Genomic DNA, 143257 nt, shown 5'->3' on the forward strand with positions numbered 1-143257 from the left:
CAGTTTTATAATAAAATCGGCTGGTAGGTTTTTCCAAGAATTTTGGAGAACTTGCCACAATTCTTCTGCAGATTTTGGCTGTTTTGCTTGCTTCTGGCTCTCCAGGTAATCCCAGAGACCCTTGATCAAGTTTTTATAATGAAAAGTAGTCTATTACTTAAAATATTACTTTATTTAACAAAATACAAAAATGTATCTGTAAAATTTCATTTTTTGGAAAATTCATGTTTGGAAATCTCAAATTTGCTCTTTTCTACTGACACACTAATGCAGAAAACAAAAAAAAAAAAAACATCTAAGACCAAATATATACTATATTATATTTAAAAATCTAGGGTGCCTAATACTTTTGCACAGTACTGTACATTATTTGCTGATGTTAAAAATGAAATATGAGTAAGTAAGTAACGAGGAATTGAGTACAGATGTGTCAGGTTTGCCACTAGTGCGTAGAGGGTAGGAGGATTTCTTTTGTTCCCTCCATCACCCTGGAGCAAGTACCAGCACGGGCGTGACTGAAGGTCAGGCCAGAGAGAGAGAGATGTGCTTACAGACACTGACATATGCAGGAACATCGCATAGCACACAGTGAGTAATGCAGGAATAAAACTGTCAGCCCTGCCCTGCTCAGGCTAAGAATACATCGCTTATGTGTTTTAAATTTACAGTTGCGCTGCCTTAAAAACCCAAGATGTGCCATACAAAAATGGCTCATGTACATTGCACATTCTTTGATGAAAGCCTGTGAGCACAGATCTTTGCCAAAAAAGGTTCATTTCAGTGTTACATGAATGCAATGCAGGGTTGTCACAATACCAGTGAGTTTTTTGTTAAAATTATGATATTTGTTCAGTAGCTCTATGCATAGTCAATACTCTAAAGCATTAATACACTGCAGGATCCTGAATGATTCATTTCCTGTGAACTCCCAAACCACCCAAAGTGAAGCCATCAGTTCTATGAATGAACCAAAAGTCATATTAGAGGCTGGAAGTATTTCTAACTGAGCTCCGTTACTTTCAGTGTTTCCAGGTTCACTCAGTTAAACCCAATTGTGACTTTAAAGCACACAACACAGATATGCAAGCACTTCACAATCACGGTACATGGAGTGTTCTCCCTTCTCCAGCCAGGGTAACCAAGGTCCCGTCTGTGCGTAAGTACACCATGCTTGAGCGACATTTTCAACAGATCTGATGGAAAGCAATGATGGAGCTGACAGGCTCAATGATAACATGTTCCTACAATGATGTGAGAAACCATTATGGTGGTGGGCGTGATGAATGGTAGCTGTCATTCAAATGTCGTGTCCTTGTGAGCACCAAAGGCCACAGAGAGAGGATGATGAGGGCAGGGGAAAGATAGCTTGCACTGACCATAGTTATTTCTGTTGGATGAGTGGTAAACACCACTCCAGAGAGCAGGGACTTGCCGAAAGGCAGAAAGGTAACACCACACCACAGCCTGGACGCTCGCGAACGGCAGTCGTAACAAACGCTGAATCACGGACAGAAAAAAAAAACATCAGGGGGAGATGATTCGTGTTACCGGTGCTGTAATTTGCACAATCAATTTTACAAAATGCATCTAATCGACAGGCTGCACTGTGAGTGTTTACGACTCCACAAAGTTATGTGGTCCCTCAAAGCTCACCAAAGGGAATTGCATCAATAAATGAGCAGCTTCCTTGCAATCCATTAACTGCCATTTGTCGCTTTTACTACAGATAATACATAATTCCGCTCATCTGTCCCTGCATCTATTCTGAGATTACTAATGTTCTACAATCTTGGTTGTAATCGAGTTTTTGATTTTCTTCTTGTTCAGAATACACCTAAGCAATGATAAAATGCGGAAGTCCTAAGTTATCCCAAACAGCACTGGTTGAGGACCTGTGAACACAACCCATAATCCTGCACCCACCATCCATCTACCCCCACTGACACTGCCAGCCCATTTATAAATAAGACTGCGAACTGTGTATCTTTCACAGGTTGACAGCTCAGAGAGATATACGATACAATCATCCCATAAAATATTTGTCTCCAGGATGAATGGCAAATCTCTTCCTAAAAAATAGCAGACACAAATATAGTGCAGTCACTAAGTATTCTGACAGAAACACAATTTTGGTTGTTTTGGCTCTGTTCTTCAGCACACTGGATTTGAAATGAAATTATGAATATGAGGTTAAAGTGCAGCTTTAATCTGAGCGCATTTGCATCTATATTGGGTGAGCCTAGTAGGAATTACAGCCCTTTTTATACAGTTATTTTTATATTTTATTTTACTTCATTTATTTTCATTGTATTTCTGTCCATCTGGTTGATCTCAGATGGATGTAGATACAGACACACTGTACACAGGCCAACAGACAGACAAGGAGACAGGAACTGTAGACAGCCAGACAGGCAAACAGACAGGATGATAAACTGACAGATGGTTAGATAAAACACTCAGACACTGCAGGTATCTCAAGTTACAGGTCCTTGTCACAATGGAACAGTGCGACAGTAACAGCTGCGATATCGAGTGGTGCATAAAACCGTGTAGCCCAAGCCGCAGGCGTGAAGGTGAACACAGAGCAGCTGAAGGGCAGTTGATCAGATCACACACTACTGTAGGACTTTGTGAGTCGCTTTCTTTCATACTAAAGGTGGAACATCAGGATCATCCTCAAAGTCTTCAGAGTTACACCCGACTTTGTTCAGTGGGGGGCGCTGTAGCTTCAATGGGCCTTGAGATACAATCTTCTCCCTCGGTATGATGTTAGCCAGATCCACACATGAGTGTTTGCTGGGGTCCACTTCTAGTCTCTCAGGTCCTGTCATTTTCCTGTAGGGAGAACAATCACACTCATGAACACACAATGCACATCAACCCCTAATGTAGCACCCCTTTTTTAACACAAGCCTGAAAATGACATACCCAAAATAAAATGGTTACTATCCTTAAAACCTTTTGACTGCATTCATAATCCTGGTTTCTTCTGAAAGGTAGCCCTTGAGAGTTTGTTTACCAAACTACTCTAAATATTACTGAAACAAAGTAATAGAATGTGTTTGAGCAAAGCTTGACAGCTTAGAAACACAATGAAGCCACAGCAACAATGCTGGACAAAGTTTGAATAACCACATTCTCTTCAGATGGTAAGATGAAAAAATAGGGCCGGGTCAGGTTCAGGTCCTGATTTCCTCATTTTGATAGTACTTACATTTCTTATCAAGAAAAGTGATTTGTTCCAGTTTATTGCTTGTCTTGTTGCATCAGAGCTTGATATTGATAAGACAGAATTGCTATTTCAGGTTTGTTATGGGTTTCATTGACTGGGACAGTCCTGATGGCTCAAAGCATCCCAAGTGCATCAATGAAAAGTAATTTAAGTGGATGATGTGTATCCTGTTGCCCTAACTAAAAAAATAGGACAATATCTATAAACAATCTATTGACAAGTTTAGTGGTACAATTCATAATAAAAAAGCAAAAAATTATGCACTAAAAAAGCAATACTCAGTTTATATCCAGATACGATGAAAATACACCAGCTAAAGAACTAACGGGTGCTAAAGGGGCTATCGTGACATCGTAATTTGCCTGAGGCTTTTACGAGGTGCCATAAACATGCATGTGGCGACTGATGGACAAGTAGATCAGTCATGATGAAACTGCCAGTTCACTACGGCCTTGACGCACAGGTATTAAAGACAAAGAAAGCAGCAATTTGATTGGCCATAACAAAACCAAACCCCTGCCACACCCCTGTGTAATTTATTCCGTTTCAACCAACCTCTTTCACTTCTGCACCACAGGCATGCTACAGTCATGCAATTACATAGAATGAGTTGGACACTTCTTAATTTGCAACTGCCTGAGTCAAGATAAGTCATCATGTTTGACAATTGAGCCTTGACTGCAAATATTGAGCCCTAAGTATAATTTTCTAATGCATGAGTTTGCCATTTTGATAATCAATTTCTTATATGTCTCATCAGTGAAAGTCAGTGGCAAATAAATTTGGCAGTACACTGTAAAAAATATGCAGTATACATATTTTCAAATGTCATCAGCTGCCTACTGATGAATTACAGGCCATTACAGGAATTGCTTTCATCCCATTAACCTACATTGATCCTCTTTCTCCATATATCACAGCATCATCTTTGGGATGTTTCATATGATGAGGTAATTCACATTTTTCAAGAGACCAATTAATGTCACTTACATCATACCATCTGAGCAGCTGTGTTAAATGTGGGTCGGCACATAAAAATTGTGGATGAACCAGAGGAAGGTGGCTAATGCCTATGCTTAACTGCAGAGCACAGCTCCACTTTGTCATTCTCGGCGTCTCAGCCGAGAATGGCGTCACACAAAACAAAGTGAACGGGCGAGCCATTCTCACTGTCAGGTCTCACATGAGATGGCACTTGCGCTATGCCCTTCCTCAAAGAGTTTGTACGTTAGCATAGCATGAAAGTCTCACTAAAGCAGAGCGATGTATTCAGCCTTAGGATTATGAAGTAAAAATAATGAACTAATATTTCCCAAATGTTGATGCATAATGGCACCCTCAGGACATTGTACGTTTTCTCCTTGAAGCCTGAACTGTGTCCAATCAGAACTCTCAGCATCACCAGTTTGAGTGAAGGAAAAACAGATGGGAGAGTCATGTGACTAACATTAATGGGAGCGCTGCAGCAAATCACCACTTGTATATGATGCATATGTCTGATGGCTGTTTCCGCCCCACAGACAGCTAAGACGCTGTAACTTACAACACAAAATAAACACTGAGCTGCTGTAAATAACTTCACCAGAGTTTACTGCATTCTTAAACATAATTTGAATCCTGTTGTGACATTTTCTTCCCATACTGAATGTCCAATCATATTTTTAGGCCCTCAATGTTACTCCATCAATTTGAGAGCTTCACAGTGTCCAAGCACCCGATTCCAATAAAGCACGTGCAGTGAGTCCCACGGGACTCCCAGCCACCTACAGCACTGGAGCAATCTAATTAGTTTGTGGAGTATCTGCAACAACGATTAGTGCTTTTAGCTGAATGTGACACCCAGGGGGCCTTTTATTGGATCTTTATATAAATATCGACAACCAGAGCTTTCAAGCAATTTTTCTAGTGACTCCAACAGAACTATATTTATTTCCGCACGTCTCCAAGTCCCACATGACTTTAACTTTCTGATGTTTTTGGCTGTTTCTGGCATCTGTGTTGCTCACTCTTACGTTCCAGGCCTGTGATGCCTACAACATGACTCAATTTTTGCCTTGTCCAAGGTACAGGCAGCAGTAACTATCCTCGTCAGTGATTTTTATATTGATATTGTTTGATTTACAAAACATTGCAATCATTCAGATGATTTTGGAAAATTCCAGAACTAAGCACCTTGGCAGGTGCTAAATTTCTGCGGACATGGTCCATGTGAATGGTGTGTGAACTATAGAGAATGAATACCTGTATCACACGTACCTACACCTCCTCAAAAAAAAATTTTTGGCTTGTGTTTTTTATCCCCTGTCATCTTTGTTGCTTGTAGAATTGAACCAGTATCAGCTGTAGGCACACACTAAAGCGGAGAAACAAGACTGCTATGATGACCTGTCAAATTACTGGATTCAAATGTTGTTTCACCCATTTGTGCATTCAAATCCCTTTTCTGAAGTGGCTTAGAGCCTCATTATTTACCAATTTGCCCTTTGTCTCAACACACAGGGAGCCTTCCAAAGAGGCAGAAGAATGCAGTCTCATCATATTGTTCACATATAAACAAAATATGAGCTTGTAACTCCATACATTAATGGAGTAACTTCAACACATCAAGGGGCTACTTGTTTAATAGGCTAGTTTCTAATGGGTCTGTTGAAAACAATCCCAAATATGGCCTCACTTACACACAGAAAATTTTATTTACCGCTGTTTTCTAAATATTAAATTCTTTTCAAATCATTTTAGCTTAAAGAGATGACCTCCCACACAACGAATGAGCAAAACTCACCTCTTGATTTAATGAGTAATTTCATAGTTAATTTCACGGTTCCAGTGCTAATATTTTTGTCCACCTGAGGGCATGTGCTTAACGGAAGCGCCAGTCAATATCAAATATAAGCGGGTGTGCAAAGAAGGGTCTGAAAACATGCAAGACTTCAACTTTAATTAACAATCTTAAACAAAATTTAGTAGGTGCCTAAATCTTAGTCGGAGCTCCTTTGTGAGTTTTTGCACCAAATATGAGCAATATGGGTTTGGGTATTTAGTTCAGGTTAAAACACAGATGGTTCACCCTTTGTATATGGGCATCTGGAGAAAGCTGTGCAAAACCAAGGATTGATGAGTGAAGGTGTGCAGCTTGAGGTATGGTGTGTCTGCAGAAAGGGCATCACTTCCTGCAGCAAATGAGCTTTGAATAATAAGGTTTTATGCTCATGTTAGCGCCCGGTTGACTGAGACTTTATGGCATCAGAGGCAGGTATTTCTAGGTAAGCGGCAACGTTTGGCTCGGGTTAACTGTATCCTTCCATTCACCCCTTCATCTAGCACCTGACATTTTAAAGCTCATTCCGTTTGAAATAAATCAAAGGAGAAATTTAATTAAGTATCAGCCCCATTGCCTGAATCATTGCTGAGATAACAATGCGAAAACATGCGACGGCCTTAACCTTTTCAAAGCTGGCTGGCGTTAGAAGCCGTGCTCCTGGCCTTTTCGTCAGAAGGTTGTCATTTGCCAGCAGGAAGCCGCCAGCATGATGCAGGGAAATGAAAGGCCTAATTTACTGGTGGGTAAAGTAATTATGTTTAATCTCACAGAGGAGCTCCAATAACAGTTATACAACAGCTCCCTGAGTAAATACCACCAGGGGCCACAGAGAGCCAAACACAAGCCTAAAACACGGCCCTGATCATATCTGCTTGCTTTACAAAACTAATTTTCAAAGGAAATTGGGACTGAAGAGTACCCTCTTGGTTCCAGTTATGTCAGTTCGGAATGATACACGTCTGTGTCCTAATGGGACCCCGTGACTTCTGTGTCATAATGTTACCAAGCCACTTAGTTGCCTGAATCCAGTGCCTATTCAATTACCTGAAACAAATACTCTTTTTATTTCTTTCTGTAATGGCTGTTATTCTCTGTGTGCTCCCTGCAACATTTAATCCTCTAAACAACATCACACAGAGCTGGCCTAATGTAACACTAATCACAAAGTATTAAATCGTATTTTTAAAAAGAGCAATACACATGCTTTGTGGTTTGACTATTTTATCACCGATAGTTTTAAAATACGGTTTTTGCATACTGCCACAATATTTAGCTAGAAAAATCTAAATAAGATATGTAATGAAAAAAAGTTATCTCCCTTTATACTACATAAACAGCCCTAACTATCTATATGAGCCTTCATTCTTTACTTTAAACGCAGTTAAGTTCTAACATTAACTAAATGGAAGGATTCAGCAAAGCAGAAAGACTAAACAATGGCCTTAAGAAACGTCATGAGAGAAATTACCAGACTTTATGCAAAATGAGAGCAGAGTAAAAAGAGTGATTAGCTTTCTGGGGATTATTTAAATGTTGTTTCTCCAGACCTTTTTTTCTTCCAAAATGGCCTCAAATGAATAATAATGAAGAATGATAATACATTCTGAAGTTCATTATCAGGTCTCAACAAGATTTATGACACCTGTAAGAGTGGCCTAAGTTTAGCCACACTCATCTTGGTAAAGGATGGGTAAACCTGAACATCAGCAGCTTCCTCTGGGAGATGGATGAAGCCATTAGTTTGAAAAATCTAATAATGCAAACCTTGTTAACAATAAAAAAGTGGATCTCCAAAATGAGAAATTTTCAAAAACATGCACAACGTAAGATAGGTAAAGGGGTGTTTGTGAACCCGTATACCCTATTGCACAGAAATGCACAAATAATGTGTGTTCATATACACATGCCTTCATTCCAAAGCTGACCAATGACAATCGGAAGATGAGATTAGCGCCAAAAGTAGGCATGAAACGCAGAATAAAACACACATTTTAACGCATTTAGCGACACACTAATGGGTGCATTAGTTAAATAATGACAAAACAGATCCACCATCCCCCCACACAGTTAACAGGTTATGGGCTCTTTCTTTTTGTTGGTTGGACAGATACAGATATGGTGCTCTTTCTGCACACCCCTAATGGGTACCACTATTTACTCTCTCACTATCACTTGTAAATGCAATGATCTGCACATGTCATAAGGACCCCTCATAAAAGATATCTGACATTTTGGGTGAGTTTTGTGTTGAACAAAACAAAGCAACAAAAAATGATTAGCTCAGATCAGCCCTAAATTCCTTTCTAGATTATTCCTGGTAGAAGGGGGTGATGTGGGAGGCATGTGACTAATGGTGAAAGTACACAGTAAGGATTACTCATAGACAAAAACACTAATTTTCCCTCAATTTATTCTACATGTCCAATATATAAAAATGCTCTAAATTACATTTTATTTACATCTTCAGAGGCCCTCTCAAAGCATAGAGCACCCACCGTCCTGTCAGATTGTGCTTATTTCTGTTACACGGTAGCCGTAAGTGCTGACTTCGTAATTTGCAAGAAGGAGCCAGTGGGTCAAAGGTGTTATTTAATCAGCCCCAAATTATGTAATAACTCAGTTTATTGTCACACGTTTGCACTCTGTACAGTATCAGCATTATGTCTGTTAGCATTTTTATCTAATGTTTAATTTAAGCGTACAAATTACCGCACGACCTTCGCTTCGTGGGGAGTATTAATGGGGGATGGCTGAAGGACGAGGAGCATTGCGCGGCCCATAAAAATGCTAATGTAATGGTCTGTCAGAGCGGCGTGCTTCCGGGGCAGTGTGGGGGAGCCGAACAGACCTTCTGCGGAAGTCTGTCCACAGAACTCAGAAACCAGGGAGGACATTGAGCCAAAATGGCTGGAGGCAAGGAGACTGGCACACCAGGAACTACAGTGAGCAATGTGGAAGAATCACAACACACGGAATAGAAGCTGAAAGACATGGAGAGACGTGTGGTGCAGTCTGCAGGGCAGCTGCTGCTCAAGCCATATGTGAGCCCTTGTGCATGGTTTGGGGTTCAATCCTGTGCCATGACACCTTCTGAGCTGTAATCCTTTCTCTGTCTGTTACCCTCTCTGCCTTTCCCACTCTGTAAATACAGCAGAAGATACAAAAGGAGGGTCGACTGTCTACTCTCACTTTTAAAGAAGACGCAAGTAATTTTATTACCATTGTGAGAAAAAACTGTATAAAGTGCAAACACGTATTGCTACTTTAAACCATTTATGTGCTGTATATTTCAAAAATCATTATAGAAATGTATGTATTTTGTCAGCATTTATTTACGAAAGTGGAAATTATTGTCAAATTTGTGTTATATTGGAGTGGCCACGTACAAACAAATTAGTCCTGTAATTTCAGAGTGCAACATGTTGCAAGTCATTTTTTGCATCAGCAGAAATGCTTCTTGAATTAAACATTGCCCTCTTGCCCTTTTTAGTTGTTCATTTTCATCAGCCATTTCCTCTTCACTGCTAATTGTGGCTTGGTATTCTCGCAAGGCACACCTTTTTGTGGTACGGACACAGATGGGATTTCAACAAAAACATTTATTCAAATCAAAGGCCATGTAAAATCCCTTTATGCCCGGAAATGAGAATGTAGAATCTTTACATTCATCACATAATCCATACACTGATATTACTGAGTAATAATATCTACAATAGACGTGTGCAAAGAGGAGTACAATTTATGCCCCGTGCAAATCAAAACAGTAGATAGGTTGTGAATGATGGGTTTCCATTAAGAAAATACAAAAAAAAAACAGTTTCCATAAGAATGAGTTGAGTGGGCTGAGCGGATCGTTCTCGTCTTAAATTCAAGATTTGCATGATGAATCTCGGGGATCACAATAGCTGTCAGCAGATGTTCTAAAACTCGGTAGTTCATACTGAAAGAAATATCCGCTGAAAATGCTCATCTTGTTAGTTGGTGGCTTTTGGATCTGAACAAGCCTTTAGGTCTGTTACATCTTTGTGTAGTTTTGTGGTGTTAAAACACACATAATTACCTCTTTCCTTTCCTTTCATGAGTTAATCTGGATTGCGTTTGCTTATGGTGCAGTCATTTATGTCTTTCAAACTTTGATTGAACATATGGTACTTCTGTAATCAAAGGGTCGTGACACTTCATACACCAAGAATAGTTTTCAGCCAAAGAGGGAATTAACTAAATAAAATAAATGAATGAATACATGGGCATATATTGGAACTCACTGTACAGTTGTCTCGGTCACAGAGACTGTCAATCTCATTAGAATGACCCATAAAGAATGATACCTGCAGAACCACATAGGGCACTTATTTCTCGCTGCCCTGGTCAAGGTTATCTGTTCAGTCAAAGCGCATGCACTCGTTAAAAAGCCCATTTTCATCACCGGCGCTCATATGAATCTTCACTGGTGCTCTCGGGAAGCAGCTGAACCCATTGAGCAGAACAACCGCCGCAGAACCATTTGTGTTTGAGTATGATGTGGCCTTAACCTGCAGATGCACAGGTTGAAGAGATTGAATTGACGAAGGGTCACCTTGGAATTATATAAAGCAATCAGAGGAAGCAGGAAGGAGGAAGATCGGACGAGGCCACAGAGTTTATGACTAATAAGACTAACGTCCTGTAAACATCAAAATCTATGAACCAAAGCTGAAAGTTAACGAAAAGCAATACATGTATGTATGCGTGCAGGAGTGAAAAGCACAGTTTCAGTTTGTAATGTTGAAGGTGTAGAAAATACAAAACCCTGCACTAGCCAATCAGTTCCCCACACTGTAAATGAACAGTTGTGTTAAGTTTTCTTTTCTTCTCGCTAGCTATTCTCATTTGCTTTTCTCTTGTTTGATTGTCCATTATGCCCTTAGCAAGAGAGAAAATTCAATTTCAAGCGTTTCTGCTAAAGAGTACACACTTGTCAATGTATGTGATTGTGCTTTGCAATCAACAAAGTCCTAGTTACAAGTACATGTAGCAGTTCTTAAAGTGAGGGATGTCATTTTAGTACACTAGCCAAACTGCCCGAACTGAAAGGCATGTTAAGCATTTCCAACATTCATTTTGATGGAAGCTTGAAATCTCAGTGTAGGAATTCAAATAGAGATGACTGGATTGAGTGAGCAAGTCAGACGCTTTGCTACGGCTAACTGAAATAGGCTAAGGGGAACATTAAATATAGAACCTCCAAATTCCTTACAAACATTTGCCAGCAATGCCCTCCAAGCACAATGGAAATATTTGGAAACCATTCACAGTAAGCGGGAGACAGCAGATGAAGAAAAAATTGAGTCACTTTATTACCTTGTCTTTTCCGCAGGCACTTCACTGCTCTGCGAAGGTTGCAAAAGACGAGGGGCTGTCTTTTTTGGTTTGACTTCTCCTTGGATCTGAGAAAGACAAAGAAGATGCTCATATAATTGCAAGAAAAAAGTTTTTATTTTATTGAAACAGAAAGCACAATGTACCAAACATATTGCATGTTAATATGAGAAATACTAGGACTGGAAAACACCACATACAGTATTCAAAAATATTCAATGGTGTGTAATTGCTGTCTCCCATGAAAATACTGTTGGTTAGTTTGTTTTGAATATGAACACAATTGTATTGATCACAGTATATCCAGATCATGAAGCAATATTAGTATTTGCCAATGATTGTCATATTCAAATAAACTGAATGTTATTATCTATACTTTATAGAATTTTCCAGAAAGAATTATCCTATCTTCAGTTAACCGTAACACCATAAACAGTGCTTACTGTCATGTCATTCCGGTATGTCCTGTAGACTAAGTAACCACCAGTACTAAAAGGGTAGGGAGCTCCTCCTAAGCTCCCAGCTTTCATAGGTAGCTTTCATAGACAACAAATCTATAAAATCCTGTTTGTCTTAGCAGACACTCTTATCCAGGGTGGCTTAGATAGCTCATATTTAGCAGATCAGCAGTTTATGCAGCTGAACCTTTCCTGTGGCAGTTCAGGAGAAGGCCGTGCTCCAGCTGGTCCTCTAAAAACAAAACAAATTCGCTGCTATGCGGTACCTTCCACAAGATACAACACAGTGAAGCCCATGCAAAGGGGAAAATATTTTATAACTCAGATTCAAGTCAATTAAGCAGCTGTTCACGCCCTCCTTCTGGCTTATTATGAGAACAAAAAAAAACCCCAGAAAAATGGACTCGCCGTTTTAAGGGACACTAATTGCTTTTATCTACCACACATTTTATTCATGAGCATCTGCTAGGATCGCAAGGAAGGAGGATAATGAACAGCAGATCATTTATTTAATTTCATCCATGCACCACTGTATGCTAAGTCAAATCAGCGGATTCCACAAACCCCGGTGCCGATTGTACGATCGAGCCTGTGGCACCACGTGAGGGCTGATGCCTGTGAGGGCTCACGCCCTCTCAGTCACCCCTTAATTATTTATTTTTAAATAATCGCTACCATTCATAGCCACTCATTTGAGTTACAATGAGAAATAAAGTTTTCCTTACTGGAATGCTTGGAAAACCCAAGTTTTGAAAAATAACAATTACAGGACAATGAGAGAATGGCAACTACACGGATAGTGCAGTAAGTTGGGGGTGGGAAGGACCAGAAGATTCCAGATTTTAAGCGTGGGTGAAGGAAGGGGGCGGAGGATCACACTGTAGTTGTATCTTTGGGAAAGTAACTTCCCATTCCATTGGATGTTATGCCCTATATTTCGTGCTCTTTCTTCAAAAAATGGACGTGGATGGAGATTTTTGGGCTTGGGTCCAGAATTTTGAGGCAGAATGTTTTAGGTGTCAGTTTGGGTTATTTCCCAAGAGATGAGAGCTGCAGAGTGTGTAGGCTGTCGGTGCTTTCACTAGCTTTAATGCGCGTTCTGTTGAACGCTAAAAATCTTAGTCTGGTTCACTGGCATTTCCTATTATTAGGCTGAGGAGGCAAAGCTTGCACGATTCTATATGTAATTCATTATTTAAAAGGTCAGAAGCTTGCCTTTGATCTGTGATATAGGACCCATTTGGTTTTTACTTTTTCTACTATTGCCTGGATATCAGCCTGAATCCTTTTATTTTGATTGGACAAAAGTAAATGTTTGTCCAATTTTTGTCCAATCAAGTGAATCTCATTCTTCCCAAGGAGGCTGAAAATAGTGTTTGATTTCTTGCATCAGTCTCTTTGCTTGTCAGTCACTCTAGTGACTATCTAGTCCTCAATCTCGCGTAGGTCAGCCTACCGACGGATTACATTCCAAGTAGCCTCTGGCTTGGAAAAAACAATATCGCAAACTCACCCATGTAGTCAATTACTGCAATCTTTTCTGGAAATGATAGAACTCATAATGGGTACACAGTCACACACATTATTATGAAACAGGGTTTCATCAGTTCTCTTATCTGTTTCAGTTGTGTGCTTCCAGAAGAGCAAGATTACATTGTGTATTACTGATGGGAAATTAGCAAATGACAGTTATTCAAGCTTTGCAGCTGTGTTCGGAAGCAGTGGGAAACTACATCTCAATTGCCTTCCTTGAATGGAGAAGAAAGTCTTTACTTACGGGAATTCAACCTTTTTAATTCAACGGATGGCTAAAAAAAAAGAAATGTCTGCTGCTGGCTAAGAGCAGTCAGCAAGTAGAAGGGCGAACGTACAACCTTTCAAATGTAGAGTCCAATTAATTGAGTAATATTGTGTTTTTTTGACTGAAATAAATGTTTATTAAAAACTAGAATAAATGTTATCCAGGATACACGCTTAAACAAGATCAATATCATAGACATGTAGCTGACAGCTGTCTTCCAACTGTCTTTTTCTTTCAGCTGCTCTCTGACAGTCTTCTTTAAAAAGTCAGGTGTTAGTGGCACAAGATTGCACTTTGCAGTTAAGACGACAATCTATGTTGTATTTCAACAACAAAAAACTGCATTCTCACTGGAGTAAGTCTTTAACACGAGTTTCCTAACAGCCATTGAGCAATTTGATTCAGAGTTCAATGATGGAAGTGGCTGAAACACAATAGCAGTCGTAGGAACTGAAGCTAAGTTAATCAGTATGTAAGCTGCATGGTGAAAGTATTTCCACAATAAAGGAGAATATTTTAACAGCAATCTCCTAAGCACGTGATTACATTTGTCTGACAAAAAAAGAACATGCAGGACAAGGCCAAAAATCCAGGTCAACGATTTGGCCCTATTGTTAAACTTAAATTAAATATTGATTTTATTGAAAGTGGACTGAGCCAAATTTATGTACATTATCCCACAAAATGTCACATTTTGGTTTTAGACTATTTAATTTCCATTGAAATTGAAGCTATTTGTCACAATTCACCTTGAAAAGCCAGGACCACCAGTGTCAAAGGGCACCTGAATAACTGCTCTAGAATACAAAGCATAATAAGACCTACTTACTGTGAGTAATCTCATTGAACTCAAGGGAATAATATTACGCTAAAACACTGTAAATGTAGCCTTTAAAGCTGCTGCCCATAAATGCTCCAGCGCTGATTGATTGAGTTCATGTCCTGGCCAATGACAGGTTTAATATATTTCTATATGTTGCTGATACAGTAATATATTGTACGATATGAGAGGGGGTTTATGCTCTAGTAGAGTTGCCTCAGAATTGCCTTTTGGAAAGAAATGCCACACACAACACCAAGGAAATAGGTTGCTCTGTTATATCTAGGATCAGTTTACATGAAAACAAATAAAAATTGAAACACTTCTAGTAATCCAGTAATTTGTCCTCTGCATACAGCCAATGGAAATTGAAAAATGTATCAATTCATATATGAGAAACAGTATCAACTGAAAATGGAAAAGACACTGGATGCAAATGGTAAATAAATGGGAAACGGAAAATTGGTCAATAATAACTACAAAGAGGTTGGAAATAAACTTCTCAAACGTCCAAGTTCAAGTTCTAGCAACTTGTGCTTTGGAATATGCACCAGTGCTCTTTGCATATGGCATGACTCTACATACCTTTGGCATGGTGACAAGAAGATGTCCAGTAGTTTGAGACCTCTTCGCTGTGGAGCTGTCAGGCCTCACTTCTGCAGGAAGCACCAACTGAAAGGTCTGCAAGATAAGTTATTCACAACTTTTCTAACAGATGCCAAAGCAGCTCACTTTTTAAAAAATCAATTAACCCTTGAATTGGGGGGGATTATGTATAAAAAGTGCTGTAATTTCTACACAGTGAAACCAAAATGTATTAAAATATCCTTTAATAAAAGCTGATAATGTGAACTTTAACCACATATGAATTGTTTGATTACAAATCTAAAATTGTGGAGTACAGAGCCAAATCAAGAAAGAAATACATTTTTGTCGCAAAACTTACAGTGGAGCCCACTGTATTTGCAATTTCCTATAGGCACATATCAAGGCTGTAATGTAAATAATTTGTGTTTAGACAGACTTGTGCTCTCCTCTACAGTAAATGTTGCGGGTCGCTGCTTCTTTTCACTTGTGCTGTCATTGCATAAATTCACACAGGCAGACTGAAGGCATCCGAACAGCCAGACCAAACCATAATAATAAATTATTCATTTCTGAAATTCAGACTTGATGTTTAGCTTTAATCATTTTCAGGGAACTTCAGGGAAAATGTATCACTTCCCATTTCTTTACCTTTAAAAAAACTTAAATTAACCAAAGAACTCCTTCAAAAACTTTTTGAAGCTGTCATTCAGCCATTAGTATATAACCTTAAATGTAAGCGGCTTATAAAATGGGGCCCTTGACACAAACACTTTTCTCTGCCACATTGCAACAGCCACAATCCTGAGAAGTTTGATGACTGTCAAAGTGGAAGAGGTGCTCAAATGCTGGAACAAATTTGATTTATAAATCATGAATGACTTTCTTGATTAATTCTGCCTGCTTGAAATGAGCTGATATTAATATGGGTTTTTAAAGTGCTCCATCTTCTTGAAGGTGATACATCAAGGTGTAAATTCTGCCGTCTAATCTGAGAAGTGGTCACATAAAACATGATGCGCCATAAAATAATGTAGCAGCCAAGGCACGAGGATGACATTCCCAGCTCTGTGTATCTTTGCCAGACCAGCCGGACCGCAAACTATAAATTAATTTAGCTAAATTGCAGGGTGATTGTTACATGGATGTGTTCCTAACCGGGTTCTCTGTCGGAAAAAAACAAATACAGGTCTGGATTTACTGCCCACAAAATAGCTGGTTAATGAAGCTTTAAGGTCACGTCAAGCTGTTTGTCAAAATCACTGGCCATAACAAGGGGACTAGAAGTAAATATGCCCAGCTTGTGAATTAAGATAACAGCTAAATATTCTGTAAAAATTGTCTCAGCAAATGAAAAATTGATAAACGTTTCCCTAATGGCTGTTAGTAGCTAGGCTAGAGGCCTACGCCAAGACAAAATACTTGTGGGCACAACAGGCTCCCACAATCTCAAGGCAAAAACTCACTCTTAAATTGTCATTAAAGTTGCAGTAAGTGCTTTTTTTAAATATATGGGGGAAGGGACATACCTAATTGGTGGCAATCACAGAAAGACAAATTCATGAAAAAAGGACTGACACTTTAAAGCAAGAATTTTTTTCTTAACAGTTTGGTGAGTTCAGTGATCACTAACTAGCCTAACTGAGTTTGTCATGAACAAGGGTAGCGCCTATGTTTTCTTCAGAGCAGACAAAATTAAGGACAAATGTTAAATGAATACAGCCTAATGAGTACAAATGCATTTTATTTTTGATCCTGTGATGTAAAAATTGATCTAAAGTAAGAATGCAATCACTAACCTGAGATTGGTTTTTCAACTGGAACAGTTGGACACAGAATTTCAGCTAGCCTGGCGAGGCAGGCTGATTTTGACAAGCAAGTAAGTTAAGTTTGAACTCCACTTTCCAGACAGACTAGAATGCTCGCACCATAATTCATAACTGTTTGCTGTAGCTTGCACCATAATTCAAAGCAGTTTCCTGCAGCAAATGTGAGATACACACAACAGAAAAAAAGCACTTCATCTATTCACACATCTGCTTTTATGAAGGGGTAAAAAATGGTGTGTTACCTGACATGAACAGCAATACACAACAATCAAACAGAAATGTAATGGGTCTAATTTATAAACATACGGAATCACAAAACTAAGAAATTCTGACTTTTACCACTTTGTAGGTATAGCACGGCCCAGGGAGGAAAATGTGTATGGTGACTGGATTCATAATTATCGTTCTCTATTTTCCTTTCATACTGTTAAATGTTTTACTCATAAACGACACATTGAATAGACAGACATATTAATTTAGCAACTGTTATCCCGTGTTGACTGAAAGATTTGATCCCCTTCTACTATTTAAGAGATCATACGAGTCATCTATCTTGTTCTTTCGTGAATAAACTACAAACCACATCACCACATTATTCAATTCCTTAAACTGGAGAAACATCACTGCTTATATGTCCATACCCTTAATTTAGGAATGCTAGAATTTTTTTATTTGCAGTAAACAGAAAAATCATTGCAGTTTGATTTCAGAAAAATGAAAGCCAAAAGAGTAGAAACGTGGGAAATAAAAACCACCTTAAATACATAATTAAGAAACAAGCACAGTGATTACATTTAAGTAATGTATTTGTAGGACAAAAATAGTAGGAAGTCCCCACTTGTCACCAACACTAAATACTGCCAAACTAAAAGAAAAAGCTGTATAGCACCTAGTTAATTTACAGCTCGTAGAAATATGGCCAAGGATGTAATAACTCAAAATGCAATTCCAAATCTGGGCTCTGTGCCGGAGGGCTCCTTGGCAACACTCCCGTCGTTTCTCACTAGAAGGTGTAGGTCTAACTGTTGCTGTCATCATGTGCAGTGTGCTGGACACTTTTCCAGGGGTGCGAATATCGCTGTGTTTCCACTTGCCACAGCAGACCACGCCTGTGTCTTTCAGCGCGTCACCGATGCAGACATACGATGCGTGCAAAGAGAACACGGCAGGCAACAAGCAGAGGGCAGTCTGCCAAACCACGCAACTCATTAACACCTGACCTGGCATACTTTGCAGTGCACTAGCAACTCATAATGGAATTAATTAATTAATTATTGGAATTCTTAGTCCAATGAGGGATTACTCATGGAAATATAAGTTCAGCAGTAGTTTGTTGTGAATAGATACATAACAAACACCTGAACCATAGCCTTTATCTATGTGTTTATACATTAGAAGATACACTTACCACTTTTCATTTTGTGAGTGTAGAACATGCAGTACAGTAAAACTGTACCTTAGAAAATATATTTTGCAGTACATGGATTAATTTGCATATAAAAGTAAACATTGCAATGCTCAAGAGCAGGGCCGACTTTAGGCATACATGACAAGGCATACACAGTCGCCTAGGGCACGCATTGCATCCATCCATTATAGATGGTGTCCCTTCCCTCTGTCCACAATCGCAATGCTCCCCCACTCCAGTCCTCTATCTCTACCCAACACCACAACCATGCCTACTCTACATGGGCAATGAACAAACAGCCTACGGCTACTGCACATTTTTTTGTCATGGTTAGTACTGCCTGATAAACAGATACCTTTTTCACTGATTCATGCCCTCTTTTATATGGTTTATAATTACCTTATCTATTCCATTTGCAAAGCACCTACACCTCCACTATATTGATCATACATAATGGATATATTAAAGAACAAAAAAATATTTTCATACAGCCTATTTTCATACATACTAAAACAGATATGCGTTATAAGTATGATTATATGTATACATTGACATACAGTAGCAGGGACAACCATCTGCAACTTACAATTACAAGACAGTCAACATTTCAGAGGAGTTTGTCAGAACTACCTTTCCTTTCACTGTCACTCTAACGTACGTTGGTTGCACATCAACTTCCAGAAGGGAGGTGTCCATATGCCTGCAAATGAAATGAACAGAATGATTACTCCCAGTTTTTCTGTACCGATTACTATTTCATTTTCCAAATAGCAAGAAATCAATAGCTAACCTGTAAACAGCCAAATCCAGAATGATCGTGTTGTTCACCTCATCTTCAGACAAGTAGAACTCCAGCCTAAGGAAATCAACAAATGGAGTCCACATTTAATGTAAACAATAAAAATGTACTCCACAGATCAAAAACCACTTAAAGGTTACTCAAACATAACAGGCAAAACAAATATCTATCTGTCTCCACAAATTAGGATTAGAGGAAGTTTAGCAATAAGGGCTGGAAGTGGCTTTTATTGGTATGGACAACTATGTCTTTTTACGTCTGAGGAACAAACGACCAGTCAGAATGCAACAAAATGGGAAAAGGTGAACTATGACCTTTTGGGTTTAAAAGGATCTAACGTTTGGCTGCAATTCAGTTTTGCCTTTCTTGCAGTACGGCTGAGAAGGACACCTTTAGCCCGCTGGGTGTCAATTATAGAGCAGGTTCTCCAAAAATTGAGCATGACCTCTTCAGACTACAGCCTATTACTGCTCCTTATTAGAACATTAGAGGATTCTGCTTGAAGCACAGTCAATTTTCCCATTAAGTAAGAATGTGAGGAAACAAGAAGCATTCAAATACATACAGTATGGGTAAAACAACGTACAACCTTTGACTGCAATTTTGCATGTAAATGCCTCCAGCAGTGGAGTCCGGCTAACAAACTATAAGAATCAAGACAGATGCCCCTATATTTATTCACAATATTAAGGCTGTTGAATCAGAGGAATTCCAGAACATTTATCCACACCATCAAAAAATTCCCCCATTTGTTTTTATTACTGTGAATCTAACACAAGGCTGCATCCAGACGTGCGATAATCCCTAATTGAAAAATGAGGCATGAAGTTTAGTTGCAATAAATTCACAGGCACTTTAAAAAAGTGGCAGGCACTAATTAACCATGGGCACTCAAGGTGCAAGGTGTTATTATCGCAGATTACTTTGACCCAACAGACAAGAGGTAATTGCTACTCTTTACATACATACTTCAGACTGGTTTGATAAATTTTATTTTGAGTGCGCTTGCTTGCTTTCTTTCGTTCCCTCCCTTCGCTTTGACACATACTTGGGTTCATTGACATTCAGGACCTTTCCCTCTGCTGTGATCAGTGTCCTTGGAGCCTTGGCCTTCTTGTCTTTTTCCCTGAAAAGGAATCACAGAATGGACAACGTGAGCTTTCAGAGCTGGGGAGACAACAAATCACGGCTTGGAATTATGGGCCTTCGGTGTGGACGGTGAACCCCGTCAGCATAGCGCCAACTGTGTTTACAGAGTGATATTTCAACACTGTGTGCTGTGTGTCACAGTAAAAAGAAACTACATCCTATGCAAAGAAGCTAAGATGTAGGCTTGCTGCTTTTTCGCTGTAAAAAAAGCCATCTGTCTCTGCCAGCAGCTGTACCATACTGTTACTTGCTCCCATCTGACATCTGAAACTCTACAAGACAATATAAGTTATGATTTACATTAAATGGCTTGAAACAAAATAGAGGGACATATTGCAGAACATGAATTTGGCACCTTATTTTGGTAGGTCTTGTTAATGTGGATTTCAGAAGAGTACATGCTATTCTTACATATAATTTATCATGAGATTTTTACCATACATGGTAGTTGTGTGGTAAAAACTATCTTTATATATATCCAAGGCACTCACACATTATTTTTACTTTTTACGTTTTTTAATTTGACATTTTGCCTTATTTAAAATGTACAGCTGCTTTCCACAGGGTCTATCTTGTGTCCAATAAAACCCATGATATACAGGGTGCTGATTCTAGTGAGGATCTCAAACGACAGGATGAATGTTGTAATGAATCCAATTAACTTAAACTGTTCTTGTATTGTACAGAGTAGGAGGTTCACTCTGAGTTCTTCTTTGTCTTCTTTTTCATTATGAGAACAAGGAAATAGTGGAATAATTGGTAAATATTTCAACAGACCGGTGTTGATCACACAATCTGCAGTACCATTTCTTCCCAATTGTGGTTCTGGCTTATTACTGCATGACCTTGCAAGAAACCATTCATCAGTTCTATTTCCTGCAAAATAATGAAGATAAACTCAGGCGAAACAAAGCAGGTAGTGGACACTGCAATATTTTGGAGATTCTCAGGGTAGGTATAAATTAAATAATGGTGTTTAAAAGCTTTTCCTTATCTTATTGCCATTTAAAGTTTTTTTCTGAAAACAGGTTTTATTCTCCTTTTCTGCCTTAAGCACTTTTATTTTATTTCTCAGACAAATATAAAAAATATTTATTTTTGAAAGATATCAGGGAACAGTCATGCTTAATTGGTCTCAAATCATAGAACCACTTTGTTTCAAAACAAAGTGGTTCATGTCGTGATCCAATCAACAATGAGATTGACCTTGCACATTCACATATTTGTACACATAGCCAGATGCAGAAAGAGTGAGAAAGAGTTTCACCAATGGTAGACAAATGACCAGCTCCTATATTCACCATGGTATCTAATGCCAAAAAGAAGGAAAAAAAGCTGGATAGTGCTTGCTCTAAAACTGTCTTTGTACTGGACACATTTCCAGCAATGGAGTTTTTGTCAATATATTGTAATGACCTAACAACTAGCTCAACCAAAGAAAAATAAAAACCAACCTGAGTTCATTTCATGCGCATCCAGCGAGCACAGATCGAGCTCAATAACTTATATATCAAAGGAAGAAGGACGTAAACCTCCTGAACTCTTTCCCCTATTGAAATTGACAAAGGCGGCAATATGGAAAAATTTTGGTTACCAGCAAAAACCAGATGGGCACAAGAGGAAGATCATCCAGACTGTAAAATGTGCAGATGAGAAGTGGCAGCAAGAGGAAGCAATACGTACAACATGATTGCACATTTATGGGATCATCATCCAATGCGCTTTCCCATATTTAAGGTAATCTGGGCTAAATCAGCTTTGGTACAAACTAGCTAGCTTTAACTAGTTAAGCTAACTTACTGTTAGCTAGCTAGCTTTCCTTCCTCACCTTGTCTTGGCTAGCACAATATATAACTTTATGTGTGTGATTGCATGTGCGCACACTCAAATCATCGTATGTCAATGCTGATGTTATTAGGATTTTACAAAAACACATTAAGAATCCACAAAGGGTCATTTGGTAAAAAAAAAATACCTGCATGACCGTGGTAGTGATGTTGCCCCTCGACAAATTAGTCTGAGATTTTACAATAACACAATTTAGAGCTGCGCAATACCTTCATACCATGAAACCATGAAAATCTAATACTGCCCAACCAGACTGAATGCAGGCTACTGTGTTTTAGAACAAGAGTGCTCATATTTCACTCTCTTTTAATTTTCTTACTTTTTCCTTGAGGACAGGAAATGTACATCTTCATCGTAGATGCTAGCTTATAAATATACAGCGTCTGAATGATCAAAGAAAACCAGCAATATGTGAAAAGCCACGCCCCTTTAAGAACCATACTGGGAGACAACCATCAAAGGTATTACCGCAGTAAATCACTACTACGGAAGACCCTCCGGGTGACAGCTTAACCGCCAGCGCTTCTTCATTCATCAGCCGGTGTGATTTTACAATTATGGAATTTGCTTCTTCATTAACACAGTAGATCCTCTGGTCCACGTAGGTCATCCTTCATGAAGGGGGATGGCGCCAACCCATAAATAGATTCTCCTTGAGGTTTTGTCAGGTTTAATACATTTTGAGTCATCTTCTCCCACGCTTTTCTTTCCTCGTGATCCATGGTTGCCCGACGAAAGCTCCATGAGGTAAAAGTGAGGAGACGTTGACTGCAAAAAAATCCTGCACGACTTTCAGCTCACTCATCAGTCAAAACCAACAAGTTAGCCAGAACATTGATCTTGACAGCACCTGAAGAACAGAACGTATGATTTAAGTGTACAACTTGTACCAACAGTTATCCATTGTGGTCCTAGGGTTGCATACACTGTTCCTCCCAGAAGATAGTCAGCATTCTTTGTTTGTGCGGCAAAACCGACAGGCCGAACTGAATAACAAACTTTGTAAGTGAAGTGTACATCTGAGAGGTTTTCTACTTTCATTCAGCCCAAAAGCTCAATTCTCATATCTCACTAGCAGTATTGGTAGTGCAACTGTCTTCAGTAAGAGCTGACTTTTTATCCCCAGTGAACAGAAATTCAGTCAAGTCTGATGATGTGATCTGGAACGCACAGGGATGGGGAGGACAGAGATGCTCTTCTCCAGTTAAACACCATCTATGGTAACTTAAAGCCTAAGTGGAACCTGGCAGATCTCTGCCATATCAATATGCATTAAAATCTACATCTGCAGCCGCCATGCTTCAGAGACCAACATGGCGCCTCTGTGTCCGGGAGAACATTCTCTGTCAGCATAAGTCCCTAAATTGTAAAAACACAAAACACATGCGCGTGATCGAATTACTTCCGAGAGAATTAAGTTGCTGTCTTAATCCATGAGTTTAAAGTAGCGGTAAAGGGCACTGTGGGTCACTGCATGGAAACAAACACCATAAAACTGTGTCTATAACATTTTCTCTTCTTGCTCAGATTTATACAAGGTCCTCTGTTAAAACAAATGTATAATAATAATATTTATATGCATCTGAGAAACCCACAGTAATGTTTTGGCCTTTACAAAACTATATGTACAAACCAGGCAGGAGCCTTGAAATGGTAGTCAATATTACTTAAAAAGCATTTATCATGTCAGTGCTGTCATGTTTCAAAGAAATACGCAAGAAAGGTGAATTCAGAGACTACTTAGACAGTAAGTGCTAATACTATTTTAAGGGTAAACAAATAATACTGAAAATGATCACCAACTGAAAGTAATTTATTTTAATATATACAGCAAGACATTGATTGATTTTTAATGTAAATTTTGACATAATGGTTCTCCATTGATAATGTCGATTTCAGATATTGAGCCCATGCAGCAGGTATAATTAAATATATTACGGTTATATATTAATAACTTTAGTTTCATGTGTTCACTAGCAGTTTCCGAGTGGGTATTGACTCTATCCTATCTATTAGTGATTTATTTTTCCTTAGTGCCACTCAAAAGAAGCTCAAACAGTGAAACAAGAAAATAATTCCTTACACTTACGTACACAGTAATACTTCAGTTGTGTGCAGTTTATGCTTATGATGTATGATATTTCGACAGTCCACCAGCTCAAATGATAAAAGTGATAAATAGCAGGTAATCTATGTTCATTACACAATAGATTTTCATTTTCTGTAGCATCATTATGATTACTATTGATTTTGTATATTTTTTGGACCAGTTTTTATTGCTTATTCTATTTTATTCTAATTCTGGAAGGCCCAATCATATTTCTATGCCTGTCCCATTGCTGTAACTTTCCACTCTCCTCCAAAGAGCACACTGACAGCTTTAGATTATTTCACTGATAAGTCCATCAGGTGAACAGTGCAGTCACTGCATCAAAGGACTAAACTCTCCACAGTTGGAGAAAACAGACAGGCACAGTAGGCACTGAATAAACCAGAGAAGTCAAACCTGCGTGATGAGAAACAGCGTAGAAGATGAGCAAAGTTGGCTTGGGGGACGAGCTCAGCCCACATCCCGGTCATTCTAATTTCAGTTATTGTTTGCACAGCGCTTGCTGTCATCTATCTAAGCTCTGTGGTGAATAACCAGCAAGAGTCGAATGAGACAAGTAAGCTTAATGAACGGTGCACGACAGTAGCCCAGAGGACGACCTGAAGCCTGAGCAGTTTGAAATGAATTTGCAGCACAGCAAGATTAGTGGGCAATAAATAACAATAAACAACTATTTTCCTGTTGAGGCAAAGGTAATAACAGCCTCAAACCACAGGGGTTGAGGAGAAGAGGTAAAGTGGGGGAGCTGGATGAGAGCAGGGGAGCAAAGAGGCTATGCAATGAGTATGCTAGTTTGATGGGGTTTCCAGCAGTCATGCTTGATAAACATGCTCATAAGCAGAAACAGATGGTTACTGATTAGGAGCCCCTTGTGAACTTTTCGTACATCAGCTTAATAAACAAAAGAAGAGAAAAGAAAAAATCTATAACAATCAAAACAATCTAATAACAATCCAAAATGCCTGGAGTACTCAGGGCAGGAGGCATCATCATCATCCCTCAAAATGAAATTGTCAGAGGGAAATTTTAAAAACAAAATGAAAACTCAAAAATAAAAGCTGTTTCCTTGAATGGCTGCTAAGAGGCACCAACGGAATGCAAATATTAATACCATCATGGCGCACTTTTTAAAAATCGGGATGTTGTTTACAATAAAGAACATGAGAGAATCTTGGTCTAAAGTCTGTGTTACAATGCTATCTGGTGGCCAGATAATTGTAGTGCACCCTTATATATTCCCTTGAATGTACAATGATAGTGCAAGAACATCTCCTTAAGGATTTCATATGGATACTATGGACTTACTAAATGAAAAGTCAAGTATTTTAAGCTTTGCTCTTGAAATGGCAAACTTATTCACCGACTGAGTGCAATGGCAGGCCAACTGCTTCTGGAGCCCAGGGAGATTCGGAGAGAGGCTGGGCATTTAATGCATCAGCTGGTGGAGGAGACTGTGGAGGTTCTAGATTTCCTGCAGGTGCTACCTGGGCTTGAAGGAGGAGTACTGGAGCTGGCTGGCATATAGCTGACTCAGCAGGAGATGTCTGAGGCACTTTGTGGACTTAGAATCTGAGACAAACGGACTGTTTGCCAAATCCTATAAAACCTTCTGGTTACAGGTCAGACCAGACTTGTTGGAGATTTGTAAGGAGAGCAGGACTGCTATAGGAGTGCCCCTAGGCTGGCATGAAGTTTTTATGTGGAAGAAATGGAATTTACAGTATAATACGTAAAAGGCTGGTACCCTCTGAGCCTTTTATGTTCAGCCTCCAAAGTTACATTAAAAGTGCTGGCAAATCATTTCAGCAAGGTAATGAGTTCCATGGTGCACCGCGTGAAAATATACTGTGTTCTAGATCTGCCAATTTTTTGATAATAGCTTTTTTGACTTAATAACTTACACCAGCTGCTTTGGTTTTAGTCTGGGCTTTATGTTTTTAGATCAGTAAAAGCTATTGGATAGAGTGGATCATAAATATGCTTTTAGGCATTTTGGTTTGGTCCTACATTCGTTGGTCACATTCAGTTCTTCAGCAATAAACTTTATAGTGTATTAAAAGATGAATGGATGCCTTTTTCCTGAACTGAAAGGCATATAACAGCAGTGTCCACTTCCTGAGGCACTCTGTTGACTCTCAGCTGACCATCTGTTACGGGCTACAGCTTTTCTAACTGGAAGTGTGTTTTACTACAGTTCACACATAGATATCAAGTCTCATGCACTGAGGACCAATCTCACACTCACAAGCCTAGTTCCTAAAATGCACTTTAATTAATGGGACATGTTGATTGATATGTTGATAACAGGAGATGGAAGTTAGGTCAATACAGAGAACTGGCATTCTGTTGTAACAGATATAAAAAGCCCTGGGAGGAATAAGAATGGGCTGTAATAAGGTTCCTTTGAAAATGATTTGGATGCAGAACAATTTTGTTTTGACTTACATGCCAAGCCTACCATCAGGGACACTACAGATACTCCAGGGAAACTGGAGTATACCATAATTATTATTGCACTTTCATCCAAGGCCATTGTCACTGCAACACAAGAAGTGTGAAAATGTTTTTCTTTTTTTGCCTCCACCAAGGAGGTTATGTAAGTTTAGGAGGCTATCTGTCAGTTAGTCCATCTGTATGTGACAGACATATATGGAAAAGTAATGATCGGATTACCATGAAATTTGCTGGGCACATTCATGTTCCCAAGGGAAATAAAACTATTGATTTTGGTGACCCCATGACCTTTGCTGTAGTGCCAACATCAGGCCAAACATATCTCAAACAATAATGACTGGATAGCCAATACATTTGCTGAGCACATTCATGCAAGGGAAGAGTGTTGTGCTTTGGATTGCCAATACATTTGCTGTGCACATTCATAAAAGGGGAGATTGTGCATTCTGAGTGCATTCTTTTTAGTTTTAGTTCGTTTTATATCTGAACATCTAAACCATAATTCTCTCTAAATTATCTTATTTCATTTACAGTTTTCATTTTTTTATTATTTTAAATTATTTTTAATAATAAAGGTTAATATCTTCAAAATGGCAAGAAACTGAATTTTTCATTTCCACTTAAAAACTGTTTGTAAATCAAAGTGTGGAACCCACACATATGCTTACATTTTTTCTGCTGTCCTCGAAAAGTAAATAAATCAACTGAGTGATTTAAATGCAGATCAACATGACATGGAAACAATGTTTTATACTCAATGAAGGGTAGAGTTCAAGGGCAAAAGTTATTAGAAATAGCTCAACCAAAACATCAGAGGATACGTGTTTGCTGATTGATAAGTAAAAGCTACAGATTTGCCATTATTTTTGTATAATCTAATTAAACAAATGGGGAGAAATTAAAATCTGTTTGAGGCTATAACCGGTGACAGGCTAATCACATTTCTTCATTGGTTTTATGGCACAAGGCACAAGCTCGTCTGTCTAAAAATTGAATTGTTGGCTAAATGCGATCGCAGAGTAAAATATGAGGAAAAGTGATTTCTAAAATTATATGAAGTAATATCCATCTACAGAATTATGCACCAAGCACACAGCACACACACACAAATTCACTACAGGGCCTAGTCGAGGAGTACGAAGTAGTGGTTTAGGTGCTTGACTCATGACCAATAGGCTGTGGATCCATTTCATCTCTGTATCATGTGCTCTTCCAAATGCTTTATCAAGCAACAATCCAGTAATGCTACTTGAAACACAATCAACCAAAATCCAGAGAGGAGACTCCTCCTGGGTTCTTTGAGGAAGCACAGCTGTTCTTGCTATTTGCAGTACACAACCAAAGCTTCCATGCTTCTATGTGGAATACCAAAGCCTCCCTCTCTCACTCTATATATGTTTCTGAGTTACACCCCAGTTTGCAGAGTGCAGAAGATACCATGTCTCTGACTGCCTTAAAATAAAAGGGGGATTTAAATGTTGCGATAAAACCAGGACACATGAAAAACAAGGCTCGTATGGAGCTCTGATATAACTTATTTTCAATGTATATAATACCGGAAAAGAGTGTCAGAGGCATATTGAAGAAATAATGTGCTCAGGGATAACTCGTATTGCACCAACACTTCCACTGCCTTTCTCCATTTCTTCATAATGGCCCAGTCATCTGGGCAGTATCCATCTTTGCCTGCAAGTGCTATTGCACATCTAACAGAGCTGTTGACGCTTGGGGGCAATATGGGTGCGTGAGCGGGGCCAAGGATACCTCTCTCTGTCTTTTGCCCTTCGTTTCTCCTCCATGTGCCGGTGCGCTTCCAGCCGGGACTCTGGAGTGAAGGCGCACGGCTTTTCCCAGAACTCCTTGTCCAGATCGTCTGTGCACGTGCCCCGGGTCTTCTCCTCTTCTTCCGGATTCCCCCCATTTTCCTTGTTTTCTTCAGGTACCTTTGGACTTCAGTAAACAGAATACAGAGGACTGAAACTTCCCAAAACATTTCTTAATTACTTCTTAATTCCTGCTTACTTATCGAATTACTTTTCAACATCAAAAGAGTTCAGATACTTTAGCACTATGAAGTAAGCTGAAGTTGTATTTGTAGCTGTCAAGGGAGAATATTATAGACACCTACTGTTGCACTACTTTTATAAGCAATAAGGTTACATACGATTTCATAAACATGCTCTTTTTTCTCCTACAATTTAAATTCACTCATGAATTATTTGCTTAATTATTTCAGTCTAAATTTGTTTTATTAAATCCATAGAAGCCTCAAGTTGTATTTCTGAGGTGGTACATACACAGTGTTATTGATATCAGTGTACCAACGGCCATCAAATCCTGGCTTCCTAGAAGATTCTTCCTTCTTCCTCTGCTCCTTGTTCTTCTTTGTATCCTGGGCCTCCTGCTTCTCTCGTGCTCTCTTCTCCAGGTATTCCTGCTCCTGCTCCCAGACACGCCTCCTCACAGCCTCTAGGCCCTGCCCTGCCCGGATCCTTTCTGAACGCATGATCTCCTTTCCATCTAGAAACTGTCAGCAGCAGACAAAACCTGCACTTGAATTGACAGCCTTTTCACTCAACAGAAATATAGAGCTAATAGAAATATAGATATAAGTTTGATGATCTTATGAAGGTGTACCTTTAGCTGAGGCAAGTATGCCACCACATACTGCCTGTAGCCCTCAAACTCAGTGCAAGGGTTCCCAACCAGAAAGAGCTCCCTCAGATGCAGGTTGCTTTTCAGAGACTGCACACTGCTCAGCTGCCCCACAAAGTTCACAGTCAGGTCCAGTTTCTGTAAGCTTTCACAGCCTGGAAGTGTGGAAAAAGAGCGTGCTCTGGGCTAACAATAGCAAAAGCCACTTCACTCTAAAAAGACTAAATGGTTTAAACACTCACAAAATAACCATTCATTAATAAAATATTTCGCCTGCAGAAAGAGTAAATCGTTACCTTCCAGATTTTCAATTAGTTCAATGTTGTTTAAGGCTAAGTTTAAGTACTCCAATTTCTTCAGTTTGTTGACGTTCTCTACCCGCATGAAAAAGAAATTAGACAAAATTAAAATAAAGGAAGAATCAGTGCAAAGAGTAACTACTGTCACTAATGAATTGTTCAAGAAAAATCAGGTTGCATGCAAAGGTTTCATTCCCATCTGCGTAAATATTTTTACGTGCAAATTAGTAAACCATGTCCCAATAACACGAATAAAAAAAATCAGCATTCACCAATCCTGGGGATGAGATTATTTTGTAAATAAAGTATTTTTAGGTCCCGGCACCACTTGTCGATGTGTTCAATCTTCTCAATGTCTTGTTGATGCAGGGAAACCTCCTCCAAGGAGAAGATCTCGCAGTTATTGTGTTCTGCGCGGCGTCGGATCAAATCTTCTGTAACTACAGTAGAAGAGGTGCAGAGTAAGACAGGGAGAAAGCATTGATAGTGCCTATCGAGCACATTTCATAGCAAGCTAACATTATTTAACTGCTCAATAACAACCGAAAACATTAAAGTTAATGTTAGCTAGACTGATTAGCTGATGTGTACTACCGCAGCCAGAGATGGGTTGTTCACATGGTACCTTGCAAACAAATTTGGAGCGAACACCACAGTTTACCAGCACATATAAGCAAGTTAGTCTAACTGCTCTGGGCATACGTTGACTTCACTAAAAGCAGCATAAACATTCAATGTTAACTTACTTAGGACCATTTCTTCCAGTTTTTCAGGACAAGTTGACAAGCACACGATAAGTTGCTATAGAAACCATCCACGCTGTACAGAAACCGTAAAGGACCAAATACAACAGCACTTATTTTTCTAATTCATACTCCACGACGATAGGCGGCGGTGTACTTAATGTGTAGCTAAATATCGAAGACATACCATTGAACAACAACAACAACAATTCAGTGGGCGTACTGGGGTCTTGTGGAAGAAAATATCGTTCTGTATATGTCGCCTCTGCCATGTTATTTCTAACTTAATTGGATAATTATTTTCATAACGTCGTTAACTAAAGTTCATTTCTGGTCATTCAGGATATTAAAAAACTGAAACAGCAGGTAGTGGACTATATTGTTTTAGACATCCGAACAAGCATGTCGACTGTTTCTTCCATTCATACGCAGCTAGCCTCGATTGTGGATGTTTTAGCGAAGGCGGCCGTGGCAGAAATTTGCGAACTTGTAGACAATGGCTATGCTATTTTGCACTTGGAAATTTCTCGGAGTCATAAAGAGAACAAAGCACTGAAAAAGAAATTACAAATGATGGAATTGAGGATTGCTCGAAGATCTGATGACAGGATAGCCAGAGCAAACTCTGCAAATAGTTGTTCAGATAGAGTTCAGATTTGCAACGAATTAAGACAAAACAAGCCAAGAAGTAAGTTTTGTGTCCAGCTATGTATGTTTACTTTGCTTAATCTGGTGATGTATTTTGATATATGTAGCTTGCTAAATCTCTGTCGTCATTACCCTATTCTACCAGTCCAGGATAAAGTATTGTTATTAGGTTGACTAGCTAATTAATTCTCACTATAATTGCTAGCTAATTAGCAAAATAATCTGTATCATTGTAATGTTACTGCATAACTAGCTGTGCTTCCCTTATTATTTTAGAGGATGAATATTACCCAAGCAATGTGTGGGGAAATAGAGAGTGTAGGGCTCCAGATGAAGACGGTACTACTTTGTCATCTACCAGGGACCAGGTGAGTTGACAGCATCCTTACACACATTTCATTTTCATAGGTGTTGTCTTCAGATTCTTTATCACATTCACATTCTTCTGTTATAGTCTGCAGACAAAAAGAGGGTAAGGCCAGAATCACGACTTGTTAAAATGGAACAGCTTGAAGAGGACTTTGAGAGCAGTGAACAACGTGGAGGAGTGAATATCAATGAGCAGAGTAAGTAGAGAGCATGAAAACCTTGAGAATAGTGATGCCAGGGTGCTTTCAAATGACAGCAGACTACATATTGTATGTTTTTGCTGTCATTGTTTATGTGGATACTACAGTGCTGTGTAAAAGTATTTGATTTGACTCATCCTGATTTTGTCTATTATTGCATATTTGTCACCCTGAATGGTTTTCAGATCTTTAGCTGGTCAAATTTAACGGAAACCCAAATGGAGAAGTTAGAAAGCTCAACAGGGCAATCAATCTGCACTATTTAGAGTATAACTTTATAATGTCCTTTATATTAGTTTGCTTTGGTTTCCAAAAAAGATGCAGTACTGTGACAGGATTCAAAATGCACAAATTATGTACTCCCATGACAATGAGTACTTCATGATGTAGTGCTGTGATTCAGTTTGACTGGAAATAATTTTGTCTGATTATAGAATACAAGTTTTATGAGTGCATGATTTTATTTATTTATTTTTAGAACACTTTCACGAAAAGAAAGCTTGAGGAGTAGACCCTGCACTATAAGGCTACTGTTTTCCTGTGTTGACCTGAATATGTCATGGCTCAGTTAAAAATAATATTTATGCTAGTTTTAACTCTACTTCCAGAAATTGTGGAGTCAGATGGTGGTGAAAAAGCTCCTATTGCAGACGCACAGACTGAACCTGCAATAGGCACAGAGGAGCTCACTGAGCAGCACAGCACCAGAAAAACTGTTTGGGAAGACAGTACACTGGGTACTGTTCTCAAGGCAGAGCCAGATAATGAGAATGCCAGCCTCCAGGATGCTGAAGGAAGACTGAGCAATCTGGGAAATAAATATGCTTTGTATGAGAGACCTGGTCATTTGGAGACTTTCTTTACACAAAGCACCATTCAAACTGAGACTGAGGGTCCTACCTGTTCTTATACTGTGGAAACTAATTTGGAGAGCATGTCTGTTCATTCAGAGCTACAATTTGCTTGTACTGCAGAAAAAGGGTTAGAGAGAAGTCTGTCCACTTCAGACTCTCTTGACATGAAACCAGAGGTTGAAACGATAGATATATTAGACCCTGTATCCAATAAATTGGATGTTGACATGAGCTCCTCATGGACCAAAGAAGCAGCATCAGGAGTAGTTCTCAAGCAACACAGATATTACAAAGAAAATGGCAAAAGAGGAGCTTTGCAGCATGAAGATGTTCTGAATGTGTGTCCATCTGAATCCCATTTGTTGATAAGAGAGAATACAGTGAACGCTGAAGTCCCAAATATGATTGGATATGCCCCTGGGAAAGAGGGTCTCACCACATCAAGAAGCGTTACAGCCAGCCACAGACCTGGAGCAAGGGAGAAACGGTTCCTGTGTTCGCATTGTTGGAAGAGTTTCACTTGTCTAAGGAATCTTGAAACGCACCAGAGAGTTCACACAGGAGAGAAACCGTTTGGCTGCGCGCAGTGTGGAAAGAGGTTCTCCCAGTCAGCTTATCTCAGAAAACATTGCAGCGTTCACACAGGCAAAAAACCTTTCAGATGCACAAAATGTGGAAAGTGCTTCTCTGATTCAAGTAATTTTAAAAGACATCAGTATGTTCACACAGGCGAGAGGCCATTTCGGTGTATGCAGTGTGGGAAGAGGTTCTCGTTTTTAGGCAATCTTAAAAGGCACCAGAGCATTCACCTTGGAAAGAAGGCGTCGGGTCACACACCCTGGGACGAGTTCACTCACTTCAAGTCACATTAAAAAAAACTACATATCGGCAAGATATTGTTCACCTGCGCATTATAAGTTTAAATATTTTGAGTGTTATGTATCAAAATTGCTGAAGGAGGTTATTTAGCTGTACAGTGTTTTAGAAAAGTGATGTATAAGTAGTTGTATCACACACCAATTTTTTTTCGCCCTGAGAATGAGAAATGCCTTGGACCAAGTTTGAGACACAGATTCTTTGATTCATTTGTATTCTCTGCAACATTATCTCTGAAGACCAGAATATTCACTGTGTACTCTGATGAGAGAACTGAACGAACACTGTAAGATGCATACGGTGTGAGAAGCCTGTGAGGGAAGCAATTTCATGAATATTTACAAATACACAGGAAATAAATTCATAAACATGTTTCATGATCATGTCATTTAACATAATCACAGTTATTATGTTCTTAATGCACTGAAAAGAAGACAGTCTGAAACAAGCACGTACAAACGGGTGACAAATTAAAGGAAATACCTGAGTGGAGAAACAGAACTAATGCAGATGCATCCATACAGGTGCTCTTGATGATACAATTAAGCCATTAACATCCTATCATGCTCTGTGGCATGTATGAAAATGCTGAGCAGGCCCAGTTGACCTCAATTTTGGGTCAAGATGGCAAGAGGAAAAGAACTATGTGACTTTGAAAGAGGGTTCACTATTGAGGCATGGATGGCAGAGGCTTCAGTCACAAAAACTGCTCAACTGGCTAGTGTTTCAATAGAAACTGACTAAAGTGCATTAGGATCTATGGGAAATACATCAGTGAATAGGGTCAGAAATTATGAGTTATCCTTCATCATATTCTCGACAAGTGGGCGAGTGTATGTGTCATGTACACCAATAGAAAAGTGCTAGCCTGAATGCTTGACCCCAACAGTGAGGGGGTCCAGTGGCTGTGTTATGCTGTGGGGGGTGTTTTCCTGGCATGGTTTGGGTCCAGTTGTTCCCTTTGAGGAAAGGGTCACTGCAAATTAATGCAAAGTTATTTTGAGTGATCACCGTCATCCTGTGAAGAAACATTTCTATCCTGATGGGAGTGGTCTCTTCCAGGATGGCAATGCCCCCATCCACAGGGGAATGAGCGGTCACTAAATTGAGTATAAAAATTATATGAATCATATGCTACGGTCTTCGCAGTCACCAGATCTCAACCCAGTTGAATGCCTATGGGAGATTTTGGACCAACGTATTAGGCAGCGCTCACCACCACCATCATTAAAACACCAAATTGGGGAATATCTTTTGGATGAATTGTGTTCCATCCCTCCAGTAGAGTTCCACAGACTTAAAGTAGGCAGTATACTTCGTAAGAAGTAGAACTTTTTGAGCAAAACGAAGCAATGAGAACAACTGAAGAACAAAAAGACGCAGTGTTGTGTGTTCCTACGGTGCAGTCTGCGACGGCCTCCAGGGAGAACTTTTGGAAAACTTCTTTCTTGTTCTCCGACCTCCCCCTCTCATCTATTGGTCCAAATATCACATGGTTGGTTACGTCACGGTTGAGAGTTCAGAGGGCAGACTTCACATGCTAATGTACGGAGAGTCAATGCCAATCTCTCTTCTGTAGAGTTCCCGCATGTTTGATGAATGGTGCTACTCGTTTCAGCAAGTCATCAAAACGCCTAGCACACATTCGGAAATAAGAGAAAGTGGACCCCCTCGTCTAAACTCTGCATTTGCCGAACGTACAGACAAAACTCCACATTCTCCGTCCTACTCTGATTTAAACGCCGAACGTACCATCTCCTTCGCATTTTTTTCTTCTTTTGCATAGCTAGATAAACTAAAGCCACTTTATACACTTGAAACTTTTTGTTTTGTGTTGTGATCTCGCGTAGCCCTTCTCTTTATACATCCATGGCGTAGCCGCGAGATGGAGGTCTGGGCGAGATTCCAGCCCCGGTTAACAGCTGCCTCGTAATTATTCGTAATTACTCACGCCCCAGCGGTGTGGAGTGACTTTAAACGGTGGGGTGTTCTCATTGAGTATACCGACAACAGTGTTCGTGGACATGTTTGCCGGTGGTTCTCAATCCTGAAGTTCTTTCTTCTTACTGAGTATACTGCCAGCTTTAAAGAATCTACGCCAAGGTGCACTGAAGCTGTTCTGGCAGCTTGTGGTGGCCCAACACCTTACTAAGATACTTTATGTAGGTTTTTCCTTTAATTTGTCACCTGTTTGTAGCTCTGCTGAAATAATCTTTATCAACTGTAGGATATTTGGAACACCATGGAAAAAGACTGCATGATTTTCACAGTACCACACATCTCCCTTTAAACATACTTTTGCAGAGAACACAAGGCAGGGGCATGGGGTCTGACTTGTTAGTGAAAGTAAATGTGAATTATTCCTGTAAAAATCCAGATACATAAATCTATAAATAAATAAATATCTTAAGATGTAAGCAGTGTAATTGATTATTGTAGAACACTCATTATTATAACCAATATATAAAATATACATAAGCATATATTACTGAAGTTTTATGTATATTTGAAGTAGTGTGTACATTACATTTTATATTTCATTTGGCAGACGCTTATATCCAAAGCAATGTAAAATAAGAGGTCATTTATACTACCACAGAATACAGGTCCAATAAGGTACAATCCTCATGAAGTATCAGTTATCAGTTTTCATGAACATCAAATCTACTTCACACAGTAAGCAAAGGCTTGGTTAATGGCAAGTCAAACTAGAAGTGAGGCAGGATTACAAGAGATATGATAAAAAGCTACAACATCAAGATAATGATACAGGTGCAATATAAATGCTGGATGGGGATACAAGTGTAACGTGAAAGTGCTAAAAGATCAAGTTGCAAGGATATAAGTGATATGAGTGATCCTAGATTGGGAGTAACTCTGAGAAGGAGTAGTGTTGTTGGAGTTAGTCATGGTACAGTCTGAAGAGTTGTGTCTTCAGACCACGGTGAAAAATGGGCAGTGACTGAGTGGTTCAAAGAGGAATAGGGAGTTTGATCCACCCCCGGGAAGCTAGGGTGGAGATGCTCTGCGGTCAGGATGTGTGAGAACACCATTCAGTTGGAGGGCAGGAAATGCAAGTCACCCTGCTGCAGCAGAGCAAAGTGGTTGGGCTGGCGTGTAGGGTCAGGTACTTAGCCTGCATTGCTTCAGTATATATCCAGTTGTATAAATGCATGCGATGTAAATTCCATGTAAAAAGTTGTACAAGTCATTCTGGATAAGAGTGTCTGCTAAATCCCTGTAATGTAATTATGTCCTGTAGATAAGAAGGGGCTGTCCTGTTGGTTACAGTGTAGGTCAGAATGAGGACTTGACCCTAGCAGCAGCCACAGCGGGGGATGTGTATGAAGTATCAAAGCTGGGCATGAGCAAATAAAATTGAAATAAAACTATTGGTAATTGTATTTCTTTTTAAATATAAGCATGCTTAAACAGGGCACATCAAAGAGAGAAGTGGGATTTCAACAACAGTGCACATCACAACTAGCTTGGAGCATCGGTTTTGCCAAAGCAATCATTAAATGAATAATTGCTGAACTACTGCCGGCTACACATGCACAAAACTAAATACAGTTCTATGTGCGCATGGCCAGGTCCTTCCAGTTGTTTGCTAAAAAGACTAAAGTCTTTAGCCTACAACTGAATAAATCTTTATAGGGACCTGATTCAATAGACTCGAGTCGCTGAAATGCTCACCGCTAGTTTTGTTGGCAGACTGAACTAGTACTTACGGTAGTCTGAATTCTGAGTCGCCTCCTTTGTACGGAAGTGAATTGTGCGCTCTGTCGCGCAAGAGAGCTGCGGTTAATTCCCGTTAGTTCAATCCGCCTGATAGCTTGCTTATATTCAATTATATTCACTGACACTATCTCTAACAGTAGTATAATAAACAATAGTTTGTCATATTGCTCTGTAACTACAGGTCCTCGCCGAGGTTGGTTTTTGTTTGAAAACGGTGGGGTTTTCAGTCAGTATGTCGAGCTGTGTGGCTCTCCACACACAGCTAGCCTCCATTATGGAGGTTTTAGCCAATGCAGCCGTGGCAGAGATTTGCAAACTTATAGACGACGGTTATGCGGTTTTGCGTTCAGAGGTGTCCCGAAGCCAAAAGGAAGTCGAAGCCCTGAAGAGGAAATTATCCATGCAAACGATGGAGCTTAGAATTGCGAGTATGTAGCGATTACAAGAGAGCATGATTGAAAAAGGAATGCGAATAAGGGGTTACACTGTGAAATTAAGTGACGTAGAGTTTGGGATTTAAAAGCCGGTAATACGTAACTTGTTATTGCCTGCATATTCATGATAGCCAATATCAGTATCAGTACCCCTTACCTTAATCATCATCATTTCCATTTAGGTTTTTTATTATTGACTTCGTAATTTTGCAGGCAAGTCCCTGTATTTATTCAAGAAATACGCTTTTCTATCTCCTCCGCGTTTCAGAGGAGGCCCGTTTTCCCTCGACAGAGATAGCCTTGAACAGCCAATTGGACATCAGCCCGTGGAGAGATGGAATGCCTAATGCTGTAGACAACGATATTCACGTGCAGTCTACCAGCAGCAATGGGGTGAGAGCAGCATTAGTTGACCAAGTCTCCTTACCGCACCTAGTGACACATTTAAGTGAACATTTCTTTTCTGATTAAGCTCTGGGGCATATAAAACCGTTTATTGAGATTCTTGCTTGGTTTTTTAAGTCCTTTGAATAAGGTGCTTGAAGAACCGACATCTGCTTCTGTCCCCGTCTGTCAGAGGTCTAAGGAGCTGCAGTGTTCTGAAAGATTTCCTGCAGTTTTATAAGATTGGATTAAATTACCAAAGCATAGTCAGTCTTTATAAAGTATTTTCAGTATAGTTATTCGGATGTTGATAGTTTCTTATTTTATCAGGGGACATGCTTCAAACAAGCAAGGCACACTGCTGTTCAGAATAATTTCTTTTATCCTTTTGCAGTCTAAAGATACAGTAGAGGTAAGACCTCAGTCTGTACATATCAAGAAGGAGACCATTGATGACGATTTGGAGAACAATCGACAGGGAGCACTGAGGATCAGACAGGAGAGTAAGTGAAGTCAGTTCATTCTTGGGGAGATTTTTGGTGACAGTTCTTCAGGAAAAGTTCAAAGTTTAATTTATATATATATATATATATATATATATATATATATATATATATGCTGTTGTTTTTGCTGTTGTGCAGATCAAAGTTACTTTCATAGTTCCTATATTTCCTCTTGGAAATTAACCACCCCAACAATTTAGATTCTCATTTTGATGCAGGAGAGAAGTGAAATAGTGAAATACTTGCAAACTTACTCCTTTATTTGGCTGGCTATGAATGCTTATAACACCTGCTAGCATTGTTTAATGTTCATTAAAAGGTTTTTGTAACCTGTCTACTTGGTTAATTTATAGCATATTCTGAAATCCAGTTTTCAGGTCCTTTAACCTTCTATTCAGTGATGTCTTGCTTTTTAATGTACCTGTAGACATATACACTACATATACGCCAAAAGTATGTGGACATCCCTTTTAATTAGTGGGTTAGGCTACTTTAGTCACACCCATTGCTAACAGGTGCATAAACTCAAGCATACAGCAATGCAATCTCCATAGACAAACATAGGAAGTAGAATGGGTCGTACTGAAGTGCTCAGTGACTTTCAACGTGGCACTGTTATAGGATGCCATCTTTCCAACAAGTCAGTTCCTTAAATGTCTCACCTGCTAGTGCTGCCCTGGTCAACTGTAAGTGTTGTTATTGTGGAGTGGAAACATCTAGGAGCAACAACAGCTCAGCTGCGAAATGGTAGGCCACTCAAGCTCACAGAATGGGTCCACCAAGTTCTAAAGCGCATGCATGTAAAAATTGTGTGTCCTCAATTGCAACATACACTACCGGGTTCCAGACTGCCTCTGGAAGTAATGTCAGCTCAAGAACTGTTCATCGGGAGCTTCATGAAATGGGTTTCCATAGCTGTAAAGCTGCACACAAGCCACAATGCCCGACCTCACTAATGCTCTTTTGGCTGAATGGAAGCCAATCCCCAAAGCCTGATCCAAAATCAAATGGAAAGCCTTCCCAGAGTTGAGGCTGTTCTAGCTACAAAGCGGAGAACAACTCCATATTAATGCCCATAGTTTTGGAATGAGATGTTCAACAGTTCAACATATGGTTGTGATGTTCAGGTGTCCGCCATGTAGTGTTTGTTTGCCACTTGCAATTCCACAGTTAATAGTGATGTTTGTAACTGTCTTTTCAGGAGCTATGGAGGGTGATAGTAGCAAAATAACTCCAACTGCAGACACAGAGACGGAACCTGCAATGGGCACAGAAGAGCGATCCGAGCAGCACAGCACCAGAAACAGTGTTTGGGAAGACAATGGTCTGGACACTGTTCTCAAGGCAGAACAAGAGCAAGAGACTGTAAACCTAAAGGATACAGGCTCTGAACACACAAAAAAGAGACTGAACAGCCTGGGCTATGATTACGTTCATTATGAGAGATCTAGTCAACTGCAGACTCTCTTCTCTCAACAGAACACTTCAACCGAAAATCCAGCTTGCTTTTATGCCACTGCTGACTCGGAAAGCCTGCCAACTTGCACAGAACTATCGCTTAGCCCTAATGCTGAGAAAGGTGAAGGCCAGACCTCTAAAGAATTTCTTGATGTGAAACTTGGAGCTGTAGTAATAGACTCAGCACCCAATGAGTTGGAGGGTGACACCGTGCAGGAAACAGTTCATGCAAAGCACAGACATTACAAAGAGTACGGGGAAAGAGAATTGGTGCCGGAAAATGTTACAAACACATATTCGCCACAATCACGACTGATGGTCAAAGAGAACATTGCAGTTTCGAAATCCAGTGCCCCCGATGTGATTGGATACAGCCTTTTCGATGAAAGTTTCATCACACAAAAAAGGGATAAGGCCCATCTCAGGTCTGGCACAAGAGAGAAAAGATTCATCTGTACATTCTGTGGGAAGAGTTTCACTTGCCCTAAAAACCTTGAAACCCATCAGAGAGTTCACACAGGAGAGAAACCGTTTAGTTGCACCCAATGTGGAAAGCGGTTTGCCGATTCAAGCAATCGCAAGAGACATCAGATTATTCACACTGGAGAAAGGCCATACAGTTGCACACTGTGTGGGAAGAGGTTTACTCAGTCCAGCTGTCTAATAGCACATCAGAGAGTCCACACTGGGGAGAAACCGTTCAGTTGCACCCAGTGTGGAAAGAGGTTTGCCGATTCCAGTAATCTTAAAAGACATCAGAGTGTTCACATTGGAAAGAAACCATTAAGCTGCACATTGTGGGAAGAATTTAATTGCTTCCAAGCATCATAGAAGGTGAATTCACTGTTGAGGAAAACTATTTACCTGTACAGTGTGTTGAAAGTTTCATTTATCATGGCTCACCATACATCTCACCATACAGTACATCAATGTTTTTATACTGAAGGGTATTTATTTTCTCCACATGCAAATTTATGTTGAATGCCAATTTAGAAAATTTTATACTTAATCTAACAGAGTAATGAATTTGAAAGAAAAGTTTGACATGTCACCAGTGATGATAAAATGTGTGGTGTAGACATTATGTTCAAGGACATATCGTATTAAAGACACAACTGCTCAGAAATAAAAATGGAACTCGGAATATGTACTTTTTCAATTGAAAACTTTTGCAGTTTTGTAATTATAGAGCACGTCAGTGTTAATCTGATCAGTGTGAAACTTAAATTAGTTAACTAGTTAATTTGTGAAGAAGCGTGGACTTGAGGACACAACAGCAAGGCATTGCAGCTAGTATAGCACAACAATTGTATCAAATGAGAGGCCCCATGTACAACAGGCAGTACAGCTATTTTTTAATAAGGGAAGAACTGAAGGTACTAATTAAAAAATGGCATTGTCTGGACTTGGTCTGGAATTCTGGATTATTGTTCTTTAAAAAACTGCATTCCATAGACCAGACTTGACAGGTTCAATTTTCCTATATCCTGTTTCCAGGCAGACAAGTTGTGCAAATTTCTTTCAAATAAGTATTTGAAAGAAACTGGCACAATTATCCAGGGGTATCCAGTGGTTACCAAGTATAAATGCAATACACATATTTCAAATTTGCAACAATAGACTCAACAAATTCTGAAATCACATTAACAAAGCACAAGGTTATTATTATACATCAATACTAATTGTGAAAAGTGGCCAAGATCACTACTAAAGTGCACTACATGGGGAGGTGTGTTTGAAATGGGTAACATCCCCAGCCAAATCTGTTTTCATTAATATTCTGGTACCAATCATATTGCAGTAAGCCTATGCCAGCAGGGTTTAATTTTCTATATGTTCTGTCAGAGATTAAGCATCTGGAATAGTGACTAGTGAAATTGATTAGCTAAATTGTTATTTGTGACTGAGCTAAAATATGTCGTTTGTTAACCTGCTGATATCACGAGTACCGTTTGGATGGAGTAAAATCAACCATTAACCGAAGGGATACCAGCATTTGGCTCAGTGGGGTTTACAAGGGTACTGTTTATGTAGGTTCTTTTTTTTTAAAGATTGCCGTGGAACTCGCTGTGAATCTAGCTTGCAACTGTTGCCATTGCATATTATAGTTGGGGTCAGCAGTTTTTCCAAAGCAGTTTCCTCACCTGCATTTCAGTCATCCCTCAGCATAAGGTCAGTAGTTTTTTCAGCATGCTTATGAGACAGTTTTATTATAGTTACCACATCACACCTCCCCAGTTGTCCACTTTGAAAACTCTATTTCTATTTATTTATTGACAGCAGGGTTTTCACACTGTCATGTGTTGTACGGTGTTGGTATTAGAACCAGATGTGGCAGTAGCAAAATTGTACAGTGTTATCTCATTTGGGGGAAGTAGTTACACACATAAGAAAAGTAGATATACAGTGCTGTGAAAAAAGTATTTGTCCCCTTGGATTCCTGATTTCCTCTATTACAGAATATTTGTCACACTTTCATATCTTTATACAAAAGGTAACATTATTTAAATATTTAAATTACTATTTCATTTATTTAATGAAAAAACTTATCAAACACCCATGTGAAAAAGTCCTCCCTTAGTTACTCAATCAATTAACGACATTTAATTGGTACTTAGATCCACTTGATTGAACACAGCCAGGCTTGATTTCAGTCAGCCCTGTTAAATCTGTACCTCACTCATATTGAACCTTACCATCAGAGTGAAGTAGTCACCACAAGTTTCTACAAGCACACTATGCCATGATCAAAGGAAATTCCAGAAGAGATTAGAAAAAAGTGAAATAAAATGAGAAATATATGTGCCTGGAAAGGGCTACAAAGCCGTTTCTAAGGCTCTGGGTTTCCATAGATACATAGTTAGAGCCATTTTCTCCAAATGGAGAACACTTGGAACAGAGGTGAATCTTCCCAGGCCAGCCAACATTTCTCCAAGGGTGGAGAGGCAACTCACCTAGGAAGTCACAAAGGATCCCAGAAGAGCAGCCAAAGAACTGCAGGCCTCTCTAGCCTCAGTTACGGTCGGTGTTCATGACACCGCAAAAAGAAAGAGACTGGAAAAAACTGGGATTCATGGGAGAGTAGCTAGGTGGAAACCACTGCTAACCAAGACAAACAAATGAGCGGAAGCTGAAGCATAATTTGGTTATGCAGCACAACAATGATCCAAAACACAAAAGCAAGTTCACCTCTGAATGGCTGAAAAGAAAAATAAAGTTGGTGTGACGTTACAGTCCTGACCTAATCCTAATAGAGATGCTGTGGCAGGATCTGAAATTAGCAGTTCGTGCTAAAAAACCTACCAATTTATGTGAATTAAAGAAGTTCTGTAAAGAAGAGTAGGCTATAATTCCTCTACAGTGATGTGAACGACTGATATCAAATTATAGGAAGCTTTTCGTTGCAGTTATTGCTGCTAAAGGTGGTAGTGCATCCAATCCAGGAGTGAGATTTAGACTCGAAGATTTTGATACGTTCAAAACGAGTTTACTAAAAAATATCAAATTCTCATTACACAGGAAGATTTGAATTGTCATAAAATCATCATTTGTTAAAATTAATAATCAAAGGTTATAATAAAAGTTGTATTTCATGAGAAACACCAAACTGGTATATTGTAAGTGTAGACATGCAGGTGAGAGAGAGTCTCCAGAAAAAATCTCACAACTCTCTTGTATACAGTAAGGTAAACAAATGGTATCACATAGTGGGGAGAGCAGGCAGAATTATAAGCCTACAGTAATACTACAGTGAATATATATATATATATATATATATATATATATATAATGATTAAACAGTGTCATTAAAATATGCATGACACATTTATCAACTAATATTTTACTTCTCTAATAATGAATCTAATGTAATGATGAACTACATTACATTATAGGCATTTAGCATACGCTCTTATCCAGAGCGACTAACACAACTTTTTACATAGTATTTACATTTCATCCATTCATACAGCTGGATATATATATATATATATATATATATATACTGAAGCAATGCAGGTTAAGTACCTTGCTCAAGAGTAGAACGGCAATGCCCTACCTGGGAATCGAACCTCTGACCTTTAGGTTACAAAACCAGCTCCTTTCATTTCTTATGTAATTTCCATTTCATCAGTGGTGTAAGCAGTTAAGGGGGTAATTACGTTTTCACATGGGTGATATGGGTGTTTTAAAGCTTTTTTCATTAAATAAATGAAATAATTTATAAAATGGGTTTTGTGTTTACTCAGGTTCCCTCTGTCTAATATTACATTTTGTATAAATATCTGAAACCATTCAGTGTAAGAAATACGCAATAATAGAGGAAATTTGGAAGGGGCCAAATGCTTTTTCACAGCATTGTATCACCTGCACAGTAAATGACAAGCAGTATGCTCTTCGTTACAATGCAATTGTTTTAGCAGGGGTATGCTAATAAAACTGATAGTTACATTATCACTGTAATAAAGCAATGAATCTGCTTGCTCTATTTAATTTAAGTCAGTGTTTGCATGTAACAAAATCAGTATAAGAACAAAAACTTTGCAAAAATCTGCATTTTAAAAATGCGTAGGCTACTCTCATTCTGCACCATTCACTTGAGAAGTAGGATCTTAAATCGGGTCAACCCAGTGACTGCTAAATTATTTTTTCATTAATTGAACGGAAATATGCTATCTTAAGTCAGTAATTTGAGTAATTTGTTGAACTCACAACAACAGGACGGCTTCATAAATCGTCAACTATAGCGAATGACACGTTTTAGGAAAACGTGAACTATATCACATCATAAATGCAAGGGTTGTCAAAGCCAAAATACAATTTTGGGTAATTACGGTAACTAGGCCTTTGTGACCCACTGACGTAAACGTGGTTGATTACGTCATCCAAGATTTCCGGAAATGTACTGGATAGCACCATTACAGTATAAGGTTGTTGTTAAGAATGTGGGGCATTTTTGTATCCAGTTATTTTAATCGGCTAGTTAATTATCCTGGTTTCTCGCATAAACTACTAACGATACTATTTTATGTCGCGTGATCGTTTTTTATTAATACTATTTTACTAAATCGGGTCGTTCTGAGTGCGCGACGGGATCTTTTACAATGTCCAGTTGTGTTGTATTTCATTCTCAGCTAACTTCCATTATGGAGGTTCTAACTAAAACGGCAGTGACAGAAATTTGCCAGCTCGTCGACAATGGATATGCGGTTTTACGTTTGGAAATATCTCGGAGTGAGAAAGAGAACCAAACCCTGAAACGAAAACTGCAGATGTTGGAGCTGATGGTTGCGCGGGGATATGCCGAAACTGGACTGCGAGAGACCTCTGCTGCAAACAGCCTACCAGATGGAGCCCAGGGTTTCGACGGATCCAGAGAAACAGAAAGGGGTAACGATAAAGCTCAGAAGGCAGTCGCTTTCTTTTGGTAGAGTATCGATGACTGTTTCAGGACAGATTAACTGGTCCTGTATTGTTTTACAGCCCGCTTGCGTGTTAAATAACTAGTCTACAAGCTAATCCTAGCTACTGTGCAATGTCTGATTGAATGTTACAGCATTAATTCAAAATATTGCTGGCTATCATGGTTTCTAGAATTAGATACAAATATTAAAATAGATGGACTCAATCCGCCTGGAAAAGAAGCCAAACAACAGAGAATCCCCTCGACAAGTTAGCTTCTTGCAGCGAGTCATTCATCAAAGAACATAAATATGACTACGTCCATAGCATAGGTATAGATGAAACTAATACAGTTGCAGCCAGAGTTATCCACACCCTTGATAAACTTGAACAATAAAGACTACGAAATAATTAATACAAGCAAATAACACTTAACACAAATTATGAAGTTATTTCCACAAAAATAAGTGATACATTTTTACACCACTGTTTTTGGTACTTTGCCCCTTCCCTTTATAGCAAAATAGTGTTGTTGTTTTCCATTGTGTTTTATTGCATCTGACTCATTAGGGGCAATATTTGACCATTCCTCCCGGCAGAACCTTTCACTATCCTCAGTTCTTTGGCCTGTGTTTTTTTTTTTCAATCAGTGTCTCTTGACCTAATGATGTTATCCACAATCTCTTTGTTTTATGTGTCATGTTTCGCTTGTCATTGTTCAATCATAATCATAGCTTTAGTCTTCATATATCTAAGTGTCCTGTGTGAATTTGATAACATTAGTCACTAATTTTATGGGGGATTTTTTCCCTCTGTTTAATTAGAGAATCATTTTGCAGCTGCAGAGCGAGCCTTTGGCAGTCAGTTGGGTGTTAGTCTGTGGAAAGATGGAGAGCCCACAGCTGTGGATGAAGAGGACACTTCATTGGCTTCTGCCATGAGGGATGAGGTGAGTTTTCATAGCATCAGCAGATTTAGCACACAGTTTCAACATGCTCATATCAAAGATGTATCTGGTTAGATTTCTGCTCTTTGTGGCATCCATCAGTTCTTTGGTTAGTCTGAATTTCTCACACACTGACTTGCCCTTTCCCTTTTTATAATAGAAAAAGGTCATTTTGTAACTAGCTTGGCTTTCTTTCTCATGTTGGAGCAAACTGATTGTTTGAAACCTGGATCCTGGCCCTCCACTTGAGCAGCACATGAAATAAATGCTCCCCCCAACACCTCCCTCTAACCGTAACCCCCCCCCCTCCCCCCACATACACACACACACACACAATTACACACTTATTTGTTTTCCATCTTTGTGCAGCCTTATATTTAGGATGAATGAGAAGTTACAGTAATCATCCATTGCTGTGTTACAGTGTACAGACTTGGAGGAGGGAAGATCTCAATCACTACTCATAAAAGAAGAGACGCTTGAAGAGGACTTGGAGAGCAGTCATCCACAAGGTGAGCTGACAATCAGAGATTGTAGTGAATGAAGTCAGGATCGGGGAGTGGGGTGTGACTGCATTTTTTCAGACGATTACTGTGTTGTTTTTGTTACTATACAGATTGGTATCCTGTTCTGTTTTACTTTGCGTGTGTTTGTGCAAATTTTACATACACTGAGTTGTCAATAACCTTTAAAATACTTAATTGGGGAGCAGACTTTCTCTGGTTTATCATTTATAGTGTTATTATTTTATATGCCTCTAATGTTCCCTCCAGAAGCTGTGGAGTTAGATGGTGGTAAAAGGGCTCCCATTGCAGAACCTCAGACTGCACCTCCATTAGGCCAAGAGCAGCTCACTGAGCAGCACAGCACAAGACACAGTGTTTGGGAAGACAGCGGACTGGACACTGTTCTAAAAGCAGAACGAGAGATCAAGACAGGAGCTGAAAACAGAGCAGGAAGACTAAACATTTTGGACTACGAGGACATAATCCAGGAGAGATCCGCTGAACTGCCTTTCACTGCGGATGGGATCCCAGAAAAGGACAAGGAGGAAGCTGCTTGTTCTTATCCTGTGGAAAGTGACACAGAGAACCTTTCGGTTCACTCAGAGCTGCTGTCGGGGAAGAGTCTGTCCTCCCTAGGGTCACTTGACATGAAAAGAGAGGATGAAACAATCGACTCTGAGCTCCTAAAAGTTGAAGCAGAGATACGTTCTGCATGGAGCAAAGAGATCATGTCAGGAGTGATTTCTTCACAACACAGCTACTATGGTAAAGACTGGGAGAGCGATGAGCTTCTGCTTGAAAATGACACCAATGTTTGTCCCTCACAAACTGAAATGGCGGGTCGGGACAACACAGCAGACGTCAGATCCAATGCCTTAAGTATGAACGGATGGGCCCCCTACGACAAAAGCTCTGTCACATCAAGAATCTCTGAGACACACTCTGCAAACGCAAGAGAAGAACGGTTTATTTGCACATACTGCGGAAAAAGTTTCACTTGCCAGAATGTTTTTGAAGCACATCAGAGAACTCATGTCACAGAGAAACCATTTAATTGTTCGCAGTGTGGGAAGAGGTTTGCTCAGTTGAGTAATCTCATAACGCATCGAAGGGTTCACACGGGGGAGAAGCCTTACAGCTGTACACACTGCGGGAAGCAGTTTGCTCAGTCACGCTATCTTGTGACACATCTAAGAATCCATACAGGAGAGAAACCATTCAGCTGCACACAGTGCGGGAAGCGGTTTGCCCAGTCCAACAATCTTGTACGACACCAGAGCGTTCACACTGGAAAGAAGCCCTTCAGGTGCTCGCAGTGTGGGAAGAGTTTCACAACTTCAAGTCACCGTAAAAGACACGAGAGTGTTCACAATGGAGGGAGACCATACACTTGCACTTTGTAAAGAAATGTTTCATTGTTCTCTCTGAAAATGTACCATAATGTTTAGACTGAACATGAGCAACTTACTGTCTCATTCTTTCAGAAGAGTTTCATGAATAAGGGTGGCTTCATTGTTACATCAGATCAATTTACCCTGTGACACTGCCTTTTAAGACCGCAGAATGGTCACTCTTCAGAATTAGAAGTTATGAGCAACCCCATTTAGTTAGCATAGTAAGCAAGTGTTGCATATGCAACATTTAGTAAGCATATTACTACTGGGCATGGATTTTCTTCTGGTGGGGGTGGGCTACATATTGTGATTAACTGTCCAAGTCATTTACTGTTGCCCTGTGAAAAGAGTTGCTTTTTTAATTTAATGACATTAACAAACACTGGCATGCATGATTGAAATGGAGTTAGGTTATGTCTCTGAAATCAAAGAAGTGACTACCTTTATACACTGTATTAGGTCCTTAATTATAGTAAAATTCGAGCTAGATCTCAAGATGATTTTAGATGTAAATAATGTAGACTAGGTTATTGACAATGGGAGCTGCTGAGCAAATTAGTAATACCGTAAAACTTCCAACAAGGACTGGGCCTTTACTTCACAAGATGAGAGCATCGGGACCTAATTGGAGACCAGGGCCCTTGAGAGAAGGTGCCTATAAGCCCACATTCAATACCATATGCCACAAAGTCACCATTTAACACCCCCAACCCTCCACGCTACTTTCCACAAGCAAATCAACCACATGTAAGAAACTTCAAATTTCTCATGTACAAAAGCATTTTACTTTCACTGATTGTATCTAACGGAATTTCCCATGAAAAAAGAAAAACTGAATTCAGTTGTTTTTTTACCGCTCTACTGCGCTCTGTGTAATATCTTGGGTACATTAACACTTATCTAGCTAACAAGTTTGCTGTTGATATGTGCAATATTTATTCAATTTAGCAAGTGTCAATGAAGTATGTTGTGCTATGTAGTTAGGCTATGTTTGTTCTCAGTTGATGAAGACCGCTTCGCTACAATTTTTACTGCAGTGTAGCTGAAGTTTTGATGCAAATGTAGTATCCAGCTAGTTTTGTGTTGGGTGGTTCTTTGCCTCTGCATTGTACATTAAAATCATATACCACACACGTCGTCATGGATTATTCCTCTCGTAAATCATACATTTGTATAAGCATCATTACACATTGGCTGCTAGCTACTTGATTGCATTGACAATATTGCTAACTTAGCCAATGATGGCACTTGGAAACTTGCATTAGTTAGCTAACATGTAACTGACAGAACTAGACAAGATAAGAAATGTTAAATTTGATTCATGATGTGAAATTCAAGCTTACTGCAACTTGTCAGTTTTAAAAAGTTGCAGCATTATCTTATTTCTTTAATATGTAGCACATCCCAGGAAAACCATATGAATGAGTATGCTGCTCTGCGTTCAATAGAGAACTAGTTATTTAACACATGGGATGGGAGGAGGGTGAGCAGAGTTACATCAGTTTTTTTGCTGGGAAGGGAACATTTTAAGAATCGGAAAATATAAAATTAAATTATAAAAAATACTTTTATATTAGTTCAGTGATCTTCATTCCTTGTCCTATAAGATAATAACAAGAACAGGCCATTCAGCCCAAAAATGCTCACCATTTCCCTGAATAAATTTTCCTGACTATAGAGTCACAGAATCTGCTGGTTTCAGTTTCTGCCTTAATGCTAGCAACCAATTCAGACTCAAGAAACCAGGTTAGGTGAATTAAGTATAATTAACTGGTTTAATTGATCAATTAAGTGCCGACTGCCGAGTAACAACAAACACCCGCAGACTCTGCAGCTCTCCACAACCAGGAATGAAGATCACTGTATGAGTTCATTTTAACCACACCACTGCTCCAGGGACCTGGCAGAAAAAGTTTTTTTTTTTGTCTTGTCATAATATGACTTGTCTAGGATAACAAAACATGTTGCAGTGAAAATATTTTTTAAATGTCATTTTTATCAGAACAACAGGTTTCAGCACAGGAAAATATGTGGTTCTTGAGATTTAGACCAGATGCTCATGTCCCCTACTGGCAAAAATGAATTTCTAGACCTTCAGAGGTTATGCTACATAGACCTGTATGTGATAACTTATGGCTACATAGAACCTGCCCAGCTACAATTAAGACATCTGACCACTATTTGAAACCTAGATTATATTGGAAGTTTTATGGTGTAATCTGCTTTTTCCATCTGAGATTTTATATTCAGAAGTTATGATCATTGTCATGAATAAGATTGTCTTTTTAACACTTTTAATCAATGTACTTTCACATGTTATTCACAATTATTATTATGCTCCAAAACACAATTGTTTAGTTTTTGAGGGAATGAGTAACGAATTAAATATGTAAAATAAAACCAATTGTTGGAAAACAAAATCCATACAGGAACTCAAAAGTTTGTTTGGTTGAATTCAGAATTATAAAAAAATTTTAATGATTGGATTGGATGGGGATTTTTTTTAAGATAATGGAAAAAAATGTGTAAATATTCATTTTTCTCAGCTAACTTGCAGAGCACCAGAATATATCCAGTGTTGAATACAAGCACCAAATAAGCAAGTGCAGTAAAACCTGTACAACCACTCGAATGCAGTTATTAGTATTGTGCTGTGCTAACTAAAAATCAGCAGCCAGGTGAGCTTCAGGTCTCAGTCTAACTAGAGGGTAGAGAATTAGGGATTTCTTTTAATTGTACTAAAGAAATAAAAAGGGCCTCTATGCTAGGAAAGGTCCTCCTGCAAATTTCATTCTCCATGTTGCTACTTCTTTTCATTTTCTAGTTCATCAGCTGGGCTATGCAGTCATTGCATCATTTGTTAAATGTTTAGCACAGGCAGACTGCAAGCACCAGATGATCAAATAAGTCATGTGTGATCACATTTGTTGTGTTTTCATGCAATTTTCCAAGATTCAAGGACTTGTTTGTGAAAAAAAAATTGATGAAGGGGAGTTTACACTTAAAATGACAAGATTCTAAAAACTAAAGACAACCACATTTTCCAGAATTAAGGGGAGTTTTCATTAGATATACTTTTACATCAAAATTTAATTTAAAAACATGGTTGATAGTTTCAAAAACGTCATGTTCACCCACGATCGCAAGTCGTCACGTCTCTTATCTCACCTCCGGCACAGTAGGAGGCGATAATACAATATTTCTCTCTGTATTGTCAGGGCTACCACAGCAATGACCATCGAGATACAAGTACAGCAACAACAGTCGAACTAGTTAACTTAAGTGTTACCTGAATCTGTATTTAACGTGGTATCTAAATAGCTACCTTTGCTTGTATTGCCTGGCTGTGCCTCCAGAGTCTGACGTCGTGTTTACTGGTCCAGCACGCTGTCAAGGCACTACCATGTCGACTTCTGCTGCATTCCAAACTGAGCTTGTCGCCATCATGGAGGTTTTGACAAAAGCGGCGGTGACAGAAATTAGCAAACTTGTAGATGATGGATATGCTGTGTTACGCCTTGAAATATCCCGAAGTCACCTGGAAAACGAAGAGCTGAAGCGGCAACTAGCGATTCAGATGGACACTAAAAGGAGAACGCCACAAAGCTCTATAACTTATATAAACACCGGGGTTTGCAGAGGCCACCTTTATAATGATAAAGGAAGAACTGCAATGGGTGGGTTACTGAATTTAGTGCGTAGCTATATGTGAATGATCAATATTCAAATAACTTGGCTAGCGTTGTTTTGCATGTTGGTTCACGCATGATTTTTTATTAATAAGTAAATATCGAAATACTAATAAATATCGAAAGCTATACATTCCAATCGTGGGCTAACTTGGAGTGTATGAACACGTGAAACAAGAAATGTTAGCAAATAAAGGTGATCCTCAGTTTCTCTAATTATGTAACGTTTGACTGGTGGCCTTTTCTCAATTTCCAATTCCATAAATAATTTAAGAGGGCAATTTTCCTAAAGCAGGAGGAGTCTTTGGCGAGTTTGTAGCCGGCTGGCGTGGAGATGTAGAATGCGCCACGATGGACAATCGGAGGAATTGCGACGATAAGGTTGGAGGCTTGAACTATTGCTATTTTCAAGAGCAACGAACGGAAGGGTTCTACCAGCTAAACATGAACTTCAAATGTATCATGGGAACTTCCTGTGTAGGCTAGGTTACCAGTGTTTCAAAGGAGGTTCTTCAATCCAACAACATTTTGTAATCTCATTTTCAAAGGAATCAAATATGACAAATGATCATACATTACTTTTTTTTTTTTTTTTTCTTGAAAGGCACTTGATTCCATAAACTAGGAGAAGACCGGAAAGTTGCGAATACTTAAGTTACATTCAGCAGGAGCAAAGTTGTGTTTGTGAATTGGAATGCATGAGATACCTATTCCCAAAACCAGACTTTTTATTTGTGTGTTCTGTTTTACAGTCTTTATACCCATGTGAGGAAATGGTTGAATCGCAGCTTATTAAAGCGGAGAGGCTTGAAGAAGACTTGGAGAGTAGCGATCTACCTCAAAGACTGAATATCTGTGAGAACAGTAAGTGAAGAGGTTGAAAACCTTACGAATAATGTCTCTGCGGTGTCCCTGTCAGTCTGCCCTGCTACTGTGGACCCACAGAATCCAGCTATGGGAAGGACAAGCTACAGGATGTATACATGTTTGTACATCTGTCAGTCTCACCACAATACTTCTTGGGGGTTTGGTGACAAAGCGGGTCATGTGGTGGCAACATTGAGGACTGTTTTTTGGGCCAGGCCAAATTCCTCAACTTTTTCATATAATACTTTTAGCCCCCTGGAAGGGGCACTAACACTACAGTTCTGTTCTTTCTTCATGCTCTCCTGCAGTCTTTAGAAACTTAAAGGTTTTTGCAATGTTCTGTACTTTTCTTAGACCCCTAAATGGCAGGATTTGATAGCATTTGGCAGAACTTACAATATGCACACTCGCAATAAAGACAATAATCACTGAGTGAGAATTTAAAACAGAATTATTTCCCTTCTCTATGAACAAGGCAGATACCATGAGATGCACTTGATAGGTTTTTTGTTCTCCAGAATGAGTGCAGCAGACGCCCACTGGAATGTTGAATACTGTACTGAAAATAAGGGAAGCTTTATTATTCAGGATGTACAGTGTCTGTATGTCCTTTTGCAAGAAATGTATTTGACTATACTTTCTAATACATACATAATAATGACAGAGATAATATCTTTGTTTTATATAGCTGAGGTAACATTGCTCTTGGCTGGTTTATAACCTTGTTATGGTAAATATTAAATGAGAACAGAGGCTTCTTTGTATGGAGCCATCTCAGCTCCTGTTATCTTTTGTAGCAAGCACAAGATATCACCAGATCTCCATGCGTACAATTTTCTAGAAAACACAGAACTTCTATTTGTTTTTTCCACCCAGAAAGCACACTAGACAAATACAATATTAAAATAATTTGCTTAAGTCCAGAGTACAAATAGGTGTTTCCTCTCAAGGGAAAGTACAAAAAGTAAAAGTACAAAAGTTTGCATTTTTAAAAAGCAAATATAACCATTAAGACAAACTTGGCAAAAGAGATGTGCTCTTAAGAAATCACCTTTTGACTTTTTCTTTGTGGTTGAAACTTCTGGCAAAATTGTGTATCAATTGCTGTCCAGATAGGAAATTACAGAGATGGAAAATGTGGACTTACATGAGATATATCTGGAATGAACAGCCCAACTCGGGTTAGAATAAATATGAACTAGTATGATGAATTTATATAAGCACTGATTAAGTGCTGGGTCTAACCCAAATCTTAATAAATTAACTCAAATTTGAATAAAAACTCATATGATAGATTTGTTTTACAATAACTGTAGGTTTATAGTGGTTAATCATTATGCGTCTGTCTCCCTCCAGGAGCTGTGGAGTCAGATGGTGGTGAAAGGTCTCCCATTGCAGACGCACATATTGAATCTTCAGTAGGCACAGGGGACCTTGCTGAGCAGCACAGCACCAGAAACACTGTTTGGGAAGATGGCACACTGGACACTGTTCTCAAGGCTGAGCCAGAGCATGATGCTGTCAACCTCCCGGATGCAAGATCTGAACACACAGCAGGGAGACTGAACAGCCTGGAACATGAATTTGTTTTTTATGAAGGACCCAGCCAGGTGGATACTTTTTTTAGTCAAAGGACTGATGAAACGGATACTGGAAGTCCTGTCTCCTCTTATCCTACAGAATCCAACTCTGTTCAGTCAGAACTACAACTCATTCCTACCACAGCAAAAGACAGTGGGAAGAATGTGTCTTCTCTGGGATCCCTTTGTGGAAATAACTCTGTTCCTCTTGAAATGGGAGCTGATGTGTGCTTTACATGGAGCAAAGAGTCCCTGTCCCGACCAAGAAGTTCAGCAAGATTAACCAAACTGGCTTATGGGCATGCTGTTTTTGAGAGTCACAATCAACATTTACCCTCCACGACTCCTGGGGTTGCAGACACAGGGCATGCCGTTTTTGAGAGACACGACCAGCAACTACATTCCACTACTGAAGGAGTTGCAGACCCAGAGCGTCCATCTTGCTCTTACTCGGTAGGATGTAACGTTGAGAATCGCTTCATTCACGCGGAGCTGGAGGACCGTAAAAGTCTGTCTCCTTTAGAATCTAACTCTGATGCCGCAGATTCCAGTATCGCCGCTGTTTGTGCAAAAACCTTGACGGCGTCATCAAGCCGTAAGATTCAATGTAGAGAGAAGAGGCGGCCGATTTGTACGTTATGTGGGAAGCTGTTGAGCTGTGCACAAACTCTTGAAGCACACTTGAGAATTCACACAGGGGAGAGACCGTACAGTTGTACATACTGTGAAAAAAGATTCAACCAACTGAGTAATCTTAAAACTCACCAGAGAACTCACACAGGGCAGAAACCATACAGTTGCATCCTGTGTGGGAAGCGGTTTTCTGATCCTGGTTATCTTAAACGACATCAGTATGTTCACACAGGAGAGAGACCATTCAAGTGTGCAGAGTGTGGGAAGAGTTTCTCTTTTTCAAATAATCTCATAAGACACCGGAGTGTTCACACTGTAAAGATTATTTAGCTGGATATGACAGGACATTGTTCCTTTATGTCAAATTAAAATGCATGGAAGGAACACTGGATAGACCACATGCCCCCCCCCCCCCCCCCTTCCATCCTGCAAAGAGGAATTATAACCTGTGTGAGCAGTTTTAAATCCTGAAATGCCACGCACAGTGAATTGGTGGGCAAGTTAGTTAAGTTTACCCTGAATTTTAGTGGGTGTTCCCTGATCCATATAGGACTCGAGTGCAGTTGGATCCTTTTGTTAAAAACATCAGCATTTCCAGTTGTGACACTACATAAGAAACTATTGATGTTGACAGTTAAATGACTAAAAAGTGTAAAAGGCTATATGCCTAAAAATACATTAACACAGAAAAACAGTGCATTGATTCTCTTAATAGATCCTTTATAATTTGCACTAACACGCTAGAAAACTGCCATAACCCGTGGTACACACAAACTTACAATATTACAAATATTTAATGTTTTATTTTATAAGCCTAACAGTAATTTGGGAGGAGAATAATGCATTGAATTATTTTTTCTGCCGTTTCTTTATTACCCTCCATATCCATTAAATATTTATAATTTTTAAATAATTGAATGCAATTATCTCTAATTCTCTATTGTACACATGAATGGGTATGGGCCTAGACATGCAGTGTAAACATAGCCTTAGTTGCTCTCTGTATGTAAATCACACCTGAAAGCTCAAGTCTGTGACAATTGAACCACTTGGTGAAAGAAGGTATTCTCATCATGTATGAAGTTATTTTCACTATTGTTTTAAGGCTGCAAAATAAGTGCTGTGGGTTGCAGAAGTATTTCGACCCTTGTGTAGTTCTCACCTCTCTTTTTTTGCCTCAGGGCTTGAACTTGAAAGTAGGAATGTGAATAGGACTATGTATGATAAGCACGTTAACATTCTTATTCTGTAAGCCAATTTTATTATAAATGTCGAGTGGCATCTTTTATTAGAGGCAGCAGTTATAGGCTAATCCACTTATTTTAGTCCCATACAAAGTTTGGGGCCAGCTCTAGTGATCCACTGAATGTGGATATGTGTTGCATTATCCACCTATGCCAGACTTCACCTGCTCATCTTGCTTAGTTCAGATTAGAACTAAAGGACATTTAACCCACTTAACTGGAATGCCACTAAAGACATTCCTACTTAATTTCTGGAATGTCTTCAGTTGCATTCCAGTTTTTTTCCATTGTTTTAAAATAAAGTGTGTTAAACCTAACTGCAGTTGACATGTTTATTAACATGCCAGTTTTGTTTCAAACTGTGAACAATAACAAATGCTACTGCCCTTGCGCATCAACCAAGACCTCTTAAACGTCTGCTTTACCTATCGTAGCTCCCAACTGCTGTCTCAGGCTTTCTGTGAACAAGCCACGTGTGGCTATTAGGCCTAAAAATTATGAGAAAGTGTGATGGAAATGCCCACAGTGAGAAAGGCAGCCTATTTTTCAGGTATAGCCTCCCCAGAATGTCACTGTTACATTATTGACAGAATAAACTATGATATTGTAGGTCGACTGATTGATTATAGATTATCCACAGCTAACCTCTTGATATCGCCTCTGTCACAGCCTACCTTAAATGCAATTTTGATGGAGATACATGTTTTGCTTATATAACATTAGCCTAAACTACACATTGCAACATTTTTTTTCTTTTGAAATGGCCTTATTTTATTTCACGTGGGTAAGCCTTAGCCTATTTAAATCAAGGCACAGAGACAGGCCAAGACTGGGGCATTCTGATTATTAGTTTTCAATGCAGTCTTTATTCAAAAATGCTGTTACGAAACTAGATAAATCAGCTGTGAATAATTATTAGCTGTTTGGTTCACTATCTTACTGAACAGGTTTTTCGGTTAATATTTGAGTACTTTGCTCGCCACTACATTAGTTAACATTAGGCTGTATGACCAAACCTGTTCATCCAACAAGTTAAATGCTGTACCCCTAAAGTAAATTGGCTGATATCGATATCATGCTTTTCATTGTCGTGATAGGTAGTGTAGCAACGCTTAACCTGAGATGTGAAGTTTGTCCTCAGAAATACTGCACACATCAAAGCATTTGAAACCATTTTATTATTATGCACTAGATAACAAAAGGCTAGCAAACTAAACTGTTAGCTAATATCATGTAGCTAGTGAGCTAGTTAACTGTAGGTTATTTGCAAGCTAACTTTTGTGGCTCAGTGGTTTGAAGACTAAATTGAAGCTACAGTGGGGCTAGGCATTGTCATGTGATGATGCAGTAGCGCTACTATGGTCGACACGTGAAGAGTTACAAATCTTATCGGTTTAGTTCTTAACCAATCAGAGATCAGTGTGCCTAGTCAACGTAGTCGGACTAGTGATTTTTGATTGTGTTTTCTCTTTTGGGTTGAGCCCAGAAATTGACCCCGGAAAAATCCTAAATGTATTAGCAGTGGATGTTCTGGGCCAAAAGTGTATTAAATGGGGTGATAAACACTAAATCACATTTCTTTAGTTCTAAAGCTGAGTCTCTATTTGATATATATATATATATATATATATATATATATATATATATATATATATATACACACATATATATATATATATATATATATATATATAAATCCAATTAAGCTGTACCAATGCATTTTCTGCAACAACAAAAAAAAATCCATGGATTGCCACCTAAAGGTGAAAAGTTTAAACTGGGTTCATATGGGGCAGAGTTCTCATCTGATGTAGAAGGTGAATCTCCACACCTCTTCTTGATTGACAGGTAAGTATTTTGTATTCAGACTGATGTCATATGACTGCACAAATGAGCTCGCTGTCATTTCAAACCGCCTTATGTTGGCTTGCTGTTAGCAAAATATTTATTTTTGTTGGAAAGCGGCATAGGAACTCAATGGATCCAGTGCCATTTAAGAGAGAAATGTGTGTGGATAAAAAATTATCCACGTTTTAGAATCTCAAATTAAATCACAGGCTGTGACAGCTAGCTGGTTATGTGAAAATTATTTCCTTTGCTCCAGAAATCCATATATGGGTAAAGGGTTTTGCTGTTCCAAGACCCCTAATTATGTGCTAGTTAAATTAAAACTACAACAAACGGTGGAATTCCGCCAACCAGCACATACTAGCCCGCCTGCAATTTAAATAGTTTCGATATAGCAACTTACTTTTTAAAGCACACAAAACGTTCGAAGTTCACAGATGAGATATGTATTTATTTCGTTAAAAATGTGAAACTATCTTTTGCTTACATTGACCACAGACCATACTTTCTGCAGAAATCAAAATTCCAATGGGGAACCCATGGCGAAAGAAACTTCCGGATTGGCCTACAAGACGTCATCACTATAAAATAACGAAGTGGGCGGGCAAATGCCAAAAGCTGTTGTTGCTGTCGACCACGCTTTAATCTCGAACAGGCCATTTAGTTCTTTTTTCAATGGCAGTAATGCACAGAGTGGGCTACTAGACACCCTACAACGGCTGGCTATCTAGCTGGAAATATCAGCGGCTAACTTTAGTCATCTGGCGCCAATAGTAATAGCTAACGACGACGTGCAAGTTTTTAATACGGCGTGAGCTAGACGGAGAATGTCGAGTTATATCAATTTTCGTACGCGTTTAGCTTCCATTATGGAAGTATTAGCCGACGCTGCTGTGGCAGAGATTAATGAACTTGTGGAGGATGGCTACGCTGTTTTACGCTTAGAAATATCTAGAAAACAGAAAGAGAACGATGCTCTGAAGAAGAAATTGCACATGATGGAAATGCGAATTGCGCGATGTTTTAGCCGGAGTACGCGAGCAAGGGACGGTTCCGTTCAGGTTTACGATGAATTCGCGTCAACAGGAACGTCAGGCGGTGAGTCTCATACTCTCTTATAGCTAACGTGATGCCGATCTTGCGAGGGTGGTGTTGATGCGGATATACTGTAGTATTTTTACCATTTGTTTACAAATGTTAACCTCAAGTGATATAGCGAAAACTACTCAACAGGCAGCATAGGTTCCTCTTTGTCTAGTTAACACCAGTCGTTAGCCAGCTAGCTAACCCTGACTATGAGTTATTCTCATATCTATGCCTTCTACTGCTTTGATTTTTGCTCCAGAGGATAATTTTCCAACCGTAGACGGTCTCTTTGGCAAGCAGTCGAGCTTCAGTCTTCGGAGCGATGGGGAAACCACGTCTGTGAATGAGGACCAGTCCGGGAGGAGGGACGAGGTAGTATCGCAAGTTATGTCTTCTGTCGTCAGGTAGTTAACCTAGCTAGTTCGTTAACATTGTCACATGTCATAATAGTTCGAGAGAAAATAAGTGGGTTAGGAACGGTATGGTTATGTGTAGTTTGGGTGGCGATACTCCCCTTTCAGCGAGATGCGTTCTCGCACAAACAAATTACATACCTTTCTGCTACTTGTATCTCATTGATTCTAATAAAACCAACGGAGAACAAAAACTAGGCGTTTGTATGGTTTAACTGCCGTTTTTAATAGGTTATTGTATTTGTTTACTATCGTGGCTCGCATATACTAGTGTAATCTCATTCCTCTAATACAGTCTGCAGGTATAGAGGAAGGACCTGAATCACTACTTGTAAAAGAGGAGACGCTTGAAGAGGACTTGCAGACCAGTGATTCACAGAGAGCACTCATTATCAGTGACGAAAGTAAGTGAGAGGGAGAACGTTGCGACGGTAATGATATTTGATGAAAAAGAATTGGCCGTACCGTCATCTTATCGCTGCCATAAAACAAGATGACCACAGCATTAGAAGAAAGTTGACCTAAGCATATCCATGCAGTATCAGGAACAGAGGAGCCTTTGGTGATGTTATCAAAAGTGATTTTGTTTATTCATCTCTACATGTATTTTTTCTGTTTTTTTTTTGTTGTTTTTTTTGGTTGATCTTACAGTGGGAATATATTCCTAGGTTAAATTAATTCCATGCAATCCCTGAGCTGCTGATGATGGATAGATTATAACCATGTGTCTGATCTTCCCTCCAGGACCTGTGGAGTCTGATAGTGGTGAAAGGGCTCCCAATGTGGGTTCACGGACTGAGGCTGCCTTAGGCTCAGAGGAGTTATCTGAGCAGCACCACACCAGTCACAGTGTTTGGGAAGACAGCGGACTGGACACTGTCGTCAAGGCAGAACCAGATGTTGAGACTGTCAAGCTCCAGGCTGCAGCAGGGAGACATAACAGATTGGGCAGTGAGTTTTTATATGAAAGACCTGGTCTGATGGAAACGTTCCTTCCACAAAAGGTCATTGAATCTGAGAATGTGGGTCCTGTCTGCTTTTACACTACGAGAACTGACTCTGAGAGTCTGCCATCTCACGCACAGCTACGGGTCAGTCCCACCACAGCAAAAGATGCTGATAAGAGTCTGTCATCTTTAGGATCTTGTGATGGAATGGACTCTGTAACCTTTGAAATGGAGGCTGGGGCCTGTTCTTCTTGGGACAGTGAGACCATGTCAGACCCTGTTTATACACAATACAGGCCTAAAAAAGACTGGGAAACTGAAAAATTGCAGCCAGAAAATGTTACTAACATATTTCCCACACATGCCCGATTGGTACCAAGAGACAATATAGTGGGTTTAAAAGCCAAAGGATCAGGGATGACTAGACGTGCACCTTCTGTTGAAACTTGCTCTACATTAGCAGGCATGAACACTCATCATAGAACTGGTGCAAGAGAGAGACGATTCAGTTGTAATTTCTGTGGAAAGAGTTTCACATCTCCGCAAAACCTACAAACACATTTGAGAGTTCACACTGGAGAGAGACCATTCAGCTGTGCACAGTGTGGAAAGAGGTTCACTCAGGCTGGTCATCTGAAAACACATCAGAGTGTTCACACTGGTGAAAGACCATACATATGTACACACTGTGGTAAAAGATTTGCAGGGAAACAAAACCTTAGAATACACCAACAGAGGAAACACCAAGCTAATTATAATGTTATATAGGCTTCTGAACCAAATATTAATTATATAAGAAGTCTCGACTACTTGAGCATATTATTTAATGACTTCTTAGTAAATTAAGAGCTTTGTGTTCTGAAAATATACAAAGTACATCAACTTATTTGTAAATTCTTAAAATGTAGGTTATATCCACCAGTCGTGGCACATTTTATGTTTCAGTCATTTTTAGTTCATGATCAGGCTAATTTATACTATGTTGCCCCACACTTACAGCAAGTGTCGCTCGACGAAAATGATTTCAACTGAAAGAGTCGCTTGACCATTTCTCTGTGTAGCGCACCTCTAGAATTTTGCTACACTTAAATGATAAACTATTGGGAGAGTGACAAGTTTTTGTTGTTTTGGCACTGTATTCCAACACATTGGATTTGAAATAAGACAATGAATAATTAGGGGTGTAATGATGCATCGATCTGGATTGACGTATCTGTTCAAAGAGCAACGATCTGATCCAATCAGTACAGCATGCCAGAAAACGATCCGTGTTATGAATGATAAACAAACCTGGAACCAAAGTGTTAAGGCTATAGTTCTTGTAGCTATAGGTTAATTGTTGCAAAGACTCCCTTTTGGGAATGCACAGAGTTTGATTAAGAAAGCCTTTCACTTAGCAAATTGATAATCAGCTTTGTGATACTGGCTAAGCCCGATTGGCGATTTCTCCAAAATTACGAAAAACCAACTATTTTTAAGTTGGTCACGACATGATTTAACGATTTAACTGTCCAAAGCAGAGGACATTTCTCAACCGAATATCCACTTTTTGTAGACAATAAAACTTAGGCAGTTATGGACTCACTTTTATTTTGGTTAATATAAGCCAGCTGCCATATCACCACGCACTCTGCTCCTGCCGACTAGCTGAAGCTAAGCAGGTGTGGGCTTGGTTAGTACTTGGATGGGAGACCACCAGGGAATACTGAGTTGCTGCTGCAAGTGGTGTTGGTGGGCCAGCAGGGGGCAATCTTCCCTCTGGTCAAATAAACCCCAACGCCCCAGTGCAGTGACGGGGACACTGTGCTGTAGGAGATTCCGTCTTTCGGATGAGACGTTAAACCAAGGTCCTGACTCACTGTGGTCATTAAAGGAGTACCATGATGATTTTCACACTTTCTCGGTTTTATGTGCTATTTGCACAAGAGGCATTGAAGAAACACAATGAGTAAAGTATTAAATATGTCCGTTCTGTATTTTTGGAAAAATATGCGTTTTTAATTTATCGTCCTATTTTCAACCGGTTGAGAAAGTTGTCAACTTGGTGCGTCACAAACCCAGTAACCACTCCCCTTTCCACGCCCCATAAACCCATGGATAACTCGAGACCCATAGTTTGCGCCGCTGGCTTACAGGCAAGACAATGCAAATATTTGACTAATGTTAGGTTCACTTAAATTAGAGTGCCTTTTAATGTCTATTAGATTATTTCTGGTTATATTCATTTAGCTAGCTAGCTAACGTTAGCTAACTAGGTAGTTTACTTTCATAAGGCAATGTTATCGATAACGTTAGCTAGCTAGTTTGCTTTTATGAGGACGTTATAGTTGTGCTTTTATCTTAACTTGGCTAGCTAGATAGCAAAAATTATAATTGGATATAAGTCAATGTCCTTACCTTAGCTATCTATCGATACTTGATATACTACTAAGCTAGCTAGTTTGTGAAAAGTCTCCCAAAAAGAGCGTGTATCATGGAGGTAGCTATGGTAACGGGGCACGGTCTGTCAATCATAGCTAACTGACAGTTCTCATTACCACGACCAGACGGTTCGGGTGAACTTTTATAGTGGGAAATTTAAGCTTAGAAAAATACGTTTTAAAGTACATTGAAATGACTGAATAATAAAAAATTATGCACATTTGTTTTGTTGTTGCCTAAAGACAACTGGGAAGTGTCACGTTCAACCACCATGTTACTCCTTTAAAGATCCTATGACACTATTCGCAAAGAGTAGGAGGTTCCCCGGTGTCCTGGCTAAAATCCCAGATCTGGCTCTCACAAAAACTTGCCACCTAATCATCTCCTGATTTAATTAGCTAAAAAATGTTCTCTCCCCTCCAGTGTATCTGCTCAGTGGCCAACAATAGAGGATTGTGATTGTACTGGGCTGCTCCCAGGTGTGAATGTGTATGAGTGTGAAGCAGGACGTTCCTGCAAAACAGCATATGTGCTCAATGAACCTACCCTGGGTAAATAAAGGTTAAAATGGAAAAATAAGACTGAATATGTGAAAAGGAAAACAGTCATAAGAATATATTGTAATGGTGGTATGAATTTCCTGGATTTTAGCACTATTAATTAGAATCAGATCTTTAAGTGGTGTTGTTCTGTGTCTTACAATTGGAAACAGAAACATTTGTGACAGAACATATAATAATGTACATATTAGAAAAGTACTCATAGAAGATGAGTTGCCCAAGAGCACTTCTGATCTGGAGACACTCCTCATTTTCCATTGGGAAAAATCCTTGGTGTGTCCCAAATAAATTCTTAATACCAAATCAAGTCAAAAAACCACATCTCAAGATTTTACATAGGTACTATCATTGCAATTTGTTAATAGGCTCATTTAGAGCTGAAATCTCATCAAATTGTTCATTTTGTAATATAGAGGAAACTGGTTAATTTATTCTATAGATATCCCTACTCTCTTTACTTTTGGGACACCATATCTCATTTTAGTGCATTCTGCAGGATGGTTGAAATTAAGGAATTGGTGGTCTTGTTTCTGAACTGCAATACAGGCAAAAAATGGATGACACCATCATTCCTTCTTGGTAGATTCCAGATTCATAAACAAACCAAATTTTAGGCTATTCTCTGTAGATCTCAATATTTTATTCAAATCCTTAGTGTAAATCCAAACAGAAAGGCAACAAATACATCCTGCATTCTACAAAAATTTAAAAAAGCTGCCAAAAGTAATAACATTTTTTCCCTTTTAATTTATTTATTTTTTATAAGTATATCTGGGACTTTTGTAATATTGTTGTTACTGTATTTCATATCCAGTTAATATTGTCATGTTTAATGCAACAGCAACAAAAAGCTTGTGTGTGGCACCGAAAAAAATGGGTTAACTGTAATGATTTTGGTGTGAATACATTTTAGAATTTAAATGTACTGTCTAAAATAGTATAATTTGGCCAAGTTAAGGAATTGACTTCATGGGTAAATTTTCCTTTTGGCACCAGAAACTTACTAAACTGCAATACTTCCGGTAACCATGACAGTTTGCACTCTTCAGGCGGAATGTCAATGCCTGCCCCCAGGTACCTGCGATGCATGGACCCTAATATTAGGGTCGTAATATTAGGAATTTAAGCAGGGAAATCATCAAATACCAGGAAAATAAAACACAATATGCTTAGAGAAACATATGCCGCAAAGGGATAGGTGAAGTTCGACTCAAGCTTGCAGCATAGCTCTTTGTCGAGTTCAGTCAGGAGTGAATCATAGACCTATATACGTTGTAAATCATCACAGTCTGCAACATAGACTCTATGGTATGCAATCGCTTCCTTATCAGTCCGGAAGTAAATTGTAGAATTTAGAACGGACAATAGGTGGCTCGTATGCGTAGCTCACATGATTAGGTTATGGCACTAGGTAAGCTATTTATTTGTTTTCGGCATAGTAGAACTGCTTAGCCATTTCACGGTTACAACTTGTCTTTCCCAGATATTTAGAATATAACTGGCCAGGTAGCGAAAATGTCGACCTGTGTTGCTTTCCATACACGTTTAACTTCCATAATGGATCAGTTAACTAAAGTGGCCGTAGCAGAAATTTGCGGACTTGTAGATGATGGCTATGCGCTTTTACACTTGGAACTGGCTCGAAGTAAAAAGGAGGTAGAAGGATTAAAGAAGAAATTACATATGATGGAGCCGTGGATTGCGCGAGGATCTAGGGAGGGAACTGGTCACTCCGGGGGCGAGGCTCCCGTTTGCAGTGAAAGAAAATTAGGTAAGTTGCAGTGCAGAAATATTTTTGTCGCGTGTATCGCACAGCGTTAGCAATGGAATAAAAGTGAAGAATACGGTTTGGGTTCCTTCGTTTATATATTGGTAATATTAGCTGCACCTATAAGGGCCATTGTCACGTAAAACACCCTGTTAAAGCATTCATAGTAATTCTCCACAGATGACATTCTTATTAGTTTTGTAACTTTTTTTTGTTGTTGCTAATTTTGGAATAAATGACCCTCCATACCAGATGAGGGAATCTGTGGAACTGCAGAAGGAGAATTTTATGTTGGTTGTGGTATGTCTGTCGGTGTGCGGAGAGGTGGAGAGCCATTATCTTTGGATAACGAAGATACTTCTGTTCAATCTCCTGGGGGTAAGGTGAGTTTGATAGTAACGGAAAAGTAATTTTCAAATTCCAATACACACATTTTCTGGTACTCTTTTATGAAATCTGCACAGCAACATTTCATGTCAGAACTTCACATTTATTCAGTGTGAATATCTCTCACCTCCCTGGCGTTCCATTATATTCTAATTGGGTATGTATCTACCATATCAGAGTCATGCATTTGAAACGTTTATCATTATTTGATGTAATGGAAGAACTTAAGAGAGTTCAAGTTCTTAAGAGAGTTGAACTGTGGAATTTAAGTGTTATTTATTGCCAGTCCCTTACAACCCATTTTAAATATTTGACTCTGTATGGGCTTTTTCCTTAGTTGGTCTGTCATGTTTATCATTTTTAGTTGCTGTTTACATCAACTGTTTCATCCTAGCAGACTCATTAACAAACCTATTTTTAAAAACTATTGCATGAAGGCAAAGTTAAGAAAAGTATCAGTTGTTGTGTGATGATAATTTATTTATCATTTGATACAAATTAGGTTAGTTCATAGTTCTGGGTTGACTACTAGTTTAATACATTGCTTACTTCAACTTTACTTCATTGCTAACAGTCTGTGGAAATGGAGGAGGAAAGGCTTGAAATGATAATCATCAAAAAAGAAGGAATGGATGAGGATGTGGAGACCAGTGACCCACAAGGAGGACTAAATGGCAATGAAGAGAGTAAGTGAAGCAAGTTATAAACTTTGTGTTGTGATTATGAGACTTGCTTTTTTCAGTTAAAGATGATATGTATATTATTATGTGTGTTTCTTGTATTTTACTTCCAGGAGCTGTGGAGTCAGATGGTGGTGAAAGGTCTCCTATTGCAGACACACTGACCACACCTGCAGTTGACACAGAGCAGCTCACTGAGCAGCACAGCACCAGACACAGTGTTTGGGAAGACAGTAGCCTGAGCCCTGCTCTCAAGGCAGAACCAGAGGATGAGACCTTAAACCTCCACCATAAAGGAACTGAGCTTAATAGTGGAAGACTGAACAGCCTGGGCAATGAGTATGTTTTGTTTGAGAGACCCAGTCAGTTGGAGACTTTCTTTACGCGGGGGAACTCAGAAACGGAGACAGAGGGTCCTGTCTGCTCTTACGCAGCCAAAACCAGCTCAGAGAACTTTCCAGGTCACTCAGAGCTACGACTTGGTCCTACCACATTGAAAGTGGTAGATGGGAAACCAGGTGTTTTATTACTGGAGTCTGGATCCTTTGAGAGGGAGGCTGGGATGAGTTCTGCATGGAACAAAGAGACCCTGCCCATTTATACACAATACAGACGCAATAAAAAAGACTGGAGCCCTGAAAAATTGCGGTCACAGAATGTTACCAATGTATATGCCGCACATGCTCAAATAGCACCAAGACACAATACAGTGGTTCCAAAATCAAAGGCACTAGCTATGAATAGATATGTACCTAGCAATCAAAGTTATACCACATCATTAGGCATGAAGGCCTATCATAAGGCTGGCACAAGGAAGAAACGATTCATTTGCACCTTCTGCGGAAAGGGCTTTCCTTCTCTTCACAACCTTGAAACACATGTGAGAGTTCACACTGGAGAGAGACCATTCATTTGTGCACAGTGTGGAAAGAGGTTCACTCAGTCAGGTCATCTGAAAGCACATCAGAGTGTTCACACCGGAGAGAGACCATACATGTGTACACAATGTGGGAAAAGATTTACTGGGAAACATAACCTTAAAGTGCACCAGCAGAGAACACACCCCACTGAATCCAATGTTGGATGAGCCCCAAGGTTTACTATTACTATTACGGTTTAAATAAATTACACATTAAGAATTGGTGCTCAGAATCTCTTTGGGGGAACTGCCTGGTTCTCTTTGCGTGTCTGTGGGTCTTTGCAGCTGAAGGGCTAGGAGGTGTGTGAATATGATCTTTTTGTGTTTTTAATGCCTCAGAGCCTTGGATCTGATGTCTCCCTCACCTAGACTGGGGCCTTTCAACCCACTAAAATTTGTGTGTTGGACCACTGAGCCACCTTGATGTTTGTTCATCTCATTAGTTTGAGAGAAAAAATAAAATTGAAAGTTCCTATTAAAACAAATGACAGAAATCCTAACTAATATATCCATTGGTTTCTTAAATGTGTGTTAAATGTTAAAATGATCAAAAGATGATGTTTTAAAGGACCCATGCAGCTTGGTGTTTTTAGAATAGGAACGTGCCCTAACGGTGGTGGAAAAGAGACTTTTTATATGCTCTCATACTGTTCTGAGGGCCAGTAGCTATAGTACCCATTTCACACTCAAGCTGCCATGCTGTCTCCACAACCCCTGAACTCATGCTGAGCTCTGGTGATCATTGTCAATTGGTGTGTGAATGATACAAACTAAATACAATAAAAGTATGTTACTTATTTGTTTTGTGAGGTGAGTGAAATGTGGTTGATTTTGAGCCACAGAGTGTGGTTGCCGTGTGCAGGCCTTGAACTGAAAAACGGTTCCCCATATGTCTGAGAACATCACTGTCAAGTAAACAGAGGGTTAAAAGCTACAGACTTAAAATATGTCAGCTAAAATAAATGTGGTTTTCAATTTACATTCTGAGAGAAATAGTTGGACCTATTTTTCCAGAAGGGAAAATGCGTACGGGAAAATATCATTTTATTAACTCGTTTGGGATGACAAGCCAAGCATGTAATCATATCCCATCAAAAGACCCAAACCCTGCTGCACATAGCCTAAAAAATTTGACTCCATAATTATTGAATAAACATTGAGCTGTTTATGTTTTTCATCAGCCAATATACTAGGGTTTCCTTACTGGGTATCACATATCTGATACTGATATTTGTTATGGATATCCATAATTCACACAGCCAGAATGTCTGCAGCACCTTGTTCTGCCAGGGCAAATGGAATGGCATAATGCAGACTCCTCAAAAGGCCGGGTAGACAGACACATGAGTTTCTCCGAGGTTATTTCTAGTACTTACGGTAATTCATGGGGTACCCCATCCAGCAGCAAGCCATCTGTCCTAGCTTCCTTGTCATTCCGGAAGCAAATTCTTGATTCGAGGAAACCACCATTGGTGAAGCTACTACAGTGGCTTGTTTGTATACCGCTCACGTAACTTACTAGCTACCTAGTTTTAATTGGTTAGTTCTAGCACTCCGCGATAGCCAGCTAGCTACATGGACCCGATGTGAAGCCAGCCCGAGCATTCTGATGCAGTTTCTGTTCTCTGCAAATATTTTTCGATACGAAGCGAACTGGTCAGTTAGCTATGATGTCGAATTACGTGGCTTTCCATGCTCAGTTAACCTCCATTATGGAGGTATTAACTAAAGCCGCCATAGCAGAAATTTGTGAACTTGTGGACGATGGTTATGCGGTTTTACATTTGGAAATTTCTCGAAGTCAAAAAGAAAACGAGGCTCTGAAGAGGAAATTACGAATGATGGAGCTGAGAGCTGCCCGAGGATCCTGGGACAGAAGACGAGCAGCCGAGAGCCATGTAAAGAGGCTGTCTAGTGGAGTACGGCTTTGTGATGAATTTACTGGGACTGCTCGGGGTGAGTATAAGTTTATATGAACGTTACCTAACATATTAATTGTGATCATGATGCATATTGTCCTGTATGATCCTTACAATCATTGGTCGGTTTATATGGAAGTTAAAACTTATCAAATATAAATGAAGTGAATAATAAATTGGTATTAGACTAGGCAAGAATAAATAAAATAATTAGCTAAACTGGTTCTGATTTTTTTTAATGAATGCGTACATGTTTTGCAGAAACAAAAATAAATTAATTAATTGAACTTGCGTTTGTTTTTCCCCCCCAATTTATTTAATTTCGATTACATAAAAGGATATATTATTTTGTATTTGTTTGAATATTTAGTTGTAGTTTACATTTATGTAGGCCTATGTCTATTAATTTGGGTTCTAATTTTGACCACTTGCGATCACTTATTGTGCGTGCCCATTTTACTTGTACTGTTAAAGCCACAAAGGGGAGTGCAACTGGCATATATGTGAATAGTTTACTTGGCATAGGTATCTACTTACCCACCTTCTCTGTTTTCCTTGTAAAGTGAGAGACTTCTCCATTGGTTGTCCGGCAGGCATCAGTTTGTGGGCAGATGTGGACCCACCAACTGTGGATGATGAAGACCCTTCCGTTAGGTCTGCTGCGTGTGAGAAGGTTAGTCTATGGAACAGAAAAGATTGTTCTACAGGATCCAAATACTGTACTTAATTATGAACATATCTCTTTTCTGGGGATATATATATATATATATATATATTTATTTATTTATTTATTTTTTTGCTAACCACATCTAATTCTGAACTTGGTGTTGATCTCCAAAACATACACTAAAACTGAAATGATATATTAAAAACCCAGATAGTTATATACACTGTACATGGCACATTAATGACATACAAATACTGTTATGACCATTTTGTGATGGTCATTTCAGATCATTTTAATTTTTTTACACATTTCTCAGAATTCCAAATTTGTTACATTATATTCCAGCCTAATATGCATTATATTGACATATTTCAAATTTATCGATCCTCATGTGTGAAATAATTAAGTAATTAGTTATTGTAGCATATTTCCTATGCTGTTGTTAGCACTAATTCACCCTTGTCTAAAAGTTAAAGATATGTAGATTAATTTTAAACTAAAAATGTATTGTAGTTATTGTCAGAAAAAGAAATCAGTTCATATGGTTGTTTAAAACAAGTACTGACATTCATTTTTCTTAGCAAAGTGCAAATATTTTGGTATTTATTAAGTGATTGAGAATATTAAATCCAGTCAGCTTAAGAACATGATTCCACTTTTAGTCTGCAGACATAGAGGAGGAAAGGCCTGAAGTACAAACTATCAAAAAGGAGGGAGTGGATGAGGTTGTGCAAGCCAGTGACCCTCATGGAGGACTGAAGTTCAATGAGGAGAGTAAGTAAAGCCCGTTATATCAAAACTGTAAAAATGTGAGACCTGCCAGACAGTGTCCACAAACAGACTCAGGTCAAACCACTTTGACTCATTCAGAGGAGCAATGGAGTTGAAATTCAATTGGGTTGTTTCATCGTCAGCTGTGATGCCTTGTACTGTTAAATTTGTTTTTAATCTGTGTCTATTTTCATCTTGATATTGGACGCTTAAATCATTTGACAGCCTTGTTTTAAAATGGTTATGAATATTGCCCTAAACTGCTTTTTAACAAATTGCTTTAATTACTCATAATCCCAGAGTTAATTATTTGTTATATCTTGTATGCATTCCAGATTTAAAAAATGTATTTAATTTTTAAGAGTTGACAAAGTGGGAGTTTCATTTATTAATTTGCTGTCAGACTTTGCATGTTTGAAACCCATGTATTTTTTGTCTGAAACTCATACTATAGAGGCTCTTATAATGTCTTGTATATGTTTCTAATCTGTCCTCCAGGACCTGTGGAGGCTGGGGGTGAAAAGGCTTCTGATGTGGATGCACAGACTGAACCTGTAATTGGTACAGAGGAACCCACTGTGCAGCAAGGCACCAGACAGCGTGTTTGGGAAGACAGCAGACCGGACACTGTTCTGAAGGCAGAAGCAGATCATGAGTCTGTAAACCCCCAGGATACAGAAGGGAGACTGAACAGCCTGGAAAATGGGTATGCTTTGTATGAGAGACCTGGTCAGTTGGACACTTTCTTTACACGGGGGGACTCTGAAACTGAGACCGAGGAGCCTGCTTGCTCTTATTCTCCAAACACCAGCTCAGACAGTCTCCCGATCCATCCGGAGCTGCAGCTCAGTCCCACCGCTGCTAAAGGTGTAGGGGACAGGTTGTCGCCTGTAGGGCGCCCTGATGTGAAACCAGATATAATACTGATAGATTCTGAACCCCTTACAGTGGATGCTGAGATGCATTCTGCATGGACAAAAGAGTCCGTGCCAGGAGTGGTGCACTCGCAACAAAGGAATTACAAGGAATATGGGCAGAGGGAAGACTTGCATCCAGAAAATGCACTCCAGATGCCAGTGAGAGAGTGTAGAACTGAGTCAAACTCACAAATGAACAGACGTTTCACCTCAGGTTCCAGACTTAAGTCTAATAACAGAATTAGCTCCAGAGAGAAACGATTCATTTGTGGATACTGTGGAAAGAGTTTTACTTGCCCAAAATATCTTCAGACGCACCAGAGGGTTCACACAGGTGAAAAACCGTACAGCTGCATGCACTGCGGGAAGCGGTTCGCTCAGTCAAGCTACCTTAAGAAACATCAGACTGTTCATACGGGAGAGAAGCCGTTCAGCTGTGCACAGTGTGGGAAGCGGTTTGCTGACTCAAGCAATCTCATAAGACACAAAAGTGTTCACACAGGAGAGAGACCGTTCATTTGCATACATTGTGGGGAAAGATTTGCGGGGAAGCATAACCTTAAAATACACCAACAGAGAAACCATCCGTCTGTGTGGAGCTCAAGATAGAATCTAAACAAAGAGTCAGATACTTTTGATTTAGTACACATAGCATGGGGTGGTTTTGAAGGAGATTTAACAAAATAAAGGATAACACCAAGCAACTTTAATTTAGATGTCTGTTACTAAAGTGTGTCAATCATGAAAGAAGACATCCTTGTTGTATGTGACTTGATTTGTGCTATTGTGCTATCTGTGTTATTCTTGTGTTAATGTAAACAGGAAGCAGAAAGCTGCTCATACAGGCCAGTTGCTATTGGTTATGTGTTCAATTCAGCTATTTGAATTGGACATTTCGTGGTTATTGGTATAGTAGCCCTACTGTAATTACTGGTGTAAAATATAAGTGTTGAAAAGGCTGTAAAACATGTTATTGGTATAAATCTGAAAACAAAAAAGTAAACAGGAAATTGTGTTATTGGAATTTACCCTGGCAGATTGTTGCTAATATGTCTGCAAAATTTCAGTGCCAGTTAGACGTGTGCATACATCTGAAGATCATAAAAGCAACAAGTCACGTGAAGTTTGAGACTGATGATGTATCCATGTTGCATTCTAAGCTTAGTAGGAGTATATCCATTTATAATCATATAACAAAGAACTGCATGAAACTTATAACATCAGGCAAGTGTTGTTATTGCCAGTTTAAAAAACTTTATAAACGTTTTATATTCACTGTAAGTTATTCATTGTCATTTAAATGCCTTGAACCTTTGGATAAAAACAAATTACCTAGTAACATAACATACTTAGTATATGTTATACTACATACTGTGTTATTATGTTAACATAATAGCATAGTTTAATAACATACTGCATCTTGCTACTTACTCCAGCAGCAGGCTTGTTAGCAGTGGCATGTCAATTATTATTATTATTATTATGCCTCAAACACTACAAATTTCATTCTGCATCTGACAGCAATGGAAAAAGAATACATACGCTCAGGCAGCACAGTATGGTTCAGGTCATTACATTTGAACTTATACTTTAAATTGTGGTCACCTATGTCCATTTATTCTATCACTGCAAAATCATGTGAATAATATATGTCTGTAGTATCTGTGATATCCTACATCCTTGAAAAGTAGAGAAGAAATGGTCCAAATAAAAAAACCAACACACAAAAAAAATTTTCTTTCATTTTTCCAAGTACAAACTTAGCAACAACTTGCATATGATGCACACCTGCCCTGATTAATAGTAAAGGCTGGGGGAGCTGATGGGTAATTCGCTATTTGTAGTCTTGTTCTCTATAGACTATCTTATGCACTTGACAGTCTGATTTAGAAATATCTGAGGCTGTTTATACAAAAGTCCATGACTTACTGAACTGTATTAAAAAATATGACCTCTCTAGATTCAGAAAGGACAATTTGCTGTAGTTTTGGAAGACTTTTGGTACTTATGTTGTCTGCAGGGTTGCTGGATCTACTGGATGGCTTTATGCCAAACGACAAACCCAAAAACCCGAGAGTGCCAAAGTGAAAATAAAACCACATAAAAACTCTCCCAATTAAAGATGTGAAATTAATATCATTCTACATTACAATTAAAACCTTTTTTCTATTTGTGCTTCTTTTAATTTTCAAAGCACATTAATTCACAATATGTGCAGACCAACAAAGCCAATGCAATTGCAAGAAACATTTATTGAAACAGAACATAGAAAGAAACTCCCAGAAATATGCCAAAATGACTACTTTTTCCCACTCTGGAAACCAGGGAAGAAAAGAAGCCCAAATAGTCACATGTGACATTATGCTCATCTGGCTACCCTGAACGGCAGCTCTCAAAAATATGCTATGAAAGGTGGAAACCCTTCTACAACGTGTGACCCGGAAGTACAATATGCTTAAGGTTGTGTTTTCAGGCGTTTGCCAGTTTCGCAGGTCTGTGGTTAGTTCACATCTTTTTCCAGCACGTAGCATTATTGCAGTGTAAGAACATAACAAGTAGAGCTTGAAAGAGAATATTGCGTTGCTAGCGAAACTAACTGGCTAGCCAGTGAATTTAATTTGAGACGATGAATTCTGTCTCTTTTCAAACACAACTGGCCTCCATCATGGAGGTATTAGCTAATGCGGCAGTAGCAGAAATTTGCGAACTTGTAGATGATGGCTATGCTGTTTTGCACCTTGAAATATCACGGAAGCAGAAAGAAAATGAAGCCCTAAAGAGGAAATTACAAATGATGGAGCTGAGGATATCGCGGCGTTGTACCGAGAAACCACGAGCTCGGATTCGCGATGAAATAATAGGAACGGAAAGCGGTAAGAAATTTCTTATTGACATGCATGTACGTTTCTATGGTTTGTTTTGCCTTAAATTACACATTGTTTGCAATTTACATTCAATTTAAATGACGGATGTTGGATAACATCCAACATCCGTCATCCGTTGGTATGATATAATTTTCCTTCACGAAATTAAGTTACTTCTATATGTTTTGACAGATCGCAAGCTAACTATTCGTTGTCTGTTTCAGAGAATGCTGAGTTCCCCCCCGAAGAGAGAGTTGGCAATCCGTTGGACGTCGGTGTTTGGAAAGAAGGGGAGCCCACTATTGTGGATGTGGAAGACACTATAAAACATGACGAGGTCGGTTCTGAATGATACATTGGAGATAATGGCGATACCCAATGACAAATACATATTGTGGGACACTTAGCAGTCGTGTAATGGTTTTGTGTCTATAGTCTAATAGGCGTGTGCTCTATGCTGACATTGCATTGGCTGTCGGTTAGAGCCTAGTCTCGCATAGCCAGACCACACTTCGTTTCAGCGCTGTGCCAGCGCTGGAGAAAGGTCTGGCTGCCTGAACCGATTATCATTCAGCCTTGACGTAGGGCGCCGCCATTTTTCCTTTTTTGTGTGAGGTAGGCACATAACTTCCGGGGCGTCAGACACAGGTAAACAGCACATGGCTAATATCTGCTTATAGCAAGTGGCCGTCATATTTTTGGACTTGAAACAGTCGCATTTGGGGAGTTGCTGCTAACCGCTTGGTTAACAGTTGGCTACACAGATAACTGACGAGCAAAATTGGAGAGGTAGAATGTTACATGCTTGTCAGTTAACGTTAGCTAGTCAGCTAAAATATTTTGGTTAACCAGTGCGGATATGCTTAATTTTAATGTATAAACGCATTAGCTCTCAAGCTATGTTTGTCGGAAACGCGATTAGCTTTTTATTTGAGTGTCAGCCTTTGATAGGTGGACGGTTTTTCTTCTCTTTAATGGGTAAAAGAAAGGGCCTTTGTGGGTCGCACGCTGGTGAGATGGAATTGGTGGTCTAACCGCTAGCTGACTGGCGATTTAAGTTCAACATTTATATTTAGGATAGTTTGTTGACTAGCTAGTTGGCTAGCTGTAACAAATAACGTAGTCTAGCTAACGTTAACAGGTCTGTGAAAAACTAGGTGTTATTGCTGACGAGCTACAGTGCTTGTTTTGGGAACGAATGTGTTTAACTAGCTAGACTCGCTATGATGGATTACTTCCTAACGTTACCCGTACGATGTGATTTAAAGCGGCTTTTGACAGCTGTATTTCTCGTTACTTAACCGGGTTTTAACATGAATATGGACGCAACGAGACTTAAATGTGTTCCCCCCACGTTTTGTAAGGATGATTTTTCGCTAACGTTACCCGTTTCCTGCCGCTGAGTGATGCTGTTTTCTTGTTTGCAATCGATAAAAAAAATTGTTTCATAGCTGGCTAACTTAGCTAGTTTCTGTGTGTGGTAAACTAAAGTTATTTTTTCTGTCACGGTGCGACCCCAGCTCTATCTAGATTGCTATGAAACTTGCGTGAGGTGAAGTTAGCTAGTAGCTGACTGCTCGACTCGGCAGTAACTTTCTGGTGGGAATGTAACGCTAGATTTGATAGCTACAACGCTAACTAGAAATGCATCAGGCGACACATTTAGCTCCTAATCTTTTGTAACATGTTGACGTAGCTTTGACAAGCTAATCATTGATTGGTGTGTGTCCGTGTCGATGAATGTTTCCATTTGACTTGCATTGTAGTTAAAAACAGTAGTTTAAAACACACAAATTACCACGTTAAAACAACACCCTACGCTAGGTAAACAATTAGCCCGGAAGCTGTTTGCGAGGAAACTTGGAGGAAACGCTCTGGCTTGTTTTTATTTCTTTAAACCAATCAAGCCCAGGATGCAGCGACGGTGCCCTTGCACTAAGTAGTTGGCTGTGACCCCCCATTAAACTCAGAGAAGACGAACTTGTTTTGGTGGAACATTTGCAGAGAGGCGAGCCCTGGCATTAAAATGGCTAAATCCCCACAAAAGAAAACGCCACATAAAACAGTAGAAGACGTATGTCGACTATGTGATACGACTTTTACTGATAAAAAAAACAAACATAACTTGATCATCGGTGCCCTAGAGGCGAAGCCTGCCTATACTTTAGCTCTGGAGGAGCTCACTGGACTCGTTAAAACCACAGACGATTTAATAGCTGTATGTAGCTCTTGCAGAACGTTATTAAACCGATATCACAGAAGCTCGTGTGAAGTGGAACGGATTGGTACATTGGTCAAGTCAATGTCACTGGCGCATGCCGCTGCCAGAGTTAAAAGATGTGCCAAATCAACTCCGACTGACGATGGCCGTGTCAGAAAACGAATCAACATCGGGCATGAGAGTCTTGCGAGACGGAGTCTGGGCTTTTCCGAGGTGCGTTCACAAGTTGTTGTGGTCCTGCAACTGTAGTAAAATCAGATTCGATACATAGATAGGCTAAATCTATGTATCATAATATTTAATCATTGGTGATTAGACAAAGGTGTATGACAATTTATCTTTACAACCATTCACCGAAAGAACCAAGCAGGCCTGCCTTATTGCACGATCCAAATCTTCGTCAAAACTTGGAATTTTCAGCGTGTAGGTTTCTAGCTCGGAGGTTGTTGTTGTTTCACGTAGCGACGGGGACTTTGAAAACGGTAACACACAGATAGCGGAAGGGGAGGAGAATTCCGACTGAAATAGTCGGCCAATGGCAGGCTTATATCCACAGTCTGTATCCTGTGAGTCAGGCTAGTTAGAGCCTGGTCATAAATGCAACAAGTATTGCCACTTAAAGCAAAATGTTAAGTATCTAAGAAGTAGATTATAGTTCTTCTTTAGAACGAGTTGTTTTGCCCCCCTAGGATATGGCTCATTTAGTTTTTTTTTCTGTAGTAATTAGCTAGAACATAAAAATAAAAAAAAGCTTAAATAATAATACCCTGCTGAAGTGTGTGTGTGTGGGTGGGCATGCATGTGTGCACGCTGGTATGTTTGTCCTGCCATATTATAAACCTATTATAGGTACCCACATAAATATTTTATTGCAAAACTTCAAAAAATGGTGTAATTATTTTTTATCAAGCTTGTGTGTGATGCTGCAACTTGGTCACATTCATGTTTCCCTTGTAACAGTGTGCAAGCAAAGAGGAAAGAAGACCTGAATCACTTGCCATTAAAAAGGAGAAGTTTGAAGAAGAGTTGGAGAGCAGTGATCCACAGGGAGGACTAAATCTCAGTGAAGAGAGTATGTGATGATTGGATAAAGTGCAGCAGAATACTATTTTAGGCCTGGTATATACTCTACGCATGGAATGCAAATACCAACCCAGATTCAGGACATACACACGCACTTTACTTACATACCATACATGTATTTACTGGCTTCTTCTAGCCCTGTCTGTGGATATATACTGCTAATCCACAAGGTGGCAGCCTTAGCTAATTAGATTTTTCAAAGCAGTTAACATTGGAAATGATTACTTCTTTGCTTGTCGTTGTTTGTTGAACAGTATTTGCATTTATTGCTTCAAATGGAAACGCATGGAACTTCACCACACGTTTGTGTCACATTATAAAATTTGGACTTCATATTTTGCTATGCGAGAACGTAAGAAGTGTCCTTTGAGTTCCTTGCATAGAGTATGTTACAGGCCTTAGGGTCTCTGAATGTCTCTGTGCAGACATAGAGATAAGAAGGAATGCTATAAGCATGACGCAGCCCTACTGTAGCAACATAGCAGCAATCTCACAGTACTTCCACAATAGACTCCCAGAGATGGACTCCTGTGTTTTAGTCCAGTAAATTCTCAGCGATAGATTCCTTGTCTTAGTCCAGTCAAGCCAAAGCTGCTGCCATCTACTTGAAATGCTTCTCTTAATTACTAAATAACCGGCATGTACTCCCACGTTCCTGTTTCAGGTGAATAGAGAAGCATTTCTAACTGAATGCACTTGTTCTCCATGCTGTTACTGGATGTCCATGTGTACACAGTGGTCAAATAACAACATAATATTAAGAAGACATTTTAATGGCTGAATATCATTGTAGTGGATTATGCAATCTCACTGGCAGATATTTATGTTGATTGTGATCTTCCCTGCAGGACCTGTGGAACCAGCTGTTGAAAGGGCTCTCATTGCAGAACCACAGACTGAACCTACAATAGACACAGAGGAGCTCACTGAGCAGCACAGCACCAGACACAGTGTTTGGGAAGATGGCACACTGGACACTGTTCTCAAGGCAGAACCAGATAATGAGACTATAAACCTCCTGGATGCAGGCTCTGAACACACAGCAGGGAGGCAGGACATTTTGGACGAGCACGTCATGTACAAGAGAGCGGGCCAACTGGACACTTTCTACACGCGGGGGTTTGCTGAAAAAGAGACCGCGAGTGCAGCGTGCTCTTACGCGACTCCGCCGGACTCCGCAAGCTTTCCAGGTAGCTCGGATTTACAGCCCATCCTCTCTGCAGGGAACGGCAAGACGCTTCCCACGTGGAACAAGATGGCAGCTTCTGAAGCGGTCCACACACAGCACAGGCGCTACAGACAGGACCGGCGGCGGGAGCGGCTGCAGCTGGCCAACGTGCCGTTTCCGCCCCAGGCCCAAATGGCTGCGCCAGAGGACACGGGTCCCAAACCCAGGATCCCAGATGTGAACAGATGGGCCCCTTGCGATGACCGCTTCACCAAATCCAAAAGCGTGAAGGCCCCTTACCGAGTCGGCACGACGAGGAGAAAGCTGTTCATCTGTACGTATTGCGGAAAGAGCCTAGCTTGCCTGAAAAACCTTAAAACGCACCTGAGGGTTCACACCGGAGAAAAGCCATTCAGTTGCGCGCAGTGCGGGAAGCGCTTCGCCGATTCCAGCAACCTGAAGAGGCACCAGAGCGTCCACACGGGCGAGAGGAAGTACGGGTGCACGCACTGCGGCAAACGCTTTGCCCAGTCTGGGTCGCTCAAAGTACACCAGAACGTCCACACGGGACACAGGCAGTACATCTGTGCCCAGTGCGGGAAGACCTTCCTTTCTTCTAGTCATCTCAAGAGACATGTGACTGTTCACGCTGAAGAACAATTTTAACCTTTTGGAACTGCGAGGAACGAGTTTGCTCAGCAGTCTCGATATCCTGTAATGGTCAAGTTTCACCGAGACCATTTGGGTGCGCTTGATTCGGAGTTGACAAGCTGTAATTTCTTTATTTTCAACCATGTGCTTGCTCTGGACATTTTTATCCTAAAGGATTTCTTCAAGCAGACCATTCCAGTACAAAAATAAAGAAATTGTGTACTAATTATGAGGACCTGCATGGTGCTTATGGCCATGCCACAGAGAATACAGATCCTCTCCGCATATTAATCTCTGTTATTAGGGTGCATATTACACATCAGTGGTGCTGCAGAGGTTTTTAGGGTGTTATTGGCACAGTCTGTGTCCACAAGGTGACCAGTGAAGTTGCTGAAAAAAGGTCCTAATTGCAATAATCTAATAGTGTCATTCTATCAATTTTGTATTGTGCTCGTTTTGTTGAAGTTTGTGTCAACAAAATTGGGACAATAGTCTGAATATTATCCAACAGAACTTGGTGGATAAACGTTTGTTTTTTTATTTATATTTTTTTAATGAACTTGGTATTGCATGCTGTTCCTGCCACTAACACCAACATGTTAGTCAAGCACTCTGGAAAGTCTACAAATTTGAAATGTGTAGGAACCCTGCAGTGATGAACAAGTCCCTTTAAACATAATTTTGATCAGGCCATTTTCAGATATTTATAATGGAGTGAGATTCACGTGTACTTATTGACGTCCAAATAGGTTTTGAATAGCTAATGACCATAGATCTTACAAATTGCATACATATGGACATTAAATAATGCACTAGTTCAAATTGTCTGTCCTTAGTTTTGGTGGATCTTGCGACATTTGCGGTAACTGGTGTTCGCAAAAGTTAGCTTTCATACTTCTAGAGTTTTCCCACAATGGAGTTCCATTCAACTGGAGTTCCATTCAAAACAAAGCTATTACAAGGTGCACATTGTGTGCTTAGTTTTCTTAGGAGATAATCACGCTGTACCATATGTTGGAGAAAGAAGACTGCCCACAGGCAACCAACAGTGTCATCTGACATGGTAATATTGAGCAACATATCAAACCTAATTTTAAAGACGCTTTTTAGGTTTTGGACACTTGCTCTTTTGCATTCGGCATGCAAGTTCTTTTGAGTGCATTTTTTTGCATTTCAATACTTGGTGGAATTGTTGGACCCAACATCACTAGTGGAAAATAGCATATAGAGGAGCAGATATAGAATTCAAACACATTGCATCGATATTTCTACAAAAATGGCATTGTATGAAATATGGCGGTTTTTAATATGGAAAAATTAAGGATTGACACTAATGTTAGATATGTATTTTGCCTCAAACATACAATGTAGACTTCAAAGGACACTGAGGTCACTGGGGGACCTGTTGTGCCAAAGGGAAGAAAAATGCATGGTTGAAAGAAAGCTGATATTAAAACGATTGCATAGCATGACCAACTGAATCATTTAAATGTTCTTTTCATAATTGTATATATTATTTCATAGCCTCTGGATGTCAGTATTTATGATGGTTAACATTTATACAGTGTATGTGTGTGTTTGAGTGGAGGGATGCATTATTTTCTACAAGAAGGAAAAACATGCCCTCCTTCCCATTGCCCCCATTTTGCATGGGGCTTGACATTTCCCTACAGAAAAACATTGCAATAAACTTGAAATATCCATTCTTTAAATGTCCTATTTCAGTTTCAATCCATTGCCCCTAATCTATACAAAGAGCTCTGCAATAAAGCTGTTAACACTGCGGCATTACATTTCATGACTGTGTCATCCAGGGAGGCTTTCTTTAATGTCCCTGCTACAAGAACGAGGGACATTTCTTTAATGTCCCTGCTACAAGCCCTGGAGCAAGAACCACAGCAGTTGCAATTTGGTTACAAACCATGAGAGGTTCTCATTGTGTTGTCGATGAGCACGGTTGTCATTTGGCCAGGCTAGGGTTTCACTGTTTTTTGTAATTGCAATGATTTACAATCCCTTCCCTCCTGTAATTTTCTTATTCATTATAAGTCAATACCATGTATACAGCATTAAATATGTATGCTATTCTTAATGACCAAAACTGTCATAGTGTCCAAGGTTTTATGAGACTTGAGCCTGACATTGTCTGCTTATTTTACTCCCTCTAAGTTTCGTGGTTTTGTGACAGTGGCATACACTAATCCTCTGTTTAAAAAAAAAAACAGATGTCTCAAACAAAAGATATAACATTTCAATATTTATTCAATATATATTCAAGACAGAAATTACACATTTAGATGACTTGTTATAGACTTAATCAAGGAGGTCTATGGACCTAGTTCTATAAACCTCCTTAATTGAACATCTTAAAATGATTCATGGTACGTTAAGAAAGAAACAAATTAAATCATAAAACCATACAAAGATAAATTGACCAAGATTTTTAAAAATGAAATGGTCACATTTTGTATTTTATTTTTTCAAGGAAAGTATCTGATTAAATGCAATACAGATATATAAACATCAATTTTGGCAAACTATTTTGATTGTAAATAATTCTTCGGGTCAATTTTGAAGAAGGATTTTAGGATTTAATTTTTTCAGTGCTTGCAAGCTTGATGTTTTATTCAACGTGCAAAAGCAATGTCAGACAATAACACACTACTGAAATAGCTAAGATATGCAGAAAATGAATTTTTAAGCCAGTGAAACTAGTTACTATTTATTCACAAACACACATGGAGTGTTAACTTTTAAAACGAGCAGAAAGTAATTTGTGCATATATCAAAGCAGTGAAAAAAACAATACATAGAGGGTGATACATTTGACAGCAAAATGCTGTGTACATGTAGACTAGGAAAAATAATACAACTGCAGTTACCTTTGGAAACAGTATCAGCACTAACAATCAGAAAAAAAATCAGTCATGGCTATGAAGCAAGTATTACAGCACTTCTCACAGAAAAAAATAAAAAATCATACTTCAAAATACATTATCAAAATGAACATTTATTAATACAGCCTCAAAGACTAGAGATTATATCTCCCATAATATTCTGAGAAATTACATTCAGTATTACTTCAGTGCTAATAATTAAACTTTGGTGCACTACTTAAGTGCTAACAATTAAATGCTTTTAAGGCTGAATGAAATTAAATGTCCATGAAAAGAATAAAGTGAATATTTTTGTACACAAAATGTTTAATGGACAGATGTTTAAATTAACATCTACAGAAACATAAATATAGATTTTTTGAAAATGTCTTTCCAGTAACTTAAATTCTTGTGAGTATTGATTAAAAAATGTTAAAAATAAAATAAATAAATACACTGGATTTGGCATCCACAGAATGTTAACAGTTTCCTCTTTCTCCTCTGTAATGTGTAATAAAAAAGAATGTTTAAATAAAGCTGACTACTGGTAGCTGGTGACATTTATATCCTATAAAACTATGAACTATTAACAGTAGAATTATCTATTCCTTCATGAAATCATACTAGATTTAATATAATCTTGGCATTGTGGAGGCCCAAACATGTTTTTTTTTTTCCCATTTCATATTACAAAATATTGAGCACAAGTAAAATTCTCAATATGCTAGTGCCCTGTGCTAAACAGGTTCCTTTTTAGGTTTATTAATAGCAATAAAATGATCTATAAAGAGTAGTCAATAGCATATAAACCCCTACTGAGTGCCCATTGAATCAATACCTCTAATTCATTTAAATACAAATAAGTGCCATCTACAAAGAGTGATATGTTCTTAATCGCCTCGATTTAGCAAGAGCAATCCCTGTCATTCCAGCACTGAACGACTATTGGCCCTGCTTTACATATATGAATCCTTTTGGTGCCTTCGTCTCCTCTTCCTCTATTACTTAACAAGAGGATTGGGATTAAGCTTATTGCAATGATCAAGCATTCAAACTGGTATTTAGCCCTATTCTGGTAGCAGGCACATTGTGGCACTGAGGACAGTTGTCCCTGCATTTCTCTGATAAAGGCACTATACCTGTTGTTTTTCCACAGGAAAAAAATAAACACACATTTGCTATTCCTTAATTACTGTACATTTAAACACCAGGTATTTTCACAGTGTTAACCTTGACCCACTGTGAGTGTGTGATTGTTTTGCTCATATTTGGTGTAGTGTTGCAGGTTATAATTCTGTTTCTACACTTTTATGAGATTTCCCAAAACAACAGGTTATGTTATGGCATTTTTTACAGACCTGCATGTCTGAGATCATTGTATGTAAGAAACTAGAGGTAAAAAATCTTGTCATGTTGGAGTAACCATAATTGCCAAGGTATTCTATCAACAATAACACTTAACATTTAAGAGTGCAATAATAATAATATACTGTACTTCAAAATATTAATTACTGAGGTAAATCAACCTATCCATTGCAAACTGGATAACATCTAGAATTGGGCATATTTTAAATTCTATTCATTTGAAATCTTGTCAGTGCTCCACTGATCTCAGCAATGCCACAAAAAAAGTCTTCCCTTGGAATGACACGTTGAGACCATGTGCATCCTACATGCATTTCACCTACAAAAACGTAAACACATCACAAACACTTTCTTTTTTCTTTCTGCATTTCTTTTCGCTCTGTTCATTCTTCTTCCGTTTCTCTCTCCTACCAGTCCACAGTCCTTGATAACAAAAGAAGAATTAAAATAAGCATATTAAATTGTGCAATAATATCTTGTGTCTTTGCCTGCGTGTGTGTTGCATGCATGAGGGAGATGGATTTACAGAAATAAAATAAATAGGATTTACTTCACCTCTATTCATTCCTTGACGTGATATCCTAAAAAAGGCAACACAACAAAAATCAAATGTAATTTCATGGGCAAAAAGCCATCCCATCATCAACAACTATTTAAATTGAAATTTACAGACTTACCTCTGTCTTGGCTCTGTGCCACTTCCCCGTGCTCCTGAAGGTAGACTTTGACAGGACTGGAAGAAAAGAAGAGAGAGAAAAAGGTTTTTTGATTGAGGGGTTTGATTGGAATAATGAAGAGTTTGGAAGCATGTGTTTCAGGACTGCTTGAATGGAAATATCACATCTGAACTTACAGATGGAAGATAGAATCAAAGTGAAGATGATGGAAGCCACAGCCAGTCCCCCCAGCAGCCACCTGGAGAATAATAAGCAAAAATCTATTCAATATAACTCAGCGTAATTGGTTCCCAATTATTCTATATTTATGTGTCATTTCTTGTTATCCTTGAGTTACTTTGAATAAACCTTACTGTGAGGTTACTGAAAACTAACTGACACTTGGGATTTTTACTAAAATAAATTACTTGTTATCTTTAGTATATCAATAAAATTGAGATTGATAATAATGATACTAAATGGTAAAATGTTAATATGCCAAGCACACGCAGCAATTAAACCATAGAACATGTTATTTATGTTGCCATAGTCCTTGTTGTTTTCCCAAGTAGCATCTAGTCAAACTTTCTGCTTGCAACACCTAAATCACATATGAAGTTGCTTTCTGTATAGCACTGTATTAATTAGCCCATATATGCTACTTTCTGAAGCTCATGTCTGCTTCTTATATTCATGACCTTTGACTGTTTAAGATGACATTGTCTTGTTGCCTGGTCTGGAAATTACAGGACAACAAAATCATTGTGATGTTAAAGTACATGTTAATTGTCTTGTGAAGCCTTTGTTTTTACATTCAGAAGGATGTTTGTTACCTTGAGAACACGGCAGTAAACAGGCAGACAGTCAAGATGATGAACAGAAGGGCTTTCACAATGGCAGAATCTGCAAAAGACGTTGTTGATGAATCACATAACCACAGCATCACACAACAGCAACCCTCCAGTTCCTCTTATTCGTTTGAAGAGGTTGAACTGTAAGGGAGAGTGGTATCAGTTTAACAGGGTGGGTTACAACACCTAATTGTCTCATCAGGTAAGACTGATGTGATGAAATTAGGTTTTAAAACCTGTGGCAACATGTCCCAGGTGTGATTGTACAAATTAAAATTTTGAATTTGAATTTGAAATGAAAAAAAGTTGAATTTGAATGAATGGGGGCCATATTCCTGGAATGCTTCTCTGTTCTCACACACTGGGACCCGGACAGCTCATGGCTGCTACTCACCTGTTGGCTGAGGGGGATGGAGGCAGCAACTCTGGGCAAAGAAAGGTGAGGGAGGCGGGACATCCAGTAAGCCTCCCAGTGATTGGCTGAACTGCTCCTGAGAGAAGGAAGCATCTGCACATGCTTCCTCCTGCAGCCAGAGCTTCTGGGAGGGCTTGTTTGGAGGGGGTGGGACAGGGTTGTGGTCTAGATTGTTAAAGGACATAAAATGGCCATGTATCTCATTCCACACTAAAACAACACACACTGCGTAATCTATTACACAGCGTATCCTATCTTGATATACAGCAAATTGTGACAAACCAAGACTGATTCATTCTAACTGTACTGTCTACATGTCTAAACTTTAGCTATGCAATTCTATGCCTTCTCTTGTGAAACATTTTTTAAAAAGTTTATATATGCACAATGACAATTCTTTCTTAAGTTTGCAACTGAACAATAAGCACATTGTACTGACAATAGCTAGACAGTCGTATTTAATCCACAAGCAAGCTAAATATGTCTAAATTTTACTACCACATTTGAGTTAAAGTAATGAAAAAACCAGCAATAATTCCATAATTTGCATAACCGTTACCAGTGAACAGTATTCCAATAATTCCCTAACACTGACTACTCTAATTATGACAATCATCACAAAGAAGAGTATTATCAATGGACACCATTATACACTCATTACATGTTACTGTACATCATTTCTACCAGTTTGGCTTAACCTCATGCAATGTCCAAGTCAAGCATACCTCCTACATTGCATTCTACATGGAATATGTTTTTACACTGCCAAAATATTTTTTTTCTTTGTGAAATGCAGTTCTCATTGTTTATACTGACATTGACTACTGTCAAGTAAAAGCACAGGGAATAAACACAAGAAGGGTTAAGGAGTCATAAACTCAATATCACCCATTGATAGTCCTGAAAACTAATCTGCCCACGACAAGCACCTATGCCCCTCACCATAAGTGAAGTTGCAGGTGTCATCACCCGCGAGCACACTGTCCTCCACCCAGGAGGACTCAGCAAGGGGGGGGTGGCACACCCCTCCGAAGAGCCTGCGGTCCAGCCAGGACTGGCAGGATTTGGTCATGTTGAACAGGCTGGCAAGGGACCTGCGTGGCCTCCGCCGGCGGCGGAATATCCTGCGCAAGACAGAGAGACACAGAAATGTGTGTTTTTCAAGATGGAGGAATTTATCTTAATATGCTACATTACTGATTTAGGTACCCTTTCCCAAATTTAGATAGCTTACATTTATGCAATTGTTACAGCAGATTGGTTCAGAGGAGCCACGTAATTTCATTACACCAGACAACTTTTAGATGTGCAACAAAACCATTTCTGCTGAAGCATGTAAGAACTGCATGATCAACACAAGGTTTCTGTTATGGCATTCCCTGCAGAAAGGCATATGATGTTTAGAAGAACAAAGCAAAGCCTTTCTTGTAATCTTTCAACATTTGATTCCTTTGGCAACCAAGCACACAACTTTGCTTGTAACACAACACCGACATTACTAAGTGCCAAAGAATTTTGCCAGCGTCAGTGAGCCTGCCTCATGTAGACAGTGAATGTGTATCTGTGATCCAAATGTTGCCTTACTCTGATAACTGAGCCCCGAGCTAATATGGAACATGGCACAGCAGTGCTATCTCACAGCTGTCAGAGACCTCCCTGCACCCTCTGAAGTTATGTAACCATGGCGACCATTACCATATTCTTAGAAATGGCATTTAAAAGAGGTTGACTGAAGTCACTGTAATAATTCCTTTTTTTACAAGGTTAGACTACAAGCTTAATCAGGGCAGTACCAGAACCCTGCAGGAGCTTGCGATGAAGCTACTCAGAGTTGAAATGATGAACCTGTTCTGGAGTTCTGCTCTACGACTTGTGCTGGACAAACTTGTCTTTGCCCAGCACTAGTCCTGTGCAGTTGTTGATCCTAGATCTTACCTGACCAGGTTTTCCTTATAGGAGATGTTGGTTTTGGAAGGGGTGAGGGAGATATTGCCCTCATCGTCACACACAAAGCTGTCCTCTGTCAGCACATAGTAACCGTTGGAGAGGAGGCGGGGGCTGCGCCGGCAGGAGCAGGGGGATCCAGTCAGGGGGTTGACGGAGTAGCACTCGTACGACGAGTCAGGGGACAACAGGGACCGGCCCAGTCTACAGAGGACAAAGACTGTGGCTGGAAAAGTCTACTAGACAGAGTATATCTCAGGCTCCAAATAATGCTTCTACAGTGATTTAACAGAACAGACATATTATATGCAAGTCATTCCTACTGGCTCACAAACATTTTGTACCCATGATCCAAACTGCAAGGGAATGCATTTTCTGTGACCCACCCCTTATTAAAATACAGCAAGTAATTCCCAGGTCTGAGTTTAGAAAGCCTGCTTTATAATGTCCCTGACAATAGGAGGGTGCAATTCCTTACCTATGATATGACTGGTCAGTGGCTGGAGCTTTGGTTTTAACTGGTGAACCTGTTAAGCCGCAGAAAAAAGCAGCATGATTTCATTGTAAAATGTTATATTAGCAAGATGCACATTAAATTCCAGTGCTGAGAACGTTACGTACTTGTAATGGCTCCAGAGAACAGCAATGACATGTCTGTAGCAGGCAGATAATATTGCTTTGGGTTATCTGCCATGGGGGTGTACTTCTCTTGTAGTCTGAAAAAACACAAGCAGTCAATAAGCTGAGTTCAAGTCACGTCTCAATGTTAAGGCCAGCGGCTTTAAAAATATTTCTGACAGGTTTCAAGCAGGTATGGGACAACAAGGCTTAATGAACTCCAAAATTAGCAATCATGTGCGACAGATTAATTTCAACCACCCATAGTGTTTTGCAATAGAGTGGTTTAAAGTAAAATTATAAAATTAATATCTTTACTAGTATGGAAAGCTGGGAATTCCACACTGAGAAAAAATTCATAGCTTTTTACATTTTTTTTTTTTGCTTTAATGGCAATGAAGCACTACTGAAGCTGACACTCAAACTTTCACCAACACAGATACGTACATACGAATCATAATTTTGAATCATTTGGAAGAAACTGGTCATTGGTCTGTGCAAGCCTTGGTTGTATTTTCATTACCACACCACTATCAGCCTGTCTCACCATCATACTGATGATTTTACCAATTGGCAAATTCAGCTTTAGGTACATAGATAAATATTTTGGACATAGAAAAGCTGGAAATAATGGAATCTAGTGCATGTTCACAACATGTTGACTTCAAGAATTGAATATTCAAGAGTATTTGCCATTCTCATTAAGACTATAGACCACGGCCATCACTTTCAAGTGCTTGGCAGATAAATCACCTAAGCAAAAGTTGGTGGGAGAATCCGTAGTTTTACAGTTTTATGGCTAAACAACCCATTCGCTCAGTTGAATATGTACTAGATTACTTACATGGCTCAGTTAGGATTTAAATACACTGCCTTCTAATCCAGACATCAGGGCTCCTGCCAGTCTGGCAGCTTTGAGCACTTTAAAAACATTGTCTGAATCCTTTGGTTACCATAAAAGTATCTTGTTTACAACTTCAAAATCAGTCATTGAAAGTGTTGGGTCATGTTTCAGAGCCATATTTAACACCCCATTAGCTGCCAGGCTAAGCCAGTGAAAAAATCTTGGCAAAGGTTATCAGATCCTGTTGCATAATGGGTATAGAGATTAAGTAATTCCAGTCTATTCTCAGAGTTCTATATCCAGTCATGTATGGTATCTGTGAAACTTACAGTAGACTGAGAGCGCATCACAGAACTTGGAGCAAACTTGGAGCAAATGTGGCCATTTAAGTTAAACTGATCCAAACAAAAGTATTTATTTTTCCCTACTGTGTTTAATAAAAAATCACTTTAAAATAATAATAATGCTGTAACACCATTTAGCTTCAGTAACATCTAAGAGAAAAACAACATGTATATCTAAATACAAATGCAACATTAGGTCTGTGTTATGAAAACTGTGCTGAATGGACAACGTATCACACTTTTATCTTAATTCACACAGTACAGTGTTTTGTAAAGCACTGTACTGTGTGAATTAAGCAGAATACAAAGCAGAAAATGAAGTGACCAAAACTGGCCTGAAAGCATATCATGCGAAGACAGATGTAAAACTGAACATAAACTACATAACTGTACTATTTAACTATCTGCCAGCCACTTGCCCATCACATAAATGAAGAGTGCAGTGCACATAAATACTAAAACCTCTGAAACTGTACGCGGTACATGGTACTCCCACCAAGCTGGTGGACACAAAGCTAAATGTACTGGAATAGCTATTTTCCTGGAATATCTAAAATACAAATAAAACCACAATCCTACTCACCAAATCTCAGTATCTTTTAAAAGAAGAATTTGGCTACATAAAACACGGTTTCTCAGTGCAGTTATGGGGATTGAATGTCTCTCTTGTTGGGAAACACTTCAGCTTGGTGACTGCGCATGCCTTTGTCACTGATAATTTTTCCCACACAACAGCAGATGTCTGAAACTGCTCAGCCAAAACCCTTCTCAGCACCACAAGACCAGCCCTGCAACAGGGCCCCCATGATAAAACTTCCCCTCAAAAACACGAACACTCAGAGACACACAGATGTTAAAAAAGGAAAACGAAAAAAAAATTCCTGCATGAGGTCATTTTCCTGTTAACCCATGGCCTACCAGACTCTCAAAAGGTACAATCCTCTTTTTAGATTATTGACTTCATGGCTTTGCTTCTTTATCAGAACAGACATGCTTAGACTTAAATGAAACTGCCACCTCAGAAAACATTCCCATGTTAAGCTTTGTGGTTTACATTAATTTATGTGACTGTTAATACTTCTTGCAGACATGCTGCTTTTAAGGAAGAGATAGTTTAGCACACATATTGTTTCTAGACACATGAATAACATGAACAAAGCATGCAAGGAAATTAAAAGGCTGTACATATATCTACATATGCTATACATGTGTAGATGCACATAAACACTACCACGGTTATAGAAATTAAAACGGATTTGAAATTTTTAGCTTATGAGAATAACACTCTTGAAATAATTCTTAAATTGTTATAAGGAAATGTTTCCTGGTCATCTTTACCCGTACATATAATATCCAGCCTATCTGCAGTCAAACCACCATTAGGTCTGCGGCTGCATCTTGTTCCTTTGTGACTGTAGAATCTGCCTGGAGCAAAGCATTGTGGGATCATTCTGGAATGGGAAAACCTTGAGACAATGGAATCTCTTGTTACTGGTGACTTTAAACAAAACACAAGTAGCTATACAGTCACTGTGTAGGTGGACCTTGGTGGACATTTCAGAGAGAATGAGCTGAAAAGCCTCACCACTACTGTTCTACTACTAATGTAGTGAGCAGTGATGCCAGTTGTGTTAACAATAACCACTATTTGTTCACGCACAATTCCCTACCAATTCCTTTGTTCTTGCCATGATGGTTCTCCAAGATGCTATGGATAAGCATGCCCTAGACAATAAAAATAATAATAGCTAATATAAACTGCCACAAGATACTAAAAGCAAACTTTCTCTGTGAACATACGTCAACCGTTTAACTATCTTTACATTTTTTTATTTTTATATTACACTTACTATTTTTACAAACATTCATTATCATGCTGCAGGACACCTGCAAAATTTGAGCTCTGCTTCTTAGTGGAGCTGTCCACAATTAACTAATTTACATACAAGGGTGTCAACCAAAATCTCCTCAAGTAACCCCTTGTTAATTACCTCTGATATGTGAAATGACATACATAATGGTCAGAGTAATGAAAAGATGGTACAGTGGCTGAATCAGTGACAAGCCATAGTTAAATCGTATTCATTGTATTTGAATGATACGCATGCATCCATTCTTTACGAGTGACATGACATTTTGTTTTTTCCAGAGCAGAAAAATGTTTTGACGTGATGCAGTGCACCTGTCTTGGGTGAGACAGAACAGTGTTTTGACTTTTAAGTCGTGAAAAAGTAAGGGCAGCTGGACAGTAAATACTGTAGAGACAGTGGCACCCTTTGTTCCGCACAATAATTAGGTCTGACTACTGGCTGCTGCCTGCTGGGGTCATGTGATCGGGGAACTGTTTGTTTTCAAATGGCAGAGGAAGCCTGACCCCCCCCCCCCCCCCCCCCCCCCAAAAAAGCTTTACTGTGGGTAGATCTCAGTATCTCAGTACAAGATTCCTGTGTGCTCTTTTAAGGGGATGTCCAGCCCCTTTGGCCAACATGTTTACTGTCATATATATATATATATATATATATATATATATATCCCTTTTGTAAGGGATAGTTTGTTTCCAGTATGTACTTCTAATATCAGAGTTTCTGTCAAAAAAATGTATCTTTGCATTGTGCGCATTAAACAGCTATCATTATGGGGCAAATCAGATATTTTATCTGAGGTGTGGCGTCACCAAGAATTACGGAAGCCTTGCTGGTTTCACGGAAGTGTCAAAGGAATTCGCGTTTTGCTTCTGTTATATCCTCCACGTCACCCAAAAGGCATCAGCCATGCTCATAGCAACACAAAAAAGGAAAGATGCACACAGCCATATATCAGCAACAACCGTACAGCAAAGCTATTATATATATATATATATATATATATATAATAACGGGGCACAAATAGACACAAATACAAAAAGTTAAACACGTCAGATAAAATCATTCCCTAATCTTCAATGAAGTAAAATATATCACTGTTTATATGGACAAAATCTTTTGACATTCCTCTTACACGATGTCTGAAATGTCAGATTTAAAACACTTAATTTATTAAAAGCGATTTCTGACTCACAATCTTAATGTTAAGAAAATACACTATTTTAGAATATCAGTCTCAACAAATGGCATTCTTTACCACTTGGTCTGCAATGTGCCTGGTTATACTAGCCTATATGTTGCTGTACATCACTGAGGTCCGCTCGAGCGAATTCCCCGACAGTTGTCCAGACTGACTGGTCTTCGCAACAGAAAGAAAAAGCGAAATCAGCACAGCATAATTTCTCCAATAATTAAATACACTGTAATGAATACATGTATATATTTGCTGTGAATATGGCAATTAGCACCCTACACAAAAGACCTTAAACTGGAAAAGCATTGGGCATATTTCTTAAATAACGGTAATCAAAATGCGCCCCAATTTGGTGAGCACAAATGCAATATACAAATATTGATTTGCCATTATAGAAAATAATATTTTACACACACTACTTACGTTTAATCGTATCTGAAGCCGTTCTTACAGTTTTAATTAAACAGATGTCCTTGAAAGAACAATAGGGAACGATGGTTACTTCAGTCCTGCCCAGAACCCTTCTTCTTGATCGCGTTCACAAGTGGAAAAAACAATGCTCGTCTATTATATGCATTCAACATCCGCGCGCTGACCTACAATTCTAGCGCATAAACTGTTTTGGTTGTGTTTTTGTCAGACAATATGCTTTCTGCTTATGCCAGGGAGCCGCGCCTACTTTTGGCTATCTGGAAATTCCGTATGGTCCTAGTGCCTGGACGTATTGGCAAGAATCCTAGTGAGACAAAGCAGCATTGGACAGTGAAAAGGAAGTGGATACACAGACTTGGGATCTAAATGTGTGGGTCTCTGGATGAATTGCTGGTACGACCTAACGCCTCGCCTGTGCATGAGAGGTGAATAGGGTCTTAAAACCACTAATTCCAGCCAAGACCATTTGTTGAAAAGATTACCAAGGCGTAACTTGGCGGGATGGCATACCTGCCATCCCAATCTATCCCAATTGTAAGCAACCCTGTTCCTGGATATATACTGTCTACTGTCACTCCAAATCAAACAAAGCACACCTCCTTCAACAGCTAAAGATCTGCATTGAGCAGTTAATTATTAGAATCAGGTGTGCCAAATTATGGTTGAAATGATCTCCAGGAGTTGGTTACCACTAATCTAACCTCTTACTCTATGCAAACACTGAGCAATGCACTACACAGCTCAACAGGATGAATTACTTTATTTTAATGCACAATCCAACTAAACTTTGTCATGCATTGTGTATCTGTCCATAAAACTACACACGTTTTCTTGGACAGAACAATTTTGGGATAAATTAGGATTAGGGCTAGGTCCTATGAGCTGGGTGTTAAGTGCCCAATAATTAATGGGCATGGAAACCATTAAGATTCTCTCTTTTTTTTTTTTTTTTTTCCAAAATACAATCTTTTGTGTTTATATGTATTTTTATTTACATTAGTCAAGAACCCCTATTTAAAGCCAAAATCCACTCAGAGACATAAAATCATGCTACATCATGCATGTAAAGCAAATCCACATAGCACAGCAGTTTTTGACTTTCAGCAAGCAGGACAATTAGAGCTGCATTCTGTTTGCCTGAGGGTTTTAGTCTGAAGCCTGTATCCAAGCAGACACTATTAACCTATTTATATTGCAGAGAAAGGCAGACAGTGATGTCACAAACTGATGTTCCGTTGCTTTGTCAGTTTTGGGTGACCCCCGTGCGGTTCCTTTGAGTAGCATTCATATTACTTGCCCAGGGTGTGCTGCAGTCAACACTTTTGGCATGAAGTTCCAGACAATACATGACAGACAGTGAATTTAGGGCATAGCCATTTTGCTAAGTACTTCCGAATTGCAGCTAAATTAGATTAAGGGATAACACACTGTGAGGTCTAATTAAATAGCCATTCATTTAAGATATACTTTAAAAAGCATGTTAAAATTTTTAATTTAAAAAATAAAAATGTATAAATATATTCTACTCTTATTAATTTTATTATTAATAGCAAGAGTGACTCAATTGAATCTTTTTCCTCTTGTAAGTGATAATAGAGTAGCATTAATAATCATAAGGTGAAACTGTGCGCCACTTTCATGTTCATACCATTTTTTTTTGGTTGACCAGTCTGCCTTGGTAAAGCAAGATTAAAATCTAAAAAATGTGACAAAATGGATGTAACAAAAGTTTACAGTATTAAAATTTTATGAAATGCTGAGCTGCCACTTTTGATGCAGTTGCCTTCACTTCATTATTTTATTGTCAGTTTAAAATGGTAAATATTAAATGTGTAAAACAAATGCTTCTTATCATAAGTCTCACAGATGGCATATCCAATGCCACCTGGAAGAAATAAATCTGACTTTATCAAACACTTCTTCAAAATGACTTGAGATAATTTCAGTGAGAGCCACATTTAACAGAACTGAAATGGTCATTTAAAAGATAAACGGTTCTATTTGCAAGTGTGCCCATCTAACAAATGTACAAATTAGTCGAGATCTTGAATCATTCTGTTTAGTACCTCTCAGGTGAATTTGTGCATTACATGTGAAATCCAGAAAAGTTTCATATTGAAGAAATATACATTTTGCAGACAGAGCCCTGTAATTCCAGGTTCTCCACATATAAAGGACACATTGACAAGAAAAAGACAATGTTTCACATATATGGTTGGCAAGCATAAGCATCTCCTAGGAGTGTTGACATCCAAATGAGTTTTCTTTTCATTAAGCACTCTGTGACCTCTAGTGTTGTATCTGGTTAAAACCTAATGTATCAGAACAGCTCTCCATTTAATTCACATTCACATATAATTCCAAAAAAAGAAAAAAATCTCATACCATATAATCATTTTTGTCATCTTTTATTAAGAAAGTTCATGATAGAAAACCAATTTGTATTATTTCTACCCAGTGGTAGAGCCCAGAAATGCTATAGTTACTGTATGCATACACATATAGGCATTCACATGTATATTCAGTATTACCAGTGGAAAAATAGTGCTGCTGGAGGAGATTTTATTTGATAAGTACACATAGGTCTGCTTTAGCATCCTGGAAAAAAAAAAAAAAAATGTAAAAAAAAAAAAATACAAACCTATAAATATAGCCCACAGGCATACATGCACACACGCAAGCGCACGCACACACATACACACACACACACACACACACTTTTTGCCCTGCATTACAAAAGGCTACATATGGATAAATAATGAAACATAATATAACATTATGACTTTTACAATACAACAACTATGAATACAATAAAGCTTGAACATTCTGTACTCATACATTAATATCCACCAATGGCAGCCTCAGGGATATTGGTAGCGTGCATGTCTCTGGTCATGTTTGACTTCTCCTTCAATTTGGCCTGAAGCAGTGTGTGCTCCACCACGCCCATGCGGATGTCCATCTGAACGATTTCCTGTTTCAGTTTGGTCAGGCTCTGTTTGATCTTGACCACCGGGGCTGAAAGAACCATGGAGACAAAACGCATCACATAACTGTCACTGACACTTTTCTTTCGGCTTTATTTTCCTCACACAACCACCGTTTGTGCACTTTGTATGCAGTCAGTCTCTTACCCCCGTCTGTCATGCTACTCCCCTTCTCCTCCATCTCCTGTTTCACCTTTTCCAGGTCCTCACTGATCTAGAGAGACAGGACCATAACAACATTTTTATTCCTCCATTTTCTCTCCAATTAGGTTCATTTATTTTTATTTTTTTTCAAGTTTCACATTCCTGTAACATTAGCCTGACACTTAAGGTGTTGCGGGCAGTTTGTTTTGTTAGTCAAATTGCTTTAAAAATAGTTTACATCTGTGTAGATACACGTATATGGATACTCTTGCATTAAATGGAAACACCAAAGACTTCTGTTAGGGGGCAATGTATTATGTTCAAGCTGGCAAGCTAGCTAACGCGTTGCTTATCAGCACACTGTTCACAACTACTATACTTGGCTGGTAGAAAATGAAATCAAACTAGTGAATTCTGAAAATGATGCATTTCTCTCAATGTGGCAGTGGGATATTTGAGCACATTGCATGACTTTTCCATGAGCTTCAGGGGATGGAACTTTGGTATGTCAGAAGGTTCTGACCTCAGAGAGGACTCTTGTCCTTTCTGTAACACCGCCACTTCCTTGCTGGTAGCGCTCCTTGGCCTGGAAACAGATACAACAAATTCATTTAGGAACTAAGAATTGATTATGGGTCTCGTTTTCATCCACCATGACAAAGTGAGAAGAGACCTAGTCCTAGGGTCATCAGGACAATTAACCCCAGTGTTCTTAACACTTCATACACCCCTCTGCCCCGGGATGGTTCGGTGGGCCTGCTACCTCACTCAGCTTGGACTGCGCAGAGCGGAACTCCTGGATAAGGTGCTCCAGCTGGTTGTTGATGTACTTCTCCCTGCTGCCAACCTTCTCCAAAGTCTTACTGATCTCTTCCTGCAGTTTGTTGAGGTAGCCCTGGAGAACAGTGTGGGTCATGAGCAGATGCAGCCAAACGCTGTGTTCTGAAGCACACGGTCTGAACACCCAGGCTGCACTGTACCTTGGCTTCCTTCAGTGAAGACTCAATGCCCTCCTTGTGCTGGTGCATTTGATCAACGTGTATTCTCCAGTCCTGGAAATGTAGATTGAGATGTATTGCTTGTAACTCCAACTATACCATAGTATTATATCACTTATTCATAGCAACGTACAGTATAAAAGGATAACTGCATTCATCCGATTTACGAGCTATAGTGTCAGAACTGGCTAACAAAATTCCCATTAGCAAAGGGCAGTTGTCACCTTGTTGTCCGTCCTGATGGTCACCTTCAGCTGCGGAAGAACCCGCTCCACTTCCAGATTCCACTCGGCCGCATCTGTGTTTGACTCCAAAATATCCTCAGGTTTTGAGGATCCATTAACTTCCTAAACCAAAAAATAAGACAATCATCTCTAGGGATTTTACCCAAAGGTGTTCATATTAGTTATGTTTCTTGGAATCAGTTAGTAAACCCGTCTAATTAAATGGCATTACATTCATTTAGCAGACACTCTCATCCAGAGCAACTTGAAATGCAGTGGTTTGGTTGCACAGGCATGGAGACCTTTTTACAGTACACATGCTTTGAGTGAGCCCTCTGGTAGGACCCCGGTTGAACAAGAGGCCATGCAGTAGAGAGAAGTAGTACTGGTGAATGAATCATTTACCTTGGCCCTTTACCTTGATATTGGCAACAAATCACATTATTTTGGTTCATTCTATAACCAACTTGATATGCTTATAAACTCACATTCTGATTGGTCCTCGCCTTCAGTGCATCAAGATCAATGAGATCATCCTCCTCATAGTCATCAGGTTCTTCCTTTAAAGGGGAAAGTACAGACTTATTAGTGTTCACAGTTAATATAGCCTTTTCTCCAGTGACTTACCAAAAACAGTGCATTCACTTCATTAGCTTAAATAATCCATGCTTTCTTTCCTATGTAAGTGCACAAGATAAATCATGGCAAGAAACGCCCTGTCAGCATTCCTTTTTGGTTTTGGACAATGTTACTTACCTTTACCTTAATGTGCAAATTATTGGTCAAGGTCTTTCACTTTTTTTATGCATAATTTATTTGTCAATATGCAATATTGGGTTACACTGTTAATGTAGTGTGTCTGTTGATGATGTCTGTCAATTAAAAATATGAGAATATATATTGCTGAAAATTTGTAAAAGTTTCATGTTATAGTTCATGTGAACCCAAAGACGCTATGATAGAACAGAATTATTTTTAATCTACTTTATAGCAGAAGTGTGATGCATGTGACACACACAGTCATTTCCTCCTCCACTTTGCTCAGCGTGAGCTCAGCATCATCCTCCATGACAGAATCCTCCTCCAGCTCCTCTGTGGGATAGCACGGTCTGGAATAGCCCAAATTATGTGATAATCCGTAATGCAATCAAGTGGATTCTACTGTATTATCATTAAACTACATTATTTTGCCTTTATATGCAGATTTAACTGAGAAATAAAAATATACAAAGGTACAAGTAACACCAGTGACAAAAATGACATATTACAATATGTCATACAATATGTCCCCCCCCCCCCCCTTTCCATTTCTTTATTTTTGTCACGTTTAATTTTTAAATAGCCTACATCTCGATGCATTGTGGTGGTCCCTTCAACACTTTACAGACCTTTACATTCTAAATGTGGCCATACAAAAAGACAAACACATCGAGTTGACAGCGGCCGTAAACCCAAACCGATCACAGTTGCTGTCACGTAAAGGCACCATCTAAGCCCTATTTTGAGCCAAGAAAAACTATAGAGACTATAGAGACTACAGTACAGGCAACCACCTACCAACTGCCATATGGAATGCAATAATACTGAATTTTGGTTTTAACAACATTGCATGTTTGCATCTAACTCACGTCTAGCAACTGCTTGAATGTGATAATGAGTGCTAGAGGCACTGCCAATGATACCATTTACAAGCAGAGCGGTGTACACTTACTTCTTCCATGTGAAACTTTTCTTTTTCAAAGCTTCTTCTGCCAGACGATCTAGCACATAGCACACGTGTTCCCCTGAGCCAGCTTTCAGCTTTGAAGGAGGGAAATCCACCTTCCCACCCTAAATCCACAAGACATTCTTAGGTAGGATTCTTTAGCCAGCAAAACGTCGTGCATCAGAAAAATAACACATCGCAGCCTTCAGATAAATTAAATGAAAACTGAATATTATCATTACCATTTATTCATATAAAGAGGACTCGCACTGTCACTCTACTTACAAACGCTCGGAGCTCCGCAAGAATGTTTGCCACGGTCGCGTTGGGATCGTCGTATTCCTGCGGCTGCTCAAACGGTCTACCCGCCTCGTTAATGAGCCAGGATGCAAGGATTGTAAACATGTAGAATTGTTCGCCTGGGTTCGAAGTCATGTAGGCGCTTGAAGCGAAGTAATGTCTAAGACCAAAGATACATTAATAGGATTGCACATGTTACATCGCCATTCGTAAGTTCATTAGCTAGCTAATAATCATTGGCATATTTTTTTAGCTAATCAGACACTGCATCAGCTCACGTAACACAAGAGATCGAATAACTAACTAGTTAGATAGCTGGTCAGTAGTTATGGAAATTAGGGTGTCTGCTTTATGATGGAAATACTGATTAATTCGTTTAAAATGTTAGCTAGGCAGCTGACTAATATAGCATAGCTATTTACACATTGCTCTGAATTAGTTTTGGTTGTACTTAGCTAATGTTCACAATACCTGGAGAGAGCTTTCATATTGTGTTTCTCCAGAACTGCCTCCTCGTAGTCCAGAAGCTTCAGTTTATCTAGCAGATCCTCCATGACAACAAACATCTGATAAGCAGCACCGGGACCCCGCTCATCTTCTTCCCCTCGCCTAGTGTCATCTGTCATTTCGCCTAACTTAACTATGGCGGTGAATTATATTTTAAAAAATAAAGTAATAATAGCTAACTTACGAGCTATAGGATCAGACGTTAACTACCAATTCGAAAAGTAGACCTGATGCTGAGCCATCTAATGTGTCCGCTTGTCTTCATACGATTGAAAATCCCGGAAATACACGAGAAAGCTCTGTTCGTATCCAGGAAGTTGCGTTAACCATAGCAACCCATTGCACGCGTCTGAGATGGTGCGTCCACTTAACTGTATGGGTGCGTCCATAGACCGTAGGGGTGCATCCCGATATTCGTAAAATGTATCCGCCTTTACTCCACTACCACCTCCCCTGCTCCGTACCCCTGAAACCGCTCTTTGTGTCCGCCCTCCCTCCAGTGTCCCAATATTTAAGGAGACGAGCAAAGCGCACAGAGGTACTGTATATTGGTGGAGCGGCTTCGAACTAGTCCCCTCGCCACCTTTCCTCCACATACTTGCTGGGTAGAACACGAATGGTAATGGATAGTGGAGGAAAGGAGGTGAGGAGTAATGGGTCGCACCCGTGGACTGGACTGGAAACGTTCTGTGGAGTGGGACAGAACTATGTTTCGATATTCTGCTGCCACTCGTTAGCGAGATAATTTATTGCAACATGATTTTATATAATCATGGAATATTCTATTTTCTGTTATCTGTTTGAAAATGCTTGTAATTTGGAATTATGCATGTTTTACTTTTTAATTTAGGCATTTAGCAGATGACCTTATCCAGAGCAACTTAAACAGATTACATTTTTCCATGCAACCTGCTTAATAATGGAAAATAGATTTCATTTAATTCCAGCTCTTGTTCTCAATTATAGTGCTCCACAGTGAAGGAACCTGAAGAAACTAATCTCAATCACCACTAACCTCCAACTGGGGCTGCAACCTGCAAGCAACTTTGTAAATTTGGTTCAATTACAGACTTAATTTTTTTCAGAATGAGTCCACATTTAAGCGAGGAGATATGCATACAGATCCACCACTGTATGTACAACACAAGTGAATTTGTGGCAACCTTAGTAAATGTTCTCAACACAGTACACAGGAAGACCTAAATGAAATGTTAAAGTTAAATTATGTTAAAATATAAATACTAAAATATTGAGTGATTTCATAAAGGACTTCAGCTCTATACAGATTTGATACTTTAGATATATGCACATTTAGATATTGCATTGTACTGAGTTTTTTTGGAATATATATTGCTGTTTTTCTCTTTGCTGTGCTTACATACTGCCAATCACATTAAGATCATTTCAGGAATGAGCTAAATGACTTATCTTTTTCATAAATGAACCTTTTAGCCATGTTAGAAGAACAGAACCGGTAATGGAGAACAGTAATAGACATGTTCATTAAAATGCTCAGTAAGTTTGATTTCCATGGTGGCTCCTAACTGCACTGCCCTACAATGGCCAAATGGGGGAGTACAGAGATCACTCTAAAATACAGAGCATGCAGCCCTGGTGTTTATTTAAATGAGGCATGACCATTTTCCCTACTAGTGTCCTCAGTTCTGTGGTAACTGTTAGAAATGCACAGTAGAACACTGTGCAATCAATGGAGCCAACACAAGAAAACAAGTGTGCGTCCAAAAATGGCATTAAAAAAAAAAAAACATGGCTAAAGGTTTTGATGTTTGTGCTGTGTGCTATAACAGCAATAATGCTGGCCTTGAAGAAATTTTTATTTACGTTTCGGCATTTAGTTTCGGCATTTAGTTGAGTGTTTTACATGGCTTATATTTTTATGTATACAATCTATTTATACAGCTGGATATTTGCTAATGTAGCATAACTTGAAGCGCTCAATGGCAGTGCCTCTAGTGGGAATCAAACCTGCAAACTCAGATTTGCCCACATCATTCCCTAACTGTTATGCTACACTACTGCCCTTTAAGTTGGGAGTATGCTCCAAATTATGTGCCAATTTACAGAAAATGCAGAACAGTATTACTAGTTTTCCCATCATTTATTTGGCTACCTTTATGTTTAAATGATTTATCCTTAGTTACATTTTTTTTATCTGTATTTATTGATTCATCCCGCCCACCACTTTTGTAAATGATTGTATGTTAATTACTGTATGTTTCTTGGTATAAATGTTTGTTTGTAAACGTGAATGTTGTATGCTGATAATGGGATAATGAAGTATTCTATCTATCTATATACTGTATCTACTTTACAATCGGTATTTGTTTTAAGTTACAAATATGCAAGAGCTTGTTATTTTAATTTTGTAAAATTAACTTGACAACCAAGTGCATAAACATCCATTCTGGAGTGTAAGTTTTCATCAGCTGTTTAAAACGACAGGCCCAAATTTAAAGTTTTCAGAGAGAGACATGCAGACACAAACATACATGCAAACATACATACATCCTAGCTCAAAGAAACATAGGAGTGGATTCAGTCATTTTTCTTTACCATGAAATTATTACCTGTCTGGAACCTCTGCTAGTTTCTGTTTTCCCATATTTCTGTACTGCCATAGTTTTGTGTAATTTCTGTCAAACAAAAGCACCATTTCTTGTAGGACCCCGGAATTTGTTTCAGTAATCAGCGTTGTGGTGTTGTAGTCGTTGGCTTGGGTGTAGTAGTTTTAGAATTTACTCTTTTAGCTCACCAAAGGAAGCTATGTACTTTGAACCCTTGTATGCCAAAATGGGGATATTTTAGCTGAGCTTCATGTTTGAAACACGTTATAGGTTCTGATCTGATTAAACATGTTTTTGATGCAGTGGGATGAGTTTATGTAAATGGATGATATTGAAATGTGAACCAAAAGTTTAGGTAATTTGAAAATTGAACGTAAAATGACCTTGAGTAATGAGTAATGGTTTAGTCAATTTAATGGTAAAAATCATAGAGTCAGTGTTACAGAAATTTAGATTGCATCTATAAATCTGGTTGCTTATAGTCAGCACTTCTGCTTTCTCCAGAGCACTGCATAATAAAGGGCATGACATGATACCAGTCTCTTCAGTGTTTCTTTTTGCAAGGTGAAAGGCCTCTAAGTATACCTTGTCAGCCAATAAACTCAAGTACAGTATGAAGGGGTCTCTCCTCTCTGGAGACACATGGTGTACCAGTTTTCTTTGCCATAGATCGATAAATCATAAGATAAAGAACATGTACTAGTCAAGGGTATCTGTTTAGCATTTCAACATCATAATGGAATGTGCAGCAAAAGAAGCTGTTATGTCAGATATGAATGAATTAAAAGATAAAAAACTTAATTTTTCTCTTCAGCCCCTGCATTAATATACACAATATAGAAGATGTATGCTGCACTCGAATTAATCACAGAAAAAAAAAAAACATTTTGACATTTCCCCAACAAGGGTAACATATATAATTTCTGAATATTCAATGTTAATCTAGATTTGAGGTATTCAGCCATTTGAAGTTAATTATAGAGTTTTATGCATACAACATAAGACTTAAAGTCCCCAAACCTGAACTTGATATCGGTCCATAAACATTCCCGCCCCCCATATTCCATTACTGTCAATCACTTAAAAATTGTGGAGCTATACAATATTTTGTTGAATTTAAGCACAGTTCTCATAAAGTAGTTTTGCTCTTCCAACTGGGAAAGAACTCTGCTTGACCTCAGATTGGATTTCATCAGCCTAGGTTCAATACAAATTTGTTTTTAATTTTAAAACTCAATCAAGTGCAAGTATTTTTCCTCACAAACACAGTTTGGGAAATTCATTTTAATGAAAACTGAGCTGTGTATTGAAAAAAGACTTAATGAAAAACATTGATTGATTCCATTCCCTTGTTACAATATTTAAATCAGTCAAAAAATCAAGTATGATGAAAATATCTTGCTTTTCCGCCTTCTGACAAACACAGAATGGTATATAAGTTTGCCCTTCCAAACAATGGTAATGACAACGAAAACAAATTCATGCCATTGCACGTGCAATTTGAATCTCAGCTGTCTTAGCGGGCACAGGGGATAGTCAGAGCCTAATTTGCATACTGCAGTCCTGCTGTTGCACAAATCACAGGAAGTCAAGGGTCGCATCTGTTAATTGCACATCTGAAAGGCAAGACCATCTCCTACTTCAGCCTGTTTCTGAAAACTCCCCAGTGAGAGGTTTCCAATCGCAATTTTAAACTGTGTTATAGGATGAATTAGTTGACAATTTATTTATTTTTAAAATGTGACATCTCCTTGGTGGCCTGTCCGGGGTGTATTCCTGCCTTTGCCCAATGCACGCTGGATAGGCTCCAGCACCCCCCGTGTCCCTGCCCAGGATAAACGGGTATACATAATGGATGGATCTCCAATCCTACCTGAACTTGGAATGTGTAATTCTCAAACTATGTGCAAGCATGGTAATATTTGCCCCTGGCTTGGGTGAGTGAAGACAACTTGCAGTTCTCCTTTAAAACATGAGCTGCCAACCAGATGCTCTTTTCACAACACAGCCGCAAGCCGCACACGTGCAGAGTGGGGGGCAGAGGAGACCCAATTATATGCGTGCGCAGAGAACAAACCACAGGCGCCCGGAAGGGCAACAGGGGTCGCTCGAGCAGTGAACACTGCTATCCTGACCAACTGAATCTCTATGTATCCCTTGAGCAACGTGAAGCCACTGGCAAGGGCCAGATTCCATCCAAGACTGTGGTCCTCACTCATGCAAGTAGCGCTTTTACCGAGTGAGACCCAGTAGCCTGTTGACTAAAAAAACTGAAGAGTTGTTTGCAGTTTTGATGACTGATCTAGGGTTAGGCTAGAGTTCCTTACTCATATTATTCCACAAGCTGCTGTCAGAATAATGCAACCAACACATTTACAGCAACATTTACAGAGATACAGTTACAGAGTTATCACATATCCAAAGTTCATTTATAGGACTTTTAAAATATTTGTTTTCATTTATAGGACATTTGTGGAAAGCGCATTTGCCAACAAAAGCTGTTGTGCTTGTTTTGTTTCTAGCCTCTGACACATTGCAACCATCCAGATCAAAGATTGTGATTGCAGGTTTGTAGTTTTCTTGGGAAAAATAGACAAGGATGATTGCATACTATTTTACATTGTGTAAGAAGTTATCGTCATAGCAGTTGTATTTATGTATCCACAAGGTGGCAGCAGAGAACATGACCCCAAAGTGAGTGACATGACACTGTTTCCTGGTTTGCAAATTAATTCCAATCTGCCACAATGTCTTGCCAGTTTATTGTAGCGTTTATCACCATCACAAAATCCTTAAACATAAATGGAATCTGGGGTTAATCTCTGTGAACAGGAGCCTGAAGAAAATAACTAGGATGCTTCAAGAATTCACCATGTTTCCATCTGTCTTCAGTAGCTAGGCTAACATTTACACATGGTTTTCTGATGGTATAAACACACAGAAATTGAAGATCACAGTCTTTCTTCAACTGTAAGAAACATATTAGCTAGTGTTGATGATGGGTGAATATTGGTGAACAGTCCTTTTCAAGTATGCGCTCATTTTTGCTTTCAAGTACTTTGGAATTTCAAAAGATCAGCAATAGTTCAAAGACCCTGGGTAGTCAATCATTGCTTGTTTTATGTTCCTCACTGCAGCAGTGAAAAAGTTCAAGGAAACTCTTTTTTATCACCAATAAAACGACATTCATGTACCACTGAAGCTCCATTCTTTCTCCAAAACTCTCCAGGCTTTGGTTGATGAAATAAAACAAGTTAGAAAGCAAAACTAAATAAATAAATTGAGAAACTCATTATCAAACATGTCAGAGTGGTACAGAGACTAAATTGAGTCCATTCAATGTCCCTCTCCTAAAGGCACAGCCTTTATTATGTCTGGCTTGACAATGGCCACAAGGCACACTTGTGCCAATTACCAGTGAGCCACAGAAGCAGAAACAACTGACAGGAGCCAAAAAGGAGCAGCCTTCTCTGCTCGTCCACAGTCTCTCCCAGTATCCACCCTCCCAGCTCTGACTAGGATATGTTCTGTCCCCATACTGGCCCATGGAACAAGGAGGTGAAATAGCGATGGTTGAGACAGGCTTTGATAAGCCCAGAGGACTGGACAATATGGTGACTTGTGGCAATAACCCTGGCACAATGATGAGGTACCCACCCAGTCTCTAATTGTGCTATCTGTGGGTGTAATAGCTGGGTAGCCCTGGGTAGGCCACTGTAGCTAGATTCATAAATTCCATTAGTAATTCTGTTAGGCAGGCATTAATATACTCAGAGATCATACCCTCTGTTTGTCTGTTGATCTATAATGGAGAATGTGGAGTGCCAGCCTATTGGCTTTGGCTTGCCTGCTGAGCCTCTTCTTTTTAGAAAAAAATTTCTGAAGCTGTCTCACTCAGTCACCAGGAATGTGATGCTTGCATTCTACACCACATTTGCTCTAGTGCAGGGTGTGGCTACCATGTCTGGTGATGAGGGAGAAAATCTGACACCACAAAAACTGGACACCACCAGGATTATGCACACGAGCCTCTGCACACATGGAGGTAGAGCACCAGTTTTATTTTCACCAGTTAACAATCAGATGAGATTTGAAATTTGCCCATAGCAGCCTTGATGACATCAAATTTTCATCAGAGAACCTATTTATAAAAAATGAAAGATCAAACCAAACAATTATGATGTAAGGGCTAATTACAATGGGTTGTTTGTGGATAAATCTTGTGTGATCTTGAAAAAAAAATCAAGGAAGTTTGAATCATAATATTAAGACCTAATAGTAAGAAGTGGAATTCTATCACTGGTCTGCAGGTCTTGATTTAAGACATAGACAAGGTAATGAACACCACTTGAGAATATTGCTTGATAGACTTTAAAAATGGTCTATTCACATTCCATTTGCCTAATTAGTCACTGAGGACCACTTTAGCCTAGGTCACACAATGGATGGATGGGATGCTGGGTCTATGAATAATTTCAGTTTTGGTTTGTAGATTTTTCACAAAACATTTCAATATTTCAGCAGAAAGATTATTAGTGAAATGTCAGGAACCAGCACTGAATGGCAGCTGGCATTGATCTTAAACTACAAAATATTTTAGAGGCCACTTGTCATGGTTCTGTGTTTTCCTGTCTGTGTTTCCCTTGTTGGGCCGCCAGATGGCGGCACTTCTGTTTTGTGTCCTGCTCCCCCCTGTTAGTTGTATTATTGTTGTCTCGTTATTCTATCATTGTTCCCACCTGTGTCTTGTTATCCCCTCCTTTTCTGGGTTGATTGTTTTTTGAGTTCACCTGTGTCTTGTTACCCCATGTCTATTTAAGTTCTTTGTTCCGTTGACTCGGGTGCTGGTTCCTTGTGTTTGTTTGACTTACATGTGTCTACTTGCCTGTGTTTTGACCTGCTTGTGTGTGTGACTGTTTCCGCCTGTGTGTTTCTGCCTGTTAGTTCCTGCCTGGTTTCTGTCCTACCTGTGTTCTGCTCTGTGTGTGTTTTGAATTTTGAGTTTTCTGTTTTGTGTTTTTTGGTAGTGCCCTGCGTGGCCTTTTGGTTTCCTGTTTTTTTTGTCCCCTGTCATGTAAGTAAAGTCTTTGTTAATTTTCCCTTTTTGAGTTTGTGTTTTTTTTCCCTCTGCGTTTGGGTCCCCCCAACCCGTTACGTGACACCACTTCCATCATCAAGGCAATTTAATGGTATTATGTTGAATGAAAAACAGCATTTAAAATGTGACAATGAGCAAATTCTGAATTTTTAGAGGGCTTAAGAGACATTTTCTGCATTAATGAATGTGTGGAAGCTTTATTATTTTTTAAACTATTGTAACATTCCCATCCCGAAAATCCACAGTTATTGTACATCATCCATCAAGAGCACTGAAGTTTAGCACTACAGTAATATGCAGTATGAAAATACCATATTCAGAGAGCTCCTAAGTGGTTTATCCACTAAATTACAAAGAAAGAACCGGTTCCAATCCTGACTATGCCAGCACCAAATGTCCATGGCTGGACATGCTTCAGAGAATGCTTACACTAGCATGCTTCCTCCCAAATTAACAGAAGACGCTGCTGTGATGAGAGGTTTTTTTTTGTTTTTGAAAAACTTTCTTGCTTTAGCAGTATGTTTGGGATCATTGTCTTGCTGTAGGATGAAGTGCCATCCAATGAGTTAGAAGACATTTATTTGAACTTGAGCAGATAAGATGCTTCTGTACATTTCAAAATTCATTCTGCTGTTGCTATCAGCAGTTATATAATTGTTGTAGACAAGTGAGCTAGTACCTGTCACATCCATGCCCAAACCATAACACCCCCACTACCGTGCTTCACCGATGAAGGGGGATGCTTTAGCCAGTTCCTTTTGGCCTCCAAACATTGCTCTTGTCATCACTCTGATACAAGTGAATCTTGGTCTAATCTGTCCACAAGACCTTTTTCCAGAACTCTAAGGGCTCTTTTAGGTACAAGCTGTAACCTGGGTATCACGTTTTTGAAGCTAACTAGTGGTTTACATCTCACAATATAGCCTCTGAAGTTCTGCTTGTGAAGTCTTCTGCAGACAGTAGTCACTGACACATCCACACATGCACCCTGAAGAGTGTTTCTGATCTGTCAGACAGGTGATTGGGGTTTTTTCTTCATTATGGTGAGAATTCTTTGGTCATTAACAGTAGAGTTCTTCCTTAGCCTACCTGGCCCTTTGCGATTGCCGAGCAAACCAGTGTTCTTTCTTCTTAATAATGTTCCAAACAGTTTATTTCAGTAAGCCTAAGGTTTGGCCTATGTCTACAGACTTCAAAGGCAATCAAAACCCTAGAATCAAGACTGGATATAGAAAGCTCTTTTATACCTGCACCAAGAAAGCAATTGAACACACTTGAATCATCTGAAACACCTGTGATGCCATTTGTCCCAAACATTATGCTGCCCTAAAATCAAAGCCTATGTATAAAAGTGCTGTAATTTCTGTATATAATGTATATACCAAACACCAAAGTGTTTTTACCATGTAAATACCCTTAAATAAGAGAAGCTAAGAATGTACACTTTAACCGCATGTGAGTTATTTACAAATAAATTATTATATATTATTGAAATTGTGCAGAAACAAATCAAGCAAAATATGTCCCAAACATGGAGCTCACTATGTAAAACATCCATGCTGTAGATCATCAAAATTAGCAGGCAGCACACACACAAAGAAAAAAAAACCATATCATTTGATTAACATTATTTTTTAAAACAAATTAATATAATTAATTAAACTATATTTTATGTTCCCTATACATTTGCATGTTCTTCATGTTGAATTTGTTTATCTTATAAATTAAAATTGTGATGGGGTATTCCAGACAGTTCAATAAAGATAAAAAAAGAGAATCAAAAATTCTAGCATTTGTATAATTGTGAAATAATTATATATCTGCAAAAAGCTGATGAGATATTCTGTTAGTTTGCCATTTGTTGTTAATTCAGCAGCATTTATAATCTCTTATTAGGTACCCTGTGGCTGCCTGTGCCAGCTTTTGCTTTGATGTGCTTGTGCAATGTGTCCACACTGGTGCATTGATCTTCTTGGTAATTTAGTATCTCCATGCAGCACTAACATCGCCACTACACTACCCCCCTGGGGCCTTCTGCATCTGCTTGTGGAAAGCCTGGGCCATTTAGTACTGTCTACAGCAGTGTGTGACACTGTGTGACAACATGTCATTACCTTTCATTAGATTATATGGATATTTAGGTTTTTTAGACAGACCCCCCCCCCCCTAGAAAAACGTCCCTTGTACATACCGAATTATCAGCTTCACATCCAGTTCTACCGTCTCTTTTCTTTGTCGTGTCTTCCTCTCCTATCAGCACCTTCCTGCTTTTGTGTCTGCAGGAAATCAATGACCTCATCCAATGTTGACCAGGTGTTATCTCATCCTTCCTCAGGTTAGATGTTTGTGTGGACTCACCTGAGTGTTTGATTCAGTTGAATTCAGTTCCACTTCACTATCCAGAGAGGTACTACACATAATAAAATGTCATACGAACATACAATTATCAACTCGTATTGCGCATACATGATCAAGACATCGGCAGATTAAAACATGAAGTAAGAAAAATGCTTAAAAACCTTTGTAAAAAAACCTTTAAAAAACTGTTTGTCATAAAAATGACAATTCACTCATTTTTTTTCTCTTTTCTCAGCAGGAAGCCAACATCCCAACCCAACACCCAGCTTGCACACCATTCCTTTAAATAGCTGAATATGAAGTAGAGTGATCCAGGCTAAATATCTTTCTCAAGGGCTCAACCGCAGTGTTCCATCCAGGATTTTAAAGTGCAATCTTTAGATTAAAAGACCATTTAATGGCAAACTGTCCCACAGTGCTGCTCTCCTCCACATTCCTATCACTACACTGTGCAAACTGGACCAGAGGCAAAACTTCAAATGCCATTTAGGATTAGGCTTCTTACAATGACTTATCCAAATTTGGTGGGAAAGCTTTTTCCTATGGGCAATGAAGTCTGACTACTTCAAAGCACAAAATTCCGTTTTTTTATTTTAGAATTGTATCAAATTCACTTGTCCTCAAAACAAGCTTTCAAAACCCACGAGAAAGCTTGTAGGCATAGATTGATTGCCGGTACACTGCCATGAAAAAGTATTTGCTCTCTTCCTGATTTACTACTGATTTATTGTTGCATATTTCTCACATGGAATGGTTTTAAATTTTTAGACAAAATCTAATATTAGACAAAGCAAAAACCACATTAAAAATTATTATTTCATTATTATTTCATTTATTTAATGAAAAACGTTATCAAACACTCATATCACAAATGTGAAAAAGCAATTGCCCCCTTAGTTACTCAATCAAGCAATTAACCAAATTGAATTGATAATTACATTCAGCTGATTTAACACAGCTAGGCTTGATTGCAGCCAGCCCTTTTGAATGTAAACCTCACTCATATTGAACCTTACCATCAGAGTGAAGTAGTCATCACAAAGTATCTACAAGCGCACTATGTCACAATAAAAGGAAATTCCAGAAGAGATGAGAAAAAGTTGCTGAAATATGTAAGTCTGGAAAGGATTAGAAAGCCATTTATAAGGCTCTGGGACTCCATCGAACCACAATAAGAGCCATTAACTCCAAAAGGAGAACATTTGAAACAGGGGTGAATCTTCCTATGAGTGGCCAGCCTGCCAAAACTCCAAGGGCACTGCAACAACTCATCCAGGCAGTCACAAAAGTTCCCAGTAGAACATCAAAAGAACTGCAGGCCTCTCTAACCTCAGCTATGGCCAGTGTTCATAACTCCACAATAGGAAAGAGACTGGGTAAAAATGGGATTCATGGAAGAGTAGCATGGCAGAAACCACTGCTAACCCAGAGCAACATCAATGCTCATCTCACAAAAGAGCACATGGATGATCTCCAAGATTTTTGGGATAATGTTCTATGGACAGATGGGTCAAAAGTGGAACATTTTGGCTGACACAGGTCCCATTATGTCTAGTGTAAAGAAAATACAGCACTCTACAGTAAAAACATCATAGCAACAGTCAAACATGGTGGTGGTAACATGATGGTATGATGATGTTTTGCTGCCTTTGGACCTGGATGACCTGCCATGAATTCTACTCTGTACCAGAAAATTCTTAAGGAGAATGCTCGGTCATCTGTCAGTGAGCTGAAGCTGAAGACACAACACTACCCACACAGTGTCTGATTGCAAAGATCCAAGTTCCAAAGCAAAGAAAATGTATTTAAATAGTCAGTTTCCACACAGTATAATGTTCAGTGTTAAATCAAGTCTTTCAGAGTACATATGGTCCCAACTGGACTCACATGTACTCTGATAGAGTTGAATTAATACTGGAAATTTGACTGTGTGTACTGGTTACTTCTCATGTATTCTTGTGAGTATGTTTCCAGAGAAATATTTTGGTAGGAATTATAGTAGGCTGGTTGCATTTCCAGCTCCATGAATCTTTCAAGCCATGTTTAAAGTAGATAATCTTGACTATCTTGTGCATTTACCTATTGGTGTGTATTCATTATGTCAGTCTCAGTTCTTACCATTGAATTTCCTAACAGAGTGTATTGAGATGTGAGTGAACGGAGACTTAAGCTTTTTAACATAGTAAAAGCAGCCCTTATTAACACTGATTAATACAATTTGTGCTTTATGTGCCAAATGATTAACTTAGAGGGTAATTATTATACGACACAGTTGTAATTCGATTATAAAATCATAATTTTAAATTCAATTATAACACACTTATGGTAATCAACTGTTAGGCACATTGTCTGAACAAATGCACGAGGTCTGTGGCATAGAAAAGATTATTTCAAATGTTTTCATTAGTGTGCAAACTGTCGCCATGATTTTCTCCCCCAGATTAAACAGACAGATTATAGCCCTCGTTGTCTGTGTATATGCCGTTCTAAAGGTTCATTCTTGGCTTTGTACTTACAGAGGAAATCAACATTGCACTATAATCAAGTGATATGGTATAAACACAAATTTCTGGTGTGCTCACAAATGAGCATTTGGGGTTAAAACATTGTCTGTCACAAATGGCCCTAGGGGATCCACTTTATCAGTGAGTGCCTACCCTGCACCTGTCACCCTTCCCTCCCCGCCACCTTGACCTTCTCATTCACTCATTTAAAGCACACAGCATATTTTTAATGGAGTGCTTAGTGCTACTGACTGACACCTCCATCCATCTTTGAGTAGGATTCAGCCTCCTCTTCCCAGGTCATTGGGAGCAGCCAGACAAGGCAGCCTCATTATTCAGGAGGCTCAAGGCTTCATGTGCAAATCCCAGCTCTTACCTTTCAGACATTTTTGACGGCTCGCAGAACAACACAGATCGCTCTGGGAGCCAAGGAAACATTGACAATGGCCTGTTTAGTCTGCCTTTCTCTCAGAATGGGTCAATGTTTTTCAGAAGCAATTACAGCCCTAAATTCCCGTCATAGCCAGGGGTTCTTAATCAACACTCCGCGCCATTCTGGAACGCCTGACTACTTACTCCAATCTATGTGCCCCAGCTAGCATCTGCATGACTTGTAGATATAGCCAGACCTCTACTGTCCATCACTGTGCTGCTGGCTCCCTCCATTTTCTCCAGGAGAGCAGAAACAATGGTTACCACCCACCAATAAGAAAAGACACATTTTCTGTTGTGGCTCTTAGGTGAAAATCATTGGTATCACTAAATCACTTTTGTTTTATGAGCCCTGGTGATGTATTCCAGGCCATGGTACTGACCAGAAATAAAACTGGACAATTTATCAAAATGTCTATGTAATGTAATAATAGGTGCCCTAGACGAGCCCTTCTGTAAAGCTAAGAAATCTGTGTGTGTGTGTGTGAGTGTGTATGTGTGTGTGTGTGTGTGATTAAAGTCTCTACTTGTCCTTTCCAGATATGAGACCAGAATTAAGTTGGAGAGAAGAGAAACTGACTTTGGGATGAGGCATCACGAATAGTATCGCATTTAAAGCCTTCCTTGGTCTCCGTGGCACAGTGGACATGTAGTGGAAAAGGGAAGCAGAACATGTCTCTGCAAAGAATTATACTGTCTGACTGGGAGTTGCACACCATTTGCCCATTGCCAACTGTGTGCGAAGTTCAATATCAGAGTGACTAATTATCCAATCCAATTTATCAACCAGGCTCAATAAAAATCAATTTTTAATATAAGTTCTTCTAGACTTTAGTGTCACACACATCCTGTATACATGGGTGTGCAGTTAAATGAGGTGTATGTTTGCCTCTGTTTGACTCTGCCCCTTGATCTCTGCTGGGCATTACAAATTACAGATTTACCTTGCTGAGCTAAAGCTCAAGAACCAATCGTCTTCTTATTCAGGGGATGACATCACTTGTTTTAATGGGTGTTCTCATGCCCCATTGCTCTTCTGAACTTGTTACATTACTAAATATCCTCACATGTATACTTATGTACTTCACATACATCACATTTACCTTTGGTAATATAGAATAAATTAATCGAAATGAATCTATAACATTTTAATTTAAAGGGGGACCAAAACAAAGTAATATAAGTCTAAGATAAACACAGTCCTCATGAAACTTTTAAATTAGAAGATTATGGAAGGAAGCCATGTGTGAAGTCAAGTGTGAAATGGCCTCTGCCAGGCATCCTTATACTATGGTCTTTTCTCCTAGTTCGACTGAAGCCTCAGCACCTGGGTGGATTAGTTCACTGTGTGCACTGAATTATTGAAAACATCACAATGCTTGAATCAACTTTGGAAGTGATGGAAAATCACTGCATCTTTGATCGTAGGGGAGATGCACTTTGGGCAAATTGCATTACATCTTATTATTATTCTATATCTGCCTAGCTAAACCTCCAGGGTGACGCACACAGCTTGAATCTGACATGCTATCCATTTTATGAAATAGAAATGCGCTGAAGCAAGGCTAGGTCCAATTTTGTTCACTACCTTTCTTCAAGTGTACACCAATGGCAGTGATTCACTCAGGACTCTGTCTCACAACTTGTGGGTCAAATTTCTCTGGCCACAACAGAAACGGCTCAAGTAGAACAAAATCTCAATTGACCATAGCTTCAGGAGGTGACAAAGTGTGGTCTTAATTATTCTAGGGTCTTCACCAAAAACAGATATGAGCTGGCAAGCTTCTCATAGGGGGTTGAGGGAGAGGGTGAAGCAGTTCTTAATCACTTCTTGCTGGTCAGGGTTCAATTTGGGGGGGGAGGGAGTTTGGGGGCTGGAGCTTATTCCAGGATACAGTGGCAAAGACACAGAAATACACCATGGACAGATTGGCAATCCATCACAAGGCCCACACACCATTCACTCACACATTTATACTTATGGGCAGAGTCTCCAATAAGTCTACTGCATGTCTTACCCATACAGACACGGGGAGAACATGCAAACTCCACACAGAAAAGGCCTCAGTCAGGATTCAAACTCAGGACCTCCTTACTGTGAGGCCACATTGCTATTCACTGCACCACCATGCCGCCCACCATGGAATTCATTCAGTGAAACATTTGGTTTCTGCATGGATCTATTAAATATGAATGAAATCAAATTAATGTGATATTGACTCACTAAGTTTGCAACTCCATATTGCCTTCATTTCTTAAATTTAATTGCGACTGTAATCAGCAAAAATAAATAAATAAATTTCATTATTTATATGTGCTAATTTACACAGTCAACCAAATGATTTGTGCAGCTTGAAATTATCAAAAATTTAACCCAATAACCAAGAATCAACCACCACATTATCAATCTGACATTCCTCAAAAAAAAAAGAATAAGAGAACAAGACTTCTGTCACTGTCCAAATACTTACAGACTGCACTGTATATATACATATGTAAGTTAGACACTAGGGGAAAAAATACATTGGATTTACTCAATTGAATTGTGGCCAGTGGTTCGACATGATTTGCTTACTTGAAATATACCTGATATATTTATTTTGTTTGCATGTTCGCAGCTTAAACACTACATGATTGTGCTGAACAAATATTATCAGGTTGATTACTTTCAATAGACACTCCTTTTTTCAGTGCACATACAATTAAAACTCACCTGCATCAACATCAAACTGTATGCAAGCTACATATTATTATGATCATGAGACCATTGCCTCAGCTTTTATATAACAGTCAAGCTATCTTTTTCTGTGCAACAATGGAGTTGAACACCTGTCTGATTCTGAATTCAACTGTACAAGGGTACATCTCACACAGAAATAGGGATTGCACCCAGTTGAAGTAATGTGAGAGATGGGGCTCGCTGTAGAGAAGCACTCGAATATTTTTTGAGGGCAGTGGTCAACTGGGTGGCTGCCATCCCTTCAAGGAAGCCACCAATGTAGAGTTGTCCTTGTTACTGCATGCAAACAAAAAGGCCATTCCTGCATTGGGCTTCGATTAAAAGCAGACAAATGCACTGCTGAGGGTGGGGATTGTGAGCACATGCACTTTCATGTAATAATGTTCAGGCCTAGATTATCATGATGCCCAATGCACTGTGGGGGTTTACTGGAATTGTCCAGGACACTAGGACTGGCTTCAGAAAATGGCAGTAGTATGATGACCTTCATGCTGGAGCTGATAGGGATGTGATGGCTTCAGAAATGTAAAAGGACATTTCTCTTAATACAGAGTCTTGTAGATGGAAATCTGAAATACACTCAAAACATTGTACACTACAGTCAACAGGATTAAATATTTTCTGAGGTCAGCTGTTTGCAGGAATGCGTATTTCATTTGTTGTAAACATGACAGCGAGCCCCACTAGACTGCATATATTGTTATTTGCTGACTGTGCTTTTCAGTTCATGCATTCATGTTTTCATTCTCCTTCCTGTGCATACCTATGTCCTTGCTTATCAGAGTATTAAGGTATCTCATTTAAATGTAGTGAATGTACATTACTTTGGATAGAATATTAACTTGATTTTCAGATTGTATCTAGCCTATACGCATAGTACAATTCCCATGGATATTGAGAACAAATTTAAAAATTAATGAAAACTTGGCCTCACAGCAAGAAGGTCGTGGGTTTGACTCTCGCCTTGGGGCCTTTCTGGGTGGAGTTTGCATGTTCTTTCCTTGTCTGCGTGGGTTTCCTCCGTGTACTCCGGTTTCCTCCCAAAGTCCAAAAATATGCAGGTAGGCCGACTGGAGACCCTAAATTGCCCATAGGCATGAGTGTGTGAGTGAATGGTGTATGTGCCCTGCGATAGATTGCCGGCCTGGTCAGGGTGTATTCCTGCTTCTCGCCCAATGCACGCTGGGATAGGCTCCAGCACCCCCCGCGACCCTGCTCAGGATAAGCGGGTATAGATAACGGATGGATGGATGGATGAAAACTTGGTACAAATTGAACTACTTTGTCATAAAAATATTTTTCTTTATGAACCCTAAACTTTGATGATAAATTTTCACATCTTTTTTCTTGAATGCATTTGTGAAAGAGTTTCTTTACTGTTATGACCAGCAGAAAAAATGAAAAAGTCATGAAAATGTTGATTTTATTCAAGTTGCAAATGTGTTTCATGAGGGGTTTCACAAAGACGTAATAGCATTTTTTTTGTATTGGAATGTGATCAGGTAGTGAGATGTAGTTTCACTTTCTTCTGAGGAGACATGCTTAATGCTTGCTTGCATTCCTTTAAATTATCTAAGGCCTCTCCTAACAATACATAATGACGTGTTTGAAGCATTCCATGCAGTTTTTACTGACGTATATCAGAGCATTCTCTGTGCATGATAAATTTCCTGCTTATTTGTCATAGAATAATTATGCCATGATAATGATTCAAACAGGTTTACTCTGTGCACTAATGATCTTCAAGAATACTGTTTACATGTATAATAAATAATAACAATATTTTAAAAATGATGTATTACTGAACCACTCGGTGATAGTTTAAACAAAGATCAATGAAAATTTTGCACAACTATGTCTAAGAAGCATGCCGAACAAATTGATCAGCAATCCTTTGTCATGCCAGCTGTAATTAATTTCTTGACTGCATTCATTAATGGTGAAATTAGTTTCGTAAAGTAATAGAGGTTTGTGACAAACAAAATCCCATTTAGAGACACTTTCAGGAGTTTCTGTCATTATGCCTTGGCATGTCTCTGTTCCTCTCTGCCTCATCTTATTTCCAAAATCAGTTCAATTCAGGTGGTGACTGTCAGATAGAATCAAACCCCTACGGATCTGATGTTCCCGAGACTCCCAGTCTCCATTCCGAACGAACCGCAGTGCTCTTCCCTCTCAGAAATGAGTTTGCTCTGCAAAGAAATTATGTTATGGGTTTTGAAAAGCAACTGCCATGGCTGATGTGCCGTGAATCAGATTGGATTAGACAAGCAGAAATGGAGAGGCTCTCCGCCTGTGCGTCGCAAGTCATGCTGCTTTGCCAGGGAGGGACGTGGGTTTATCTTATTTGTTCATTTCTGGTGCCACGCACAGATTGACATATGAGTGTGACAGCCCTCAGACAGGCATTGCAAGTTGTGTGATATGGTTCATCAACAACATCAGGATACAACACCTGGTCCACAAAGCTTGAACTTGTACACTAAGTAGTCTGGACAAAGGCGCTGCGGTTACAGTACATCAATATACTATCCAGGTGATATTTTTTCAGTATTTAACCCATTTTATTGTTCCCTGATTCTTATATAATTTTATTGCTTTTTATCGATCGGTTTAGGCAAGCACAACTTAATGTGTATGATATAAAATGTTTGCAGCTGCTTATTTATCCTTATTACAGTCTACAGTGTCACAACTTATGCAGCTGGTGCAACAGAGCAATCGTGCGGTGGAGCCGCTATATCCCGATAAGCTGGGGAAAGCCATGCCGGCCAAAAAGCTCTCTCTCTGCACAGCAATATAGCCGACTGCAAGTAATCATGGGGTAATGAAGAACTCTAGAAGCAGACCCTGGTAAGAGAATGCCAATTGTGTCCAATAGCTGCAGACTCCTGGGCGAAGGGGGAAATTGTGACTGGAAGCTGTAAGCTAAAGCTCTGCTGTAAGCTTTAGGAAGCCATATTCCAGAAGCAAGCAGTCAAGAGAGAAGTTTGTATGGTTCTAGTTCCAGGTACTTTTTATCTCCTCCAATATCCATATTATTGTTTTAGTATTATTGAGTCTGTTAGGTTTGCATGTTTTTCAAAGAGGGATGTTTTAATATAAGGTACTCTTTGTATCTGAATTTGCAAATCTCTGATGCCAACAATGTCATCTTCGAACAAGTATAGCAGCCATGCCAATGCTCTCGTGCTTGACTGAAAGTTAAGACCTGCTTTCTACAGATAACACATAATTATCTAAATTGCCAGAAGAAGTGTGTATACAAAATTCAGTGTTTAAAAAAAAAAAAAACATTTAACAAGCTCTAAATGGAGGGATGCCAGCTTAGTAAATATGTGATGGCATTTTTGGGTGCATCTCATCCTCTAAATTGCTTGCAAGTTTTTGGAATCAATCAATGCGGTTGTGCACAATCCTCTTTTTCATATATCATCTGAAGGATTTCCACAGTGAATCCTGCATTTTTATAATGTCTCATTGAGAAATGTATGTGTGTGATCAGGCTTTGTGATCATTTGTCACTATCTTGTTGACAGTTGAAACTTCACAGAAACTTTAGAGATCCTAGATGCTGTCAAGTCAAGCGAGATAAAAAATGTTCCCTTTTTAATGGGAAAAATTATTAAAATGGCTATTCAGCATGATACCATATTCTTCTTCACAGCATCTCCACTGCTACTGTTATTGCTGCTTGAGACTTCGACTCAATTATCTGGACTGGTGCTGAGTTAAGATTGTACTCTTTTTTTGTGCAGAGAGCTGAACCACAGCAGTTGAGTTGATGATATTTGTGTTAAATGCATTTACCTGCTGTTGACAGGAAGTCAAGCTGTTTTAGAAAATACCAAATCAAATTGACACTGCTCTTTGCGTCAGTCAAAAGACTTGTTTCGCAGCAGGGTTACACAACCTTATATGTACAGTGAAGGCATGAGCAATTTAACAATGCTGCTACTTCCAATTATGTTATTATGACTATTTTTGTTTTCCTGTTTTTTAACTGTTTGTGCGAAACCAGTGTGGGAACAGATGTCTTACCTGTTGTCCAAAGCGGTCCTTACTGCACATGCCCTAGTCCCCCTTTGAGGCAAAATAGTCCGAACAGCAAACATACTGTCACAATATAACCATAGGACATATGGATGTGATGTTGAGGTGTCCACATACTTTTGGAAATTTAGTGTAACTATGATCTGAATAACTGTGATTTATGCAGTTGATTCATAGCAAGCTATTTCAGACAGGTCCCAATCTTTGGTGTAATACTTGTGGAAAATCTGGCAAGAACGAATGCTTTTATAGAATACTGGTGGTGAGAGAGAGTGCGAAATAGGAGACAAAGGCGTTAAGCCAGGCAAGGAGAAATGTACGGTTGACATAATTTATAAACCCCATCATACGAGAGCTGTTAACGGATATTCTCCACATCTACGCACTTCAACAAATTGTCTGACAAAAATATTGCGCTTGTCTCTCGTCAATTCATTGCCATTTTTTCTTGCTTTTCTAAGCGATGAATAAACTGTGAAACGACCTGCACGCCCATATTAATGGAATAAAGACAAAAGCGTGGGTCCGAGAAATCCATTTTCAGTATTGCCAGGTTAAAACTGCCAGTTAAAAACAAAATGTTTTCAATGTAAGATTTTTAGTCACACATAGATTGTCTAATGCATGCAACTTTACCGCAATTTGCTTTATTCAATGAGCATCTGCATGCAAATGTTATTAAATTACCAGCTGTTACACAAGTACATTAGTCCTGGTGGTAACAAGCTGCGTTTGACTTAACAAGCTATTTTAAATATAACCGTGCATGCTGCTAATCCCGGTCTGATAACTCTGCCTGTGTGCCGGGTACACGTTTCAGGAGCGTATTACAACGCGCATGCGCAAACCATTCAACGCTCATGCACAAACCGTATAATATGGTAGCACCATCACCCTGCGTATTGTTTTTAGCATAGACACCTAGCTTGTTACTGCGAGTATTTAGACTGCTACAGCTAGCATCTAAGTGGCTGCCGTATGTTAGTGCAGTTATAGCACAGTAAAAGCAAACAATTGGGTTCAGCTGTATACGCTATCCCATGGAAGACTGTCACATATGCAGTCAGTTTTCTGGACTGTGTAAATGGCTGAATATGTTATAGCTATGTTCAAATTCATAACAAGATGCATTTAAATATACCTACAGTTTTATCCTCAAACTGTCAACAAATTGAAAATATTAAAGCATACCAATTTTAAAGTCAACTAAATTTAGAATTTTCAATTATTATTCAAGCACAAGTTTTTCAAATTGAAAATGAATGTCGTAAGGTAATAACATCATACAAATGCAAACAACTTGGATTGCCACACTTGCTTCTGTAAAATAGCTAACCTTAGTTATGAAGAAAAGCAAACAGTGACACACAGATGCTTTTTCCTTAGGGAAGCTCAACAAGTAATATTACTACAGGAATATTAAAAGCACAAATTATTATTTGATCACAAATATCCAAGATAGATTGGGAGCTTATTGACCAAAAGTGAATATTCCTCCCAGAGGTAAAATTTATGTATTTAGCAACTCTGAGAATTCAAAAATATATTTTATCTTCATATCTTTTTCAGAAAAATCTTGAACAGAAATATCTTGTCTCAATCTTTCTATCAGCCAAATTGTGAGGTGAGTATCTGTGAGTGACCTTCCACGGTGCCAGATATGTTCACTTGGAAGATCCTTGATCAATTTGGCTCCTTATTGTATCTCATCAATACATTTTTGTTACCTCTTGTTGTGATCTGACTAAATACTGTCAAATGATTAAAGTCTGCACAGTTAACAATTCTGCCTCATTAAAACAAAGTTGGAGAAGTGGAGAGTTCTCCGCATATTTTACTGGACTCTTTACTAAAAGGAGTCAAGCTGCTTGGCCGCATCAATTAACATACCTGAAAGTTAGCTGCCAATGCCTTCTGCAGTATGCAATGGGCCCTGAAAAGATATTCATGGCTTGATCGATTGAGAGAGAGACAGAGAGAGAGAATAAAATAGGGTTAATTTGTACATACTGTGACATATCCAATTACAGGTACCATACTGGAAGAAAATAGTTCCATGTAAATAGATGAAGCTGCTTAGTTTCAGTTTAGAGCCTACGAATTGATATGCTGCAGTCGGCTAAAACCATGATTGATTGACCTGAGTTGTTGCACTAGAGTCAGTTTCACTGAAAAAAGATACTCTTTGGTTAACTGCCAAGTAAAGGCATAGAAGTAATTGAAGAGGTTGAAGTCCAGGAGAGCCATGGCAGGAATGAACGGAGTCATGTCATTTGGAGTAAAAATCAACCCCCTACCCCAACCCCCAAACAAAATAGAGAAAAAAATAAAAACATCCAATATCCAAACATGTAAAAATCTATAGACCTTCTGAAAAAAAACACACAAAGTTCTTGTATAATGTTCATAAACCTTTATTTTATATCCCGACATCAGTAGAGACCAGTAGAGACCATCCTAATGATCATTGAAAAGTGAATGGAAGAAGAATAGAAGGGAGAAAGAGGAAAAAGGGACTCTGTGCCAAGTTTGTATTTTGTGTTGTGTGTTTTCTGTTCAATGTGTATATTGTATTTTTGTATCATAGGGATTACTATTTTTTAAAACAATTTTCAGAATACATTTTCTGCATTGTGCAACTTTTTTAATTAATTTACACTCGTGTAATGTTTGATGAATTTTATTTCAGCAGGCACTGAACAGGATGCACCCGTAAACACAGAGAACTTATGTGCCTTTCCATCTGTCAGAAGACACAATGGAGGCAGTGACTCCTAGTGCCTACCTTGCCTACCCAGACTGCATGTCCCTGCTGGTATTGTATGATCGTCATAAGTCACTTCTTCATATGAAAGTGAATGACTGGTGATTGGCGCCAGGTACGTTCCATTAGAGGGGTATTTTTTCCAGATTTTTCATACTTAGTTCAGTCATCTTGAGTTCTTCCACAATTTACAGCAGGGAGTAGCTATCTGTGTCCAGAATGAATGAATGAATCAATTAATCAGTTCCCTTTAACTGCCATACTTACGTAGAAAACAGCTGAATCCAACATTTTTTAAAAATATAAATGTGAAAACTCCTTCTAAGTGAGCTGAGCAGTAGGATGTCAATGAGATGCTACTGTTTCCCTGAATGATGTACTTAACCTCAAAGTCATTGTGGATATCCATAAGAATATTTGGGAAACATGTACAACATACTGTATATCTTACATAAGTGTTTCTATGAAGCAAGGAAAAAGTAATGCCACTCACCAGTACCTAATACTGTTGTGGAGGTCAAAAAGACAATTGCATGTCTGTATAATAGAAGTTATCCATTTTGTTTGTCACTCATGATTGATGAAAACTGAAATTGTGTCATAGGAACATTTTTAAGAAGCTGGATATAGATATATCAAATGGGGATGGAAAGGAAAAAGGAAAATAAGTGGCTAATAAATTCCACTGCCTGTTTTATAAAATTAAGATAATTGTGTCCTACCCAGTATCATGCTTTTGCATATTACGGAAATGTTTTGTCTTTCATGTGAGCTGTCTATTTTATACAAGTCTGGTTTTTGAACTTGACATTTAAAATGATTACTGCATAATTTGTCTCAAAGGGGAATTTGCATAATGTAGCTATAATAACACAGAGGCATGATAATGGGGTGGCTAGAGAAAGCATGGTACAATTCCTCTGATGCTCTCAGCGAATGCTATCAATAGAAAAATGTGGACCCACCTACACACAACCCACCATTACCAGGGAGGGAAGGATAGTGTCACTGTGGCCCCTCACACATCAACCCTTTTTCAGTTTTGCAGAATATCAAATAATTTACTGCAGGCACTACTGGAAGGTGCAGGGTGCCACCAACTACTAAGGATGCAATGCTTTCACACGAAGGTGACCTCGAAATGCTCCATCTCCTGGTCTTATCCTTATAAAACTTACAACTGCTCTGACTGAATTTCTAAATTGCAAATGCATTATGGTGTTATGAAGCTCCTATTGATTGAATTTGATAAAGCTGTTAAGGATCCAAGAGCCAAATGTGTCTGTGATTTCCAGGATTTGTTTCATGCAATCGAGCATCTTGTAGATTTGTCATCTTATTGAAATACTGAATTTTCTCATGAGAAGAGAAGATTTGTGAACTTAAGTCAATAAGGAAAATACAGTGAAATCTTGTTGTTCATAGATACTTTGTAGTTGATAATAAGCCAGCTAATTTCCAGATTATTCTCCTACAATGAAATCTGAAAGGCCATTTTCACTTAGAGCAGGAGCAGCCAGCACACATGTATATTTATCTGGAGTTTCCATGACTACGAAGAGGGGAGTGCGGGCTGAGAGAACATACATACGGTGTTTCTCAAAATGTACGGTCATTTTACTACTTGCACAATATCACTCTGTAACAGGTCTAGTTGGCCATATTTTTACCGTGGCTTTTGAAGATGTGCTATGATCCCCAGGAAACTGTTCATAGTGAGCAAATTTGCATAGATTACTCCCCTCTTGAGAGCAGCCTCTCTCTGTCTTTTACCTTGAGTGTTCCCCAGGCTACTTGAAGGTCTTAGCGCTGCTCATTCCATTCAGATCCTGGATGTGTCAGGAAAAGGGAGCGAAGAGACATACTGACAACCCCCAATACTTGCCCAGGCAGACAAAAACATTGACACCAACCTCCACTGTCCTCTTCATGGTGAAACCTTGAAAACACACACACACACACACACACACACACACACACACACGCACACTCACACACCTCCCTGCATTTGTTTTTCTGATTATAATGAGAATGGCATATGGTCCCTAGTGGTGTCGCCAGAAATGCATTGCATGCATTTACATACATTTGTCCAACCTGGCCTGCTGATGTTGTGAATGCCTCAGTAAACTATTTCTAAAAGAACGTGTGAGGGGCGACATAGCTCAGGAGGTAAGAGCGGCTGTCTGGCAGTCGGAGGGTTGCCGGTTCAATCCCCGCCCTGGGCGTGTCGAAGTGTCCCTGAGTAAGACACCTAACCCCTAACTGCTCTGGTGAATGAGAGGCAACAATTGTAAAGTGCTTTGGATAAAAGCGCTATATAAATGCAGTCCATTTACCATTTACCAGGTGGCTTTCAATCCTCCCAGCAAGGCAAGTATAGAACTAAGGTGAACTTTCAAAAACTGTTTCCTGGTAACTTCACTAACAGGCTGTCATTACTGGTGTTGTATAAAAAGATTTGGGAAAGGGGTATTCAGATAATCCACACGTAACAATTGAAATTTGATTAGACTCTGCACTAGACTAAATTTGAAAAACAAACAAGTATATATAAAAACAGTTAAATACAATTATCCAAAACAAATGCAGCCTACCTTAAAGCTGCTGCCTTAATAACTGAGTTGATAAACAAAAAATATAAATCAGCTACAATGATATTTGTTCAAGCAAAACATAAACACTGAAAACAATGATAATGAAAAGCACTGCTCTTGAAAACACCTGCAGTGACAGGGGAAATGTGGAGCAAGTTCAAAAGCATACACATTCATACAACACGTGATTCTGTTTACATCAGTCCTACTTGACAGCAGATCATCGGTTGCAATGAAGCTTTGTCTTGAGTTGACTCATGGTCCTGGGCCACCACCTCTCAAGCCATGCCTGTGGGTGAACAAAGGTGGCCATTTTCAGATGAGGTTGTGGAGCAGAGGGACAGGCGTAGATGCTAACAGTGCTACGGCCAGCAATCAAAGTGACTGCTGAGGTCACTGTGGCCCTGCCCTGGACAACGGTGAAAGGTCAGTGCCTGTGCTGGTCTGTCAAACGAGTAGGGGATAAGCAACCTGGCTGAAAGGAGAGAAATGAGTTAATCTGAGCTCAGGCATTGTAAAAAATTTTTTTTTAAATAAAACCTCACTGAAGTGCACAGACGGCCATGTAAAATTTGACCAATGCCATTTCTATACTGTAGAATTTTGATTAATTTGCATTGTACTGCAACACATGCAGCGCCTGCTGATGAAATTCTTTGAAATTCTCAAGAAAGGCTGTAATTTAATTCCTGAGAAAAATAGCAAGTATATACATTCCTGACCACCTTTCAATAAGTGAAAGTTGTCCAGACAACAAAGGAAAGCATAAACACTTCAGCAGAACCAAGGTAACAATTAGCTGATATGTGGATGTAGAACCAGTCTTTGGACCAGGTGAAAGAAAAAGCTTGGGTGTTGGAGGTGGCAGAGTATAGTTGCTTCGCGCGAGCTCCATCTGTCTGGGAAATGTACTTGCCATTTGGTGGCAAGAAGGAGTGTTACCCAGCAGGAGCAAACCCTCTCACTGGCACAGCTGTGGTTATTAGCTTTGGAGCTAGTTCAAAAAAATATTTAACATCTCCGTTTTTATCCGTTTTCAGTTGAGAGGGAAGTGGGAGGGGGGGCTAAATTGAGGGTGTGTGTTTATTTCCTGAGGAACACAAAGGAGGGTGCTGAACTGCAGGAGTGAAGGTGATTGCTTTATTTTTGTGACACAAGAAATGACCATGACAGATTGTTTGAGAAAGTCCCATTCCCATGCCCAGCCTCATTTTCAAATGAATTTTTATGAATATTTATTTAGCTCAAATTGTCATGGTGATGCACCCTAATCCACGAAGAGCTGCTGCACACATTGCATTACAGTGCTGCAGGTAAATGTGCTCTCTCTCTAAATGCTCATTTATATGTATACTCCCATTGGAAAGAATAGAAAAGCCCAGAATAGAATTGTATTCACCGTTTTCGTGCATATATTTCATGAATATAAATAACTGTGGTAAATTGAATCATTCATAATGTATCACAATGGTGCACACTGTAACACTGGTACATTAGAAGCTCATATTCACTTTGTTTTCTCATAATTGGTTGCACTTCAGTCAATGAGCACATTTTCCATAATAGTAGTTCTGGATTTCATTAAGGGACCACTTCAACAGTAGGACACAGTAGGATACTGGGATAGCAAAATTTTGAAATCCATTTTGAATGTTTCATGTACGGAGTGGGCTTTATGTTGTAACATAAGTGGTAACATTTGTATAAAGGATGAAGAAATCTCAATTGAAACCACTGTTGTAGGTGTTTACAGTTGAGAGAATGGAAGCACAGGCCCATGTTTGAATGTAAGCATAGGCCCATGTTTGAGCACTTAGTACTCTTGCAGAAGAGGAGAAGAGGAGTTGGATCTGCCACTTTGTTGTACATCAATATGGTTTATTGCCTTGATACATGTTCAGGGTGAGAGTTTTCATCTCAGTCATGCAGCATATTTTCCATATATTATGTACAGACATAATTTGGTTGCGGATTTTCTCTTGTCACATTTTTCATTCGGTTTACCTTTCCCTGTGATGTTGTAACTCATGGAAATCTTTCATTTTGTACTTCAAACACAAAGACAAGTTGTCAGTGACAAGCAGGAATAAAAAACTGTGGTTTGGAATTAGAATCCAGACTTTCCAGTTATCTTACTGCTTCACTGGTTTGTCTGTGTCTGCCTCAGTCAACATTATCAAAAACATGAAAGGTTTACAAAATTTTTTTACATTTGTTTAAAATACCTCATCAAAATATTTTTTTTACTGTTGTTCAAATGGATAAGCAAAGAACACATTGATTGAAGACCATGATTGGTTCATTGGTCGAATCATGTTCAATTATTAATTGAACCTACATCTACAGCGAGCTTTTGGGGAAAAAATGAATAATACAATAACTTTTTATTCTGTAAAACAATCAACAACTTGATTTCAAACCGTACATTATTTCAAACCATGACACTTGAACTTTGTCCCCTAAGTCTGTAATTTTATATTCTTCCATTAAAAACAAATACAGTCTGTTTGAAACTGTCTTTTGAAAATGATTCATTATTAATAATATGATTACATGTAATTCTTTTGAAGAAAGATTTTGAACCCATTGTTTTAGTCACAACTGAACTCAAACTAATTTACATTAAAAATTGCGCTAAGGCCAGGGTCTTTTCTTCATTTTCTGTACAACGGGGCCTGCTGTTGAGCAGCAGATAGGGCCAGCTTCCAGCTCGAGAGCTGCTACATCGTTGAACACAGGGAGAAGCCAAGGGACCCGACAACAGCGATAGACCTACCATCTGTATTCATAGACAGGCGTTTTTCCCCCAAGGCGACTGACCACATGAAACCGCACTGCTTCACATTGCAGGGACAAGTGTTTGAGAATACCAGTATGAAGAGAGAGGAACTTGCATTGTTACTTTGATGTTAGTGGTCTTGTACACTCTATGTCTATGGTAGGTGTTTTGTCACTAACGTGTAAGATGCAGTCATTCTGCCAGCTATCATCAAAGCCAGTTGTGTTTCAAAATCAAAATCCATTTTAAGATGCATAATATGGCCTTTATAACCACAAGACTGCTAACTATTTTCAATGATGACCATATTTGGCATACAGTGTCACTCAAACACTATTACTCAAGCCAATGTCCTGCAGCAGCACTTCTACCTCTCTCTATCAATGGTGTAAACTGTTTCCAATCAATTTATTAATTATGAAAAAAGTGCACAAAAAGTAAGTATCCTAAAAGCATGGGAAAAGGGTACTTTTATTCAAAAATGGTTTGTTTCCTGAGTAAGACTTAATACTAAGATACAATTTTGTACAATACAATACACTTCTATTGCAAATAACCAAAAAACAGAATATGTCTTAGTATGATGGAAGATCCTAAATAAATTTGAATTTGAATTTGAAAAATGGCAATGACGAGTAAGAGAGAGTAAAAGAGTAGTGACATAAGCAAGGATGGTTTAGAAAGAGAAGCTTAGTTTTAACCATTTTTTCAAACCCACAACAGTAACTGGAATGACTGAAAACATAAACAAAATAATTCCATGAAGAATATAGTTCAGAATGCGATGCTTAGAATGATGCTTCAATTACAGCCATGATACACAAACCTTCAGTGTTACAACCATAACCAGTCAATATGTTTTGTCCTAATACTTCAAGACTTTTAACATTAAAAAAAAAATGATTGTAAAATTAAGCTTACACATAGGGGGGCATTAAAAAAAAAGACCACAGAGCAAATTAAAATCAATAGAAGTGACCGAAGACATTTCACATCCTCCACTAATGAGGTGAAGACGTGATGGGGATCAAGAGGCTGTAGGGAGAAATGGGATATGAAATGTAATTTGTCAAAAGGAATGGAGCTGCTTTTGCATGACTGCTGTGCTGTTATGGTTTGGCTAAACCTCGGCACTAAAGTACATTGCAACACCCATGTGCACTGTAGACAGGCAAAGTGTAAAGGGAAATAAAACTGAGGCTCTTTTTGAATGATTCTCGGAATAATTTCCCAAGAAATCTCAGTTAATTCTGGAGGTGGAATATGGCTGGCAAAAAAGATACACACAATATTCTAAATTGGAGAGATTTGGTACCAAAAAAAGAAAAGAAATCAGATTTTTTTCCAGTATCAGAAGTACATATAATCACTACAGAATAAACCATGTCTGTACTATATATTGTTTTGGAGATAATGGGGTTTATTTAAGGCAGGGGGATTCTTACAAAAAGCCCAGGGTTTAAAGTGAGTTTTAAGGGGTTAATCCACAGTATTGAGCCTGATATGCCTTCACATATAAAGATCAAACTAGAATGGCTTCAAAGCATAGTAATACATAATGGTTATGCGGGACAAAATTCAGGGTAGGATTAAACTACACTTCTAACAAATCTGGCTATTACTAGAGAAGGACATTGTATAAATAAATTATATGCACAATTGGCTGAAATTGTTTTGTTTTGTAATTCTTAAGACCCATACACTTACTACAATATAAGAGGTAAGTATCATATATCATTTATCATATATACCCCTACAGCGAAACAAAATAGCAATACTATTACTGTAACCAATAACAGGAATACATTTGAATAAAGAAAACATGCAGCAGTTTGCCATTTAGTTCAGTGCTTCTGAGTATTTTATAGTTTCTTAAATGTCACCGGTGTTGTATCTCTCAATTAACAAAGCCTTTGCCGTGTGAAGGTTAAGGCAAGGTGACAAGTCCCAGTGAGGGGGTTAAGGCTAAGCTGACCAGTCATGGTCGGGGGTTAAATCAAGGTAACCAAATATAGGGAGGGGTTTAAAAGAGGTGACCAAAGGTGACCAGATTGAGATAATGACACAAATAAGTGTAGTTCTTAAAGTGCCTGAGAGCTTAAAGGTTACCTGCCCAACATTTTCACCAGAACTAGTTATGATAAGCCATAGGCTGTTCTTAATGCTTACATGTCAACTTTAAGTTCAGTGAGCCATTTCCCTCCTTTTCCTGCGACAGAGCCTTTTTATCAGAGATGACTGAGTCAGAGGTGAAAACAAAAATCCAAAGAAATATTGCCTCATGAATGAGAGAAATTGCCACAACATGCGTTACTGTATGTAATTGATTTGATCTCTGCAAGTGTGTATTTTTCAAAGCATTGACATGAGGTTACAGAAAATTTTAGCTTGCACATCTTGTCTTGTGTTTCTTCCTGCTTGAATCACATCTACAGTGTCTTCCTCCTTCTGATTCCTTCAACTGTCAGATTACTCATTTATGTCATATTCGGTCTCTAGTCTATAATTTAAGACTGGTTGTTCATTCTACCTCTCACTGCTTTTCCTTAAAACTCTTTCTTTTACTTCTCAAGTCTGTATCATTATATTCTTCTGTGTAATGTCACATTAATACTTAATAACTATACTGCACATGTAATTCTACCTTATTTCTTCAAATGACATCTCTTTGTTACATTTTGAAAGTGCTCTGCAGCAATTCTGCATGGTGATAAGGAGACATATTAAATCCCTGAAAGGTATTCCACTTTCATTTCCTTTAAAATCCAGGCAGGATGAACCATGGGTGTTTATTCATTTTGGGCTCCTTGCTCTCTGTGAGAGCTGAGTGTAGACTTTGCCTGTACTACTGTGCAAACTTAATCAAACACTGTCTAAACAGTTACAACTTGGGGGTGGCGATTTGGTCCAGAGGGAAGCAATTATATGTCAGAATAACCTCCCTCTGGTTTCCAAATGGCTGTTTAAAGGGTAGAGCCAGCAGGATTTTCTATAATTTCTCCTTGTGGTCTTGATCATGGCATTCAACTTCCTGTCAAAGACAGAGGGGAGCCTGTTATGCTCACATAAAGTCCAAGTGAACTAGGCCTAATTGATTTATAATTTGATTCATTTAAAATAATGCTTACCGGTAAAAGTAAAGCATCCATTGTCCTCCTGCTTCAGTTATGACTACATACTAAAGGGTCTGAGTTTATATTCTGAACAGCTTTTTAATGGGCTGACAGTACAGTCTGATCTGGCAAACACTAAAGAGCAGCTTTCCAACATCATCAGCCTCATACTCACAAAGTGCCAACTAAATGTTAAAAGATCTGGCAGACAAATTATCTTAAATAGCACAGATATCATTTCACCAGCAATCCACAACAATGTCAAATAGTAGCTCCATTAATACACGGATATTATTTGGCAAAGTTAAATATTGCATGTCCCATTTCCATTGTTCATTATATTCATTTCAGATAAGGGGCATCTGTTCAGCTGCAGGGGGGACTGTGATGCATTGGTACTGGTAGTGGTGTATTATGCTTTTGTTACAATAGAAAAATGGTGATCCAGTCACCTTTCATTTTACAGTTGAACTCAGCCAGGTAATATATGATTGGCAGCTGAATTTGCGTAAGTGACTGTGCAAATCACTTCCTGTTACATGCTCTCTGAACAAATGTGGCCATAAGAAGGTGGCAATTTAACATATTCAATAACGGCCACTCCACACCAATCCTGAAATGGTTCACTGCCATTTGTGCATTCACTGATGTGAAATAGTGGCTGACTTGAAAAAGAAAAAGGCAACCAATTATGAAAGATGGTACATTTCCTATGTTCATTTACCATGTTATAATTACATAGAAGATGGAATGGCACTCAGGAGTATTCACTAATCTCTACTATTCTCAATAGGAATGCTTTTAATACAAGATTATACTGGTAATTGGACATTTTGTGTCGTATGGGCACCTTTGAAAACAGAATATAGCCCTACCGACTGCAGAAATATGAATTCACACCATAAAATCACCTACATTAAGCCTCAGCCATTTTCCCTCAAATGTAAAAATTGATGTTTAGAAAGAATATGCACAAAATTGAGAATTTTCAGCTCTCTTGCATTCCACTGCCTTGAAAATAATGACCTCACACAGTCTTTACAGAAATAAGGGTCACTAAAAGCTAGTCGTTCACATTAGATTAGCCTAATTAAAAAAGGAATCGCTGTACCTGACATAGAAGACAGGGTCTCGGATTTCAGGCCAAACCTGAACCAGCCCTAGGGTTTTGGGGGCCTTATACATTATAATGTGGTTGTGCTCTGGACCCAATAGGACCTGGACCAAATAGTAAGTTTAAGAGCATGGCAGATAGTGCCACAGTGATGTAATCTCAAATCCCATCCAGGGATACATCACTACTGATTAGTTAATGCCATGCATCAGTGAGGCAAATTTAGTCCAAGGACCAGATTTACTAAGGGAAAGAATTGTGGGACAAGAGCATTTGTGATGATAGAAAATGCAAAATAATAAGTTTGGGGCTTTATTGTGTGGATGTGTGAAGTTGTACTGTAAACATCAAACCCACGGGCTGTAATTGGCATGGCTAAACTATACGTCGGAACCCTAATGTGTTCACAAAAGTGTTTTATTTTGCCAGTGTGAGGACATACTTTGCAATGTAAACCTATGGCAGTGTTTCTTTTCTGGCATCAGCAGCAACACCGCACCAAGCCAGTGAGTAGGGACAAGCTTCAGAACTCTTTTTGAATGCTGGTGGCCTGATATTTTCCCCATCATGATCTCATTGATCTCTTTTAAGTTTTGTACCCAGTAGCTTATATATGTTTCTTTCTCCCTGCTGGGATAATGTACCATTTTCAGTGTATTCCTTGTTCTCCTTCATTACATTATATTACATTACATTTATTTGGCTGACACTTTTATCCAAAGCAATGTACAATAAGTGCATAATAAGTCCTTCCTCATCAAGAAGTCCTTTCTTTAATCATCTTTAGCTTTTATCCATATCCTTCATTATTAGTCCTGTGGCAAACTGAAAAGAATGGTACATTCATGCAACATATGATTCAATTTACACCAACAAGCAGGACTGACTTTCTGTTTAACTTTCAACAGCATAGAGACATTGGCCTGCCATTCGACGGCCATGGTTTTCTTTGAAAAAGCACGAGCTGCATTGAAGTTTTCTGGCTCCGGGCGCAGTCTGCTGTTCGATCAGGCGTTTCCTCATGGTAGACTCGTCAAAGCGCATAGTCGAATCTGCTGGCTATTTCTTCCCCCCTCCAATTCACCTTAATTGGCACCTTAGCTGTCGGGCCCCATCAGAGCTGTGGGGAAAGGGGGCCCCAGGGGATCTAAATGTGGAAGGTTATATGAATGCTAAGTTCCCCAGGGCTGGGCGTACGAATGCTAAGTTGCCCTGAGCTGGGTGTCCAGATTGTCAGGTCTGTACCAGAACCCGCGGGATTACACTTGCGGCTGCTCGACTTAACCCTCCATACATTCGGCCGGAAAGCCTGCCTGATGCTGTCCTCCAGATGCACCCTTGCCACTAATGGGACCATCCCTACATCTTGAAGCATGCCAGAGGGGTAATATAACCTCGTCCACAATTCATGAGGATGATTACACAGCAGTTCCTGAAGTTGTTTTCAAGGGGCGGCCTGGTATTTAAATGATGCTATTATACCACTGTTGGATAGAGGAGTGAGTGAAGACAGGAGAGTCTGAACCACTGGTGGTGGCTGTCGGGCCAGTAATGAGGGATTGGGCTGCTATTGTTGAGCTTAAGCCTGACATACCACACATTTCACAAACAAAGAAGCTGGTCACATGACTGTCAGATATTCAGGGTTTCAAGAATATGAAATTCTCACCTCTAAGTCAACCTGAGAACAAGCCATTTTCAAAATGGAATAAGACCTACAGCTGCAGTTGTGTGGTTGAATTGTGACAGTCGTCCAATACATACACTGTCAGGATTTCACAATCCCATTTTATCTCACATGTAGACAGCAAAATGTCTTATACTCTCGCTGTCATTTCACTCACCCAATTTGATAATCATAATCTCTTATCATTCTATTTCTACTACCAGCACTAAAAATAATTAAGTAAAGAAGCAAAACCACAAATTTTTTGTGGATAAAAATTTATGTTCAAAAATAGATGAGAAGCTTGAACATTTTAAAATGTTTTCCCAGTCCATGACCTAAGCCACAAAAAAGGGAGAGTATCAACCATCAAACCTAAAATGTTTGTCCAATCAATGCTTCTATTTCTCCTGGTGTTTGGCATTGAGGATTATCTCAGTAAAATGCATGTTTGGAACTCTATCAGAGGATCTTAATTTTAAAAACCTTGTACTGGCATGATAGCCACTCTGTGGTCCTTTTGGCACAATGGTCCACTTAGTGAATATAGCACACCATCTGCAGGTCACAGGGGGCTGGGAGAATTCCAGATTACACTTATGCAGCTCAGGGGAAGAGATACTGTCTGCACAGATGGCACAGGAGTTATTAGGCATAAATAATTAACACACAGTTATGTCGCTGCATTTTCACATAGGAAACCAGGCAATCACCATTCTATTTCCAGTGTTAAAAAAAACAGTTCCAGTATTAAAGAGCATTTAGGACCCTCAGAACTTAGGGTTGAATATTTTCCAGAAAATTGAATAGAAAATACTGGGAAATGCATCATTCCCAAGAACACCTGGTTTTTCACAAAAGTTCAGGAAGGGATACTTAAAAATGTGTTTTAATGGTTAAATATGTAGTGAAATGAAACTTGCTGTCTTGTAAGTCAAATACAGGTAAATTAAAGCCATTTAAAGCTTATATTTGTGTACTGATATAATAAGTCAAGGAGTATGAGTCAACTCTGAAGGCGAACATATTCGCTTTGAAAGCTAGCTAGCTAACTTGAAATGATCATAAAGATCATGAATGGAGTTGGCCTAGCTAAATAGGGGGCGGAATATTGAATTGGAGATAACATTCACTCATGACATAGATAACTGGGTGAAAATATTATATCTGTCAAAAATCAAGGATGACTACTGTACATTGGAAACAAGTGACTACTTTCCTCATACACAAGCTGCCAAGGAATATGCAAACTCAAATGTCAACATCAAAAATGAATTGGCATTGAAACATTTCCAGCTGAACATTTTTGACGGCTCAAAATTTAACATGGACTAAGACTATAGAACTCTTACAGTAATGAGTTATACATAAAACAGGGAAGGTCTGGGATACTGTAGCCTGATTCAAAAATATACTGTGCAGCACAAAGAAACCATTCACAATAATTCCCAATTTATAGTTACAGTAAATTAACTGGCTAAGTAAAACCACAATTGGAAAGTAAATATACACATTAGGTCTCTCATTATCAGGTATGACATGCCTATACAGCCTTATTTCTGCAAAACAAAAAGTGCATCCACTCAATTGTTGCTTAATTGGCTCCTTATTTTAGTAATGAACTATCCACAGATGCCTGTTTAGCCTCTGCCAATGTTTTAGAATATCTGGCATAAGGTTAAAACTCTTGCCAGTGGCAATAAAAGAAAATCTGCACTTGGGTGCTGGAATAACACTCTCTGAGAGAAAAAATATGTATAATTGTTTCACCGCCCAGCCCAGATCCCTGTTTGGTCAGATAATATCACCACATATTAATGTCCAGGTCTGCAGAACCATCTGAGCAGGCCTGCTGGTCACTGACAGACTGTGACAGGCACAAAAATCACAGATCCACAGGCTTTGATGTGGGCCTCGTTCAGCAGTCTGAGGGAATTGTTTCAGCCCTAGAGCTGAAAACCAGGGTAAAAAAGCCATTATAGTGTAAAGGCTTTGCTATTGCAGTATAGCAATCCCTCATTGGTATTTACTTCATTGTTGAACTTAGGAATTCACTTCAGCACCACTTCAGGTGCTATACATTGGTGATGGCAGCGGTCAGTTCATCACCATTCACTCACACACTCATACCTATGGGCAATTTAGAATCTTTAGTCGGCCTACCTGCATGTTATTGGACTGTGGGAGGAAACCGGAGTACCCAGAGGAAACCCACGCGAACACGAGGAGAACATGCAGTCAAAAGCCTGAAAAGAGAGAAAATGTATTTGATCAGCCCTAATGCTAAGATCAGCCTGCCCTCCATTAAGGTGTATCAGTACAGACATTTCACTACTGCTACAGCCCTGTATATGTCTACTGTACTTCAGACAACAGGTACTCACAACTTGGCAGAATTCTTAATATTCAGACCTTCTTTTAAAGAGCTTAATCCATACACTTAGAGTAATGCACTGTACAGTGCATTGCCAATTTTTGATATTAAAACCAGAGGCAATATTTACAGATTTTGCACTTTTATAAAACATGCCTCATTTACAGTAAGCCCATATATCCTATTTGGGACCACATAGCTTCTATCACTCTTTCAGCAGAGCTTATCCAAAAACTGTGTCGGTACATAGAAAGTATGAAATATTTACAGTGAAATAAAGACTTTGACAAAAAAATAAGAAAATAATAAATATTTACAAAGTATTCAGACTTGACTTAGTCTATGTCCAACTTGCGCTCACTGTAAAACATGTAACTCACTTGACAGCAATAACTCACAGCAGTTATACAGACCAAGCCCCCAACAGTCCCGCACAGACTGGCTTTCATACTCTTCAGCCTTCTGGAAAAGTGGAGGGACAAACCACATTCAAATTCCCACAGGGCAATTAGTTAAACAATTTATAGAAACGACATATGCATGTCTCCGCACCTTTCATAAGGAATAAAATACATTTGTACAAAACCTGAATATTTTCACACTTCAATACCGTGTACACCAAGCGTAGTACAGCATTACTAAATACACAAATATCATTGTAGCGAACCTCCACTCCCCCGCCCCCCCCCCCCCCCCCCCCCCCTTCGCTAAACACAATAGGGGCGCTCATTCCTTTAACAATACGCGTGCCCTAGCGCTCCGCTTGCGAGTGGGAAACCAGACGCGAAGGTGAATCGACTGAGTTGAGCGTGAGTAATGAATTAAAAAGCAGTTCACATTTAAACACCGTTTATACCATTCTCTCAGCTGATCCATGACATGCTAATTAATTATGCACTTATTAATCCATGCAACAGTTATGAGAGAAAAGATGTACAGTGAATTATAAGTTCGTGAAAGTTTATTTTAAAGGTGGGAAATTGTCCGGGAGTGAAAAATGCGGAAGTAGCGGGTTTGAGCGCTTCAATGCTTAAAGGCGCGCTCATGGTAATATGCGCTTCAGCAGATAAAGGCGCGCGCGTGATTATATGCGCCCGCATCATTATCAGATTATCACACAGCCACGCAATGATAGAATCACCCGCAAATCACTTTGCTTTTCATTGAGGGGACTTAATATTATAATGCAATGTATATATGTAATATATTACACTGGTCAAATTTATATTTTATCTGGTGAATGTATCAAATAAGATACTTCCATCTATCATGCCCATAATTGGGTATCAAAGAGAATTAGGACTTGTTCTGCACAAATTAAATATAAACTATTAACCTTAATTGATTCCCTGTTCAGTGTAAGGCCATTTCAAATTCCATCATGGCCATCTTTGGAATGTTATCTGTAACACTATTAATAGTGCTTTGAGCACTATTAACACTATTTTATAATGCTTTGAGATCCCACAAGGCACTATATAGTAAGTTCAATCCATTACTATAGGAGTTCATGTTCAGTTGCCTGAACTGCCATTTGCCCTGCATTCTTTCTTCACTCCTAGCTGGTCCCATCAAAATATGATTTTGTGAAATCTCTCCCATGGTTGAAGAACATAATATTTTGTGAGGTGACTGATGTGTGAACTGCAGCATCCCCCACACTTAAATAGTGCAGTAGTGTGGGCCTGTCTTTTCCTGTCAGGTCGGTATTTTCAGGCAGGTTGCTTATCCTGTTCATCCCTTCTGGCTGACAGCTATTGAAAAACCTGGGCCCCAGTGTGAATTCCCAACTCACCTGCCTTTCTTTCATTTTTTCTTTCCTTTTCTGCTGTCTCTTGTCCCATCTCTTCCTCTTTATCATAGAAGACCATTATCTAAAGGGTTAGCTACGTGGCTGGTTGTTTCTGTGGGAAAATGGTTTGTAATTCAAATAAGAAAGGAAAGGATCATCAACCAGACAACAAGCACAGGGGATGGTGGATGGCTGGAGAGATGGGCCTGTTTTCCCATTAGCCTTTTCTAAAACAGTGTTGATTTGCTATAATTTGACTGTGGCCTCATGGAGAAAGTGATTGTTCTATGGCCTGTCTTCTGTTGTATCCAGATTGCCAAGGTTATTAAGGCCTGATTATCTTTGTGGATTTCAGAATAGGGAATAGGGACTTTCGCCCCAAGACCTGCAACATATGAATTTACTGTGACATGAAATGCATACCCTTCAATGTGCTTTATGCGTTTCCAACATTAGTTGCTGTTGGCTCCAGCCTTAAAATGGTTTTGGCGTTTATGAGTGTAGTTTATGTGGAACAACAATATGTTGTATTTGCTTTTGATTGATCCTGTAGACAAAATGTGTTAAGTTCTATTTTAAAGGCATATACAGGAGATTTTTTAGGTGAATAGTGAACAAACCTCAGCTGCACATGCAGCATACTAGCATTGAGAGGGATGAAATATTTAACTTGTCAGCTTGACAGGTATTAGCCAGAGCACCAGGAAATAATTATCATTTATTAGGGCTCTAAAACAGTTTTACATTTCAGTCTTTGTACAAACAAACATGCTTCCCCCCCAATCATTAGGCCATCAAGGGAAGCTCTTCTTTGAGGCAACATCATATTTTTAAGAAACAGCATTCCTATTATTTTTCTGTAGAAAACATGCTACCTGACCTTGACTGCACCAGCCGGATATTTCAAAAGCATGCACTGGGACTCTATAGTCAAACTTGACAGTAAAATCAGGTGGATGGTTCGGGCAATGTGTGGGTAAGTTTAAGACTTGGGGGACTTTTGAAAAGATCAATCTAAACAGATACTTCCTTTCTGTAAACCAGTAACAACCCCTGTGTCCTGTCTTATGATTCCCCAAGGTGAATTACTTGTTTCTTCCTTTTCCACTGTGTTTATTTTATCTACTTTGTCTTTGCTCTGCTGAATTCACATTCACATTTGCTTGGCAATCACATTCAAATTAGGAGCTTTTCATTCACAGTAGGTAAATCAACCAACATACTATTACTCCTAATAATGATGATAATAATCATCAACACTCATCAATCATCATAATAATCATAACTGAAAATGAAATAATACTCAGAGTAGGTTAATAATTTAAATAATGCCAAAAAGAAATGATGCGCTGATTGTGAAGCTGGGTATTACATAGGTATGTCATAATCTAGATATATTATCCAACGCAGCATACATGGCTAACCATTTATGGTAGTTACAGCATTAATTGAAACTGAAGCGGTAATTCAGTGTCTATCTTTCAGTGGAAGAGCAGACGTCATATCCTGCTAGCCTCTCTGAACTCACGTGTGTGTCTCTGCATGACTGTATAATGCAGAAACACATGCACACAATGCCCTTCCCCCCTTCCCAGTAGCAGTGGGCTAAAAGCATCATTCTGCTGTTCATCGTATTGCCCTTTATCATTGAGACAGAGGGTGCTTTGGCATTATCTATTAACACAACTGGTAGTTCTCTAAAATTACACCTGTCAATTAATCAATAAATATTGGCTATACAGGTAGTGCTCCCATGCAACATAACAAATAAGACATACATAATTCAACACCCTCAGTGCATGAAAAGAGATTATAGAGCACTTTATCATAGCAGAGAATGAAAGCCATGCACATCATAGGATTCAGAGCTATGAGGTCCACTGTGATGTATTTATGGATTTATTCATGAACCTTTACATGGATCTGCCATCATGCAGCATCTCCAGTTTTACATGTGATTGGCAATTCACAGGAAAAACAATGCAGACTGATAATTACTGTGGAAGGGTTCAAAAGCTAACAATCACACATAGCAGGAGGGAGCTTTTGATCAAGTCATTAAAGGCTAAGAATTAGTTTAATATTTGCAAAATTCTTCCAGTGTGCTGTGGAGCTTTTTTATGGATAAATAAATAAAATAATAAATGAATGAATGAATAAATAAATAAATAAATAAATATTCCGCATTGTGAAGGCACCTCAAGAATCAATATGGCATACCAGTAGGGGACAGAACTGAAATAACTTGCTCATGCTGTGCACTGGTCAAGCTGACTGCTCTGCCAGCTGCACAAACAATTAAGAAGCTGCCTGGCAGAAAAGTGTTTTCAACCCTTCTTCTCTGACAGGAGCTAATATGGAGCTTTGCACACATATGAGGCACTGGCTTTATTTTACATGTTTTTGGAGTCAATATCCCTCATATAGCTGTGTCCATTCACAAACTATAATGAAATTTTACACATACTACATGTGCAAAGCGCACAATTCAGTTGTAGCATAAATTACCATGCCGTGATTCGACTTGGCAGACCCTTGTTAAGAAACCCAGAGCTTGAATTTACACAAAACAATGGCTTCCGTGACAAATATTTTATCTATTCATATAACTTCCTCTGCAGATTAAGAAAATAGTAACCTAAGGTCTTACATTTTGGATTATATACTAGGTTTATATAGTGTATGCACTGCTTATTTTACATCCTCTTGTAGCATGTCAGAGCTCATCTTAGCCCAAAGGTAAAGAGCACTGAGGTGCAGGAAGTAATATTCAGTACAGTTTCTGGCTTGGTAATTAGCACAACTATTCTGGATCAGATGTACATGCGTATTCAGATCCCAGCTGGGACACAGTTGTTAAAACTGGTTTAGATGAGCACTGTAAAAAAAAATTTGGCCATCGCACAAAAAAATATCTGTTATTATTTGCAACGGCTTTTCTTTGTTCACCCAACTTCTACAACGAAACAGATATTCCAAGAATTTGGTGAGAACACAAAAGTAAATAGTGGACTAATTCATATTCATTGGACTAATATACATATATACAAATATACATATGTACATAAGCCCAAGTATCATCAAATTAAAGCTGATACTTTTCACTAAAAATTAATTGGTATATATGTTATGAAACAAAATCTTAAAACCATAACAGGACTCAATATTGAGCATGCTAATGACAAACGCTATAGCTAGGAGGTTTAAATTAGCTGTGGGGTGCAACAAATAAAAAAAATATATAAAACTGTTCATCTATACATAAAGATATACATCTACATATGTCCAAGTATCATAAAAGTAAAGCTAATGTTACTTTTGACTCCAAATACTTAGGTATGATGAAATGAAAGCTTAAAACCGCAAATCTTACGCAGAAAAGAGAAATGCACCTAGCAAACAGCAGATCAGAGGTTATGTTTTCATATAGATGTCAGTGTAGGTGTGCATGTAGTATATATATTTTTTTGATGGAGTTCTTCATGATTATGAATTTGTACTTTTATTTATTAATGTTAATTTATTTATACTTGCCATGCTAATAAAGCAGGCTGAATTGATTTGATCATGAATAAGTAAAAGATCTGTATTCAACAATATTTTATCTTTGAGCATATATGTTCAAATATTTCCTTGTGTGGGTATTATGGCTTTGTTAATGCATTTCACATGACCTGGATTTTTTTGTTGTTGTTGTATTTAATCTTTTTTAAATGCCTTTTATAAAATTCAAGTTCTATTTTTTTTTTTACATATTCCAAGAGTATTCATGAAATGTAGGATAATGGTGCCTGCAAGATGATGATAATTGACTATTTTATGGCAATAAATATGGACTGTACACTAAACAGAGTGATCTCTTATTGCTTAGAATGTAGTCAGTAGGTGCTAATGAGATCATTTGCTTATGTTGAGTCAGAATGGGTGTCTGAGATAATTTAAAAATGCATTTGATTTGCTGAACATGTGACCCATAAACAGATTGCATTTTCAATGGAGGCAGCATATTTAATTGTCTGCAAAATAACAGGTTGTATTATGCGTAGGATGGCTGATGTATCTACTCACTCCCACTGAATTTGTTATTCACCGATACCACATTCAAGCTTTTAATTTTCCCCTGAAGAGTACTTTTTCCTGCAACCTTTTCTGTCAGTATAAATTCCTAGATTATGGTTGTCTTTCAGTACCTTGATAGTTAAATTAATTACAGAAATCCCAAAATACCGGTTATTGCAGAATTTCTTAGAAAGTTGCATTCACTTCGCATTCTCTTCTTCAACATAAACTGGAGATTGGATTTGGAGATTTCAGGAACCAAAATTGTACAGGTGATTAATAAGAGCAATGTGTATTTGCCTAAAAGGAAAATAAAGAACAGTTCACAGTGATAGATGTATCAATAGACTACAGTGCTACCTGGCTGCATGCTTGTGTTCAAGCATATTCTTTAGTACATGCTGGTTATGTCACAAAAACTTGTGAAGCACCATAGCTATGCACTGTCACTTAGTCTTCTAAAATGTTATTATGACTTGAGAACATAGTTCAGCTGCAACATAAACCTTATAATGTCAGGATAATATCACTGATATGTTCTGCCTGGACATAAATACCCTTTCACATGCAATTGGAGTTCCAGCTCTCTCCAAATTTAGTTTATGACTCAGTGACTTATTGACGGGGAACTCCAGAGTTGTGACCCACTTGCCATGAGCACACAGTTGGGTAGTTGCGCTGCAAACTGAAAAATACACATACATTTTCAGCAGTAGTGCTGAAGCCATATACATTTGAAAATAATTTATACTTTAATATATTCTGATTCTTTTTCACTGCACTGGTTACTGAATAATTTTGCACAGTTTCCTTCTAAAGTAGGGTCTGAAGTGAAGTGCATCGTGTGCAAAGTGCATATTTGGTTCAAAAGCTATTCAAGCAAAGTATATTGAAGGCTCATTGTTTTCCTTTTTATTTAAAATAAATAATAAAAAATCAGGTGAAAATTGGTTGAACAAATAGCCTAATCCAAAAAAATCAGATCATAAAAATAATTATGCACATATCAGGGTGAAATTCTGATTTTAATTCCAAACATGATACATAATCATCAGCTTGTTTACACATTTTTCTCTCCACTTTCTGTATCTGGAAGCTTGTTCTGAGCCATCCTGCAGCTAGCTGATTCACCAATCAAAGCACTCCTGTGCATAGCAATAGCTACTACTACAGAGTCTGTCAAGCTTTTGGCCGAAATTGTTACTTTCTATGAGGACTGTAATTAAAATGAGGAGCTGTAGCCTATCTGTATATCAAAACTAAAAGAAAAAACGGCTCAACATTGCACACAGGCAGAAAAGATGGATAACATTATGCGCAAATATTTTCCTTATTTGTTTTATCATTAATATAACCCTGCACTGCATACTGGAGTTACTGCTATCAAAGTGAAGGGGACACACGTGTTAATAAATAATTGAAACGAGTTCTGTTAGTTGCTCCATGCACCAGTTTTTTAATCAGATCATCCCCAGGTCAACAGTGCTGATACGCCACGTTATTGGACTGAGTCGGGGCACTCTCTGATGGAGCACGGCTGCTCTCTGTCTGGCTCTGCCTCACCAGATTTCCCCCCC

General features: G+C 39.0%; 10 protein-coding genes across 14 annotated transcripts; 7 read left to right on the forward strand and 3 right to left on the reverse strand.

Annotated features, from left to right (window-relative positions):
* Positions 1 to 2185: 2185 nt before the first annotated feature.
* On the reverse strand, positions 2186 to 30471 carry lrrc6 (leucine rich repeat containing 6). Its single transcript, XM_035428453.1, has 12 exons — positions 30373 to 30471; positions 29899 to 30066; positions 29624 to 29701; positions 29310 to 29482; positions 28970 to 29199; positions 28437 to 28622; positions 20160 to 20237; positions 19103 to 19168; positions 18943 to 19012; positions 15076 to 15171; positions 11394 to 11479; positions 2186 to 2835 (listed from the first exon to the last, which is right to left on the reverse strand). Exons 1-12 carry the CDS (start codon positions 30380 to 30382, stop codon positions 2646 to 2648), a joined length of 1431 nt encoding a protein of 476 aa, XP_035284344.1. The 5' UTR covers positions 30383 to 30471; the 3' UTR covers positions 2186 to 2645.
* Positions 30472 to 30569: 98 nt separating this feature from the next.
* On the forward strand, positions 30570 to 33688 carry LOC118233300 (zinc finger protein 239-like). Its single transcript, XM_035428861.1, has 4 exons — positions 30570 to 31057; positions 31294 to 31385; positions 31472 to 31583; positions 32195 to 33688. The coding sequence occupies exons 1-4, from the start codon at positions 30772 to 30774 to the stop codon at positions 33310 to 33312; spliced, it is 1608 nt and encodes a 535-aa protein (XP_035284752.1). The 5' UTR covers positions 30570 to 30771; the 3' UTR covers positions 33313 to 33688.
* A 3413-nt stretch (positions 33689 to 37101) lies between these two features.
* On the forward strand, positions 37102 to 40980 carry LOC118233302 (zinc finger protein 41-like). The gene is made up of 4 exons (XM_035428864.1): positions 37102 to 37485; positions 37760 to 37884; positions 38270 to 38378; positions 39580 to 40980. The coding sequence occupies exons 1-4, from the start codon at positions 37290 to 37292 to the stop codon at positions 40665 to 40667; spliced, it is 1518 nt and encodes a 505-aa protein (XP_035284755.1). The 5' UTR covers positions 37102 to 37289; the 3' UTR covers positions 40668 to 40980.
* A 3746-nt stretch (positions 40981 to 44726) lies between these two features.
* Positions 44727 to 56412, forward strand: LOC118233583. The gene is made up of 8 exons (XM_035429342.1): positions 44727 to 45224; positions 46061 to 46185; positions 46607 to 46694; positions 46956 to 48088; positions 51360 to 51759; positions 52064 to 52152; positions 52524 to 52635; positions 53995 to 56412. The coding sequence occupies exons 1-8, from the start codon at positions 44939 to 44941 to the stop codon at positions 55179 to 55181; spliced, it is 3420 nt and encodes a 1139-aa protein (XP_035285233.1). The 5' UTR covers positions 44727 to 44938; the 3' UTR covers positions 55182 to 56412.
* Positions 56413 to 57857: 1445 nt separating this feature from the next.
* On the forward strand, positions 57858 to 61881 carry LOC118233305 (zinc finger and BTB domain-containing protein 49-like). 2 transcript variants are annotated; one of them, XM_035428869.1, is made up of 4 exons: positions 57868 to 59041; positions 59289 to 59401; positions 59738 to 59846; positions 60187 to 61881. In XM_035428869.1, the coding sequence occupies exons 1-4, from the start codon at positions 58771 to 58773 to the stop codon at positions 61155 to 61157; spliced, it is 1464 nt and encodes a 487-aa protein (XP_035284760.1). In that variant the 5' UTR covers positions 57868 to 58770; the 3' UTR covers positions 61158 to 61881. The 2 variants fall into 2 exon arrangements, with proteins under 2 accessions (XP_035284761.1, XP_035284760.1); XM_035428870.1 differs by lacking the exon at positions 60187 to 61881 and having other exon boundaries at positions 57858 to 59041; positions 59289 to 59433.
* A 1334-nt stretch (positions 61882 to 63215) lies between these two features.
* On the forward strand, positions 63216 to 67933 carry LOC118233304 (zinc finger and SCAN domain-containing protein 32-like). Its single transcript, XM_035428868.1, has 4 exons — positions 63216 to 65141; positions 65391 to 65521; positions 66100 to 66211; positions 66319 to 67933. Exons 1-4 carry the CDS (start codon positions 64886 to 64888, stop codon positions 67290 to 67292), a joined length of 1473 nt encoding a protein of 490 aa, XP_035284759.1. The 5' UTR covers positions 63216 to 64885; the 3' UTR covers positions 67293 to 67933.
* A 615-nt stretch (positions 67934 to 68548) lies between these two features.
* LOC118233301 (zinc finger protein 853-like) lies at positions 68549 to 72426 on the forward strand. 2 transcript variants are annotated; one of them, XM_035428863.1, is made up of 4 exons: positions 68549 to 69080; positions 69637 to 69716; positions 70373 to 70484; positions 70980 to 72426. In XM_035428863.1, the coding sequence occupies exons 1-4, from the start codon at positions 68792 to 68794 to the stop codon at positions 72005 to 72007; spliced, it is 1509 nt and encodes a 502-aa protein (XP_035284754.1). In that variant the 5' UTR covers positions 68549 to 68791; the 3' UTR covers positions 72008 to 72426. The 2 variants fall into 2 exon arrangements, with proteins under 2 accessions (XP_035284754.1, XP_035284753.1); XM_035428862.1 differs by having other exon boundaries at positions 68551 to 69080; positions 69607 to 69716.
* Positions 72427 to 73822: 1396 nt separating this feature from the next.
* On the forward strand, positions 73823 to 81168 carry LOC118233303 (zinc finger protein 181-like). 2 transcript variants are annotated; one of them, XM_035428867.1, is made up of 4 exons: positions 73823 to 74271; positions 74487 to 74599; positions 77444 to 77555; positions 78415 to 81168. In XM_035428867.1, exons 1-4 carry the CDS (start codon positions 74025 to 74027, stop codon positions 79398 to 79400), a joined length of 1458 nt encoding a protein of 485 aa, XP_035284758.1. In that variant the 5' UTR covers positions 73823 to 74024; the 3' UTR covers positions 79401 to 81168. The 2 variants fall into 2 exon arrangements, with proteins under 2 accessions (XP_035284758.1, XP_035284757.1); XM_035428866.1 differs by lacking the exons at positions 73823 to 74271; positions 74487 to 74599 and adding an exon at positions 75064 to 76696.
* A 461-nt stretch (positions 81169 to 81629) lies between these two features.
* On the reverse strand, positions 81630 to 93167 carry tmem71 (transmembrane protein 71). Of its 2 annotated transcripts, none has more exons than XM_035428871.1 (11): positions 92779 to 93167; positions 88114 to 88208; positions 87971 to 88019; positions 87484 to 87696; positions 86491 to 86672; positions 85528 to 85713; positions 85116 to 85185; positions 84480 to 84541; positions 84304 to 84359; positions 84182 to 84207; positions 81630 to 84049 (listed from the first exon to the last, which is right to left on the reverse strand). In XM_035428871.1, exons 2-10 carry the CDS (start codon positions 88184 to 88186, stop codon positions 84184 to 84186), a joined length of 915 nt encoding a protein of 304 aa, XP_035284762.1. In that variant the 5' UTR covers positions 88187 to 88208; positions 92779 to 93167; the 3' UTR covers positions 81630 to 84049; positions 84182 to 84183. The 2 variants fall into 2 exon arrangements, with proteins under 2 accessions (XP_035284762.1, XP_035284763.1); XM_035428872.1 differs by lacking the exon at positions 92779 to 93167 and adding an exon at positions 89882 to 90911.
* A 2012-nt stretch (positions 93168 to 95179) lies between these two features.
* On the reverse strand, positions 95180 to 99971 carry ift57 (intraflagellar transport 57 homolog (Chlamydomonas)). The gene is made up of 11 exons (XM_035428292.1): positions 99617 to 99971; positions 99131 to 99305; positions 98852 to 98970; positions 98159 to 98249; positions 97629 to 97700; positions 97141 to 97263; positions 96899 to 96970; positions 96682 to 96813; positions 96442 to 96504; positions 95922 to 95988; positions 95180 to 95805 (listed from the first exon to the last, which is right to left on the reverse strand). Exons 1-11 carry the CDS (start codon positions 99769 to 99771, stop codon positions 95627 to 95629), a joined length of 1248 nt encoding a protein of 415 aa, XP_035284183.1. The 5' UTR covers positions 99772 to 99971; the 3' UTR covers positions 95180 to 95626.
* Between the last annotated feature and the right edge of the window lie 43286 nt (positions 99972 to 143257).

The sequence above is a fragment of the Anguilla anguilla genome, chromosome 8, assembly GCF_013347855.1.
Source record: "Anguilla anguilla isolate fAngAng1 chromosome 8, fAngAng1.pri, whole genome shotgun sequence".
Lineage (NCBI taxonomy): Eukaryota > Metazoa > Chordata > Actinopteri > Anguilliformes > Anguillidae > Anguilla > Anguilla anguilla.

Excerpts from the sequence above, each read along its gene's own strand:
- LOC118233583 (XM_035429342.1), top strand. The coding sequence starts at position 44,939 with ATGTCCAGTTGTGTTGTATTTCATTCTCAGCTAACTTCCATTATGGAG. Across the intron at positions 45,225-46,060 it reads ATCCAGAGAAACAGAAAGGG|AGAATCATTTTGCAGCTGCA; the intron begins GTAACGATAAAG and ends CTGTTTAATTAG. Across the intron at positions 52,636-53,994 it reads ACTGAATATCTGTGAGAACA|GAGCTGTGGAGTCAGATGGT; the intron begins GTAAGTGAAGAG and ends GTCTCCCTCCAG.
- LOC118233305 (XM_035428869.1), top strand. The coding sequence starts at position 58,771 with ATGTCGAGTTATATCAATTTTCGTACGCGTTTAGCTTCCATTATGGAA. Across the intron at positions 59,042-59,288 it reads GTCAACAGGAACGTCAGGCG|AGGATAATTTTCCAACCGTA; the intron begins GTGAGTCTCATA and ends TTTTTGCTCCAG. Across the intron at positions 59,847-60,186 it reads ACTCATTATCAGTGACGAAA|GACCTGTGGAGTCTGATAGT; the intron begins GTAAGTGAGAGG and ends TCTTCCCTCCAG.
- lrrc6 (XM_035428453.1), bottom strand. Across the intron at positions 20,238-28,436 it reads AGGGCAAAAGACAGAGAGAG|GGAAAAAGACAAGAAGGCCA; the intron begins GTATCCTTGGCC and ends ATTCCTTTTCAG. Across the intron at positions 2,836-11,393 it reads GTGCCTGCGGAAAAGACAAG|GAAAATGACAGGACCTGAGA; the intron begins GTAATAAAGTGA and ends TTCTCCCTACAG.
- tmem71 (XM_035428871.1), bottom strand. The coding sequence starts at position 88,186 with ATGGCAGATAACCCAAAGCAATATTATCTGCCTGCTACAGACATGTCA. Across the intron at positions 86,673-87,483 it reads TATAAGGAAAACCTGGTCAG|GATATTCCGCCGCCGGCGGA; the intron begins GTAAGATCTAGG and ends TGTCTTGCGCAG. Across the intron at positions 84,542-85,115 it reads TTTACTGCCGTGTTCTCAAG|GTGGCTGCTGGGGGGACTGG; the intron begins GTAACAAACATC and ends ATTATTCTCCAG.
- LOC118233301 (XM_035428862.1), top strand. The coding sequence starts at position 68,792 with ATGATGTCGAATTACGTGGCTTTCCATGCTCAGTTAACCTCCATTATG. Across the intron at positions 69,717-70,372 it reads GGTCTGCTGCGTGTGAGAAG|TCTGCAGACATAGAGGAGGA; the intron begins GTTAGTCTATGG and ends TTCCACTTTTAG. Across the intron at positions 70,485-70,979 it reads ACTGAAGTTCAATGAGGAGA|GACCTGTGGAGGCTGGGGGT; the intron begins GTAAGTAAAGCC and ends TCTGTCCTCCAG.
- LOC118233304 (XM_035428868.1), top strand. The coding sequence starts at position 64,886 with ATGTCGACCTGTGTTGCTTTCCATACACGTTTAACTTCCATAATGGAT. Across the intron at positions 65,142-65,390 it reads TTGCAGTGAAAGAAAATTAG|ATGAGGGAATCTGTGGAACT; the intron begins GTAAGTTGCAGT and ends CCTCCATACCAG. Across the intron at positions 66,212-66,318 it reads ACTAAATGGCAATGAAGAGA|GAGCTGTGGAGTCAGATGGT; the intron begins GTAAGTGAAGCA and ends TTTTACTTCCAG.
- ift57 (XM_035428292.1), bottom strand. The coding sequence starts at position 99,771 with ATGACAGATGACACTAGGCGAGGGGAAGAAGATGAGCGGGGTCCCGGT. Across the intron at positions 96,971-97,140 it reads CCATCAGGACGGACAACAAG|GACTGGAGAATACACGTTGA; the intron begins GTGACAACTGCC and ends CTACATTTCCAG. Across the intron at positions 96,814-96,898 it reads CTTCACTGAAGGAAGCCAAG|GGCTACCTCAACAAACTGCA; the intron begins GTACAGTGCAGC and ends ACTGTTCTCCAG.
- LOC118233303 (XM_035428866.1), top strand. The coding sequence starts at position 76,289 with ATGGCTAAATCCCCACAAAAGAAAACGCCACATAAAACAGTAGAAGAC. Across the intron at positions 76,697-77,443 it reads GGAGTCTGGGCTTTTCCGAG|TGTGCAAGCAAAGAGGAAAG; the intron begins GTGCGTTCACAA and ends CCCTTGTAACAG. Across the intron at positions 77,556-78,414 it reads ACTAAATCTCAGTGAAGAGA|GACCTGTGGAACCAGCTGTT; the intron begins GTATGTGATGAT and ends TCTTCCCTGCAG.
- LOC118233300 (XM_035428861.1), top strand. The coding sequence starts at position 30,772 with ATGTCGACTGTTTCTTCCATTCATACGCAGCTAGCCTCGATTGTGGAT. Across the intron at positions 31,058-31,293 it reads AAGACAAAACAAGCCAAGAA|AGGATGAATATTACCCAAGC; the intron begins GTAAGTTTTGTG and ends TTATTATTTTAG. Across the intron at positions 31,386-31,471 it reads TGTCATCTACCAGGGACCAG|TCTGCAGACAAAAAGAGGGT; the intron begins GTGAGTTGACAG and ends CTTCTGTTATAG.
- LOC118233302 (XM_035428864.1), top strand. The coding sequence starts at position 37,290 with ATGTCGAGCTGTGTGGCTCTCCACACACAGCTAGCCTCCATTATGGAG. Across the intron at positions 37,486-37,759 it reads GATGGAGCTTAGAATTGCGA|AGGAGGCCCGTTTTCCCTCG; the intron begins GTATGTAGCGAT and ends TCCGCGTTTCAG. Across the intron at positions 37,885-38,269 it reads AGTCTACCAGCAGCAATGGG|TCTAAAGATACAGTAGAGGT; the intron begins GTGAGAGCAGCA and ends ATCCTTTTGCAG.